The sequence below is a fragment of the Cydia pomonella genome, chromosome 1, assembly GCF_033807575.1.
Source record: "Cydia pomonella isolate Wapato2018A chromosome 1, ilCydPomo1, whole genome shotgun sequence".
NCBI lineage: Eukaryota > Metazoa > Arthropoda > Insecta > Lepidoptera > Tortricidae > Cydia > Cydia pomonella.
The window spans coordinates 45285732-45389867 of NC_084703.1; the positions used below are offsets into that span (position 1 = coordinate 45285732).

General features: G+C 37.6%; 2 protein-coding genes across 3 annotated transcripts; one reads left to right on the forward strand and one right to left on the reverse strand.

Annotated features, from left to right (window-relative positions):
• Positions 1–453: 453 nt before the first annotated feature.
• LOC133524928 (uncharacterized) lies at positions 454–93871 on the reverse strand. Of its 2 annotated transcripts, none has more exons than XM_061861097.1 (7): positions 93323–93871; positions 69849–70027; positions 11139–11312; positions 8373–8556; positions 7269–7505; positions 5996–6133; positions 454–5412 (listed from the first exon to the last, which is right to left on the reverse strand). In XM_061861097.1, the coding sequence occupies exons 1-7, from the start codon at positions 93372–93374 to the stop codon at positions 5186–5188; spliced, it is 1191 nt and encodes a 396-aa protein (XP_061717081.1). In that variant the 5' UTR covers positions 93375–93871; the 3' UTR covers positions 454–5185. The 2 variants fall into 2 exon arrangements, with proteins under 2 accessions (XP_061717081.1, XP_061717072.1); XM_061861088.1 differs by having other exon boundaries at positions 5996–6151.
• A 1459-nt stretch (positions 93872–95330) lies between these two features.
• Positions 95331–102329, forward strand: LOC133524942 (UDP-xylose and UDP-N-acetylglucosamine transporter-like). Its single transcript, XM_061861108.1, has 5 exons — positions 95331–95690; positions 98231–98352; positions 99538–99707; positions 100165–100259; positions 101316–102329. The coding sequence occupies exons 1-5, from the start codon at positions 95523–95525 to the stop codon at positions 101667–101669; spliced, it is 909 nt and encodes a 302-aa protein (XP_061717092.1). The 5' UTR covers positions 95331–95522; the 3' UTR covers positions 101670–102329.
• Positions 102330–104136: the final 1807 nt, after the last annotated feature.

A 104136-nucleotide genomic window follows, 5' to 3' on the forward strand; every position in this document is an offset into this window, starting at 1 on the left:
CTTGTTTCTCTATGCCAACACACACATGAAAGGTTAAAAATTGGGGCTAGCGGAACACATTCACTGGCATGAACACGTATGTGTGTTCATTTGAACTGGAAACGTGGCGCCCGGCACTGAAAGCTCCTAGCTGCTCTCTAAGACTCACTGTACCCTGTGCTCTCGATTTCGACGAGAGAGACGGGTACAGACTGAGAGTCCGTGTAAACGGCGTAGTCTTGGTCTTTCTTTTAATTTTCTGGATTTGTTTCTGATTCAGTTGACGTTGACCCCAGTGGGTGGCACTTTTTAATCTAATTCATTCACTGGGAACTAATAGGAATATTAAATTAATAGTGAATAGTGACTTCCCTATTTTGAAAATATGAAACGATGAGGTTAACGTTCAACTTATTTGAGTGATTCGGAAGAAAAGTTATTTACAATTTTTACTATGGAAATAAAACATCAATATTAAATAAATATTTTGTATTAATCATTTGTTTTTCTATAATACATAGTTACTTAACTAATTATCACTTTTTTATATTCGAAGTTACATGCCACCATATAATTTAATTTCTTGTAGGAAATTTAGGAAACGGATGTGTCAACTGGGGTGAATGCAACAGTGGGGTAAATGAGTTTTTCCCCTTTAATATCTTTGACCCCAATTGACATGTAGCCGATTTTTAAATAGTTACATTTAACGTATTTTTAATACAGTCAGCATAAGAACTTAAGTAGAAAATTAGGTATAATAATTGCTTTTTCATATAATTAGCTCCCGTTCGATTTTTTTTTTTGGAAAAAAGACATTAATTTATATCAAAATTCGAAAGAATACAATGAAGTTATCTACGTGTATTAGCCCCAAATTGGGTGTGAAAATTACACATCAAATTGGATGAATAAATTAAAACATCAGTAGGCTTATAGTTTGTTAGTTCGTTTTTTAGAATTAGAAAAAAGGTAAACAATCTTGACGTGTCTTTTTATAGCAAATTATTGAAGAACGCTTTTTTAAAAATTACTTAATATAAATGAATGTAAATACTCGTATATGATTTATAAAGACAAAGACTCGTCAAGATTGTTTTTTTGATTGCTAAATAATAACGAACTATAGCACGTGTGCGCCGCGACAATATCCAGCGCATGACATAAATTACCCGTACCTTTCAAAGTCATACACTTAAAAAAAGACGAGTGGTCTTTATTGCTACTCTGTAGTTACTTTTGAGTTTGTGTATCGATGCTGGCAAAATTATACCTACTTACAATTGTATTAAGTTACTAAAAGTATCAAGATTCTACTTAGTTTAATATTTTGACCGTACCATGAGACGAGTTATTTACCTACAGATTCAAATAAAATACTATAAACGAAAATATTTCTATAATGAAGACTAGTAAGAGATTCAATCAGATCTTGTGTTATGTGCCAGGTATAGTTTTTCCAACTACTTAAGAATATGGACACTAATAATACCAAATAACTTTATATGGACACCCCTTGAACGCCATGCCTATCATGTGCGGCGCTTCATCTAGGACCTTGTCGAAATGCACGATGGTTGATATTTGTGACCGCGGCCGGCAAAAGGCCGCCATAAGGACGGCTTGACAGGTTTTTCGTATAAAGATACAAGTCTTTATGGCAAGCGACAAAGTGGACCGTTTTGCCGGCCGCGATCATGTATTATGCTGTAATCGCGTCAGTCAATTGTCGTCTTTGGCGGTCAAAGGGTTAAAAAGGAAATCAAGAAGGTGGCTGATGCACTAAGGGTTTTTTGAGGGTTCCTTTTGCCTAATAGTAGTTGTAATGCGATGCAAATTGTGATGTAATTAATGATGTCTATCCGTGTGTCGTTTCATTAATCTATGTGATATTTGATAAGGAATCTTTTGCCTTCCTTATAATATAAGATGAGGTAATTAGGCATATGAAAAAACTGACAGTTTTTTTCATACAATGAACTCTGATTTTAGTAAACTATTATTTACCAACTTCAGTATGATTGAGCATTGTCAAAACGTTAATGAATGCAAAGGCATTTCCTACTTTTTACAATTCCAAGTTTTTTTGTAATGAATCACATTCGCCCCTGTTTTCAAAGTCAATTATTTCTTCTCAACCCCGTCAGATACTAAATACCCCAATATGTCCAACCGATCTGTGATTTTTCTTGGATAAAATAAGTCCAAAACAGGTAATGTGCGCAATGCTTTTGATTTTAACTTTTGACGTTGATTGCCGATTATAATAGCTAATCAAAAATGTTATTTTAGTTCTGGGATATAAAACAGAGTTTAGCTATCATTTGGGATTTAAAAGAACCATGTTAGATCAATAGAAGTAACAAAGGTATAGTATACAATAAGTCATCCGTTCGATATTTCTTAAGTCGACTTACAACAATCAATCTAGTCAACTTGTACAGTATTTATTAGTCGTATACCTGTTTTAAATCGTTAATCATTACAACTAAATGTACACACGTAATTACAAGGCAGCTAAGGCACAAACAATCAGGCATTTCGATCTATACCTACGCAGTTATACCTGTTAAAGATGATCACCAAATAAGAAATAATCAGAAATTACAAACATAAAGCGCTGGTGGCGAAAAATAGAACTAACATAGCTCCATATTAACTTCGTTGTTACGCGAGACAGTAGCGCCATCGCCAATAGCAATATATATTTGGTGTTGCTACTCCACACTGGATGGCGCTAGTAGTATCGCGTTTTTCTAGTAATATATGGCGTTTCATATATTGTGTAATATTAAAAAAAACATCTTATTAGGTGATCATACTGTTGTATACCAACATCTATATCCAATTGGACATCACATTTTAAAACAATTAACTGTTTTAAACGAACTTATTGCTAAAATGCAATGTCCAAGGTGTTTAAAAATAACTTAAAATCATTTGCTATATTTGAGATTTGAGACCGAATTAAGTGCCAGCTATTACGGTTATTTTTGATACACCAGAATAGATCTTGATATACAAAGAAATTGAAATCAACACAGTTTTGGTCCCAGAATAGATGTTTAGATATTGTACTTTATACTTAACTAATTATTTACAATTTACACGCATGTAGCATCAGGTAATGCAAAAAAATAAAGTGAAAAACTTATTTAAGAATTTAAACGACTGACGCTACGTCAGAAAAATTTCAAATTATTATGAACATTTCTTGATATTTCAAAAAGACTTCCTACTTTCCGCAACTTTAACATCTGCAGTTTAGACATTTGAGAGTTTAAACTATTCCGTTAAAGGGTAATATGTCAGTTTTGCTCATGTGAGTACACTTGCAAGTCACAGGAACTCGTTTTGAGTACAATTGGTCAATATTACAATATGTATCAACGGTTTAGTCGCTAATTATAATATAATCTCTACAGTATATAAGATTACTTTCAATATTCCATGTAATGACATGTAGTTTGGGCATAATTCCGTTTCATAACAAGACAATACCATAATCGAAATTTCCTAATCAGTCTCTCTATCGCTCGAAAATGTAAGGTAAGAGCAATACGAGTAAGAGAGGCAGATAATGTTATTTCGATTTTCGTATTTCGCGCTAGGCCCTCCGATTATTTTTTCCATGACCCTACACTACATGCGTGGCATCGACGCCTATCTTAAAATCAGACCCTAGCGTAGGACAATATCAAACACAAAATCACATAACATTTCCGATTCAATCGAGATTTCTAGATTTTTTAGAAGCCCGGTTTGACTAAGTTTTCAAAGAAAATTAGGTCCTTTGGAAACTATAGCATTCAAGTAAAATATCATTGGTGAATGTGACATTCGGTCACAACTGCAGCTGAATAACTGTTTCAATCTAGACGCGGACCATGTGAAGTCTCGACAAAATGATTTATGCCCTGATCGCACGTACCGCGAGTACAGTGGCGAGAGAGTGCCTCGGCCGAGTGCTCGGTTTGTGTGCGTTGTGACGAGTACTCGGCCTAGTGCTCGGCAAACTGACAAGCTAGTCACTCGGACCTTATGTTTACTAGGCCGAGTGCCCATCCCCGCAGTCCTCTTAGCATACCCCGCGCCGACTCGCTCGCCGGTCGACATTTATGAATACGACCACACGTTACTTGCCAGTATTGTTCTGTGGGTGGGGATTTTTTCTTTTTGCTATTCATATTGACGGACTGACAAATCTCTCGAAAGTGAACTGACTCGTCAGGAAAAGCAAAAGCAAAACACCTGCTCACCCACAATTTGCTGTCTCGGTCGGTATGTGTGATCAAGGTATTACTGTCGCGATTATAACATTTTTTTAACAAAATATTGCCAGTAACAAAGCCTGCGTCAAGGTTGCAGCAGTAATGCAACTGCAGAATGCTATCCAGCTGTCACTTTTTCTTTCCTCAGACTTTTATCTGCAACGCTCCTTCACATGTCCACCCTAGCGAGCAGTTTTCAAAACTATGTATGTTTACATTTTCCACATTTTACAAAGGCTCTTTACCTTGCCCAGGGCGGCTACCGGGAAAATCGAAATTCGTCAATTGCGGGCATTTTTCTCTGTCACTCTAATTACGTCTTAGTGAGAGTAAAAGAGAAAGATCCCCGCAATTTACGAATTTCGGTTTTCGCGGTAGGCCCCCAGGTCACAAAGAAATAAGTAACATAGACTGCTCACCCCAAACATCAGTGTTCGTATTAGTACCAAAACGGCTTTGGTAGTATCTTTTATTCGTTTTTATTATCGTAATCAACATCTAGCGCCAGCTAGCAGATTTTTAGTAGTAGTAGATTTAGTGTCACGAGTGTATGTGTCAACAATTTACAATTAATATTACAAGCAGAAGGAGTTGAAAAGTTCCAGTTAATCCTGTTATTATATTAGCTGAAAATTGTTGAGCTTTAAATTTTTCGTTCGTCGCGGCATCTATTGTCAAGTAGCAGTACTGATAAATCCGCTACTCGATGCTAGATGTCGAATACGAAAATAGTAAGCGTTTTGGTACCAAAACTGATAGAATGAGCACTCTATGCTTACATATTTCTCTATGCCTAGGTGCAAAGGTATAAACATATCTCACAGTCGGGACACGATCATTTCGAACAAGTCAGTCGCACCTGTGACAAAGAATACCACAAATGTCATTCCGAATTCTCTAAAAAACCTTAAAAACCTCGTACCTAATTTGAAAACCTAATCGGGCTGCGTCGAGCACTGTGGCACGGGGTCTTCGCACTTATACGCTCTAGGGAAGAGGGAGGAGTAAGACGGGGGAGGTTCGTACTCGGGAGGGGAGGTGGGAGTAGGGGAGAAGAGGTGTTGGGAGGTTGCTGTGACCGTGACGGTCGGGGAGAGATCTATGCAGGAGGCTGGGATGTTGATAGGCGTGTCGGACGGCTTGGAGCGCTTGCAGCAGCATTCTGGAAATAAAAATAATTGTTATAGAAAACAATGCTAGACTGAAGGCGAAGTTCGTTGAGGCACCCGTGGCTTGGAAATTCAACAAAACTACATACAACAAATGGATGGTTTGAAAAAATGAACTCGATACATAGTTTTCTTTGCGTGTGTTGGAAAATAATGAAACCACTACAAGTTAAAGATATGCTATAGGTAGTGACAGGCATTTCATTTACGATAGCTAGCCAGGGTGTAGCGATAAATAATACCTACAGAATTGTATAGCGCCTCTAGCGATAATAGAAATAGGTGGGGGGAGGCTTAGCTCATGCAAGGCAGAACATGTGTATCTAAACGCACAATTCCCCTACCATCTGTAAAGTAACGGAACTTTTGTATTGACTTGTCTTTTAAAGCCTCACCAGTATAATGATCCCGCGCCATGTTGCGGAATTTCATTGGAACTCATTTTTTCATACTAAACTGAACTGTCACCATATACATGAAAATAACAGCGCCCTCTTGACAAAGATCATATATTACTGGCCAGGCATTACGACACTTCTAGCGGTCTTTTAAATAACTAGTTGGTGTCTCACTTACCCCACGCGAGACAGAACATAAGGATAGTAGCGCAGACCAGCATGCCGACCACGAGATAACTCCACGGGCCGTAGGGCTTCAACGCGGCCGCGAACTCCAGGAACGCGTTGGACTTCTGCTCGCTCTCGGTGATCTTCACTGAAAGTTTCAAATCACCTGGGCTAAATTATACCGCTAAAGTTATATGGAGTACCTATAAATGTAGGGATGGTTATAATTTTTTTTTTTTTCTTTAATGCACATAAGAATTTAAAATACATTTATGGACCTAAGTAACGCAACTTACCTATGTTATACTCAACTACGCTCAATGTATGCATGCCACATCTAGTATTATCCTTTCTGTGTACCCAATTGTAAATTTGTTTCGCATAGATACTCGTGCGTTATCGCCGGTTATTAATAAGTATTTTGTAAAACTACCTGTTTTAGTTAAGTTAAATGAAATATTTAAGTTATTTGTGCGCTGTGTGAGAATAAATGATCTTAAACCTAAAACAGATTGCAGAAGAAGCCCTATGTGTTACCGACAGAAGTATTTTTTTGAGCGGCATTGGCCTGAACAGAACTGGCCGCGTCAAAAAAATTGTAATAGTTAATTACTAAAATAGTTAAATATAGGTAAACTTATTTTTTATTAGTAGCAAGAGCTCGTATGACACTCAAGGGTTTCAACTCACGGTACAAAGATAGAAGATTTTGACATGTATTGATATTTTATTTTATTTCTTATTTCTACAGATTTTTATTATTTACTCCTTACCTGTGTTATTATTAAATTACTATTTATTGTTTTATGTTATACTGTAAATATTTTCCAAATTTGCCTACTTGGTATTAATATAGTGTAATGATTATTGTGTAGCTGTAATATTTATGACAATGTATGCTTAATACTAATACTTGAATATGAATACAAGGACGTTTGATCGAAGGTTTCGTGATCCCATCATTCTGAACCAGCCCTAGCAGCTCCTGGTTCGTGGTAGTAAATCTCCTAAGCATTCTAGTATATGTGGGTATCTCCTATGCTTCCAGGGCAGTGCTTAAAAACTGACGCAGGAAGATAGATAACAGTATAAAATTACTTATCACAGAAGGTTTCGTCATTCCATCACTCTGATCTAGCCCTAGCAACTCCTGGTTCCTGGCAGCGAATCTCCCAAGCAGTTCCAGTAAAGGCGGGTCTCTCCTATGCATGTACGCTGAAGTATCTTCATCCCCCAGGGCAATGTTTAAAACTTGAGAATAGAGGATAACATTGTAAACTTACTTATGACAGAAGGTTTCGTCATCCCATCGTTCTGATCCAGGCCTAGCAACTCCTGGTTCCTGGCAGCGAATCTCCTAAGCAGTTCAAGGAGTGGTGGGTCTCTCCTATGCATGCATGCTGACGTATCTTCATCTTCGCCTCCAGGGCAATGGCGAACGCCGTCGCAGACTAGGTAGGAGGATATGCAGAGGCTGGTCATGCCGCAGATGAATTGAGATTCGTTGTTGCATACGGAGCCTGGAATTAAAGGTGTTTATTAAAATAGGATCAGTTATTAAGGAAGGTTTTACAGTCTGTAGGTTTTTAAAACATGCATTTAAAATTACGGTCCCAGCGAAGTTTACGGGCGGTTGGATCTGTAAGTTTTGTGGGTTTTTTATATCCCTGATGACTTATGTGATATTGAGATGATGCTGTATTATGCGATATTAAATAACGGAACCCGGCATTTATGTTAACTGGGTCTACTTCATTATACTACAATTCTTTTCATCATTTTTGGTCCTATATTAATTCTGGTGAGCTATTTAGCTCTAGCATATTCAGTGTCACTCTTCGACTTCGAAGCAGGGGTAGTCAGCGTATGTAAGTGGGTCACTGTATATCTGTAAGCAGTTTCTTACGTTCTCTGCACCCTGGCTCACCTTTTACATGAAAATGATTCCAAACTACCCTACCAAAGTTTCATTAAGACACGAAACTAAGAAGTCCAGAAGAAGGCGGGGGCATTCCAGAAAAGTGTATCTGTAGTTGCCGTTCTTTTTTTAACGCTTCTGCCGGGCTAGCACATGATTCGCGCGACAGTTTCTCGCGGTGAGATAGACTACCCGTCCCGCTTTAATTAACATAGTTAGAAAAAGACGGGTAGTCTATCTCGCCGCTAGATACTGTCGCGCCAATCATGTGCTAGGCCTACTGATAAAGCTAAGAAGCGGATATTTGGTAAGATAATGTTTGATAACTAAGGTTTTAATTCAACGGTATATGTCTACAGCTTATAAAGGTAGCTGTTATACACGTCACGTCTCCGACAAAGTAGAATACCCCGGAAGGAGTTTCTAACCGTGTGGGCTATATAGTTAATAACCAGCTGGTTAAACTTACCACTATTTACCGCCGTGACCACAAGCCTCAACTTCTCGGTGTGCTGATAAGGTGACGTGGGCGGGTTCCACACAATCTTGATCTTAGGTGGCAGCAGTTTGGTACCGGCGCGCGCGGCCACCGCCGCTGCGTTGCCGCCGCAGAGGTTCATGCGCCATATTGGTTTTATGGCGTCGCCTATGTACTGTAAAAAAAACTGGTTAATAAAAGTATACTGAGGCCATGTACTTGGCGAGGAACAGCCGATAGGAGAATCTGAGAAGTTATTTGGGACACAAAAAGTAGTGGTACTTATCTGAGAGAGTATTAAGTGTAACCAATTTGGTGGAGCTAATGTAAATGTACACATACACCTGCTTTCTCCAACCCTGATGAACCAGTGGCCCTAGCATATGATTGGCGCGACCAATTATGTACTAGCCCGGCAGGGGCCTACAGTCCGAAATAGTTTTTACTGATTTTTGGTCATTAATGTTTTTTAAAGTTTAATATATAGCATTCTATGTAATGATTTAACATGGAAGTGTGGAGCTAGTGAAGAATTAGCCTTGAGACGTTTAACCACTTTTAGTCAACACCCGGCAATCTATAGGTATCAAGGCTATTTGTAAATTCCAGCTTGCTTACTAAAAGCAATTACCGAACAACGTGCGCGAAATCTTCATGATGGAAGCCATTTTTTAAAAGAAGAATAACAATTTTACTGTTTGCAATCTGACATGACAGCATGTAGCAGTTACATATTTTATTCAGGTGGCATTTCTCGTCCGACACTATGAGTGTTGTCAAATCCCAACGTTACTACTACAACCAGTCAAAGTTCCATCCAGACCTGTCCGAGGCCTCTCAAGGTACGTAAACAAAGGAACGTAGAGGTCCAATTCCCCACTTGGCCCCAATTGACCCTCGGACAATTACCGCCATCAATAAGTAGTATTCATTAAGGTCCGCCATTATTGAGCAAGCGTGATGTAGGTATAAATAGGTTTTTCTTACTATACACGCGATTGGCGATGACCCATCTGTCAAGTCAAAGTTACAGAGCCTTGAGCATCGCCGTCGAGTCGCTTTCCTATCGGTGTTCTATCGGATACATTCCGGGGAGTGCGCACAGGAACTGCACGACCTGATCCCACCTTCCCCTTTCCATCATCGGACGCGCGGGGAGCGAATGCACCCGTTCGTGGTAAACGTTGCATTTTTTCGCTCAAAACGGTTTGCCTTGCCCCCTCTTGGTTTGGTCGACCGCAGAGCGAAGGGCCGTCTCGCGGCGCTCGGCAAAGACAAGTACACTGAGGAGACCGCCACCGCCATGTAAACCTCGTGAACACTTAGATTTTAAGCTAATAAAAAAGATAAGATAATGGAATGCTCTCCGGCCATCTGTATTCCCTGATAAATATGACCTCGGTCTCTTTAAAACCACTGAAGCGTTGAGCTCCATCTTAGGCCCTGCCTTTGCATCAGGTGTGACTAGGACCTATCGCCAATCAGTTTATAATAATAAAAAAGAAAACATTCAATACGTGAGAATCACCTACTCTGACCGACGATGCGTCATGTTATTCAATGTTAAACATCGGATTTGTTAGACGTACCGTAGTTTTTATTTCGTCAGTTTTTGATAAAATTTAGTGGATATATCTAGACTTCCCTATTTTATATAATATTACGAGTACACTTAAGTGCAATTTCAGTGTATGTCCGAAAATCTCTTCCTCTGAGATATGTAAACGTTTGGAATTTTCGTAACTTAATGAAATATTACATACATTTTTTAAACATGAGACAACTTGTGATATTGATTTTATTCCGTCCAGGAAGAGAACCTCTTCAAACCAACCAAATATTATGAAAATCGTAAAAATCCCAGACGGAAATTTCTGTACGTAGTGACTCTCTATTCTGTCAGTGTCTCCATAATTTGTTTGGAAGAGGAAACACAAACAATTACAAAATAAGGGCCGTGTAAAGCAGGTACGAAGGACATAAGTATGATTGCATCATAGAAAATTAATCATTTTTTCGTGTTGACATCAAATTTTAGAGTAGCATTATCGCATAGCACCTAATTTAAGTTATCTCTAACGTAATCAAAGATAAGCGATTAATTACTTTCAAGTCTAGGACAGAGTATATCGGCTACGTGTACATAGATGAGCACGTGCGCGTGCGCTAAAATATTGGAGCTGTGCACGCACACGTCACATTACAACATTCGATCGGTACATTACAACGCAACGTGCAAGTGTTTATCTTAGCCATGCGTTCCATGGCCAGGGTAGATAGCTTTTGGCAGCTGTAGGTTACCATTACCAGCAGTAAATTTTAATAACTAAGTATAACTGATAACTGTATTACTTAGGTAATAGAGTTCATCGAAAAATATCAAGCCAGTGGATATAATCTACGGCGTTGAAATGATATTGTGTCAAAATATGTATCTGCGTCTCAAGTGTAGTCATTTAATTAATAATATGACTTAGTATAAGGGATTTGCAGGCTTACGTGACAAAGCAGCACAGAGACAAAAAGAGAATAGTTGGCTCTCAACGGCACCTGATGTCCAAGCGCAGGTTCGAAACATGCGTTTTGTGAGCGAGACAAAAGCTGACCCTTTCGAGATAGCACAAGAATGACTCGTACCACAAGCAGTTTGCACGCCTGAGTAGCGTTGGCTCTCGACGGCACCTGGTGTCCAAGCACTGACTCGAAGCATGCGTTTCGTGAACGACACGAAGGCTGAGACTAATGAATGATACTTACCACTAGTAGCTTGCAAGCTTGAGTAGCGTTGGCCCTAGGCGGAGCCTGGTCGTCACGCGTGTGCTGCGCGGTGGCGCTGCGCGCGCCCCATTTGCGGCCCTGCTGCGCCACGCCCGCTACCAGCGCGGGCGATGACACTTCTAGAGCGCCGCGCTCCCATTCTGACAGGTTCTCCTGTAACAAAAAAATCCAATGTTCAACAACTTGCTCTGTACGCCACCGCCATCTTTCTTTCCAGAGCCGTGCGTTGTTCTCCTTATATTTCTCCCTTCTCGTTCGTTTCGCAAATAGCCATGAAACAAAAATATTAAATCCAATGCATGTCTCGTGCTCGTCTCATGTTAAAGCGCGAAAAACCTTGAGTTGTCTGTATTGAGACGACGAAATATACATTATGCCGGGGCCACAATAACGGGAAACGGGATAATCCCAGTGTGGCCGTATGAAAAACGTCCATTATCGCGACAATCAACGGCGTTTCCCGTTAGTGTGGCCCCGGCATTAATTTGCAATTTGAAAGACATTTTAGGCATGTACTTATATATTAAAGCGCCATCTTATTAGCCTCTCAAAGACATCACGCATCGCTTACACCGTCACAAGAATTAATTCCCGCCTGTTGGATTATCACCGTCCACAACTTCTATACACGCAACGCAAAAAACATGATCAGTAAAAAAACGGTTAAATAGACGTCCCCATGCGCTTATGGTCCCGTACACATAAAGTGGTGAAGATAGTAATGTTGTATTTTCATAAGCTTCGATTGGTATTTGCGATCAACAATTGTAATCTTGGTTAGGCCTATTAGGAGCGTTGTTTATAAGGCCCGTCACAGACGGGTTGATATTATACCAAAAGATATTTTATAGCGACGCATCTTACAATATATTTTACGTACCATTTCACAGAGTACACACATGAAGCTATAATTGATATCTTATAGCAAGGCTATCACAATGCAGGTGCTAGACAAACAGCTATATCTATATCGGTATCGTTGACGTGTGATATCTATCGGTATCCTACGGTATATTAATATATATTATCGTTCAGTCTGTCTTTATTACATACAGGAATGCACTGTGTACGGCCTTGTACCATCCGAATACCTAATTGAGACAAGAGTTTGTCGATTCAGGGAGCGTGATACGTATAAATATTCAACTGGCATGCGCCGGAGTGGATTCAACAGCCATATACTACGTACGTAGCCTGGCTAGCCTGCATCCTGCGATCCTGTCTCATTTAAGGCCCCTGTTCTCTCACTCTCATTTATTTAAACTTTATCGCACAATAAAAATGAGTACAAATGGCGGACTTAATGCCTTAAGGCATTCTCTACCAGTCAACCATAGGAAAACCAGAAATTCTCGAATGTGGGTGCAGTGAGAAAAATAATTCAGAAAACATCAACTAGAAGCAATTTTGAATAACTAGTAACAATTTTGGTCATTAAGAACATTATTTAGAACTGAGCTCATTGAACGTAAGGGTGTGCGATATGAATGTGCGTGCACGGAACCGCGCGGATATCATGTTTTTGAATTTTCATCATTCATCATTTTTAGCCTCCAGTCGGTCACTGCTGAGCATAGGCCTCTCTTCATATACGCCACTTATCCAGAGGTGTCCCGCGATTTTTCGAATGTCATCCACCCAACGAGCCAACGGACGCCAGGCTCTTCTTTCATCCGAAAGCGGCCACCAATCTGCCAACATTTTGGTACACCTGCCATCACTCTGCCTGGCAACTTGTCCCGCTCAATTCCATTTTAGCTTGGTAATGTCACCCACGTCTCGCACCTCGCAATTTTAATTTGTTGTAAGTTTTAACAAAAAAAGCAATCGATGAGTGCCCTCAAAAATAAAATTGCGCATTTTTAGAAGCAATTTACATATTTTAAGCTGATGTGCATAAATTGTTACATTTTTTTAGGGTGCATTTTAGACCTATGTTCGCGATTTTATTCTATTGATCGTAAATCAAGTCACTAGGGAAAATCCTCTAGATTGTTAATTACATTTTTGGCAACTGTATTGTGATGTAAAAAAGCGGTACGAATTTTCATAAACTCCGCTCATTGAACCAACGCGGCATTTTGCCACGGCTCATGGGAGCCTGAGGTCCGCTTGACAACTAATCCCAAGATTTGGCGTAGGCACTAGTTTTTACGAAAGCGACTGCCATCTGACCTTCCAACCCAGAGGGTAAACTAGGCCTTGTTAGGATTACTTAGTCCGATTTCCTCACGATGTTTTCCTACACCGAAAAGCGACTGGTAAATATCAAATGATATTTCGTACATAAGTTCCGAAAAACTCATTGGTACGAGCCGGGGTTTGAACCCGCGACCTCCGGATTGCAAGTCGCACGCTCTTACCGCTAAGCCACCAGCGCTTGCTCGGAAAACGTGTAAAAACTCAAAAATGCGCGTTTTCCCAGAGATAAGACCTAGCTAGATCGATTTTCCGCCCCCGAAAACCCTCATGTAGCACATTTCATCGAAATCGTTAGAGCCGTTACAGACTTGTCTTGGTCCGACTCTATAAAAATCTGTGAGGCCTTTTTGCAAGCCATAACAAATTACATCATAATTGCTCATGCCAATATGAGCGAAGCAAACAAAACAAATCGCCAAGCAACTATAAACCCAATAACTATACAATAAGGTCGAAACTATCTCGGCTCTCATTGCAACTTAGTTCGTTTTAGCATAAAGGTAAACTTATTAGCATATGCACATTTTCAAAGAAGGAACAGCGAATCTTCCACAGTCGACACAGCATTCGAGGAACTGAGTTCAGAAGTAAAACATATTGTTCTGAAAACTTTTGCTTGCTTCCTTGTACGATTATTATTCATCACACTTGCTCGAAAAAGATCTTATTTCATGCAGGTGTACTGACAAAGGCCTATATTGATCCCCGGGAGTAATGGATTGTAAAAAGTTATAACACAATTAGGTCACTTATTCATACGAACCTAGTAGGTATAGAGTTTCAGTTTTAAAATACTGGCGTTTATAAATATTTGTGTATGTATAAAAATACATACGATGATACATCAAAATTTGTCCCAAAAAAAATAATGTTTTTTTTAAACATACGTTTTCGGTTTTTATAGCATACGTTTTCCTTATTCAGTTGATGATAATTAATACATACGGTGAAATTGCACTTACAGAATAGGGAACTTTAAAAAAATAAAAACTGACCCTGATGATGAAATTCTAAGAAATTAGATTTTGATATCAAAGACTGCACTATTTGACTGATCAACTATGCTATCATCAAGTCAGACCGTATTGAATATGTAAGGCTTACTAGCTTTTTCTTGGTACCTATTGCTAGGTCATATTCATGTATTGAACTGTATATCACTGAACGAATGGATACGTGAGATACAAGTTCCATTCATTCTCGCAATACCATTGTGCGTTTCATGGCACTAATTAGATCATTGTTGAAATTTCGTAAGACATTGTTCTTTGGTGCTAATAAATCGATCCAGTTTTTTAATGGGTCGGGGTCACATGTGGTGCAGAAACTGCAGAATGATGGCATAATGTGGTGAAAACAATAATGTTATTTTACAGTAATAAATACAAAATCCATGATTATATTGGGCACCGGTTTTTAGCGCACACGATTATTTAAGCCAAGGAGGTGGAAAACAAAATATACGGTCCACCTTATGGTAAACGGTCACCATAGCCTATGGAGTACGCTCTTTTCTTCAAGGTCGTATCGGTCCAAAAAATAGCGCGTTCGACAGGTCATTTTACAGTTTATCTATGCGTGACAGGAATGTCTAAAGAAGACATACTGGTAAAAATGCCATGCCCTTCTCTCCTCTAACCGATGTGCTTTCGTGTACACTAGCTCTTCTACATATTTTAAAACCTCGCCTGTTTTAGTGTTCATCTTTTGTTATACAATAAGAATAGCATCTGTTTTCGGAAGAGTCTACCTCACATTACCTCCAAACCAGTTAATAGTTTCCCATCGATTACCAAGCAAAAGCTACATCCAAACCAATACAATCATGATCTCCAATTCCAAATGATTTCTATGGACTTCTAGGTCTTCCTTATACGAATTCTTGAAAGACAAGTGTTCTTTAATTGGCTATTTAACTGGGTAAGTTCATTTCCATCGTTTTCGCATTAAATCGCCGGTCGGCATTGTCTTTAATGGTAGCCGTAATTGAGCTATTATGACAAAATGAACTTGATTACAAGTGCTCTTGAGTCGCCATCTTGCTCGCGTCATAGGTTCATGAAAACACGCTAAAATTGTTTTTTATGGCTTCATAAGCTAACCACTAATTATTTTTAAAATTTGGAGTTTGTGGGTCTGCTATAAATACCTACCTTAGATTTTTTTTTTTCAAACACTAAGGGAGTGATTTATTATTATATACAATAAACACAAAAAAATACTTAAAAAAAAAAACAAAACTTAAGACTAACTTAAGTCTAGTCAAAAAGACCCCCCCGAGTTGTCCCCGGCGCAAAGGTAACCATAACGCTAGCCGCATTGTCACGTTGAATGGCGACGGCATTTTGCACCAGGTACGAACCAGAATTGATGTTCGTGAGAACCTTAGAAATGTTCGTGAGCCAGTATGTGAGTGTATCGGTAGAAAAACTAACAAGCTTTGGCGTTCTTAAACTACAAGTTCAAATTAAATGTTATTGATATATCAAATCCATTTTATGCCCTATATGTCATGGAAAATTCATGGTTCTCGCTTTAGCGAGCACAAAATTACAAAAGGTTGAAAAGGCCCTGAACAGCTTCGAGAAAAGTAGGGTACAGCCGTGCCTCTTAGTTTTGCTCGACTTGACAACTTGAATTCCTTTAAGAGGCTGTCAATACCTAAAGCGCGCACACAGTCTATTTGTATCGGAGTAAATGAGATAGCACTGTCGCATGTTACTGGGCCTGGGCAAGGGAATAATAAGAAAATTATTTAAATAAAAAAAAGTGGATTATTAGTGTAATATTTTACTCAACAGCGGTTTAGATATAAATGTTTTGAAATTGTGATTTTAATTGCAGACCCATAAGTCAAAACAATAAAGACATAGAACCGTTTAATTGTGATTTTAAGACCAATCTTTGCAATTATTTTCTATCGAGCCGATTTCGTTCAATCATGTATCGAGTACAACCAAGGTCTTTGAAATATAATTAATATGAACATATATTTTTCTTACTTGACTAAAACAAATAGTCTTTCTTAAAAAACTGTTTAAGTAACATCAATTTCAAGGACATTGGGTGTTGACAGCCTCTTAATTAAGTGGGTAAGCACTTTTACAGCTCACTATCATCTATATAAACCTGTAATTTGTGTGTAAAATGCACTAACCATAACGCAATGTAGACTTATTCGAGTGTACTATTACGTTTATTATAGGAATTGTCTCTACCATTGAATACTTCAATAACATTCACAGATAATGACATATTAACCTCAGCCCACTATTCCAAGCTCCTAAGACCTTCCTATATCCGCTCCACTTCCTTTCCTGATGTCAGGGCATCACATGACGCTTATTATCTAGGTTCTAACCTTCGGAACCAGATTGTGGTTAGTGTGTGACAAATTGACCGTACAATGTAAGCATCATAGATCTATATATTAAACAAGGTTGCTTGGAAACTTCTGATAATGCTTTAATTCCTTCCTTTTCTACTGGTTAACTGGGCCCACAAATCAAGAAAACGCTTAAAGATAATTGAAGTATGCAAAAGGGAAGCATCACGTATATGAATATTTCATGAGTGCGAAAGAAGCAGACTACAAAACAAAAAAACGTGACTACTTTTCAGGTGGCTCAAGGTCAGTCGTCTTTATTACCTAAATCTAGCCCTCACGCTAGTCCGTGCATCCGGATCGAATTCTCACTTGCACACACCTTTCAATTTCCTCGCTGATGTAGCATACATATCCTCATAATGTTTTCCTACAACGAAAAAAATTGTGAGTATCAATATTTATTCTACAAAATAACTTCACATTTCATGACAACACATCCCACACATGATAACATAATACCGTAAAACCGGGTTTCTTTAGCCCTAAGGGTAAAGATTGTCCCAAAAAATTAAAAAGATTTAACATCCCGCCACAAAGCCAATAGACGTCCGATCGTAGCAGTTTCGCTCTAAAATCATAAATGGCACTACCTACCCGCGACGTGGTACCGTTTCCAAGTTGCTTGCGCAGGTTTCAACTTGTCAGTATCGATCAAGCGTGAGGTGAGACGTGCGTACATAAATGGTGTCTGCAAACTTTTGGTTAAAACAGCGAAATAAGGTAAGTTAGCTTACTAATACCTATATCTTGATACAAAGCATGTCTTTGAGAATACTCCAATTACAATAAAAACTTATTTAGTCTTTTCTTAGAAACATAAAGTTCGTTAGTATAATCATAGTAAACATTGTCTCCCATTTCGGGGAACTTTAGCCCGCGGGTAGCTAGCCTACAAGTAATACCCATTGATTGTACCTATCGTATTAAAATGACATAATCATACGATTATGTCATTTTAGACGAAGATCAGTTGATAGTTTTCGTTAATCCAATGATAGTTTTCGTTGAAAGACTGAATTAACTAAGTGCTGGTATCTACATTTTAAGTTTTTCATGATTGTTGTGAGTTTTTGCTCTCCATAGGTTTAAAATAAGTGTAAGTGAGTCTTAAGTTACAAAAACGAATTGTTACCCTACTATTTCCAACGATTATTCTCGTGAAAATGCTGTGATTTAAGAATTTGTTACGTTTTCAGTATTAAGTTTTACTTGACTGAGATTTTGTACTTTTATTTTACTTAGAGGTAAAATATTACCATATACTTGTCACTAATAAAGGTGATTATTATCGTATATGTTGACTAATTCTAATGATGATTCTCATTAACAGGCTGTTAATTAAGGTTTTGTTAAAATTTGAACAACTTTTATTCTATCTCAGAACTGAAAAATTTATTTTTGTTTGATTTTTGCTCAAATAAATGTCAAATATTGTATCAAAAATTGATTCGTTTCATTTGCTAGCCTACCTTAAAGAGGTTTCTTGGGTTTCTTTGTTGTTTAGATTAATAGTGGGACTTTCTGTATGAAAATAAATATAAAGTTCAAACTTACCCGCATCTAAGATCAACTTTGGCCCAAAAATGAAAAAATAAAAAAAAATACACAGAAGGTTTTTTTTTACTTTTTTTTTACGTTTACTTATCCGACGTATCCTTAAGATGCACCTAACCGTAACTAAAAATTCGGATCAAGGATAGAAACGTAATGATCTAGAAGTATATAAAAAAATACAAGAAAAAAGGGTCATGTAAACCGACTTTACGGTAAATGTTTTCTTTTTCGTATTTTGTAGTCCGAAAAAAATATTTTTCATTACCTTCCAGCAAATGGATGCTTTGATAAACATGTTCAAAATGGTCACTGGTTGTGTCTCTTTTGCACTGACTACCTATATAAAGTAGCATTCTCTCTTTTTCGTCTTAGATCAACGTAAACACGGTAAAGCTTGCCAGATCTCGTCAATGACACAATACCAGTAATACGTACAAAAAATCCCCTCAAAAAATATTATTTATAACATAAAACGCATATTCCCTTGACCTCGTAGGTGCGTTAACGTTAAGCCTGTATAGTACTTTCGCGCAAAAACCTATACTAAAGGCCTGTACAATCACTGCTAAGTACACGATCAGTTAAGTAGGCAAAGATAGGTCACATGTAGGACTGTAGATAAAAAAAAAATTTAATAGCCTGTTTGAATGTCCACATTTGGTGTTTCCTCCGGTCAGTTGTTCAGGAAGCTGTCCAGGTCATCCCGCCATCTCCGCCTGGGCCTGCCCCGTCCACGTCCCTCTACCGGCATCCACTTGGTGGCTATGCTAGCCCACCTCTCTGGGTGCATGCGGTAGACGTGACCGGCCCAGTCCCATATAATATCTTTCTACATATAATATACTTTAGTAAAGTATACCGGCAACTTTTTTTTGACGAAAGAGAGAGTAATTCTTGTAAGTATATTCATATATTTCGGCGATGTAGGAAACAGCTCTAACGATTTCGATGAAAATGGCTATAGGCATGGGGGTTTTTGGGGGCGAAAAATGTCTCTCCCAATCTCTGGTAAAATGCGCATTTTTTGAGTTTCCGAGAAAAGAATGGTCTCCGAGATATTAATGTTTATATATGTGCCCGTTCTGACGTCCTAGGCACGTTATTTAGTAAGTGATGTCTATGCATACAATTTAGAATAGTAGTTCTTATGAACCTAATTGATTTATAAGATAAATTATTAAATATATGTCCATAATTAATAAATGCGAACCTTAACGTTGGATTGAAATAGGCTTTAACATTCATCTGAATGCCTATTGTTTTAATAAGTAAATTAATATAAATACATATAGGTATATATTACAAATACTTCCACTTTGTAGTTACTCAGCAGCCAAACTACGCGTGTTTGCGCATGAAGTATCTCGAATAAAGGTAGTTATTATCAAATTACCGAACAAAAAATCCGCAAATTGATACGGAGAATCTAATAATGGAGGACTAATATTACTACTACACTTTACGGAAAATACCGAAACGTACACATTATAAATAATTACTGTTGTGGTCTAAACGTTAGCTTGTTATGCATTATGGTTGGATGAAATTGGTTCTAAAAACAACTTAAGGCATATATACATAAATTACTTATTTATACAACTTTCCAAGACGCGGAGGAGAAGAGATTCTTCTCTCGAATCACCTAAAATGGGACTTCTAAAATGTCATACTTATCACTGAGATTAAACTTTAAATATATACAAATATATGCTTACATTCAGTAAGTACGTAATATAATATAAAAAGTAACAGGTCGGTAACTAAATTTGTTCTCCGAAACTGCGGCAAGGTTTCATTTTGGTGTTTTGTGACTAACAAATTTTCGGTAAAAAGGATTTGTTTTAGTGGTTATTTACCTGTTACGTTTGGATTTCATATGATTATTAGATCACTACAATAATTAAAATGGTGTGATAATCACTATCACACGTAAACAATAATCTGCGGGCGTATTATGTATGGCTTTATAGTTCGTGTCATCCACGATGACGCGCAGATTAGTCAAATCTAACCTTTAATAACATGACAATATGAGTCAAGGCACGCGTCTTCGTGAATCTCTTTTTCAAGATACAGAAACTAGACTTTATGTATTTGCAAGGCCAGACAATAAACTAAAATTATAAAAAGACAGCGCGATATAAAAAAAAACGTGTAATTTTCATTTATTCTCAATTATACATCGTTTACCTGCATATATACTACAGTAGTCCGCTGAGTTTCTTGCCGGTCCCATATTGGGATACCCTCCTACAATTTAGGATGGATTTAAATTATCTCGGGTCAGAGGTGTATGGTTAGAGCCGGCGTAGCTTTATTTGAAGTTCATAAGCGCATTGTAATATGCCTTACTAGGAAAATAAACTATCTATCTTTAGTATCATTTCAGTATAAAACATTGCTAATGATTTAGCCAAGGGATCTGACTAGCAATTTTTTAAACACAAGCATATTGCAGGGTATTGGTATTTAACTGTCAAAGGATAGTATAGATGGCGCCATCATAGGTTGCACCTGTCTCAAGTTTAGTTCCATGAGATTTGGTTTAATCCAGGACAAAAAAATCAGAAAAATAAAACAAATGTTGATATAATTCTAGTGATTGACACGGTAATGCTATGCTGGCGCCGTCTGGTAAATACTTGCCCGGCCAACCCTATTGAAATAGAAGGTAAAACTCTGGTCATATTTTCCGTCGCAAGACTCGCAAGTTTCGCGCAGCACGACATCATTTGTTTCTTTCTAATTTCCTGGCTTTATGTCCCCAATGAAAGAGACAGATACAGTCATTAACGCGCTGCCTCGTTGATTGATCCAAGCCAGTTGGTATAGTTATTTTTACTAGCTAGGTATAAAAGTAAACGCACATATGTGTTAGTCTCCAATATGTTAGTAAATAACAACAAAGAGTTAGTAATTATAGAAGAGATGTACAGTCTGTAAAATGCGTGCTTCTTTGACAGCATGTAGATATCGCTCCTAATATGAACAATTGTTTGGTTGTTAAAATTTGACGTTTTATAAGCCAGTTACCCCACAACTGATGACGTCTTCTAGCTCGGCAATCAAATTCAGAGACATATTATTCTCTCAGACTATACACCTCTTTAAACAAATAATTGTTTAGTAAATAACAATTACGCAAGAATATTCTTTCGAGACACCAAACTCTTTAAATAGCTCGTACGTCAATAGTGACAGATCCCGGCCAAATTAGTAATGGCACTTCTGTGACTTTTGCTTGCAATTTTCCCAGTGCTGGGCACAAGGTGTGTGAGCGAGACTGCGCTATCCACTTAGCTAAGCGGTTTCCCGTTCGCACACCGCAGCGGAATAAGGATACGCATCCAATTTGAAGACCGCCTTAGTAAAGGAAAAATAGAAGGGTTACTAAATTACTCTTAATACAACTTGACTCTTGTAAATGCAGTGTAGGCAAGGCTCTAGGCCAGTGGTGGGCAAAGTACGGCCCGCGGGCCTGCTCCGGCCCGCGCAAGGCTTTCATCCGGCCCGCCGCCGGTCCTTCGAAATAATTAGTATATAGCTCGAGAGATAACGGTTTCAAATCAAAATGTATTTATACTGCAGATCCGGCCCTCCACGGTTTTATTAAAATTTTCTGGCTTCCATGAAAAAAGTTTGCCCACCACTGCTCTAGGCTATAACGATAAAGGATTTTGTGAAATTTTAGATTCCATGAATGGCGGGTGGGTGCTGCCTCTGCGTGCGTCCGATGACACCGGCAAGGGCAGCATCCACACGGTGTACTCCTTTCATTTCATTAAAGTATCAAAAGCTGCTTACTGCTATTAACTTCTAACTGAAATATTCGCGTGAACGTAGCGGGCACAGAGGGTAATGATTCCCATCCCTCACCGTCTCACTGAGGACCAATGGACGCACCAAATATTCTACCCATATAGTTTTAATAGCTCAGTTTGTAGAGCACCCGGCTGTTATCCGAATTCGCAAGTTCGAATCTCGCCCGATATTTTAAAATTATTATTTTTCGTTATTTCTAAATCGTCATACGTAAATGTTACATAACAATAACAAGTCAGTGTTTTCCATCTCGATTGTTCTATTAACATAAGGTACGATTAATATACAATAGTGATTAATCACTGGACGTGGTTGTGCATTATCGTTGCATGGATCAAATAGACGCGAGTCGAACACTCAAATGTGCCAATGTAACTTTCACTTCAAGAAAGTATGCAGGTAATTTAGGTTGTTCAAGTATATTTTCTTTTTGTACAAATAACCATTATTTAAAATTAATAAACGTATACCTATCTCTTTTCTCAGAAGAAGTGAAAAAAATATGTATCCCTTTCTGTTTCCGTCTCGGCACTCCTCGGTCATGTGAAGCGAGAACAGAAAGGAATTAAACATTCCCTTCCGAGATTAGAAAAGTAACTAACTAACCGTAAGTCGCAGTTAAATGCACACTGTAAAAGCCCTGACAAAGTAAATTATAGTACATTACGATACAAGTGCGATAAGTAGGAAATTTGCAACGATCGGCTATAAATTAAAACACGACCGAAGGAAGTATAGTACAAAGGCACATAAAGTGCTAAGTGCGGTAAAGTAGCACCATTTGTACTGTAAAATTTATTGATTGTTAAAAAATGTTACAATAGTAGGTTAACCAAGCTCAATAAAATTACATTTAGTTTGACCGTGGAGTTGAGTCCTTTTGAATTGCTTAATAAATAGGTATAATTGATATGAAATATGGCGCTGATTTCGTTATTAAAGGTGTTGTTCATGTTATAGTTTAACTTTGTTGTGTTGTTTTGTGTTCACAAAATAATATATTTAAAAATTTAATATGTTAACAATACCACATAAGTGCTGTTAACTGCTGTGTAAAGTTCAATAAAAAATATGTGCTTATACTTATAGCTACATTAGATGCGGAGTGACAAACAGTTGGTTTGAGTCGCCTCCGCTTGGTAGATAGGAACATTGTGTTTGCTATGTAACTACTTGAATGAACATCGGCCATGTTTGTATAAGAACATCTGCGTTCTCTTTGTTCAGTGAGTGCTTTTGTAATGTAAAATGAATGAAATTGTGAACACTATTTTTAGTTGGAATGTAATGAAACTAAATGAATGAGAAATTATGTCTCATATGCACTTATAGTACTTGCTAACTGTATAAATTTTATAATCCCATTCAAGCTTTGAGCAACACCGGCTTCCGATATTGGATAGCTTACCGTACAAATCTTTGTCATTTTTTGCGGGAGGGAAACGTGTGTGCACTTCTCGCTCACTACATACAAAATCCAATCTGTAATGACGGCTTAAACACATAGAAAATGACACACGGTGAAGACAAATCTTACACATTTTGATCTACTTTTTATGTACGGAAGCACTGCGCTATGCTATGCAGTTGGGCATTTGCTTCGGCGGAGGGGAAATAGTGCGAATACCGACTCCCTGGACACCTTTGCTGGATACAGTAATCAAATACATTATTTCCTAAGTAAGTTTATCTCCGACTTTTGACAATCGGTTTGGCCTAGTGGTTGACCCTGCCTAGGAAGCCGATAGTCCCGGGTTTAAATCCTGGTAAGGGCATTTATTCGTGCGATGAGCATGGATATTTGTTCCTAAGTCATGAGTGTTTTCTATGTATTTAAGTATTTATTATATATATCGTTGTCTAAGTACCCTCAACACAAGCCTTATTGAGCTTACTGTGGAACTTAGTCAATTTGGGTAATAATGTCCTATAATATTTATTTATATCTCCAGGGAGCCTAGCCGAGATCAAAATCGTACATCGACAAATGCCAAAGGTAAAGAAAAAGTGTATCGGATGGACGAATGCTATGGTTTTTATTATTAGCACTTAATTATATACGACATTGCGGCACAGAAAAGTAATAAGTATAGATTAGTAAATCTAACTGCTAAGTTGAAGCTACACAGATACAACAATAGTGCAATATAAGAATAAGTTTATAAGTTTGTACATAGTAGCAGTCTATATAATTTACCCTTCTCTGTCATTATGTAACAGGTAATATACGAACTGAATACATATGCATCAGAGACATGATAGGAATGACAAGAATTTCCCCGACGCATAATTTAATATAGATTATGTAACGAAACTGTATCAGCATCCTAATTAAGACGTACCTTTAAGGAAATGCTTTGATATATCGTCTTCCTCAATACGTATCTAGTCTATATAGATTATCTACAAGATACCTATTATAATAAATAGCATATAAAACTTTCGCATTTTAAACACATTTTTAAACTGATTAAAAACCGGGTATATCGCGAATTTATATTATTACCTGTATTTCCGACGTTTCAACGCAGGTTTTATTGGTCGTGATCGCTATTGATTGGCGCGGAGCATTATGTCAGCTATGCATTTTTAGATTCATGTCACTAGATGGCAGACCCTACTATGCGAAATAGTGCTAGCGTTTAGTTAGGGGGCAGCACCTGTTTAGAAGCATGAATTGTTTTCTCTTTCGATTCAGGTCACAAGATGGCAGACCCTCCAACACGCATGGTCTCAACAGAGTTGGACCAAGCTAAAACTCTGTATAGCATATGCAATGACAAAATGTGGAACCATAATTAAAGTGAAATTTCTATAAAAATATTATGTTAATATAATAAGACGCACTCACTTTGTTCAGTTCAAGTGGGTACAGCGTTAGCTGAGACGGACTCAAGAGAATATAAACCGGTTTTAATTTGTATAACATTTTTACATACAATTATTAACAGGTTTTTACATACAATTAAAAACCGGTTTTATTTGTATGGAATTTCGGCTAATAACCGTTTATTAACCGGTTTTTACATACAATTAAAAACCAGTTTACATTCCCTAGACGGTCTCTAGATATAAAAAACAATGCATGAAGCGACATTATCGCTAGTGTCGCTAATTGTGCCTCGTAGCGATTAAAGTTTTAATTGCTTGCGTGACTTTACATAACGCAGTGTGTTATCAGTTCGGCTGTTTTTAATTATAAGCACCGTGGTAGCTGGAGAGTTGAAAAATTAATATCGGTCGGTTTCCTTATATCTTATATATGTACATTTGATTAGAACTTAGAATGCTCGGGAGCATTGTGAGTAAGGCTGCGTTTTCACTGCGGCGGAGATGGAGATGATGGGATTTTAAAATTTTAATCTTGTTTCAGTTTTGATTTCACATATCATTTCATGTTAATGTAAACAAAACTCACTAAGAGCAATATCTAATTAAAAACCGATTTTTAATCTCATGCCGTGGAAATACCAATTGGTAGAGCTCGTTTATGACAAATTATTTGTGTATTAATCAATCTAGAGGCGTGCTAACCTAACCATACTGGGTCTGTATACATAATATATTAAATTTGTATGGACATGAACATTTCCGCGTTGTAATACTGGCCGATGTTTTTGCTGGTTTATTTAGATCCCAGTCCATATTTTTATGATATATGAGGCACACCTGCAACACCAGATGGGTTGCAACTGTTGCAAGAGCTTAGACGGCCTTAGAGATGACAGTTCGCTCTTTTCTTAAAAGTTAGAAGGTTCTATCGGTCCGGAAATATACCAGGCAACAGTTCCTTCCACAGTTTAGCTGTGCGAAGCAGGAAGTTTGCCAACCATCCAAGTGGTGAATAATTTGTAGGAACATGGATAAAGTATTTTATATTCGGTGTAGAAAAATGTAATTTCTAACATCTCATGGGTTCCACTTGTCAAACGCTGGAACAGAAGGTAATGATTCATTTCTATCTGTAGCGCCGGGGACGGAAAGAAATACTTTCATTCTGTAACCGTTTTTTCGCATCTGAACCCGGGATAATGAGGAACAGTTTTTAATATCATAAATACATTGAAAGTTTTTGTCAAATTCTTATCTTATTCTTATGAACTGAAATAGATATCACACACATTAAAGAAAAAGTGACCAAGTCCACAGATGGCCGAGGCGGGAATCGATCCCGCGTCTTCAGCTTATGCGGTTAAAAACACAAATCAAACAATATTTCTTAACAGAATTTGATTTGTTACCTAGTTGGAAATGCTTATCTGTTCCCGGCAGGACAGAAAGCAATCATTTCCATCTGTATTTTTAATTTTTTACTAATAAATCAATATTGAGTAAAATAAGAGGGTTTAACTCGATATTTGTACATAGGGTGTAATGTTAGCTTAAGGTGCTGTATAGCTTAAGCTTTATATTGAGCTTTAGTCAAACTTCCATTATTATTCTAAGTTCGTTTACATACACAGGTAAGAAAAAAAAATTAACTACCCATTTTGAGTAAGAAATATACACATCCAGATCATTACCCTCATTCCACGCATATAATACATTTTACCGCCTATTACGTAAACGTCTCAAGAAAAACACACCATGTATAATCGAGAAAACCTGCCGAGACCAAAACATTGCAACGTTCGGGGTTATCACACAGGCTGCGATTCGCACGTCGTTCCGATGTTTGAGCGAGACAACGCTATGCGCGTATTATACCTACATCCCGCTCGCAGATCGGAGCGACGTTCAAATCGCATCCAGTGTAATAATCGCCTTCTTGACACCCAAGTAATTTTGAATCTTATCATAAAACAGGAAGGTTTCTTGTGGCCTGTAAGGAGTTGGTATACATAATAACGTAATTGATTTTGAACCTTATCGTGAAGGAGTAAGGTTGTTTGTGGCTTGTGAGGAGTTGGTATCTTGGTATAGATAATGCACGGCCTAGATTATTGGTCACACACACCTGTTGTGACACAATGACATGTGTTCCGTTACGTATGGTCGGTAAAGGGTCACTTACTATTTCGAAATTCCTAGAATGGGGTTAAAACATATAATATAACGTGAACCTTTGACATTTTTTATATGAATTGAATTAATAAATTATGTTTGTATAATGCCAATCTCATTGGTTTATTATCCATGTCAATAATGTAGAAAAAAAATGTATGTATATAGTTAAATAATAACAAGTATTCGTACGCCAAAATGCACATCATAACTGTTCCTAAGAAGTTACCACCTATTTATGTATGAATAAAAAAACTAGGGACACCACGAATATTCAGCAACTATTATCATTCGGCCTATTCGGCCTAGCCGCCTATTCGGTATTCGGCCGAATACCAAACATTTGTTGCACCTACTTAAAAGGGAAAACTACGCAATAAAAATAACCGCAAATCATAGATTTAAAATGCAAATCTTTGGTAAGTCATTAAATACGAAAACCCTTATTTGAGTATTTTGTTAATTACATTTAAAATTATTTTTATCATTTTCCTGTCTGGATATTGATATTATGGAAAATATTTTTACGTAATTTGATGTATATTAACCATAGTTATTCTCCTACGTTTGACTGTTTTAGAATATATGAATACTTATAACAAAAATTAGGAGCGGATATTAATTACATACTTTTTAAATGCTCCTAACTTTGGTAATAAGTAATTGGTTGACATACAACAAATTGTGTCAAAAAAATTCCAATAATGTTAAAATCCAGACAGGAAAATGAGGACTACGTTTTACGTCCACTTTCGTCATTACCCTCTTGCCTTGAAACCCTCACAACGCTTAACTCTTGAGCCCTTAAGCATGCCTTATGGTTAAAAACATTTTATGTCTGAAATCTTGTACGTCAACACCATTACCTAATTCACATTATGTCTACACTGCTAACCCTGTGAAGTACCTACTCGAGCTAGAACAATAGCGCCTCAGGCAACGCTCACATAACTTCCTCGCAACACTGCGGGCAGCCTACCTCAATTCCTGGCAACATTTTGAGGTTACCTCAAATCACTGGCTGGAAAATTGTGAGATGACGTTCAGTTTAGCAAGACCAAAACATTAATTTACTCACGCTGGACCGGTCTAGATCCCGTGGCGATAAACCCTTCATTTTCTACTTAGTTAGGTCATAAGTTCTGTAACAAAGGTTAAGACTGATAAAATGTAATACAAAGCTTTTAGTTAAAACAGTTTACCATGATTTGAAAGCTTGTTTTATTTTGATCAAAATGTATTAATAAGTTTAATAGTTATTTGTGCAACAAGAAAGGAAAGTTGGTTTTTCTTGCGAGTGTTGATTTTGAGTCCCGAGTAAGCGAAAAGTTCTATAATTTAATCACGAGCGAAGCGAGTGATTCTAAGTTAAAATCTTGAGCGTAGCGAGGGACTCAAAAACACGAGATGTAAAATAACTTTGCTCTCTTGTGACAAATACAACTTCACCTCAGTAGTGAGAACATATAAAAGGTTAAAAAATTCAATATTCAACAAGCTTGTCTTCCCTGGAGTGACGAAAGTAGGCTTGTACGAGCTGCTGAGGTGAAAAATATATATCGCGTCTTTATTTACTACTTTTTACTTTGGGATTGTCGTTAGACGCGAATACGCGGCTGGTTTGTGGAAAATTATACTTTACAAAAGGGAGAAAAAATCAGTGTCAATCAACTGTACTTCACAAAAATCTGTTATTTTATCACCAGCATTCAGTTCTCCGACAAGCCTGTAGTTCAGCTAATACCCTTCAAACTTAGGGTACTTTTCAGTGTCACGCTAACTTTTGAGTGCCATCCAACGAGTAGGTTTGGTAAAACACGTACAGTTGCAATTTTAACAATACCAATACACAGTGAATTATATATTTTAAGAAAAATAAAAGATACAGCTTTTGTTTTATGTAATATTCAACCATGTAAAATAAAAAATGGGGATCAAAATCACCTTGAACATCGGTCGCGTATTTTTTTCAAAATTTTTATAACATTTTTCCGAATAAAATTATGCAAAACTAACCGAATACAATTATATCATAAGGAGCAAAAAATGTATATGAATTTTGGCTAGATTCGCCAAAAAAAAATATTTGCCGAAAAAATATTTTCTCAGTGTTCAGTTGACGTCATAGTTCTAACGTAATATCACTTTTTTTCTAATCTATGAAATTATGACATTAAAAATAATACTTCCACACTATTTGTTATCAAACATGGTACAGACTACAGAACCACAGAGTAAGCTTAGACCTTAAAGCTTTTATTTATTAAAATTACTCAAAAATAGTAGGTTTAATTACAGGACACAACACACTAAACACACATTTACACAATATGGGTAAAACAGACAGCCCCATGTGCATGGAAGAAGAGCAAACAACGAAACACATTCTCCTAGACTCCAAGCAGGTAAACTATACAGGCAATGCCGGATTTAGAGGTCTGGAGGCCTCGGGCAATAAAGGAGTAAAGGCCCTCTAGGCCCAAATTATTTTCCAAGTAAAATGGTAAATTTTCCATATATGGCTGTAGCCCCGGTTGCCCTCCCCTAAATCAGGCCCTGTATACAGGAGCAAATACCTAGGGACTCCGTGCACACTAAGGGGGGCAGTTAGCAACCTGGAAGCTTTGCTAGGCTTCGTGGAGGAGCTGGGGTGGCTAGAGTAGTGATAAGATACCTCGTTTCACGCAAAACAGGCATAATTCGGTCGTCGATTTGCGGACTGTAAAAATATATATAACAAACACATAACATACACGTACTCTTCCTCAAATACGTACTCATAGTACCTCCAAATTCCTTGCCTTGGTTCTTTATAATTGATTAGCACTAATTTTTAATTTTATTGTTAAAAATAGAAGACAAAAAACTGTCGTATACTTTGTAGTTAACTGTAATGTAGCATGCAATTTGTTATTTTTAGCTGATAGTGAATTCTTTAGCGCCTATAATCAATAAAAACTGGCAAACTAGGAAAAGTGCCATCCTGCGAGACAGGCATAGCCTAGTGCAGGTGTCACGGGCAATTTCTATAACTTGAAACAACATTTAGCAGTGTTTAACTAGAACTTTACTTAACCTTGTTTTAATTATAAGTTTCACTGTATTCATACACTATTTAGATTTTGATTTTTGATTTTTTTGATATAAGGAAAACAATCATCGTCGGTTAAATGCTAACAAAATCTCTCATATTTGCTTACATTATTGAACTACACTTAAATACGATATTCAAATGCTGTCATGATTGGGTGAAAGTGGCGCCCGCCGCCGGCGTTTTGGAGAAATCGTTACGCGGACGCTAAAAGTGCGCGCACGCATATATTTCGGCTTATTTTAGCCATGTACAATTATGCCTAAACTAACCTACGCTCGTGATTCTGTTCGCGGTGCTATGGGTAATGTAATATACATTAAATTGTGTATTTTTAGGGTTCTGTACCCAAAGGGTCAAACGGAACCCTATTACTGAGACTTCGTTGTCCGTCCGTCCGTCTGTCACCTGGTTGTATCTCATGAACCGTGATAGCTAGACAGTTGAAATTTTCACAGATGATGTATTTCTGTTGCCGCTATAACAACAAATACTAAAAACAGAATAAAATAAATATTTAACGGGTGCACCCATACAACAACATATTTTTTTTTACCGTTTTTATAAATAATGGTACGGAACACTTCGTGCGCGAGTCCGATTCGCACTTGGCCGGTTTTTTTAAAGCGTAATTGTGTGGGAGCGGCGGCGGAAAATCGTTCCCGGAACCACTCTAACGATATCTAATAACGCCTAAAATAGCCCAGCAGTAATGTCCATACCTATTAGCACAAATCGTGCTCTTACGTTATACAATGGTCCAATGTGACGTACTAAAGCACTATACAAACACTACAACTCGTCATTTAAGGATTTTCCAACTTATTTACTGTGTTTAAAGTTGAAATTTGCGTACAGCAGGCTTAAAACTTGTCAGTCTAATTTGGACCTTAAATTAAAGGCTTTAAGGTACATTTTCCTCATGTATAAAGCCCTAGAAGTCGCCATTGTGTTCACGGTAACATAATATTTGTATGGAATCTGTATGACCGTTCCAGAGGTCATTGGTCTGGCCAATGTTCATCAGTCCATCTCTTTCTTAGGCTAATATAATAAGAGGGATGAAGAATAATTCTGAAGGACACTGCACAACCATCCTTTTATATAGGCTCTAGCAAACAACCGTTACCTAGTTTACGTTGGGTACAACGACATCTTTCGGATAATTGGAACATGAAACTACATGATTCTTTCTAAAACAGACTTGTTTTAGTGAAGTGATTTGCAAAGATTTTGTCAAAATACACGATGTATTTAAGTGTTCATATTTTTAACATAGTTTATAGTTTTCATTGTATTTTTTTAATGGAATGAATACGTTTTATTTTAATTATTGTATCTAAAAGTTTAGGTATTATTAAGCGGAAGCTAATACTACATAATTAAAGCAAACTTTAATCAACATATCAACACGGGTCACTCACATATTCAAAGTTGAAGAGAGCTTGAGTTTTGCTCCATAATGAAGAGTTACAATGGGACCGTTGGCGGACCTACGCAGACCATACCATATTAATATTATCAATCGATCATACTATGTATATTATCGATCAATATTCGACATAACATATTTAATGTCTATCAGCCTGATTCGAACAATGCTTATAAAATGTCACACCGATATGATACTGTACATGTCAGTGTCAAGTGACAATTTTGGTTGAAAAAATTTCACATTTGACACTGACAGATTAAGCCGGGAAGCCATCATGCCAATCGCTTATGCTCCGTAGCGATCGAAACGCAACGTCACGACGCACTAATATGGAAGAAAGCGTTTATTGTCATCTTGGCTAGGCCGGCAGTATCGTATCGATACATCTTATAAGCATTGTTCGAATCGCGCCGCGTCTCTCACGAAAGTTTTGTTTTTAAAACTTAAACTTTATTATATATATATTGGAATTGTATAAAACATGACCAGTAATATATGATCACGCGCCATATTGCGGAATTTCATTGGCACTAAATTTTTCATACTAAACTGAACTGTCACCGTATACATGAGAATAACAGCGCCCTCTTGACAATGATCATATGTTTCTGGTCGGACTTTAAATACTGTCCACGTAGGCAAGAGTCGCAAGACCATGCTTCTAATAAGTACAAGTTATTCAAGTCCCATCAGTTTTGTATCGACATATTTTAGACACTGCATAGCTGTCAAACTGGTTTGCCATACTAGTTTAGATTCGGTCCATTTAGTAGACTGATACGAACTCGCTACCTAAAAAGAACGAGGAAGCCTAAATATGGCATATTTTACGATATTCTAGAATGAATTGGCTGAATTAGCCAAGCGTAGGATTGTATATTTGGATGTAGGTATATATTGCGGAAATAATTTAAATGTTTATGAAATGATGTCGTTAAAACAGCTACACTTATTTTTTAACAGCTGAGCGTTAAATAATATTATTTTATATAATTGTGATATAATAGGGAGCTTTTCAATCGAGTACCGTGTTCAGGAAACGAAGCTAGCTGAGTTGCCTAAGTAAGGTACGAGATTGAAAAGCTTGATTATATCACTATTGTATACAATACTTTTTGTACGAGTCATGGAAATCAATACTTTTTTACTATAATATAAACCTACCCTTAATTATTTGTTATGTAGATATGCAGTAAAGGACATTGAACTGATCTGAAAGAAGCCCTGCGAGGGCATTTAATAGGCCTCAGCCTTCGCAAGTCGGTCAAAACTACGTTACAATGTATTCTGTCACATGTTATCATCAATTCATCAGTTTTCGACGGAGTAATACGCATCCCAATATTTTGTTAGCAGGTTCGATAAATAAATATATAGTACCTGGGCGACCGAGCTTTGCTCGGTTATAACTATTTATTGTAATATGGTGGTGTATAGGTGATAATCTTAACTACATTTTTTTTATAAATTAAACTAGTCTAAAACAATAAAAATAAAAAATAAAATATAAACTTGAACATATAAAAAAAAACAAAAGTTAGTCACCGGGCGAGATTCGAACCCATAACACTCGTTTAGCAGTCCGCGTCTTAACCCGCTGGACCAGACGGACAGTGGCCGGCAACACGAAATTAGCGACCATATTCTGCGTCGAAAGAAAAACGCATGAAAACTCGAAAACACGCGTTTTCCCAAACATAAGACTAATCTAGATCGATTGTTTACCCCCAAAAACCCCCATATAACAAATTTCAGCAAAATCGTTAGAGCCGTTTCCGAGATCCCGGAAATATATATATATATATATATATACAAGAATTGCTCGTTTAAAGGTATAAGATATATATATATATATATGTGTGTTACCGGTAACTTGATTAACCTGGCAGTGTAAATAATGACCGGTTATAATTAATAATGTCTAACAGCATAGGGCAAAGTGATAAATGTATACCTTGGCCGGTTCATATTCCCTACTTTTTAGCCGGGCAATGTGATACATTCCTAACCTAACCTAACTTTGAACTACTGAATATTGTGTTTTATTACATTGCCAAATGTGATAAATCATGCAGATTTCATTATATTGGCCACTTGATGCGGACATTATGCATACAGACCGGTCATTATTCATAGTGACCCGACTTATCAAGTTACCCGTAACATATATATATATATTACCGATATAAATTACCGATTCCGTTTTTGGAAAAAATTCAAAATGCTGGAACCATGGGGGTTTCTGAGATATACAACTTTCAGAGCCACTATACCTACTTGCCGCAAGACTAATTGGCTAGTCGGGCCGAAAACCATCGGAATCATGCTTATTTCTTTCGCACTTTCACGGCCTTATAGAGCGTAACTCGCAACAATAGTGCAGGTACTACGCATTACAGCTACACGATGGGCCATTATACTGGCCCACTAAGATGGAGCAGCGTGTAGAGAGGGTAGTGGTGTCGAATGGCTTATGACGCGGCGGGACGGCGGTGGGATTGCCACGGTGTTGGTTTTTCGTCCGCACATCAAAGGTAATGCACCAGCGATGGTGCGTACGCATTAGGGATGTCAAGAATATTCGCATTGGCATTCGCATCAGTTTAAAGTTTTAAACATTCGCATCGACATTCGCATTCACATCAAATGGAGCGAATGTTTTGCGAATGCGAATGTGCGCAGGTCGTGTCCTGTCTGTCTTATCGACTCGCGGGCAGTGCGCGCAAACTGTTTTCAGTTAATGTATTTTACTGGTCAAAATACTGGACAGCATTTTTCAACACTTTATAACATCTCGTTCTAAGGTAACTATATGTTTTATGTACTAACAGATTTAAAAAAAATCGATAATGATGATAACATCTACATATTCCCTAACATTCGTATTCGCATTCCCGAATGTACAGAAAGCGAATATTTGTGACATCCCTGGTACGTGTAAATGTGGCCCTTTCCATAGTGCGTGCTCTCAACCATCGCGTGGCCATCTCGCTGGTCCAGTGCTGGGCCGTTGTGTAGAGTAGCCATAAAAGGTACGATAGCGGACTTTAATTGCCCAACTCGCCACTTTGTGCTGAGACAAATACCGCCAAGTGGGATAACTTTAGAACATATTTTTTGACTATGAACGAATCTAGTTAAAAATGGACACTAAGGCTCCTAATTCAAAGGTAGTAAAAAGTACACTACTGTCAGCCACGTTCATACAACCGTCCCTTGTCCCCAAGTTATCCCACTTGATGGTATAGTTTATAATAGTATTTTATACAATCGTAATATAATAGAGAGCTTTTCAGTCGAGTAGCGTGTTTAGGCAACGAAGCTTGCAGAGTTGCCTAAGTAAGGTATGAGATAGGAAAGCTTGATTATATCACTATTGTATACAATACTTTTTCAATGAGTTATCTAAAAGAATACTTATTTACTATAAAACCCGAAAAATTAATGGAAATTGGTAAGGATCTCAGTAACCAAAAATGTAGTACATAAAACATAAACGCGCGACTTTGGTGGCCCGTTTAGTTTTTCTATGGGAGCGCGGCAGCACGTGACTGGTAAAAATAAATTATAGTTGACTACAGCGTATCGAAATGTATATTATATTTGAGCTGGGAGCCCATGTATGAAAAGTGCGCAATTATAGTTTGGTATAAGAAATCTTAATTCAACAATTACCTTAAAACATTTAGAGTGGAGACACCATGTATTTTCTGTACAAAACAGTCTGCCGATTTTCGCGGGGGAGGGGCACATCAAATGTATGGCTACGCTGTACGTAACGAAAAAATAGCCATGTCAGATAAACGTCAATCCATACAAACAACACAATTGTGCAAGATTTTCGGCAGAGGACTAAGCTCTTAAGAGGCTGTCAATACCTAAAGCGCGCACACTGTCTATTTGTATCGGAGTAAATGAGATAGCACTGTCGCATGTTACTGGGCCTGGGCAAGGGAATAATAAGAAAATTATTTAAATAAAAAAATATTAGTGTAATATTTTACTCGTTAGCGGTTTAGATATAAATGTTTTGAAATTGTGATTTTAATTGCAGACCCATAAGTCAAAACAATAAAGACATAGAACCGATTTCGTTCAATCATGTATCGAGTACAACCACGGTCTTTGAAATATAATTAATATGAACATATATTTTTCTTACTTGACTAAAACAAATAGTCTTTCTTAAAAAACTTTTTAAGTAACATCAATTTCAAGGACATTGGGTGTTGACAGCCCCTTAATGGCGACTGTTCCTAGACCATTACATTACGAGTAGATTTTATTAAACTTTAAAGTATTATTTCACCAAAGGACACAGCTACGGCATTCAAATGCAGATAGAATTCAAGAATTGGCGATAATGTATATATTATTATTCAACAGTTAACAAATGGCATTCCACTTTGTCGACATTTAAAATAGATAACACCGAAAACAACTAAACGACCATTCAAAATCTGTGACACGTTCCAAGGTTGTTATCCTTTTTAGTGTTCCGTAGCCAAATGGCAAAAAACGGAACCCTTATGGATTCCTCATGTCGGTCTGTCTGTCCGTCCGTATGTCACAGCCACTTTTTCCCGAAACTATAAGAACTATACTGTTGAAACTTGGTAAGTAGATGTATTCTGTGGACCGCATTAAGATTTTCACACTAAAATAGAAAAAAAAACAATTGATTTTGGGGGTTCCCCATACTTAGAACTGAAACTCAAAAATTTACTTTATCAAACCCATATGCGTGGGGTATCTATGGATAGGTCTTCAAAAATGATATTGAGGTTTTTAAAATCATATTTTTCTAAACTGAATAGTTTCGCGAGAGACACTTCCAAAGTGGTTAAATGTGTCCCCCCCACCCCACCCCCCTGTAACTTCTAAAATAAGAGAATGATAATTCTAAAAAAAAAATATGTGATGTACATTACCATGCAAACTTCCACCGAAAATTGGTTTAAACGAGATCTAGTAAGTTTTTTTTTAATACGTCATAAATGGTACGGAACCCTTGATGGGCGAGTCCGACTCGCACTTGGCCGCTTTTTTTAGTGTTCCGTACCTCAAATGAAAAAAAAGAAACCTTTATAGGATCACTCTGTTGTCCATCCGTCCGTCTGTCTGTCAAGAACCTTTATCTCGGGAACGCGATAAGGTCGATACCTCACTCGATAGTTGAAATTACAACCATATATATACTGAGGTCTACAGTTTCATGACGCTGTGGAAAAATCTAACTTCTAAGTTAATAAAAAAACAATTTTTGGAGAAACGCACAGGTGCTCATCCTCGCATCCAGAACCTAAATGTTCACGCAATTCCTCCGCAGACGCTCCGGCTGTGGAATGAGCTACCTGCCGACGTGTCTACAGTATGAGGTTCTTCTAATAAACCACAATTAACTAAACTATAAAACTTTTTAACAAAAAATAAAACCGACTTCAAATAAAAATTACCAAAAGCGCCATACATGTACCTATATCATTTGAAGAGTTCCCTCGATTTCTCCAAGATCCCATCATCAGACCCCGACTTGGTGCCAAAGGGACCATCTCGGGGTTATGCCCGTTCGATTAAAAAAAAAAATTAGAAAATCTGTTAACGATTCTCGAAGATATCGAGTAACATACATACAAAAAAAAAGAGGCTGGCTGGAGACCTTGGAGAGTCGCTCCCAGCAGGGAAGCCTACAATGCGTTGGTATGATGATATCAAGAGAACAGCTGGATCGAAATGGGTACGTAGAGCGTAAAATAGACCAGCGGCGGTATCATCGTCGCATTCTAATCACTTGCCATGTCATGCGTCACTTTCGCACTTACATACTCGATAGAACGTGACAGGCATAGCCCTACAGAATGGCAAAAATTGAAGGAGGCCTACATCTCTAATATTGAAAACGGCTAAGAAGAAGAAACGAAAAAAACGTTAAAACAAATTATAAATATACACACAATTACAGATGGCCAGTTGTGGAAAATATAAAAATTTCTGGAAAAAAATACAGGACACAAAGGAAGCTTTAATTTTGGAAATGACAGAACTAGGAGATAAAATGGCAGAGCGATTTGTAGGGTGAGATGTCGCTTGGGCTCCGGCTCTTCCCTTCCGACGTGTCGGAAGCCGGTGTTGCTCAAAGCTAATGAACAATGACATCATCGTTTATCATTCGTTTGCCCTTATCCCATTCATTTTGGGTCGGTGCAGCATGTCTTTCTCTTCTATACCTATCTCTCGCCCTCTCAATATGCACCCGCGTTCGTTACATATCATCTCTCACACAGTCCATCCACCTTTTCCTCGGTTGTCTTTTCCCGTTACTTCCCTCTACATTCATTCGTAATACCTTTCTCGTCACATGACTTTCATCCCTCCGCATTTCATGTCCGTACAAGGCGACAAAAAAAAAAACATCAGGAAGAGAAACTTAATCTAAGAAAATGACATGCGATGTACAGTCAGCATCAAAAGTAGCGGATAAAACAACGCGCCAAAAGTATCTGACATTCCGGATTATTTTTCCAAATATAGATAATTTTTTAAAATTTGCGTTCAAAAGTATATATTTTCCAGTCTTGGTTGTTCTATATTAAATACATCACTTTTCGTTAAGCTGATGCAGAATGGTAGATACTTATGAAGCGTTATTTGATCCGCTACTTTTGATGCTGACTGTACATATAAAGTCACCCCAGTTTACATTAAAGATAGCTAAGTTGAATAATAATTTTAATGTGGCAACATTATTGCATTACCCCGATAAATACAGGGGTAGTTGGGAAAATAACATTATACTCGTACTACTGGCAACACGGTAGGTAGTGGGGACACGGATCAGGTAGGACAGGCTCGTTCACTTGAGTCGAGGCAGTCAAACAGAACACATCGTGAAGGATCGGTCAGATCAGAGTACCAATATGCCAAAAAGTAAAAATATGTATACACTACCTTAATATATGGGCAATAAAGTCGTCTACATATTTTTGGCACTTTTTTCGTATCGATATTTTCAGACGTGACCGTACCTTCATTGTTTTATTAGTGATAGAGTTACTATACGACAATAATCTTCACAAATGTATTCAAGAGTGGTTATAATTTTCCCACAACAAGCAGTAATACTGAGAACCTTTTTTCACCTTCGCATATATATTTTACCGAAGTATATTTTTCCGTTTAAAATATTGTATGCTGTTAGACCTTGGCTGCCCGTTGTTGACAACAATGGAGTACAGTGACATAATAAGACAATAAGATGTGACCGCGTCTGTGTAGGCGGCAATGAAAGTTCTTGTTATTGTATTTCCTTGAGTCCAATACTAATCTACTTAAAAACAATTGAGGTTAAATCACCTGTAGATATAAGCAAAGAGAATTTGGAATAGAAGTGGATTTACTGCAATCTTTCAACCCATGATTAAAACTTTTAGAACGCTATTTGATTTTGATCATTATTATTTCACTGATATGTGTTTAATTTGTTAAATATCAAAACGTGGCGCTATCTTACCGGGCATCGGCTAAAGCTTGTGGCGCCATCGCTCGAAACGATGCCGCCATAACTTTGTCTTTTGACCTACTAGATGGTGCCACTTTCTGATATTTAACAAGTTTAACTCATGTCAGTGAAAGAATAAGGCTCAAAGTCAAATGGCGTTCTAAAAGTTTTAATTATGTGTCGAAAGATGGCAGTAAATTTACTGCGGCTTCAAAGTGTTCTATGACAATCAGTCCACCTCTATTTCAAATTATCTTTGATATATGTAAATAATAGAATATATATTATATGTATATAGGACCAACATTGTTACGTGAGTATTTCTGTATAACCAATAAATTGTAAATTTGAAAACCCCCTACGCTATACTCGTATGCCAACAAAATCCATTTTGCGCCAAAAATGCTTTATATCAGTTTGGAAAAGAGGTGATATGCCTAAACCTACTGGATCGATTTCTATGAAACATAGCTAAGAATCACCGCAAGTTAACTCGCTTTCACGTAAAAAAACCCTATCGAAATCGGCCCATCCGTCGAAGAGCTACGATGCCATGGACGGACAGACAGACAGACAGACATTGGCATCAAATCATATTATAACACCCCTCTTTTTACGTCGGGGGTTAAAAAACGATACCATTTCATCTGTGAAATTTATGCAAATTGCACTCAGAATCACGAGATCTTTCCATCCAGCGGGAAAAACGATATCTCATAAAATTCCAATATCTGGGTGACTGAGCTTTGCTTGGAAAACATATAAAAACTAAAAAATATGGGCGTTTTCCCAGAGATAAGACCTAGCTAGATCGATTTGTCGCCCCCAAAAACCATCATATAGCAAATTTCATCAAAGCCGTTTCCGAGGGTCGTTTAAAGGTATGGGATACATAGAAATCTTCCTTTGTGTTTTGTTACCGTCATACGAAGTACGTTATGATTATGGAGTTATGGTATAACAATATTCTTATATTCATTTCTGCTTACTTCTATCTTCACGTAGCTTGAATGACAACATAGCTGCTGTTTGACCAGGGACTGTCTCATTTTAAACATAGAAAGAGAGAATCATACTGTCTATGTCTTACGCTAGTACTATCACCTAAAAGAAAGGGATAAGTATCGTTTTTTTGCTCTTATTTACGGAAAAATTAGGTTTGCCAGATTATAGTTTATAATCATCAATTTTTTCATGAATTTCCTGCATCAATAAACTGATTTTTGTGGTGTACATTTTTTGTATAAGTTTCTCTACAAGGTATAACAAAAGTGTATCGTGTCTTGATTTGAAAAAAAATAGAAGAATTTTTTTATTGACGCGACAATTTTTTGGCCTTGGTATGGAAGTTTAGCCGAAAAACCTGCCCGAAAAAAATGTTTGACGTCAAAAAAAAAATTTTTTTTTTTTGCTTTTTCCCCCCACTGTTTTTGTTACCTATTATCTATGTCTAAATTAAAAAGTTTGCGGTAGTGAAAATGCTTCATCCGTTAAGTGATATTCATATGTTGTTAGGCCTTGACAACAATAGAGTACATTGACACAAAACAATAAGAAATGACCGCGTATAGTGGGCGGCAGTGAAAGTTTTAGAACCATTGTGTGGCTTCCTTGAATCCTAGATCAATCTTTGACTTTCGCTGGACTAATAGGATGGAATGGGGTTAAGTTTAAGTAGAAATGTCGAATTGCCTTACTAAGAAACTAATGACTGATGATTTTAGGTGTGAGTATTGGTAAAGTCATTATTTATTTTTCATTAATTGATGAGCGAGTGGCAAAGTAACTTGACGCAAATTTTGAGTTGTTTTCTCATATTGGATAGTAGTCAGACCAAGATAAGCAGCGATTTTAATAGACCAGATGCCCTGCCAACTTAGCTTGGTCTGAATCTCGAATTGACTTTTAAGTGATGATTTTCATTGCTAAATATTTAATAACGTTTATTTGAATTTGATTTGTAATGTTGTACAGTAATTATTTTTCTAGGTTGGGTGTGGCGAAAAATTCTGTTTTCATTTAGAAGCAATCTTTGTTTAACCCCACGCAACGCTCAAGATTCCACATTTAGAATTTAGAACCACTCGCTATACTCGTGATTCAATTTCGAAGTATTTTTCTCTCGGGTATCAATATTAACACGAGAGGTTAAGAGCAACTTTTCAAACGCCAAATTTTTGAAGCTACGTTTCTGTCGCACTGCGGTGGGCGGGAGTACGCGCGTGCAACAAGGACAATTGCAGCTCGGACTAAACTTCCCACGCAAAAAACTCAAAATTTCAGGTTTCGCCCTCGACTGTTTCCTCCTCCAAAACACAACTAATCATTATGAAATTTTTGAAACTGCTAGAGGAAGAAATAATCTATGCCGCTATATTTAGAATTTTTAGACATTTGTTGTCATATTTGTATACTGCTCTTATTTTGCAGCCAATTCTATTGAGCCGTCTTTGCGATTTTCGAGGCGACACAGATATTGATTATATTGATTATATTTGAAAAAAAAAACATTGCTCTAGGTTAAAAATCCAGGGAGGAAACAGTCGAGAGCGTTTGTATGGAAAAATCGCAACTAGGAATTCCTCTTAAACAACAACTTTGCCCTCTTGTAAAACAACATAACTATTTCTCTTCATACATGACCGACCGACACTCGGTTAACCCCTTAATAGTTAAATATGGCGCCATCTACTTTGCAAGCATATAGCTTTAAGTTATTTAAATCGACTCGGCCACAATCGAATGAAAGCCTATTGGCTCCGAATCGATCGATAATGGTTCGCCGCGCACGCCCACCGGTTACCTTGGCTGACATAATGATGTTACGTCATACGGAAACTGACGTATAGTGCCACGTTGAGCAAAACAACTAGTTATAATATACACTATGCGTTTTGTTTCTGCCCACAGGGAGAAAGAGAATAAGAAAGGGTTCCAAACAGCGACGGAATATGTGTAAGGAAGCTGTCGGTACATTTATGACTGGTTCGAATGTGATTTCAGCGTCGGCGACGTCTGGGGTTAATAATTCTTTAAGTTTAGGTTCTGAGTCAAGTTTGGTATCATTTTCCAGTAAATCAAAGATGTAGACATAGATTTCATTTAAATCGGTTGAGCAGTTATTGATTCTTCATACAAACCTACACCTTTTTCACTTTTGGAATGAAAACTATCCTGTTCTTTCCCGAGAATCAAATCTCTATACCAAATTTCATCAAAATTGATTCCTAATACAAATTTCCACCTCCCTTTTCATAACTTCAAGGGATGATTTTTGGGACAATAACTATCATATGTTCTTCCTCGGGATTTGGTATAGACATAGTTTGTGTCTATACCAAATTTCAACTAAATTGGTTCAGCGGTTTTAGCGTGAAGAGAAATACTTAATAAATAAAAATTCCCATATTTTATGTTTTTACTTTGGAATGATGTCAATGTGACCATAAATGAATTCAGCATCCCGGATTTATACGAAAACGATACCAAACTTGGCATTGCCGTTTAAATGATATAGTTATCAAGAAAAATTTGAGAGCCCCCCTTAAAAATGTACATGAAAAGCCACTTCTTAAATCCGTCCTAAGGATCAATCCTGCCAAAGGAAATCTTTTGTTCACGCAACGCCGTTTTTTAAGAGTTGCGACTAATATCTTGAAAAATAATATTTTTTCAATGTCAAAAATGTACCTAGAGCTTTGTATATATAATATATTTCGTCTAATGAAACCTTATATCTCTTCTATATCCGTCGCTACTACGTCGTACTCAGTTTTCGGAACGTTTCGGTATTTTAACTTTTTACCAATTTTAAGCAATAACACATACTTATATACTTCGCAATCGTGAATTTTCGTAAACGTCCTTGTCGCGCACTGACTCACAGTCCGTTGCTAAACATGTTTTGATATCCCATTTGCATATTTGAAGTACCCAAACGTGTCCATAATTACTGCTTTAAAGACAGCTATGTATTGATTTTTATACTAATTTTGCTGAGTAATTTATTGAACCGAAAACATAATAAAAATGAAAAATAAAATTTAACTTAAAATTTAAAAGCGCATAGACTCCGTTGGTAGGGTCACGCGTCTAGGGTTGAGAGAATAGATGAATATCGGAACGTGAAAAGAGCGTACCTAGGTCGCCTAGCAGGAGGACGTCCTATCGGACGCCTCAGATATCGCTGGAGTGACATGGTGAAGGCGGACCTGCGCGAACTTGGAGTCAACGATAGGCGAGAAGCCGCAAAATGCTCATTTCGGAACGCTGAGCCAACGAAGTAAGTAAGTAGTAAAATTTAAAACAACCTACATCAGAACCTAGAAAAGGGCGTACTCCCATCTTAAAGGCCGGCAACGCACTTACAACCCCTCTGGTGTTGCAGGTGTCCATGGGCGGCGGTAATCGCTTACCATCAGGTGATCCGTCTGCTCGTTTGCCTCCTCTACCATAAAAAAAAATAAAAAATAAAAATTCTTATACAAAAAATAAGTGTTTGAAGAAAAAACACTTTTTTAGTACAAGCTTTTATCGCTAACTGTACTTTTCTTTCCACGGGCAACTAATACTCATCGAGACAATTATAACAACATCAAACTTGCGTTGTTTTATCACAGAGTTCCCATGTCTACCTCCTGTCTCCATCATCAGATCAGCTCTATGTCCTCATAAAATTGCATTGTCATCCGATTCACATGTAAATATGCAAAATTTCCTCTCAATCGGAAATCAGGAAGAGGGTCAAATTTAGCTTCCAAGATTTGACCCACATTAACAAGGCAAATTAAATAAAAGCTTGTAATATGAACACTAAAGACCTATGAACAACTTATAAGATTGTGATGTATAAAATTTTTGTACAAGGCTAATACCAAAGAACATCCCAAGCAATCCCAAGCAACCCCAAAGGAAGAGGCAGAAGACCAGCAACCTGGTGGTCCTATGTCGAAAGAGAGATGAGGACACAAAACTTGACCACGCGGACAACCCAGGATAGACTGTCCTGGCGCCGACGTACGAGGAGGCCCGACCCCAGCTGAACTGGGAAATGGGCTGGACAAAGAAGAAAGAGAAGGCTAATACCAAAGAACCTTCAATCAGTAAATAAATAATCAAGATTTTTAATTATAATCCTAACAATATTAATTAAATAAAAAAGTTATGTGGTCCATAATTTTCCATTGTAAAAAATAATCAGGGCTAAGTTGAGGAAACATACTGATCAGGGGGCCTAGTCAAGATGACGACCGTTAATAGAAAAAGCCAATCAAAACACAAAATGTATGGAAATAGTCAAATGACGTTTTGTGGCATCTGTCATCCCGATATTTTTTTCCTTTTCGTTTGGAGTTTGTTGATAAAAACTGTTAAATTAATAAAAAAAATTTGGGCAAAAAAAAATTTTTTTTGTTCAAGCTTTCATCGCTGACTGTACTTTTCTTATCACAGGCAACTAATATTCATCGAGACATTTCTAAAAACAGTTCCCATGGCCACCTCCAGCCTCCATCATCACAGCTCGAAGGTACCATAATATTGCACTGTCACCCGACTTACATATGCAAAATTTAAGCATAATCAGAAACCGGACAGTGGGTCAAAGTTAGCTTCCAAGAATTGACCCACACGGACATATATACTAACAGGGCAAGTTAAATAATAACTTGTAAAAAAACCGTCTGAGCTGATTTCACCATAAGGTCACTGCCTGCGCCGACGTGACAAATATCATGTGCGCGTGTTACTGACATGATCTGTCATTTAAATGTCTGAACTCGATTGGATAATTCATGGACTAAGGATGTAAAAGGAAACGATAATAGTTATTTATGATACAAGTGCGGAAATTGGAAATTAGCAACGAGTGGTGGAGTGTTTTCATTTATCACCACTCGTTGCGATTTTCCTATTTTCTGCACTTGTATCGTAAATTGTTTATACGTAGGTTTGATCGAAGGCGTGGCAGCTACGCAATACATTGTGCAGTCCGCTACAAATATATGTACACAATATTCGCCTTATTACAACGGGATAAGGCGTAATAATGTTAACATGTTTTTGTCGTCTGTTCAGGCTATAACTGGTTTGGTATATTATGCGTACACACTTAACTAAAAACCTATATAACATGGTCCATACGTCAGTCTATACGTTCCGAGTTGACAGCAATCGGGCTATCATGGCCTGAGGCGAAGCACGCAGCCCAAGACAAAACGAGATGGCGGCGCACTGTGGACGCCCTCTGCCCCAACTAGGGGACGTAGGACTTTAAGTCAAGTCAAGTCACGTTAGTAATATGATTTTTAACATGGTCATGTCCAATCAGTACATAAAGACTAAAGAGGCCCGCATATTACCAGTTCGCCGGACGATATCAGCCTGTCAGTAATTCGCGATATCGTCCGGCGAACTGGTAATCAGTGGGCCCCTTCGTAACTATTATAACTAGGTACTATGAAAAACGGGATGAATGGATGATGATCATGATTTTGACCATGGCGACCACTTCGACTCCTAGTTAGCACGGCGCTCATGCGCCCGAAGATGGCTGACGTAGCCGATCTTCGAGGTGAACCCCCGTGCACATTGAGGGCACGTGAGGACACTAGCCACGTAGTGGTATTTAATTCATTTATTCATTCATTCACTATAAGTATAACTTCTTCTTTATTTGCCATGCCCTAACGGACGTCGGCGACCACCTTTGCCATCTCTCTTCTGCTCTTGGCCATTCTTGCCAGTATGGCTGCGTTATTCACGTTCGTCCATTTCTTAGTATTGTCAAGCCAGATGAACCTCCTTCTTCCCCTTCCCCTCCTGCCATCAATTTTTCCTTCCAATATTAGTTGTAGTATATTATATTTGTCATTTCTGTATATATGTCCAAAATAAGATATTTTTCTTTTTTTTCACCGTAACCAAAACCTCCAACTTTTTCTCCATTATTTTTAGTACTTCCACATTCGTAATTCTATCGGCCCAGGATATTTTTAGCATGCGCCTATATAGCCACATTTCGAATGCGTCTATTTTCTTTTCCATCGCTTTATTCAGAGTCCAAGTTTCGCAGCCGTAGAAGAGTAAGTATAACTAGGCACTATGAAAAACGGGATATTTAAGAAATAAAATCAATATAACAATTGTATTTATTTACACGGTAAATACTCCGTTTTTCATAGTAGTTAAAATACTTGTACTATTACTTAACAAACATTATTTGCATTAGTTTTGATAAAATATAACTTTGAGACAGTGTACATAACAAGTTAAATAAAATCACAAGACGTATGTTTAACCAATTGTTCGCCAAGCCAAGAGTAAACTAAACTCATAATACGAGTACATATCAGTACCCCTAGTGTAAATAAATTCGATTTCGAAACGTGACGTACGCGTTTGCGTTTAGTCTCATTTTGTATTGGATTTAGAAAGAGCGCGCCAAGAGGGACGTTTTGGAAACTCAAAATCCTATACAAAATGAGACTTAACGCAAACTCGTTCGTCACGTTATGATGTCGATTTAATTTACACTAGGGGTACTGAATTATTTGCATACCTATTCTAATTCTTGCAATACTCATACAAAATGAGATTTAACGCAAACGTCACATTTCGCTATCGAATAGATTTACATTTACACTAGGCGCTCAGACACTAAGTATATGCGGCCGACAAAATTAACATGTAACACCTCTGGAGTTGCAGGCGTCCATAGGCTACGGTGATTGCTTACCATTAGGCGGGCCGTATGCTAGTTTGCCACCAAAGTGGTATAAAAAAAAATCCGCTGTGCTGTGCCCTACCGTACAAAGCGAGATGACATTCACAATGCCTATACCTCGCTCTCTTTTGGATGTGCCGAAATACTCGAAATTAACGAACTGTGGCTGTAGCACGGTTGTATTTTTATCACTTGTCACTATGCCTGTCACTTTCGCACTTGTTAGAACGTGACAGGCTTACAGGTTATTTTTAAAAGTTGCTGAACAAATGTTGGTGAGTTTGAGGAGTACAGCCTACAGTTTAATTTATTGCTTCTGTTACAGGAAACACTCGGTGTAAGTCAACAAGTAGAAATAGAATTTAAAAAGTGTACAATGGGCTGTATAAACTAGAAATTTAGGAAGCTCTAGTTACACTGGCGTCCAAGATCTCACACGACTTGCGCCCGCGCTCGCTTAGGAACACGCACACGCAGCAAGGAATGCGATCACGCCACCGCCACCGTCCCCGAAGGTTGAATACGAAAATGCTCGGTCTAGAATATTTTCCTTATGAAGAAAGCTATAAAGGCCTTTGAATGATAAAGTTGAGGTTACATTTAATTAGTGTTGGTAAAGATTCAAACTGACTTAAGTTACTTATACTATGTTAAGCCATTTCCGTAGACAAGAGCAGAAAATCAAAAAACATCTAAGCGAGAAGGGTTATCGTCCCATACACAATTTGAATTTAACGCCTTTTTCTACTGACACAGTTTTTTGACAGACTATAATTTGATGGTTTTGTTATGTTGACTGCATCCCAAAGTATCCATTTAAAGAACCATCATAGATAACGTAAATGGGAAGTTGTTGAAGCTCTCCTGACTTGTACTAATTGATTGCGCCATATTTTTCATTCATCCTCCTCGTTTCTTGCACGCACACTTGAATGGATTAGGGTACCGTAAACTACTATTGTTTTGCTACTAGAAATAGTCATAGGATTGTTTTGGAATTATGCCTCACTAATATTAAACACATCTGATACAAATATAAAGACAATAGGCTAGATGACAAGTTTTTATTAAAGATATCAGTCGATCCGGTTTGTTTTAAGGAACTTTCTATATGGGACCTATTGCATTAAAGTAATACAAAAGTCAGAAATGACAGTCAATGTCTGACATACCCTTCTGGTGCAGGTACCTTAAGGGGCCCACTGATTACCAGAGGGTCTACCGCGAACCACGTTCGACGTGTTACCTCTCTGTCGCACTTGTGAATTCGTACGTAAGTGTAACAGGGAGGCAACACGTCGAACGTGGTTCGCGGTAGGCCCTCAGTTCGCCTTCAAACCAGGCTTAATCAACCAGTCCCGTATCTCGAAGTTTCCTCGCGAAACAAGCTTACACCGAGAAACGTCATTGGCCGTCATTTCGAGACTTTTACGAGAAAATTTCGATTAGCCAACAGTTACGTAACGCAAGAGGTCACATACGTGTCTGGTCGACTTTTTTGTCACACTTATGCGGGCTTTTTGCAGTTCTGACTAAATTCTGATTAAGATATGAATCACTTTTAAATATGTACGGTTTTGCACGGTGGATAAATGACATATGTTAACGGCACCAATCTTGGGACATTTAAGAGAAAATTTGGGGAATTTTTTTATATATTTCAAAATTTCTACCGCTTTATGCGTTTAACGTAGAATGTCCTTATTCATGCTTTATGTATTTAATTCATAATTATATATGCTGCTGTTTAAATATTATTATCGAATGAATGATGTGTTTTTGCTCCAGTCATGGGATGTATGGCGCCATACATTTTAAAACTAACAAAGAAAAATGAAAAATAAAACTTTAGCATCTCTATGGCTCTTGTTTATGGTAAAATGTTGCTAGTATACAAATTGATGATAAATACTTATTATACAGAATTTGTCTATACCATCCCATTACTGGTGCCTGTTCCATTATAGGGGTGGTTACTATATAGTAAGAAAAGACTGTACTATTGTTTTGTATATACAAATCAACAATTTTGTACTCGTATAGGTACAGTCAGCATCAAAAGTAGCGTTCAATAATATATCTTTTACAGTCTTAGTTGTTCTATATCAAAGACCACTTTTTGTTAAGCTGTTACAGAATGGTAGATACTTATGAAGCGTTATTTGATCCGCTACTTTTGATGCTGACTGTACAGTTACGTCTGAAAATATATAATTATAGATACGGACGGCAAAGAGCCAAAAATATGTAAACACCATAATATATGGGCAATAAGGTCATGTATACATATTTATGAGACTATGTTGTAGCGATATTTTTAGACGTGACTGCACTATCATACTATGTATAGTATATAAATAAAACTGTCAGCGTTATTTCTGGTCGTCATCAGCAGTTCCACTTCACCAAATGGCACTTTTTTGATGCAAATGCTTGATTTGTTGATAAATACATCAATTGTTATATGTGTCTTTATAACATTTGATCCCATGGATCCGATCATCAGAACTGATTTGACAACAGTGGAACCAGCTTGAAGGCCTTATAAGTATACACTTTTTGATAAGAAAGATTTTCCAAATCTGTTCACGCATGACGGAGTTCTGAGGTAACACATATAAAATATATGATCAAAGTTATAAAAATATTGTTTCCCATAAAGTTTTAAGTTATAATGTATTGTTAGACCGAATTTTCTTTAGACATAATTTGTTTTTATCTCAGAAACGCGTAACTTTTCAGGATTATCATAAAACAGTACCCCTAGTGTAAATATTCTCGACAGCGAAACGTGACGTACGCGTTTGCGTTAAGTGTCATTTTGTATGAGATTTTTGACTTTCTAAAACGTCCCGCTTGGCGCGCTGTTCAAAAACCCATACAAAATGAGACTTAACGCAAACGCGTACGTCACGTTTCGCTATCGACTAAAATTACACTAGGGGTACAGAACTAACCTAACCTAACCTATCTATCTCGTCCCGTGGGTGTCGTAAGAGCCGACTAAGGGAAACCGACGTATGGGCAGCAGCGTCCGTCGAGTATTGCTATTAACACCTACTGCGGTCCCAATTCGTATCACCAACTAAAAATCAAACTCAAACCAATCATAACAACCCTAAAACTAATTTTCCAATAAAACCCATCATCTTTCTTAAAATTCAAACTTATCTATAACTAAAAATTTCGCAACAACAAATACAAACTCAATATAAATCTCAACTAGGAACCATGGCCGCCCGTACTCAATTCGGGGACCATGGGTCTATCTTAGCTCAATCATAACAACAACGCCGGGTCTTCAACTTGGGCATCACCATTGCTTCATGTCTGATGGTCATGCCGGACTCGGCATCGCATAAACCATGACAACCATTCGCATATGTGGGTCCTGTGTCTACAACTGACACTAAAAACCTTTAAAAAAAAACCTAACCTATCTATAGGATAACCTTACAAAAATCCTGAGAAGTTAACGGTTTCAGAATTATGACTAAAGATACTCTGACAATCATTACATTATGACTTTCAATAATTATGTCAAACAAAGGGATCCGATGATCAAATTGATATCCTCCTCCTTTTTAGGGTTCCGTACCTTGAAAGGAAAAAACGGAACTCTTATAGGATCGCTTTGTTGTCCGTCCGTCCGTCTGTCTGTCTGTCAAGACCCTTTTTACTCAGGAATGCGAGGAGATACCAAGCTGGAATTTATATCAAATACTCAGGTCTACTGTCCCTTGGAGCTGTGAAAAAATCAAACTTCTAAGCCAACGCAATCAAAAGATACAGCCGTTTATGCCGCAAATTTCCGCAAATTTTCGATACTCGCAAGGGAATCAATACCTACGGGGTACTTCCCGTGAACTCAGAATCTTGAAATTTGGTACGAAGCAACGTCTTATAGTACAAAAAAAGAAAAATTGCGAAAACTGTAAATTTTTAGTTACGTCATATAATAAAAATATTTTTAATAATAGATATGACATATGACTCGATTGTGGTGATGGGTGAACTTTTACTTATATACCTATAGATTTGTACGGAACCCTCGGTGCGCGAGTCCGACTCGCAGTTGACCAGTTTTTTTTTAAATATATCTTTAATTAGGACGATTTTCTAATTTTTCACTTATAATCGCGACCTCATATCATACAATGTATCATAGTAAAGTCGAACACCGACAGACAAGTATTGCAACTAGAAACCATACAAATAAGTCAATTTCAGCCCATTAAACGGCACCTCGATAACTTTCATTTCATTAATATTTTTTACATAATATCTGTCAAATAAATTTGAACCTTAAAGTGCATGTGTTAAGGTGCAATTGCAGGGCATCTTGAGGAGAAATGTGTACGTGAATAAGGCGGGATGGCGAATCGCTAGAGAAGTGAAATTACGGTTTCTGGTTTCGACTTTATTGCTTTTACTATCCTTCAAAATACCGTATTCTAAAAATTCGGAAACAAAAGGATATTTTGGGATAATTCTTTATTATGTGAACCTATTTGAACAATTAATGTTTTATTTGAAACAAGGTGTTTTTAATGTAATCTCATAGAAATTTCAAGTACTTATGATAAATACCAGCAAATGAGGTTAAAGACAAATAAAATTAGAAAATGTTTTAAGATGATAAAAAAGTTTTTTTTTATCCTGTAATGTAATGTTATATAAAAATCCGTACCTTTTTTGTGCGGAATCCTTATAAACTACAATTAGTAGCAATGCAAACTGGTTCGTTATCGACGTCGGTTTTTCTGACAAACTGTTTACTACGTCGAGATTACTATTAGAAATTACATTTTTTTTTTAGACAGAAATTTCATTTTTGATACAAGCTTTTATCGCTGACTGTACCTACCTTTCTTTCAACAGGCAATTAATACTCATTGAGACAATTATACCAAACCTAAACACACTTTGGTTGCGTGATTTTATCATCATAAGCCCTAGTGTAAATTTATTCTATAGCGCGACGTGACATACGCGTTTGCGTTAAGTCTCATTTTGTATGGGATTTAGAAACACTGCGCCATGTGGGACTTTTTGGTACTGATCGGTCAGCTCTATGGTACGTCTGAAAATATCGATACTAAAAATTTGCCAAAAATATGTATACACTAAAGATAAAGAGAAAGATAAATTTATTTGCATAAATGTAGTGAAACTACCATAATCTATGGGCAATAAAGTCGTGTACAAATATTTTTAGCACTTTTTTCACCCAACTTACATATATAGTATGTGAAATTTCAGCTCCATCGAATAATGGAAAGTGGGTCTAATTTAGCTTGCAGGATTTGACTTGAACATATAATTTACATACAAATATTGTAAGTTAAATAAAACCTTTTAAAATACCGAAACCGAATTACGGTTTCGGCGAAAACGTACAGCAATTATAACCGTTAACGGCCAAGCTATTTTAAGACGGAAACCCGCACGGCGGGTTCTGTTCTGCGCTTGCGCAGCCTGCGCGGCCAATTTTAGACGCATGCGCGAAGGCTTTTATGGAGCATTTTACGAGTTGTCCCGTATAAACGAGTGTTTTTGTGTTTGCAGATGTGTTTCTAGAAAAGTTTGTAGAAAAAACATTGCTAAGGGTGTTGTTGGGAAAATGGGACCCTGCGGGATAAGTTTAGAAATAAAATAGTTTTAGAGTACATTTTGTGCCGTATAGGGGGGGTAAAGGGGGTCGAAATATTGTGTACCATTACACAATATAGTATTTTCACCTCGTTAAAGCGTAGCTTGGCTATACCTAGTTCCAAACCAGATGGCAAGGATGAAATATCATAAACTATATACAAATACGTTTATTTCATTACTTTTTACAGCAGTTCATAGGTACAAATATTAGGTAATGTTAGGTATGTCAATGTTTTTTTTTTACTACGTCGGTGGCAAAGAAGCATACGGCGCACCTAATGATAAGCAGTCTCCGTAGCCTACGGACTCCGGAGATGTGTTACGTGCGCGGTAAGGGTATCTTGAATTGAATTTGCTTTTACGCTACGACAGTCGCATCGCGAATTCGTGATAAAGGTTGAAAAATAAACTGTTTTAGTGCTACCACAGAATAAATAATAGTACTAACGTACAGAAATGACTCTTCCTACATAACCGAAGTTTGACAGCGATTCAGTGACAAAACAATAAATCATGCTGGCTCTTTCTAATGTATGGCACTATCCCTTTCGGCTATTTAGGGTTGTCACAATTCAAGACATTATCTTATCTGTAGTCGTGCACGCATAGACGTCAAGTTGTGCCAACCTGTGCTGGCAGCAAGGTTGCAATTAATAGTTGCTTGGAGCAATACTGAGACGAATGGAACCGAGGATACCCGAAAGGAGGAGTGTCGGCCCACTGATTCTACCTTTTCCATTCGCGTAGGTTTCGTTCTCAACATTTTTCTCTTCCAAAACTTAACCAATTGTAACGAAATTTTGGGAACGGAATGAGAAAAAAGTCATCTGTGTCTGACCGTTTTTTTTTTTGCGTTCATTGTTGCCGATTTTGTATGCTAGACGTTTGTTTACGACACATTTATTAGGCCGTTTTTTGCGCTTTTTTAAATAACCTAGTTCTTATAAGAACAACAACATCATAAAAGCAAAACGTACAGACACAGGTACTGGTAATATTGAACTCATATAAAAAAACGTCTATGGTCAAAATCCAGAAAGGAAAATGTCGAAAACGTTTGTATGGAAAAATAACCACTAATGTTTCCCCTTCTTCTTCTTTTCATCCTGTTACCGCCTGCATGGGTGTAGGGCTCGAACCATTTTCTTCCACTGACTCCGGTCCTGGGCAGCTTCGGTAGCCTCCTCCCACACCATCCTTAATACACCCAACTCTTGTTCCACGGAACGGCGCCAAGTAGATTTAGGGCGACCATTCCATTTTCCGGGCATCTTCCAGGTCAGGGCCACCTTCGATAGGTGGGTGTCAGGCTTCCTGAGGATATGCCCAATCCAATGCCGTTTGCACGTTTGGATCTCCTTATGTTGTGATGAAGAATGTTTCCCCTTATTTCCATATTATTAAAATGACCTTTTTTAAAACGTTATATCGCCTGACGTCAATTCTGCGTGATTTGATGCCGTCTTGCGGATATGACGTTTTTTAACGCAATGCTGCAAAGGACCAAAGATCAACTGACTCACTGCACTAACATCAATACAGCTGACCATTGTTCAACCTTCTTACCTTCACGTTTAGGTTTACGATAAGACAGTTGGTTGAATAACGTAACCTATACGTTATGTTATGTGACGTCTTCGGCAGTTCTCGTAATTTATAGTTACTTTAAAATACCTAAACGTGATGATAAGCTCAATGAATAAACTTATATTGTGAATGAAACGAGGAAATGTCATTTTGGATCGCTTTATGATGTCATGGCCTCACGGATTTAAGATAGTATTACTATGTAATACATATGACGGTGCAGTCGTTTTTAGATTATAATACGGTTGGCAAAAATTTAACAAACATCTTTTTATAACGGGTGCACAAGTCCCCTATGCCGAGATGCATGGAGACAGAAGAAACAGCCTCTCACGTGGCGCTGGAATGCAGCGGAGTGGCCTCATACAGGGCAAAACATCTCGGATCCCCGAGAAACCTCCCCAAGGTCCTACTCAACATCAAAGGTTTGATAGGATCGCTCGAGGAGTTGGGCAGGCAAGAGTAGCCATTTTTTCTTAGACTTTATTTAAATAGCTTAAACGGAGTTTTATATATATCTTTGGCCGTAACAACAATCCATGACCAATGGCTTTTTTATGACAATTATTTCACTCGTGCGTGAATTTAATACGATTTAAAACGCAATTCGACCATAGACTAAAATTAAATTACTTGCAGCCATCGGGAGTAACACAAGTGAACAGAGTGACAGTTTTTGTTTTGTATTAACAACAGGATCAAATATCTTCGCATCAAGAAAGAAGAAGCAAATCACTTCTTGTGAATTAATGTTTTATACAACTCAGTTTGATTACTAGGCCGCGTAGCCAATCGTAAGCGTAGCGTATCGTAGTCATCTCTCTCTATCACTCTTCCATATTAGTGCGACAGTGACAGTTGCGTTTCGTTCGCTACGGAGCGTGGTGCATCGCATCATCGTTTCGAGCGATGGCGCCATAACCTTATGGTAGTGCCCGGTAAGGTAACGCCACTTGATATTCAACAAATTGAACACATATCAGTGAAAGAATAAAAATCAGAGTCAAATGGCGTTCTAAAAGTTTTAATTATGTGTCGAAAGAAGGCAGTAAATTTACGTCGCTACAAAATTTTCTTGGCAATACACCTCTATTTCAAATTATCTTTGCCTCAAGTAACCACTACAAGTCAGCAAAAAGTATAGGGTTGGGCAGATGAAACGGAAGATTTGCACGTTGGCCACGCACTCAGGAAATGTTAGGATTTTTATAGTTACAAGTAATTATGTCCGGCCTTTTGTCAGGATATTCCATTTTTTACGGAACGGCACGTCCGTAAGTCATCATCTTTCCTCACGAGCGCCTTGCACAGTAAGTCGCAGTCCGGTGGTAAGATTTTCTCTGTTCTGTTACTTTACTCTTCTGTGCCTATCGTCCATATTATTTCACACATCTATCACATCTAACAGTATTAATATAAAGTCATTTCTAAGATATAGGTACATAACAGAGCTCTGTGCAAAAAATGTGAGTTTCCGTAAAATAAACAGGCCCTCTGTAGGGCAAAGATGGTCGGCTCTTTGTCATTTGTCACCATGCCTGTCACGTTCTAACAAGTATGTAAGCGCGAAAGTGACGGGCATAGTGACAAGTGATAGAAAATGGAACCATGCTGCCACCGCCGATCGACATTACAGTTTCAAAAAGACAATTTTTGTATTCATATTTAGCTACATAAGACGTTTAGGAAGCAGTGGATTCAATTGCATTGCAAATATTGCAATGGATGACGTCATGTTGGAATCACGCGGCATACCACGAGGTAGATAAAAAAATTAGCGTCCAACAATGTACATATGACTAAACCGGTTAGTTTATATTAATTCGTGTTTGATCATTGAATAACTACTGTACCGCCAACCGGGGAGAATAGGGATGGGAGGGGTGAATGGGGATAAAACCTCGATTGAGATTTAGAGCGTTTTCACATTTTCCGATACGATATCGCATGTAGGATCCTACAATACTAAAAGATAATAACTCTATCCCTTTCGGTTATATCGTATGACGCTCACTACCAGAAACATATTACTACACATGCACGCACACACAAAAATTATCGTCCGACATAGCTAAAACTGTTGGAAGCACCTTCCGATATCCGATGTCGGAAGGTGTTCATAACAAAAAAAGTATTTCTTGTGTTATATATCGTTTTTTAGTAATAATTATTTAGTAAATGCATAAATAAACACAAAGAAGCACATATATTTTACAACATACGTCCTTCCGACAGCAGATATCGAATAGGACAATGCGAAAACTCTGCCCTTCGGGCAACACTGGCTCCCGACACGTCGGAAGGGACGAGCCCTAGCGATATCTTACCGTACAACTCCTTCTGCCATTATTTGCGGGGAGAAACGTGCACACAGTTGCACTTTTCACTCACTACATACAACATCCAATCTGTAATGACGACACAAATACATAGAAAATGACACACGTCAAAGACAAAACTTGCACACCTCGATCGGTTTTTGTGTACGGACGAGTCACAATACGCCCCGCGCTATGCCCAGTTGGGCATGTGCTTCGGCAGAGGGGACATAGTGCGAATGCCGACTCCCTAAATAAATATAATAATAATAATAAGCCCCCAGGGCAGCTTGTGGCGAGCTGAATGGGAAGTGACGGCCCTTGGGTCCCATACCCCCGAGAGTCGGTCAGGCCCCTCTCTCCGGCTTGCCTTCATTGGCCGGCTGGAGTGAACACTGAGCAGGGGCCGCAGGACTCTCACCTCTGGCTTGCCTTTACCGGCCGTCCAGAGTGGGGTGTCAGAGCTATACGCTCGCAGGGTGGAAGTGAAATATGCATAAGACGCGAGTTGGCACAGTTGGCGCGAGCTGACAGCCACTGGGTAGAAAGCGGCGCACACCTCTCCACACCCTGAGCCGCTCACGCAATGTTGTCCCCTTGTCGCTCCGTGCGAGCGGCCGTTTTCGGGGATCCATATTGTGAGTTGGCGAGTCACCACCTGCCCATTTTGTCGTGTTTTTAAAAACATATGATCACGGCAGGTGCCATAGTATCCTCCATAGTCCGGTTACCAGTCCACTTGCATCTCAACCCAATAGCCCGGTTTATTTTTGTACCCTTTTTTTACAATAGTCCTACACTAACTGAGGCTTGTCCTTGGGTGCACTGCTATAGTGTGAACAGGGATAATCGTCGGTTGGTGTCACGTTACATTTAGAGTAAATTGTCTTATTACAAGGGGCCTCTACGTGTTGGCTTCGGCCCCACGCACGCCTTCTAAATGTCCGGGACCCCATGGTCCCGAGAATTTGTAAAAGACAGACATAATAATAATAATAAATAATAATAAATATTATAGGACATTATTACACAAATTTACTAAGTCCCACAGTAAGCTCAACAAGGCTTGTGTTGAGGGTACTTAGACAACGATATATATATAATATATAAATATTTATAAATACTTAAATACATAGAAAACACCCATGACTCGGGAACAAATATCCATGCTCATCACACGAATAAATGCCCTTACCAGGATTTGAACCCGGGACCATCAGCTTCGTAGGCAGGGTCACTACCCACTAGGCCAAACCGGTCGTCAAATATAATAGCCGTTTTTATAATCACGGGACTGTATTACCGCCTTCCTCAATAATCACTCTATTGATAGGTGAAAACCGCATGAAAGTCTGTTCAGTAGTTTCTGAGTTGATCGCGAATATACATACACACTTATTGATGAGATGACCGAGAACAATAAAGTACTGTGTTGAGTAATTTTATTATTATTTCCTCTTACGTACACGTAAGTAATAAACGAAACAATTATAAGCCAATATTTACAGCTCAGCTATGTAATTATTGGTCGAACAATACCTTCATAAATCTGTCCACACAATACCGATTTATACAGATTTATGTTAATAGTGTCATACTAACATAATTACCGTTTCACACACATTTTCATTTCACACGAAAGCTAACAAAGAGAATGTATAAGGGAGAAGTAGAAGAGGGAGCTGGAAGGGGTAGACCTCGGCGGACTTTCTCTGTTTAAATCGGGGAAATCCAGGTCAAGAGCACCCTAAACCGGCGTGTATGAGGAATGTTATGAAAGTGAAGGAAGCGAAAGAGGTATGTCAGGATCGTAGCAAGTGGAAATCCGTGGTCTCTGCCTACCCTAGCGGGAAATAGGCGTGATTATAATCCGCCTATCCGGCGGATCCGGGAGACCGAACTTTGTTCGGAAAACATAAAAACTCAAAAAGGCGCGTTTTCCCAAATATAAGACCTAGCTAGATCGATTTTTCGCCCCCGAAATCCCCATATAGCAAACTACATCGAAATCGTTAGAGCCGTATCCGAGATTCAAGAAAAATATATATATACAAGAATTGCTCGTTTAAAGGTATAAGATGTATTAATACTTAAATAAAAATAGCGGCATGGCAAATAACACATTGTAAATACACTTGCAAGGAAAATTGAATCAAATTAATTGTCATTCTTAAATTGTTATTCTACCTATATTAATTATGTGTAAATGTAACTAATTTATGAGCAATAATATGCAAGCGAATTATGGATGGCTTTGTAGTTTATACACGTAATAAAATGTCACTTTTAATAAGCGATGAAAAGAGACGTAAGGTAAGAGTCGTATTCCACTTCTCCAATTTCTTTATCCAATGTGCATCGCGTCTCACTCTGTCATTAAGCTAAATGCGAAACGCAAATACACATTGGACCAAGATATTGGACACATGGAATACTATCCTTAGGTATATATGGAAGGTAGAGGCAAGGACCAGAAACTCCTTAGGCAGAATTGTTGCAAAAGTGTCCAGCTGTCAGCTATAAATAATAGTTCCAAATCTCTCCAGAGTAGCGCTAGAGTAGCTAAGAGCCTAGGCGTTATTGACGGAGTGAAGTGCGCTGTCTATTATTAGATTTTTTTCTCAAGTACTCTAGGTATTGTAGCGCCACCTATTTATGTTTTTTTGTCGGACACTTTTTGGTATATGGAGATTCTGTTCCTTGCCTTCCATATAGGTATAGAGTTGAAGTCACGCACACAACAACAAAATTATGTAATGACAGCGAGATTTTGAAATTAGAATTCTTTTTACGTACCGATAGCAAGTTAAACCGCCAACTGCAAGGTGAACCAAAAAGTTTCTTCGTTATTTTTTAGCTTAATAATTCACTCGTTCATTCATTCAATACTGTTTATGCGATTAGTACTCTGTGTAGCTGTGTGAGTAATCATTCATCTCAACTCTCCTGATATCTATACCAGTGGGGTGACACTGGACCGTTCGGGCGCTCTCGGCTCAGCATTGCTACGAGCAATCTTAGGGTTGGCAAAACGTGAGGTTCCTTTGCGTGCATAACCACAGATAAGATAAAGTCATACAAAGCTAAGTTAGCAGCGATTTTGAAAGCCCAGCCTGTGCAAGTGTTAAGTAAACGTCATAATTTCATAGAAGTTTGACGTTTGAAATAACACTTGCACTGTCTGAGCTATCTAAATCACTGCCAACTTATCCAGGTCTGACTCTAATGACTGAATTTTGGCAACCCTAAATAGCCGGAAGGGATAGTGCCATACATTAGACAACAACATGATTCGTCCCTGAATCGCTGTCAAACTTCGGTTTTGGAGAAAGTGTCATTTCTGTACGACAGTACTATTATTTATTCTGTGCCTATACACTTGTCTTTCACTCTGTCACGTAGACACATACGATCATTTCTGTACTTTATATCATTTTGATATAGTTTTTTACCGTGACAATAATATACTTGTTTTATTTACTTAACATTGCTGCTATGAGTAATCCTAGACATGTTTTCCCCATAAGGAGCACGATTATTTCATAATTGTGTTTATTTCTAAAGGCTTCGCTTACATAGTTGCATGTTAATTCGCATTTTACATACGTGACGTCACTTGTTATATATCTTATGAAAACGACGTCGCGACAACGTTGTATTATAACTGTTTGGGCCTAAGGTAGACAATGTCATTTGGTATAAATTCCACCATTTGCACATTACTATATTACGTGCAATTTATTTTTGAATAAATTAATAAATTAGGCACAATCCGAACGGATGGTGACATATTTCTCATTACTCATAATTACAGATGTACATTGTGCAAGTTGTGGATAGTTTCCAAAATGTTGGAAATATACTCGGAAAATTCAGGAAAATTTCACATAAAACCAAGCAGACATTAATTTTGGAAATTGTTCCAAGTAGAAATTTTGAAGTTTCCGTTGGCACCTGCTATGACGCGACATGACATGACAAGTACCTACTATGTCATCATATGACATTATAGGTATGAGTCAGTTTTAAGCTCTGTTGGAATATTCGACTTTGACTTCTCGGACATAACAAAAACAGGATGGCCGAACACGGTAAAAAAATTGTTGCCATGCGAACGCGACATATTTTAATGACGTTATGCATGTATAAATGAAAAGTTGTGCGCCAGACACAGGCACCGGCACCGATTATGAGGCGCTTATGAGCTTGTGGTCATCACATATAGGAGCAATTTTAATAGTAGTGGCTCTGTGAGCTGTTAGAGCTCGCGATAAGCTTAGAAACTTTAAAAGTGAAAAACAGTTCTTTGAGGGATTATCAAAATGGTCTTAAGGTCCATAGACGCTATTGGAGCTTAAGTCCTTTGTCAAAATTTCCAAAATCTGGAACGACAAAAAAAACTATTTAATCATGGAATCTGGTCACAAAATTTCACGAGAATCGGGACTTGTACAGAACATCTGGACATACGAAAGCAAAATGCCCGAGTTAAAACGGTTCGCCAACGCTTTGCTTCGGTCAATAACAGTAAAATACTGCGCTACCTACTTCCAACTTTTTTATAGATATTTAGGATTGCCATAATTATTCGGAACGGATACGGGACAATCGAGCAGTAATGGCGTTACGGGGGGGTTGTATTTATCTCCACAAATCACACATTTAGTCATTATTATTAAGCCTCTACGCCAATTCTACGGATTAGTTGCCAAGCGGACCACAGGCTCCCATGAGCCGTGGCAAAAATGGCGGGACAAAACGAGGAAGATGATGATGACTTGTGGCGCCAGAGTTATGCGTATGATAAGAAAAGTGCAGTCACCAATAAAAGTAATCTCTAAAGAAATTACGAACGTGATCAGCTAATTAGATCACGCGTCAGTCTAGTGTCTTTTCCACGTGATTTAACTTTATCCAAACCGAGATTAAAATGGTCTTAACTCTAACAGTTTACAAAGAAAATACTCCCTTATATTCTAACAATCATTCAAAGAAAAACTTCCATATAACGTACGGATTACATACTAAGTTACTCCATTTTTCTTATAACGGACATCAAGATGTGATTCGTATAATAATTTTGTGGTTTTCCTGGGTGCACTTGACATTAAGATAGTATATCTAAATTTAATTTCGAAGCTATTTATAAACGAGGAAAACGTGTGACGGGTTGTAACGTAATTTTATGAGAGAGCAGTGATCGGACAGAGGAAATAGTTTTGCGTGGGCGAACCCATTTTCCGACCTTTTACTGCGTGTAATTGTAGGTAGTAGGTATACGATATTTTTTCGATAAAGTAACATCTTTATATCACCGCACCGCTCGCCGTCAGCAGGGTGTTCATCCTCATACACTAGAGCCTAAATGGTCGCGCACTGTGCGGTTTAAGAGGAATTTCCTCCCGCGGACGCTCCGGCTGTGGAATGAGCTCCCTGCCGAGGTTTTCCCGAGCGTATACAGTATGGGGTTCTTCAAAAAAGGAGTGTACAGGTTTTTAAAGGGTCGGCAACGCGCAAGTAACACCTCTGGAGTTGCAGGCGTCCATATGCTACGGTTAGTGCTTACCATCAGGCGGGCCGTATGCTTGTTTGCTACCGACGTGGTATAAAAAAAACATCGCTTATTTACATCAGATCCTGTTTTACAAGCTTTTATTTAACTTACCCTGTTAGTATGTACACGCATGTCACACCTCTGGAATTGCAGGCGCCTTTAGGCTACGGTGACTGCTTACCAGCAGGCGGGCCGTATGCTTGTTTGCCACCGAAGTGGTATATAAAAAAATGTTAATGTGGGTCAAATCTTGGAAGCTAAAGACCCAATTCCCGACTTCCAATTGAACTGAAATTTTGCATATATATCTAAATCGGATGACACTATAATATTATGATGACAATGAAGGTGGCCATAGGAACTCTGTGATAATCAACGCAATTTAATTGTGTTTGCGGTTGTTAGAATTGTCTCGATGAGTATTCGTTGCCTGTGGAAAATATAATACAGTCAGCGATAAACTTGTACCAAAAATGATTTCTTTGCCAAAAACTTTTTATGTCTTGAAAAATAAGTTTAGACAAAACAGGGAACAGCAAGAACTTAAAATCGGCTTTTTTACTGATGGTAAAATGCGTTCACGCATGCCACCCTGGTCCGGGGGAGCCAGAAGAGATGATAGACTAAACCGTGGGAGGACTACCGTGTAAAACTACCAGCGAATGCCGGCTCTTCCTTGTAATGGAGCGCCGCGGGTTTGCTAACAGCATTCGACTGAGAGAACATTTAACAGGAGCTTAGAAATTTCAATGTTATCGAATGAATATGAAATTTCATTGGTGGTCTAGCGGTAGGAGAGTGCGGTTTTCAGTCCGGAGGCCGCGGGTTCAAGCCCCGGTTCGTACCAATGAGTTTTTCGGAACTTATGAACGAAATATCTATTGATATTTACCAGTTGCTTTTCGGTGAAGGAAAACGTCGTGAAGAAACCGAACTAATACCACTAAGGCCTAGTTTACCCTCTGGGTCGGAAGGTCAGATGGCAGTCGCTTTCGTAAAATTACCTACGCCATTTCTGGTGATTAGTTGTCAAACGGACCCCATGCTCCCATGAGCCCGCAACTGAAAAATGACAAAAATTTTGTTCATGTCTCCCTTATTGCACAATGTTAATAATTACCCATAGTTAATTTCCGAACGTTATTTTACCTCACCGGGCTCACTAAATTACCTATGCAGGTTAATATATTGGTTTCACTAATTACTCAACAATTCCCGTCACAGTAGTCATTACAAACTAGACAAACCTGACATATGACAATCGCATTGCAATTTAAACGTTTCACCATAATAACAATAACATGCGAACGTATTTAATTGGTTAAATCGTTAGTGCCTAATGCTTGTTTAATTTTGCCTGGAAAATTCTGAGATTGATCTGCCTTTGTCCCATACATCTGATATCCAAACTGATGACCTTCTAAACTCTTCGAGCAGAATTATCAAGGTCGTAGTCAGAATGAAAGAGATAATAATAAGCCTCCGGTCACCAAGTTTGGTTTGCCAATACTTCCAGTACCGATTATAGAAACGTTGACGAAGACAAATAGTAGATGATTGATCTACCACAAATACATATAAAGTCAGACCAAGATAAGTTGGCAGCGATTTTGCCAGCCCAGACAGTGCAAGTGTTATTTTAAACGTCAAACTGTCAAAAGTTGGGCCACTTCACTCGGTTGCCGTCTACACCATTGTATATTACAATAGTCCATTGTATATTTATATTTAAAACTTAATTTTATTAATACTCTAAACTAATACAAAATCAGTAGTGTACATATACTAATGTCGGCCACCTATAATTATCGACCCGTTCAATATAATTTTAAGCCAGCATAAGTGACTTTACTGCAAAAGAAGGCCAATTGTAGGTACCTTATTGAATGATAGGCCAATTAATGGAATTTTTTGCCTTATGTCGGTACAGTAGGTAAGTACAATGTCTTATTAGTTACGTTTGAGGTGAGTACATATCACTACTCTGCAATCAGCTGTCACATTCTGAGACTTCAAAACAAAAAGTGTACTCGTATCGTATAGCAGACAAAAACTTCTTGTCTAGAAAGTTTGTAAGTAGTTGTTAATGTTACAACAAAACAGAAAAAAAGACTCGCATTGCAGACAGCGCATATACATATTTAAGGAAATCGCTTTGCAGAATTAGTTATAACTAGGTAGCATTATTATATTCAATTTAAATTATCGCATTCGCAATGACTTCGCAGATAATGAAGATTTGCTGACTACGACACTTTCAAGCGCTTAACTCTAATCCGTTGGGAGTTCCTCGGGGACATTATGGGACCTCTATGTTTCCTATTAAATATACTTGACACGAGCAAGATTATAAGGTCTTTGAAGTGCGATATGGTAAGTCTAGTTTGATGTTATATTTTTCGCGTGTTATAATCGTATGTTCCAGGCGAAAAACTCTTAATGAGTAAATAACCCTAAAACGGTCCAGTATATCAATCGCCTCTTTAAAATCCTAAAATTTCTACATAAGAAAGTGCCCTATAATAAAGGGTTAAACTAATTTCCCATACATACAAGTGTAAACATTGTATGTACCGACCTTTCAAGCGAACGCAAATGCATGCTCCGGTGAAATCGTGTGCACTACGGATGCAACTGACGTTGTAATATCGATACACAAGGCTGTCCACTTTTCGCTACAACATCAGGCGTGTTTTTTTAAGTTCACATAATTCGAGTTGTAAATAAGTAGATACTGTATTTTTCTGCGAGAGAGACGTCATGCTTGTCGCGCTTGAATATTTTCGATTTCTTTGTTGAGATGCTCAGGAAAATTTACTGATAATACTGATATTGAAGCTATATTGCATTGAACACTAAATACCCAGTTTGTATGTATTTCCCATAAACACATTAAGCATTTATACAACCTATGTATAAAACCTAGCCTGTGCATATTGAATTTTTTTGGAGACTACCTGTGCTTATTGGTATTTAATTTATAATTTCAGTATGGTATACCGAAATTGTCGTATCAGTATTGATAGATAATGAACTTGGCAAGTCGTTAATAATGTGGTACAACTTTGAAAACAACCCATAAGCCTGTTAATTTATCGAAAAGGCATCCCGAGGAGGAAGAATTATACTGAGACCCTCTTCGATCATACCTCGGTTTGTTTTGGCGATAGATAATCAAATAGACGAAAAAAATATGATCAAAGTGGTTATAGATTGTAGTCGTGATTACCAGTGGCAGTTGTCGTCCTTCATAGATCTGTCAGCACATGTAGTACGGTCGCCAAGCCGCTCCGAGGCCAGATTTAATTGACTCAGCTCGGCCTTACCCACAACCGGTATCAATGTGTTCGGACAGTTCTCCTGATCACCGTACATGCGGTAGTAAAGCGGAAAAATGGTGGAGGGGATAGTAATGACGTCACAAAGATGGCGGCCGGACCTATTCTTTTTGGCGGTGTATCTCGAAAACCACTTAACCGATTTTAATCATCGAGGTGTCAAATAATAGCTTATATTATGGAGATTATTTCCTTTTCTACAAACATTTACGTGAAACCTATAGGAAAAAAAATAATCACAAAAAACAGTTTTTTTATAAAATTTTTATTTTTTATTTTGTAAAAATCTCCGTAAATATTAGCATTTCGCAAATTTTGTTTAATATAAAACATATTGCTTCATTATCAAGAAATACAATGAGCCTTAAAACATACAGATCGAGTAATAAACAATGAAGCTACACTCATTTATTTGCGCATGGGTAACGATAACTGGCTTTTACCGGTCGAAACTGTGGTGACTGTTACGATACGTATTGAATGGAATTTATAGAGTATCGGTTTTAATTACTGAAATTATAATTAAAATTATAAAAACCAGACACAATAATGTTACCTTACTTCGAAGTTTAGTCTCTTTTTTCGTCTTAATCATAGGTAGGTACATATTTCTTTTTACTTAAAAATTTTATACAGGGTGAACTTTTAACCACCAGTCATACTCTGCACAGCGACTTTATAGGTCATACTTAACAACTTTTACTATGGGACCAATTCCGAAATCGCGAAAAAAAATTTTGACTGTCCCATATAAAGGTGCGACCAACTTTACCAGACCAACACTTTTCCAAACTGAGCTACAGCTGTCCGATGAAGTTAAGTACTTAGGACTAACTCTCGACAATAAACTCAATTGGAACAACCACATCAACAAACGGATAGACAAGGCGGGAGTTGTCTTCTGGCAGTGCAGAAGGATGATTGGTAAGAGGTGGGGACTCAACCCGAAAATTACCCTCTGGCTCTATAAGACGATAATCCGCCCCTTACTCTGTTACGGTGCTCTGGTTTGGTGGCCAAGAACAAACCTAGGCAACGTACGAGACAAACTACAAAGACTTCAAAGGCTCGCATGCGCGGCCACCACTGGCTGCACGAGGTCTACCCCGACTGCAGCCATGGAGGTCATGCTAAACCTTCCACCGCTGCACCTACACATACAGCAAGAGGCCAGTCTCTCAGCGGTAAGGTTGCGAACCCTCAAGATATGGTCTAACATAGGAGCTCTTCACACAAAATGCCTGGAAAAGGTGTATGACGAATTTCCAGTGCTTAGGTCAGGCACGGACCGGATTCACAAACAAGCTATCTTCGATAAAAGGTACAAAATACAGTTATATGAGGACGACAATCATGAAGGACTCAATCCCCGGGAGCTGAGAATCTTCACTGATGGGTCCAAAACAGACAGCGGATCGGGCTCTGGAATCTTCTCAGAAGACCTGAACATGTCGATCACCACTCCGCTAGGAGCCCATAACTCGGTATTCCAAGCTGAGTGCATGGGCATCATAAACGCGGCGGCTGCCATCACTGCAAGGAAGGTAGTAGGATCCTCCATCCGCATACTCTCCGACAGTAGAGCAGTCTTAATGGCTCTAAATAGCCATATAGTTACATCCAAACTTATACACGAATGCCACGAACGACTAATGGAGGTATGTCATAATAACAAGATCACCCTACAATGGATCAAGGGACACAGTGGATCCCGAGGTAACGATGCTGCGGACGAGCTTGCCAGGCAAGGATCGAATGCGGGGGCGATTGGTCCGGAACCGATTCTTCCGATACCATTTAGCAAGGTACGCTCAATGCTGCTGGCACGTACAGGGAAACTACACACAGAACACTGGCTGAACCAGACTGGATGCAGACAGGCAAAAGAAGCTATGCCTGGCATCAACGGAAAACTCACAAGGGCGCTCCTGCAACTAGGGAAGGTCCGACTGAGTATGGTAACCAGTGTCATAACAGGTCATGGACTATTTAACAAACATCTTTTCACAACAGGTGTCACAGACAGTCCCCTGTGCCGAGGTTGCATGGAGACAGAAGAAACAGCCTCTCACGTGGTGCTGGAATGCAGCGGAGTGACTCCATACAGGGCTAAACATCTCGGATCTCCGAGAGACCTCCCCGAGGTCCTACTCAACATAAAAGGTTTGATAGGATTCCTCGAGGAGCTGGGCTGGCAGGACTAGCCCACCCCCAACATATCACGCAAAATAGGCGCAAGTCGTCGAGTTGCGGAAAAATCGCCCGAATACAATACAATACAATACAAGGTGCGACCAGACCGCAGCTTAAAAAACGGTCACGATACGGAATCGCAGTGACGCGTCGTATGCGTACCGTTTTTGACGCATGCTCCCCACACCGCTGTTTAAAAAACGGTGACGGTACGGAATCGCAGTGACGTGCTTCACGCGAATCTTTTTTGTTCGCAAAACAGTTGCGTCTTTTACGTCACCGGTACGGTGTCTGCCATAAGATCTCCGTGTAATATTTTTTGCGATTTTTACGCAGTTCAATTTACGGTGCGTCAGCTTATTTTAAGCAGCGGTGTGGCGAGCATGCGTCATGGACCCGGGTACGTCCTTAAACTACGTCCAAAAGAGAGGTATGGGCATTGTGAATGTCATCTCGCTTTGTGTGGTAGGGCACAGCCAGTGGGTGTCATTCCAGATCCAAATTTTCTTGCGTGATTCGGCATTGGTCCCATAATAAAAGTTGTTCAGTATGACCTGTAAAGTCACTGCGCAGAGTATGGCTGGTGGTTAAAATTTCATCTTATACCTATATTCGACACAAGTAGTAAGTACTTACAGACCAACTATGATACACATTTTGCCTGTATAGTGATACATAGTGAATAAATTAATACCTGATTTAAAAAATAAAACAAAAATAACAAATAGCATGTTATTTAATTCAGTAATCACTAATCAGTCTTAAACAATGAACATCATACTTTTAGATTAGACAACAAAATGTATATTTATACTGTGTTTCGACTTGAAAGATTTTACTGCTTTAAAACATAAGACAAACCTACCAACCAAATGTATAAAAAAAAATGTTTTTTGTGATTATTATTTTCCTATAGGTTTCACGTAAATGTTTGTAAAAAGGAAATAATCTCCATAATATAAGCTATTAGTTGACACCTCGATGAATACAATCGGTTAATTGGTTTTCGAGATACACCGCCAAAAAGAATAGGTCCGGACGCCATCTTTGTGACGTCATTACTATCCCCTCCCACCATTTTTCCGCTTTACTACCGCATGTACGGTGATCAGGAGAAACGCCCGAACACATTGATACCGGTTGTGGGTAAGGCCGAGCTGAGTCAATTAAATCTGGCCTCGGAGCGGCTTGGGGACTACTAATAGTAAAAGTTGTTCAGTATGACCTATAAAGTCGCTGCGCAGAGTATGACTGGTGGTTAAAAGTTCACCCTGTATAAAATTTTTAAGTAAAAAGAAATATGTACCTACCTATGATTAAGACGAAAAAAGAGACTGAACGTCGAAGTAAGGTAACATTATTGTGTCTGGTTTTTATAATTGTCATTATAATTTCAGTAATTAAAACCGATACTCTATAAATTCCATTCAATACGTATCGTAACAGTCACCACAGTTTCGACCGGTAAAAGCCAGTTATCGTTACCCATGCGCAAATAAATGAGTGTAGCTTCATTGTTTATTACTCGATCTGTATGTTTCAAGGCTCATTATATTCCTTGATAATGAAGCAATATGTTTTATATTAAACAAAATTTGCGAAATGCTGATATTTACGGAGATTTTTACAAAATAAAAAAAAATAATTTTATAAAAAAACTGTTTTTTGTGATTATTTTTTTTCCTATAGGTTTCACGTAAATGTTTGTAGAAAAGGAAATAATCTCCATAATATAAGCTATTATTTGACACCTCGATGATTAAAATCGGTTAAGTGGTTTTCGAGATACACCGCCAAAAAGAATAGGTCCGGCCGCCATCTTTGTGACGTCATTACTATCCCCTCCACCATTTTTCCGCTTTACTACCGCATGTACGGTGATCAGGAGAACTGTCCGAACACATTGATACCGGTTGTGGGTAAGGCCGAGCCGAGTCAATTAAATCGTGTTTCTAGAGGGCTTTTGAGATTTGGCGACCGTACTAATGGTGAACACTTTCATACAAGCAATTTTTTTGAGGCTTAGAAATGTTCCATTGACAGACAGTTTAATGAAGCCCTTAGGATCTGATGTAATAGGGCCTTTAACCGTCCGCCATCGTTAATTTATTGGATAGAAATTTCGTTAATTTAATAGTACTCTGTATACCAACATTAGTAATTCTATGAATTGTGGTGCATACCGCATTTTGAAAACCTTTTAGAGAGACCTTTCACTAGTGTCTCCCGAGTGTCAACGTTTAATCACCTCTATGGCTGCTACTCGACTCAACATTGGCGCAACTGCGCAGTGACACCATTTTCCACAGCGCCGACTAGAATCTTACCTTAACATCAATAAGCCTCGCAGTAAACGCAGCCGCGTCAGGCGCAAGCAGCCGCAGCGAGCAGGGCCCGCGCGCCGCCGGCGGCCGCACCAGCGCCAGCGCAATGGCGGCGCCTGCGCCGGCCCCGTTGCCGAGGCTCAGCTCATTCGTGCCCCCGCACAGGAGGCTTGAGCTGAAGCCTGCAAGTTTAATAGTTCATTTAGTTTTGTGTTACGGAAAACGGGCGCGTTGATTGTGGATACAAAAAAAAGAGATTTCGGGGCCCATAGTAAGATTTCATCAGAGCATGGTCAGACATAATAAAAACACTCTGTATAAGTTAATGATTTGGGTAAGCATTATTTAAACCCAATATCTTTAATCATCAGCTTTTATGAAGGAGGTTGGAACATGGCTATAAAGATGCCAAAAAAAATAGATGTCCGCGCGAAAGACGTATAACGTCTTATACTTAAACATGTTATAGAGTCAATTTTCCCGACCTTGTATTTCTCGAGAAGCTACCATATTTATACCATTTCATTACCTATAATGCTTAACGATAAATGCGTGCCGTACACGATACGGTCTTCTCAGTACTTTTATCTACGTTAGCACCTATGACTGGTTCCATACAAACGTACGTCGCTTGTATGTATAGTGTCGGCTAGTGCAGGCACTATACATACAAGCGTATATGGCACACTTTTAGTTAGGTTGGGTAGGTTGAGTGTGACCCACATTGGATGTACGTCACTGAGTTACAATCTTACAATACATGCTTGTACACTGATTTTAGCAATTTGATTTTGTCAATACAATCATACCCGTTACATATTACGAAACATTATGTGCAAAACTGAAGGTAATATCATGTTCATTCGGAGTTCCACAGGGATCTCAAATAGGGCCACTACTTTATTATCAAATCAACTAAGTAATCATGCATTTCACTTATCAAACGGAAAATGTAGTAAGTACCAACATATGTATAGGGAGCTATAAAACAAGCTGTTTTAGCATACGTCGGTCGCTAGCCGCAATCAAGAGGTGAACAAACTCTCCTATAGGACGCATTGAGGCCAGCGGTCATCTTGGTCCTACAAAAACCATTGCAGCATTCCAAGCCAGTTAAGGAGCGGGGCTATTTTTAGCGTTGCATAAACTGTGTGCTAAGTGATTACGCACCGTTTAAGGGTTCGGCCGTATTGGAGAAACGTTAATGCTTTTATATATAGCCTGTTTAATCTAACATACTGATAGAGATATTTTTAGGATTTTACTTCAACAATTTTAGTGGGGCTAATTATCTGCAAACAAAAAACAGTTACGGCTGAAACATATGTAATTGCTTTTACATCTAATCTTTCTATTTCATATTTAAATCATTTTTGGGATTCTACTTGTAAGTTATCTTCAACAAATGTAGAGCTATCAACCATCCGCAAATACTAAAAAGTTACTACAGAAACGTTAATGTTTTTATACTCTGGCACAGCCACTTTGTCAGTAGCAAAAGGCGGTAAAATGAATTTTTAAACTTATAAAACATGTTGGCTTGATTACCCAAAAAAAATTTTAATTTCGCACCTTTTCCTAATGACAAGCTGGGTGTTCTTGAGTATACTTTAACCCGTTTTCAATCTAAAATCTGACTCAACCTATATTTTTGCGATTTTAATTTTAAGTTAACTTCAACACTTTTGTGGGATTAACCATTCAAAAAAACCTTTGCGAAATCTCTTCTGCTGTGGACCAGCTGTTTATAGCTTTTTTATTTTATTATAGTCCTATAGAGAACAATAATCGTCCACCTGAAGCCTTACTCAAGATGACAATCCTTTATTCATAAACATACTTAAATGTTCCATCATTTCCATACTTTATATCAGTTTCAATTGGCGTTTTCTATAAATAAACGATACTTACTTGGCTAGACTCTCTGTTGCTAATATTACTACATACATCATATATATTTTATCGGGCTTTGCATGTTTATTTTTGTATGGTGTCATGATTTAATCATAGTAATGTTTTGCATGAGCACCGATCACTACACTACACATTACGGACTCGCTAATGATATATAACAAGTACTAAATAAAAACACGTTTAACGCTCAGACAGACACGGATTTGGTATGTTTGTTACTATTTGATATTTTTGAAGAGGATGCTTTTTCGAATGTAAACTTTTTCTTACTCTTTGTTGGCACATCAGTAAAAAGCCAGTTACGAAAAGACAGACCTAAGCCCTCGTTCAGCTGGCCAACTTTATTGTCACGCGTGCAATAGAGTATTTAAGAGCAAGTTCGGCCTGGCCAGCCACATTAGGGCTCATGCTAGACAACGTCCATAATGTGTATTTAGGGTCGCCGTCATCGAAAACGACAAGGAGGAGAGGACTATATATATTGGCACATTTCAGCAACTTTATAGATTCTACTTCTTTTTAAAAATGGCTTACATACAATTTATGATGATTTTGTTAATGTCAAAAGTGCTTGTAGAGCATGACGTTGTACGATAGTTGTTTTTAAAGTGAAAGCTGGATTTAACAAATACCTAGCCATGATGGATTGCCGAGTGTATACTGAAGAATATTATGGTTAAATGCATTTCAAGATTATCTTTATTTATTTCTAATAAACAAAAAACACTTATAGCTATTACAAAACTTAGCCAAGTTGCGAAACGAAACAGTTTTTGCTTTTAAAATATTAAGTGTGTTGGCGAATTAAATACACCCAATTTAGACTTTTATATTTAACCGACTTCAAAAAAGGAGGAGGTCCTCAATTCGACAGTTTTTTTTGTATGTATGTTACTCAATATCTCCGAGAGTCCTGAACCAATTTTCAATTTTTTTTTAATCCAACGGGTATAACCCCGAGAGGGTTCCCTTGGCACCAATTCGGGGTCTGATGATGGGATCTTGGAGAAATCAGGGAACTCTTCAAATGTTATAGGTACATGTATGGCGCTTTTGGTAATTTCTGAAGTCGGTTATATTTTTTGTTAAAAAGTTTTTATTACATATACTGTCTAACCTAATTAATATAATCCAAGCACAATATAATTCTTCATTACTTATACGTTAGTTCACTGCATAATAAGCCATCAATATTACACTTAAAGTGTACAACATGAATGAGCAAAGAACAAAAAAGAAATTAGAACAGGTATCTTCGTCCAAGCTAATGCACAGAATGTTATTTGACAGAACAATATCTGATGAATGGTTTGACGACCGGTCTGGCCTGGCGGGTAGTGACCATGCCTATGAAGCCGATGGTCGTGGGTTCGACTCCCGGTAAGGACATGTATTTGCGTGATGAGCACAGGTATTTGTTCCTGAGTCATGGATATTTTCTATGTATTTAAGTACCTATTTATATATTATATATATCGTTGTCTGAGTACCCACAATACAAGCCTTCTTAAGCTTACCGTGGGACTTAGTCAGTTTGTATAGGAATGTCCCTATAATATTTATTTAATGTGTGGAGGTGGTGTTATAAACGGTTATCTTAAAATAAATTTGACATTTATGACGATATTTGCATATTCTGTCATTACAAATACCATGCAGATTCAGCTTGGTCATACCCTAGTTTGCATACTTGTATGTCTTGTTGTTATTAATACTCATATTAGTAAGTGAATGCTTATATGATTAGCATAATTAATAATACAGTAATCAGACAATTTGCAGAGAAGAGACAACGCAAATAGAAGGTATTTACATAATTTACCATTGTATCTTTGACATAAACCACTGTATGCTTTTAGACTGGTTGCTACAGAATTATAAAGAGCAAAATACCTAGATGCTAGAATAATTGTAAATTTCTTCACCTTGCGCTGCACCACTGAATTGTATTCTACAACATTTTATACTACAACATCCTGGGTTTTCCATCTATTAACTCATATATTTTTTATTAATATTTACATAAATCGAAAACGAGGGCCAACTGAAATCGCGTTCACACACTAAATTTGTACGGGTTTAAAAGCCACCACACTAGCGTCTCCCGGGCGTCGGCGTCTAGGCAACTCTATGGTTGCTGCTCGACGCAGCCTTGGCGCAACTGCGCTGCGAGTACTGCGACGCCATTTTCCATAGCGCTGACTAGACTCCGACGCTCAAAAGACGCTAGTGTGGGGTGGCCCTACGGGAGCGCCTGTTTGGTTACCGCGGATGTCTAATATGCTTCATCTTGTACATAGTTCATATGGTTCATAGTCTCCTCATATCAGTAAAATTTACAGCTAATTTAAATGAATAGGTATTTATTACTGGATTGTAAGTGTGAATGGCATTATGCTTCGTCTTAGCGTCTCACTTTTTATGGTGTTGACAAATAATCGTAAAATTTGGGAACCATAGTCCTGAACAGATTCCCAACCTAAGACCCTTACTAAGTTTCATAGTTTTTTTTTTTTAGGTTTGTTTTCATTAAAATGCATACGTTAGTATTTTAAGACGATAAATGTGTTTTCTTTCTTTAAAAGCTAGTGCTTTCTCGCGTGACCGTGAACGTCCTAACATCTGTTTACCAACAAGCATTATTAATAGAATTGGCGCGAAAGGCGAACTATAAGCAGCTGGCAGATACGTCTGTCTAATTACATGCTGCTAATGACTACTTTGACGACTATTCGTAAATCGTTAGTCAGTTCATCGGCTCTAAGTGTATTATTATGTTTTATTTTGCTTCACTGTGTATATTTGTTTGAATGTTTTCTTTAAATTTCGTTTATATTTGGAACACTTCCTGATATCTAGTTCAGTTGAAATGATGCAGTCGGAAGGTAGCAAAATGAACTCCTCAATGGAAAAACACAGATACATCGACTTTAGACTCGTTATAGTAGAAAGGTCTCGAGAAGTACTTGATAGATATACAATGAGTAGACGTATAGAACTGAGAACTAGGACTGTAATGTACGTACGAAATTAGGCATAAGATTTATTTATTTCACTTTTTTTCATATAAGTGTGATGAAAAACGTTGTGTGTGCTACGGGTAGTACAGGAATTATAAACCTGTGTTAATTATGCCCTCGCCTTCCGGCTTCGGGCTTCAATACACACAAGTTCGTAAATTCCCGTATGTAGTTACTAATTCAGTTCATCGGGTCGAAAATGTTCAGAGTCAGAGCATGTTCACACTGTTCGATCCGATATCGAATGTCGGATACGACCTCATACAAGTAAAATTAAAAAATGCATTTTTCTATTTATATATTTTTTTAATAAATGTTTATTGTTGAAAAGAACAGCTATAATTCTCCAAAAGTCCCGACGAATGTGAAAGCGCTTTAACCCAAAGTGTTGTTTTTATTTTTACTGAGAATGAGCAGAGTTTTGTATAAATAAAACCAACAATAATTCGTAAACAACTTTTTTGTGGAGTTCATCCAAAGTCTGAGTGGAAAAGTCCACTACCGAAATTTCCGCGTGAGCAGATGAAGAGGCGGATAGCCAGGAAATTAGAAAGGAACAAAAAATACGGCACGCCGCGCAAATAGTTGCGACGAAAGATTTGACGATGGCGCGCGTTTTAAGGTTATACCTCAATAACTCTGAAAGTATAATTCTGATTAAAATTTTGTTAGCCTAATCCCTCGGCAATATAACTAGCTATTTTATACTAAAATTATATTGCTATGCTATGCAGGGGAATGATATACAATTAAAAATATTTTTTTTCTATAGAGCCAAGGTTGCTTAGGGCCACCTCACCCTAGCGTCTCCCCGAGCGTCGGCGTCTAGTCATCTCTATGGCTACTGCTCGACGCAACGTTGGCGCAACTGCGCAGCGACGCCATTTCCCATAGCGCTGACTAGACGCCGACGCTAAAAAGACGCTAGTGGGGTGTGACCCTAAGCAGAGTAGAAAACTATTTACTTTTTTCAACTGCGGCCAGTCAATGTTGACGAACTTTGTGGTGTCCTGATGGCATCTTGTTTAGGCGGAATAAACAATTGTGGATGTGGAGTGTATCTATATTTCATTTTGTCAATCACTCGTTTTTGCCAGGTAAACTATATCTGGTCAATATTTTTTATAATATTATACTGTCACAAACTACCCGATATAATTTACAAGATGGCGGTTCCTCGGAAATCGTCCGATCGTTAACAGGAACGGCAAAACAAACATGTTTAGCATATCAAAGGAGTCTTAGCTCAGTCTATTTGCATGTTCGGACGTATATTGATTTTGTAAATTACCTTAGCCATTACGTCGTACAGTCGCCGTCAGATATATCGGAGCGGCCGAGGTGTTCAAAAATATCTGAACACGCACACTAATGTCGGCTGTACACACTTGTCGAGTGTCTCGGCACCGCTCCGATCCAATCGGAGAATCGTAAGACAAGGAAGAACGAGACGAGAAGGGAGCAGCTCGTTCTCGGGGTCTCTCGCTCGTATAACACCTTGACAGTAGAGGCATGTTCAGATATTTGTGAGCACCTTGGCCGATTCGATATATCTGATGGCGGCTGTACGAGTAAATGCGAATAGCCTTCGCTTCTCGAAGTTGAAGTCGTTATAAAAACCAAGCCTAGCGTCTCTGGGGTTGAATTTGGAGAAAATGTTGAGGTGGGAAGCTCTAAGAAAAATCTTCGGAAATTATTTAAGTGTCTAAAGTGTATTTTATTATTTCTGCACTTTCACAAATATACGAGTATACCTACTTATTACTTCGGACTCACTGGGCTGAATAAGGTTTTTTTTCCATGATACAAATTATTATTAAAAATTTAATCTATATTGAGCATTGCTACTATGCCCTTTTCGTATGTTTTTAATTTCGTATTTTTAAATATGAGTATTAGCTTTTAAAAAAATTGAGTGGAATTTATTTCGCTCCTAAGTCTTATAATAAAACAATCAAACAGTCATTAAGAAACATCTAATATTATAAAAATATTTTCCATAATATCAACATCCAGCGAGAAAAAATCGGATTAAGTTGGTATGGAGAAACGACCACTATTCTCTTAACAACAGACACATCAACATTACACAATTTTTTGCGTCACACTGAAGGAGACTGTACCTAACACTAGCAACACCCACAGCAAAGACAGCCGATCGACAAAAAACCGACCTTGCCACGTCTGAATGTCAGTGTCATTGCCACAGAGCAACAATTGCCGAACGTTTTAGTTTATTCGTATTTGCCGAAAAAATACGGAATTGCGAATATTGGGCACGTGAAATTGAAATGCAACGTTGAATAGGTGGGTTTTAAAAACGTTTTTCTGTTTAGTACTTACAAGCAAATATACGTTCATTGAAAAAACCGGCCAAGTGTGTGTCGGACTCGCGCACGAAGGGTTCCATATCATTATCTATATTTATAGTATTTGTTGTTGTAGCGGCAACAGAAAAACACCATCTGTGAAAATTTCAACTGTCTAACAATCACGGTTCATGAGATACAGCCTGGTGACAGACAGACAGCGAAGTCTTAGTAATAGGGTAAACCTTTGGGTACGAAACCTTAAAAATGAAGTAAAAAGTAATCTGTTTCTTTGTCGCTCGAATAAGCAAGACTTGCAAGAGCGATAGAGAGGCAGGTGAGGTGTGCTAAAGAATTACGCAATCAATTCAAGTTAACAATAAAAGTTAAATCTTATAAACCAATAATCTTGCTTTTAAATCCGGGTTTAATCCTTATATTTTTTATAAAGGAAGGCATTCGATTTTCTTCGTTTTACAAGGGAAAGTTTGGCAAAGGAAGTTTAACGAAATAAAGGTTTAGGTTAACCCGGATTTAAATAATATTATATGCCAATAATGGTCTCCTGCCAATAAGACAACTATTCAAGATTAACAAAAAAAAAAAGATTATGAATAAGAAAAAAGCTCTGTCCGTCACCTCTGAAGCGATTTAGACGAAAGTTGGTACATATGTAGTTCCAGGGTCTCCCCTGGATAGTTTTTACCATTAAAAGTTGAAACTGTCATTCTACGCAGAAACTACTTACCTACTTTAATATTTTTCATACCTACTATCAAGACCGAGTGGGTAAATTTTTCAAAATACAAGCACACATAGAAATGTTTATTTCTTAGAATATGGTACAAAGATGGTCAAATTACAAGTGCGTTATAAAAGTAGGTATATAGTTTTTTTTTTAACCTATTGATCTTTAAAATTGTCACTGACCAAAGACGTTACAGATCCGTTTCATTTTAACCGTCATCCCAACCTACTAACGATATTAACGTAATTTATCAATTAGGCTGCCCCAGACGGTAAAAACCACAAATGGAAGCCAACCTCATTGTCAGCCTATCCTGTTTCTTTGAGGTATCTGTTTCTTTCCAATGTATGTCGTCAAACGGTTACCTAGCCAACCGATCTTACATGCAGGCTACACGAAAAGAAACCTTACGTTAAGGGCACAAAGCTGTCAGCACAAGGAATGTTTTGTTTGTAACTAACTGTGCTGAGAACAGTCTCACGGGAACTGACTTTAAAGTTAAAGCTATGGTCATAGATTACTATTCTACTTACAACTAGATGGAGCTACTAACATAACTACTTTACCCTTAATCGCATTCACTGCCAGGGGGCGTGGCCTAGGAACAAACTTGTATGACGGTGAACGCATATATGCGTCGGTGGCAGTGAATGCGTTAAAGGGCACATTATGAATGACCATATATAACATCTTCTAGTATTTTTTCTTATGCAGAATTTTTAGAACTTTTTATTTTGATTTTTTTCACGTTATAATCAAGATCAAATGCCATAAAAAAATATTTCGAAAACTAGAGTCAAACTCTAACCAAAACATTAAAAACTTAAAGTTGACACGATAGAAAGAATCACGAACACATGTTTAATTTATTCATTTTCCGCTCACAGTTCTCATCCGATTCTTGTGATGTCAGGTCTACAACTAACAGAGCCATAACTAGGGATGAGATGTAGATAATTTACTTTATTCATTTTAAATATTTTATTTACTAGCCTAAGTTAGTGTCCCACTGATGGACAATGGCCTCCCCTCTCTTTCTCCACTCAACCCTGTCTTTTGTAGTTTTCCGCTAATCCGGATAAAATACGTCCAAGTCGTTCCGCCATCTCCTTTTCGCCTGCCTGCACTCCGGCCAGCACCATCTACGGTGTTCCGTGGGTCCCACTCGGTAACCATTTTGGCCCACCTTTCAGGTTGCATGCGGCAGACATGTCCAACCCAGTCCCACTTAAGCTTAGCAGTCTTGACGCCTACATCGCTACTCGAGTTGGAGTGCAGTTCCGTGTTTCTGATATTATCAGTTCTACGAACACCTAGTATACTGCGCTCCATCGCCCGCTTTAAATACAAAAATAAAACTATGAATGTTAAGAAAAAACAACGAAGTGTATTTAATAATTAATTGAATCATTGTCGTATTTAGGTCACCCCACACTAGCGTCTTTTGAGCGTCGGCGTCTAGTCAGCGCTATGGAAAATGGCGTCGCCGCGCAGTTGCGCCAACGTTGCGCCGAGCGGCAGCCATAGAGTTGACTAGACGCCGACGCTCGGCAGACGCTAGTGCGGGGTGGCTCTTAATAAGTAACTGTCTTAGAAATCAATGTTTAATATTAAGTGTAACCATTTTTGTATAAAGGATCTAATGTTTAAAAAGTGGGCTTTGTTAGGCTATGGGCCTTACATGGGTCAGGTACCTTGATGGTTTTAATAAAACTGGCCATGAAACCGTATGAGCGATGATCAAGTGTGAATTGTCTACAGCGTTGCACTCAGGGTCTCATTGAAGAGGTCGTGCCATTTGTTATGTTAATGATCTTAATCAATGTGGAACTGTTTTTAAATTGTTACATAATTTACAATCCGCTAGATTTTCCTTTGTTTTTAACAATGCCGTAGAGCGTCACTAATGCGGACTCTCTTTAATCCGGCGATACCTGTAATCCAAAATTCCAGACGGTCTCGACACAGGGCCACTTTTCACAGTTGCTAGATAGGCCAGGCAATTAATGCTCCAAAAAAGTTACAGAGGGAAATGCTTGGTACATAATTTTTAACTTCGTAACTTTGTTTGGGCTAATTAGGACCTGAACATATCAAAAGTCCCCGGCTGAAGCCCTTGAGCCGGGGGAGAAAGGGAGGTATAAAGGTCCCATTTTTCGATTTTTCATTTATATCTTGGAAACTTTGCATTTTAGCGCCATAACTACTTAGACAAAACGAAAGCTGCTTAAATTTACTGCAAGTTTGATTTAGTAAAGTTTTCGATACCTTGAATAGTTTTCGAGATATCCTCTCTTTTTTGTTTATTTTAGGGCTCTCAATTTTATCTTGATATATACATTATTGAAGCTACTACGCCATGTTTGGTATCGCTTTTGTATAAAGAAATAGGTTAGCTACTCAAACATAAAATAATCAAAGTCCAATTCTACTAAATGACTACACGACATTCAGCCATCTAGTTAAACGTTACGCTAAATTGCTTGGCTGTTTGTTCTAGAGTCATTTTCTTAAAGGCCGCGTTTAATAAACGGCCTAGGCGTCTAATTAGCTGCCTAATTTAATCAATTGACTGCGACAGTAATACAATGTTATTTGACAGAATCTACCGGATAAGTGCCTATGCATTCAGTCTGAGCTAGACATTTGGCAGACAATATGCGGAATTCTGGCCGTTTCGTGCACATAGCGTGCCAAGTTTTTGTAAACTGACAAAAAGAGAATCATCAAAAAAAAAAGCTGGTGTGAGCGCGCGAAGGGTTGTCTATAGATTTAACAAGCTTTTATAATGAATTGCATGATAATATCTAAGAATTACTACTTAACTTATTGAAAATCTAGACTAAAAAATGGCTCATACAAGAATGCTTCTACTCTATTAACGATTATTTTGATTATTATAAATCGTGATTTTATTATTTCAGTTAAACATGTAATTCTGTTTTTATACACGGTGTTTTTATTGAATTGATATTGAATTTTTATTAACTCCGTGGTATAGGTAAGTACGTTTAAAAAAATAAATAACAATTAATGCAAAAGTTTTTTTTTTTAATTTATTTTGTCTTATAAAAAGTAATTTAATGTTGCATATAGCGTTGTTGTAACACGGGCATTACATTTAATTTAACCAAACAATTGCCATTTCGAACATCAATCTTCCGAGATAGTACTTAAGTTTAGTAGCAAATGTATACACTCGTACTAAACACTAATCAATATGTAAACAGGCCCTAAGGCAAGGGAATACACTCTTGAAGGACTTATAAGATTTTTTTATTGAATATCTCAGAAATGGAGTTAATTAGAGTACTAGTGTCTTTGAAAAAGTTACTTAATATTAGCTCAGAAATGCACCCTTGATTTTAACGAAAAAAAAAACACGTTGTATAATTTTTTTTCTATTGTATATTATCTAACATACATCTTTTTTATATTTTACGTTTTTATTGTTCTTTATCGTTATTTAATATTATTTTTTGTATTATTTTGCATGCCAGTTGCAAGTTAAATGTGTGATGCCTGTGCTTCATGTAAATAACTTGGTCGTATGTACCAAGCAGAATCATTTGATTGATTCGATTTCATTAATTAACTTCCAATTTATGTTTTCATCACACTTGCCCGTAAACGGTGTTATAGTATATCTCAAAAAATATATTAATAAAAATGGTAAATATTCCTTATAATGTATCATAGACCATGAGATATTATAGCCGCAGCGTAATATCTATTTTTTAATTTCGTTATGCCTATAGGAATATTAGGCATAGTGTTTTTTTAAGTAGATATAAATGAGTTTTACTTTCTAAATACTAACGACATACCTAAGAAAAAATAAATTATTTGTTTTGTATGTGTATATAAATATTTAATTTTATTAATTTCATAGCCGTTTCAAATATTTTTACACAATTTTTCAATCGTGGCTGAATGCCGGATGGGTCTGAGCCTTTGATGCCTTGATTATGACAGTTTTTGACAAGTTAAAAATGGCAGACGAACGATTGAAATGTCACCGGTTTTAGAAATTAATATTTCGCTTAATATTGTTTTTTCTTCGCAAGTGTGATAAAAAACATTGTGTTTAAGTCCGGGGGTATGAATATTGCAAACTCGGGCCTTTAATTCCTTCGGAAAAGTGTTAACCCTTCATGCAGAATCTCGCACAATTGTATTGAGATGACATCTGCCATGCTGTTACAAAAATAATATATTATGGGCCTCTAGTTATCGGCAATTTTCTTTAACGATGTCTCTGTGAACACGGCACGTACAATGAGGTCCATAAAAACAAACAATTAAGCAATTAACGACTATAATCATCGTCCGAGTATAAAAACTCGTTGCAGCCTTAATAAAAACTAGAATAATACGTAGTAAAGCTTTAGAGCAAATTGAATGTATGTTTAATGACTTGTTTACATGAACGAACAGGAGAGGAGGGTTATATTTTTAGTTTTTAAACACGGTATTTTATTTATTGCCAGTTAATTTTAAAGGTTTAAATGAGCTTTTGTTTGCGTATTTTAGTCAACTTTGTTTTATGGTTTTCATGATCGAAAACGGATTGAGATTATGAGTTTCATCTTATTATTGTTTGTCAAATCTGTCACTGGATTTAATTCGTGTAGCTACCGCTGACCTGGCGCTAGTTGCGCACGCTTAATGCCGCACCACGATACGATCCGACCGGACCGGTACAGACTGGACGTTCGTTTCGTCCGTGCAATTTTATTTAGTGTTAAGTATGTTCGTCATGTTTATTTTATGTATCTTTCCTTTTTTCTGTTACCTTCCGTGATTACTTCGCACTCGATGGTCTCATCGGAAGATCAGCGCTGGAAGTCGCCAGCAACATGCTGAGATGAGGCCATTTCGTGACACTTTACTCTCACTAGGTTCTCTTTTATGTCTGTCTATTACTGTTTGTGTGTTTATGAATAAAACAAATTCTATTTCTATTTCTATAAATAACTTTGCCAAAGAAAGCGGTATTCTTATTAACTCCAACTTGGAGATATGATTAATTTTTATCTGATAAGACCCCTAAGAGCATGTACACTTTTTTTTTTACCTTAGGGCCTGTTTAAGTCTGTTTAAGGCCCGGGAGAAGTCAACACAAGACATAACCAAATGTCTGTGTATTCTGACTCCAACGGCACTTTGGTTTGCGACGTATTCCGAGTAAAGGAGAGGTGGCGTAGGTACTTTAACGAGTTGCTGAACACGCAACACGCAAATGTATCTCCTCCGGAACTGCCCCTTGGACTTGTTGCTTGGTAAATCATTAATTAAGTCTGTTTGTAACTCGGTCAAAATACTTATGGTATCTACAACCGCACATTGTTCGCGTGTTCTAGAAAAACCGGGCAAGTGCGAGTCGGACTCGCGCACGAAGGGTTCCGTGCCATTATTTATAAAAACGGCAAAAAATTATGTTTGTTGTATGGGCCCCCCTTAAATATATATTTTATTCTGTTTTTAGTATTTGTTGTTATAGCGGCAACAGAAATACATCATCTGTGAAAATTTCAACTGTCTAGCTATCACGGTTCATGAGATACAGCCTGGTGACAGACGGACGGACGGATAGCGAAGTCTCAGTAATAGGGTCCCGTTTGACCCCGTGGGTACGGAACCCTAAAAACGCTTCGAGGGAACAGCGCCATCTCGTTGAATTGGGTAAACTGTGAGAAAAGGACGAATGTATTTTATTAATGACTTTGGGTGTTTCTTTTCCAGTCAACGAGGCTTTTAAACTCTTATGAATAAGGAGGTTAAAGAAGAAAAAAAAAGCTTGAACCTGACCATTATAATGGTTATATCGAATAGCAGACTACATAATATAATAAAATAAAATACTCGGCCTTAGTAGTTAGTTTTCGAATAAAACAGCAATTCTAGAAAATAATAACATGTAGGTAAGGTAATAAAACCCTATCATTCGTTCCACTTAATAATTGTAATGATCAAGGAAAATCAAGATATATAATATAAACATTAACGAGAATGAATAAAAAAAATATGTGAAGTCCCGAACGAGGCGCGATAAGCTAATATAATTTTGGCTTGCGTCACAGTACCAGAGTCATAACATCACTTATTTGCCTTTTTTATTAATACATAAATATGAGTATCCATAGCTAACACTGAAGTGGTAAGCAAAATTGGCCATTCTCATATCTACACATTGAACTGGACGGATACCGTGAATCATTCCGTTCGTACGTTCGTCTTTTTGCTTGGTTCTTTGTATCGCCCTTGCATTGCATATTCGACTTCAGAGAACCCATATGGGACAATTCTCAATACCAGCATTGTATACTCAAATATAAGTCGATGTAAGTATACTTAACGTATATATGAAGTTTACATAGAGTAGTGTTTATGCTAAAGTTTTTTTTGTTCCTAGTTTGTTTTTAGACTGGATGACGGGCCCGCATTGGTTGCGCACAACCCAATTTGACATCAATTGTTTGACTCGTTGTTTTGCTCGTGTAAAGGTAGAAGATTAGATTTTATCAAAGTAGGTAATGTCAAACATATGTACATTCGACCTTTATCATCATTAGTACCTGGGCGACCGAGCTTTGCTCGGTTATAACCTATTTATTGTAATATGGTGGTGTATAGGTGATAATATTAACTACATTTTTTTACTAAATTAAACTTGTCTAAAACAATAAAAATTAAAAAATTATATATAAACTTGAACATATAAAAAAAAAGTTAGTCACCGGGCGAGATTCGAACCCGTAACACTCGTTTAGCAGTCCGCGTCTAAACCCGCTGGACCAGAAGGTCAGTGGTCGGCAGTACGAAATTAGCGACCATATTCTGCGTCGAAAGAAAAACGCATGAAAATTCGAAAACACGCGTTTTCCCAAACATAAGACTAATCTAGATAGATTGTATACCCCCAAAAACCCCCATATACCAAATTTCAGCGAAATCGTTAGAGCCGTTTCCGAGATCACAGATATATATATATACAAGAATTGCTCGTTTAAAGGTATAAGATATGTAGTTTTTATTTATTTATTTAAATCACAAGGCAAAATACAAGTTTTGCAACCATTGCACAACATCGGGCGTCAATAAATAATTAAATACTTCGTGGAACGAAGTGCTTCGCGGTAGGCCCTCGGTATAGTGTGAATCAGAGGGCCTACCGCAAACATTGGCATTTGATTTATAAAGAATACTGTACCCGTACGTTGAGTCACTGACAGTGTCAAAACTGACGTATACACCATCGAGAACGTAATTTACTTTCTATACATCTCCCTCGCCTCGCACTTATATCCGAGTGCGTACCTTGTACGGAGATAAGCTCTTAGTAAAACGATAACTGGACTTTACGAACAGTCACGATGGACGGGTGTTGACTACTAAGATATTTTTTGGTATATTTCGTCTCTCTCACAATCAGCACCACCTCGTGTAGCTGTACTCGAAGAACGAAATTGTTTTCGACTTTACTTAATCTAGTACAATCAGTCAATATTTGCCTTTAGTAAACCAGACTGTTGGAGGGCCTGCCATCTCGTGACCTGAATCGAAGGCGAAAACAATTCACGATTCTAAGCAGGTGCTGCCCCCTACACTAAACGCTGGCTCTATTTCACATCTAGTAGGTTCTGCCATCTCATCATCATCATCATCATATCAGCCTTTTATCGCCCACTGCTGAGCATAGGCCTCTCTTCCAGTACGCCACTTGTCCCGATCCTGAGCTAATCGCATCCAGAAGTGTCCCGCAATTTTCCGAATGTCGTCCACCCAACGAGCCAACGGACGCCAGGGGCTTCTTTCATCCGAAAGCGGCCACCATTCCGTTAACATTTTAGTCCACCTGCCATCAATCTGCCTAGCAACATGTCCCGCCCAACTCCATTTTAGTTTGGTAATGACGCAACCCACGTCTAGCACCTTGGTGCGACGACGGATCTCGACATTTCTTACTCGATCTTGAAGCTTGATACCGAGCATGGCGCGCTCCATGGCTCTCTGTGCTACACAAATTTTATGCACAGCCTCCTTGGTGAGCGTCCATGTCTCAGCACCGTAGGTCATGGTGGGCAGGACACATTGATTGAAGAGACGAGTTTTCAGGCATTGTGGAATGTTAGCAGGTCTCAGGATGTCCGCTAATTTATTAAATGCCGACCAACCCAGCTGAATTCTCCTGGAGATCTCTTTCTGCTGATGTGTTTTGTCAAATGATAGAATATGTCCAAGATACAAGTACTGCTCGACCACCTCTAGTATTTCGTTCCCAACCTTAATGATTGGAATCGATTTACCGGGGATGTTCGTCATAATTTTAGTCTTAGACATATTCATCTTGAGATATACCTTCAAAGAAGCGTGGAATAGGCTCTGCCATCTAGTAGCTTAAATCTAATAAATCGGTACTAGACAATAGATTACGCGGCAAACAAAAAGTCTAATGCCCAACGATTTTCCGCTAATATTATAACTAGAGTATTAAGCGTTACGACTTTTTTATACTTAATTCGTTTTCTGAACCTACTGCATCTTAATATCGTATAATAATACAAATAACTTAGCATAGCATAACTTATTTAACAGGAATCCCTTTTCCTCTATTAAAATTGCCATAAACTCGTTCACGATCTTGACTCGCTTATTAAGTAGGTTAAAAGGTGCTCTGGTCTTGTACCTATATATTGTCCTTAACATCCTTGTGCTAGAAACCACAGTCGAACCAAGAATAAAGGGCGTATGTCTCCTTAAGCTTGTAAGGAGAAACGTATACCTAGTTAAGAGGGTACAGCCAGGAAATAAGGAAGTCCCGGGTTCAAATCCTGGTAAAGGCATTTGAGTGTTCATCACAAATATTTGTTCCTGAGTTATGGATGTTTTTTTTTAACGTCGTATAGTACTCACAACACAAGCTCGATTTGTGTAAGATTGCCCCATTTTTTTGTGTTTCTTTCTTTGCCTATTTATATTGTGTAAGTATGTATTTATTAATAAACATGTCCTGGTTTTCTTATAAATAAATCAATGTTAACTGCACATTCTCTTGTATTCTGCTTCGGTTCTGTTTTTATGTTCTGTGTTGTTTCGTGTTCGTTTTACGTGTCAATGGGTACACTGAAAATGAGCGTCGCAACACTACTCATGTGCTGCGACACATGCTGAGTGCACGCAATAAACTCGGGTAAATGCGTCGCTAACCACCGTTCTGTTGTCTTAGCTTTATATGCAGGGGCAGAGTCTTGTTGAAATGAAATATCCAGTGCTTACCGACAAATAAAGTATCATTTAGCGGCTTAACAACTCTCTTCAAAATGTTGTTTTGATAGTTCGTATTTTTACCCCTTCTTCACAAAAATGAAGCTCTGTGACGCCTTCATAGGATACTCCCCACCAAACCATGACATATGCAGGATGGTGGCCTCTTTCTACCCTTGGAACTTTTTCAGAAGCTTCTTGGGAACTGTAAGCATATATTTTATCATTTTGGCGGTTGAATTTTTGCTCCACGGTAAAGATTTTTTCATCTGTGAACAGAATATTACGATATCCGCCCTTTGCATGCCGCTGCCACAACACTTTAGCTCTGGTCGCTCTTATTTTTGTTCTTCTTCTTATTTCAATCGCTGTCCTGTGCTCCGACGATAAGCCCCAAGATTAAGGTCTTGTTATATGATACGCGACATAGTTCTAGGAGGAATTTTCATTTCCCTAGCTAGGATTTTCTGCTTGCGTAGCGGATTTCTCCGAATTTGCTCAGCTGGCGCTTTAATCACTGCCGGTGTCCTTGTTTGACGTGGTCGACCGCTCCTGGGTCGGTCGTCGACTAAACCCATGTCGTTGTATCGCTTGATAGTACGATGGATAAATTTCTTCGTTATATTCAAAGATTTCAGCAGTTTGAAAATGTCATTCACTTGCTTGTTGCACTTGTAGGTATAACGCTTTGATGCCCCACTCCATCTTCAGGGAAACGATAGATCTAATTTTTCTGACAGCCAAATGTCTATTTAAGCATAACCAACAAACAAAAGTACATCAAACATTCCATTATTAAATTTAAAATGATGTAAAATTGGGACAGAATTTATGCCAAGACTACGTAATACAAGCGTAAATCATTACCATGTCCATCTACGCTCGGCCTTCAAAAGTGCGTTTTAAGGAGCTAAGAATTACTTTCAATTAGTTTGTTTACAACCGTTGTAACCGTCGCTCATCGCATTTATTCTATGCCTCTATAGCATTCAATCTCATGCTCTATACAGGATGACTGGTAATGCAACCTGAAAGAGGTTATGTTATATATATTAAGATGACCTGTCCTGTGGGTAGTGACCCTGCGTATGAAGCCGATGGTCCCGGGTTCAAATTCTGATAAGGACATTTATTTGTGTGATGAGCATGAATATTTTGTTCCTGAGTCATAGGTGTTTTCTATGTATTTAAGTATTTATACATATATTATATATGTATGTCGTTGTATAAACACCCACAACTAGGGAATGCAAAAACCGGAGGTTTTTCAAAACCGGTTTTTTCTTCGGTTTTACCACAAAAAAAACCGAAACCGGTTAAAACCGGTTTCGGTTTTTAGAATCAACAATTCTTAAATTCATCGCCATGGAATAAAGAAAAGATTGCTTCACGTATAAAAACGAATGCTAGTATAGTACGAGGGTTGCTACTTATATATCCGGAAACAAAAAAACAAACGTACACGGCTGAAAATGGTTTTATTGTTTTTCAAAGTATTCCTCTTGATGATCTATGCACTTTTGCATTCGTGTGAACCAATTTTTGAAGCACTTCTGACACTCCGCCTGAGGTACATCCATAACGTGTTGTTTGAATGCGTCGACAGCATCTTCAGCGGTTGAAAATCGTTGACCGCGTAATTTATTTTTTATATTGGGAAATAAATAAAAATCATTGGGTACCAAGTCAGGGCTGTACGGCGGATGACCCGTTAATTCCACATTTTGACCTTCCAAAAATAGAGTTGTTTCGCGTGACGTATGACAGCTGGCAATGTCATGATGAAGAATGATTCTTCGTCGCTGGTTAGTTTTACGAATTTGTTCAAATACTTCCGGTAAGCAAATGGTCGTGTACCAATCTGAATTAACCGTTTTACGGTTTTCTAGTGGCACTGTAGCTACATGGCCATTAATACCGAAGAAGCAGGCCACCATTTGTTTCAATGTACTTTTTGCACGAGTAACTTTCGTAGGGTTCGACTCATTTTGAAACACCCATACCGTTGATTGTTGCTTCGTTTCGGGATCGCATGCAGATCCAGGATTCGTCACCTGTATAGATGTTATAAACGGCCTTTGAGTCACCACGGTTATATTTTTTTAACATTTTATTGCACCATTCATCTTTTTGCTCCTTAGTTAAGTTGTGCGGTATCTAACGCGAATAAATTTTTTTTACAGCTAAATGATCATGTAATATGCTATTAATGCTAGTCATAGAAATACCCAGAGTCGACTCTATCTCGCGGTACGTAACATGTCGGTCGTCCATTATAAGTTTTCGCACAGCCTCAATATTTTGTGGTACAACGACCGATTTCGGGCGACCTGCCTTAACTTCGTCCGTTAGCATACTACGTCCACGATTGAACTCACTAAACCAGTGATACACAGTAGTTTTAGATGGAGCTTCATCACCAAAAGTTGAAGTTAGTTGATCTATGCACTGTTGTTGCGTTAAACCACGCCGAAAATCATAATAAATCATAGCACGAATATTTTCACGAGTGAGTTCCATTCTTGCAGCGAGATGACATTTAAAACCCGTCAAAAACAAAACACTAGCGTTAATAAGAAAGAAAAAATATACCGGCCAGTACTTAAACAAGTTCAAATTTTACCATGGAGGTCAAATATACTATTTAAGAAGATTGTAATCCCGGTTTCCGGATATTACGATCGATCCACGATTTTATCACGAAATTAAAGACAGAATATCTGACTATTTTATTGTATTGTATGGGAATTGTCAAATGAGTTGATGTTATTTGTAACTAGGAATAGGAACAAACCAATTATATTAAATTATTTTCTTGGTTTGTTGATCAAACTAACACAACACCACATTATTTGATTTGATGTCGATTCAACCGGTTTAGGACCGATTTACACCCTTATAATGAATAAAACATGCAACTTAGTTAAATAAATAAAAAAACCGAAAAAAACCGAAACCGGTTTTTTCAAATTCTAAAAACCCGGTTTTGTGTTTCCGTAAAAAACCCGGTTTTAACCGGTTTTTTCGGTTTCGGTTAAAACCGGTTTGCATTCCCTACCCACAACACAAGCCTTACTATGGGACTTAGCCAATTTGTGTAATAATGACCTATAATATTTATTTATCTATTTATTACTAGCCCACACGAACAAAGAGGTTCAAACGCCGTAGTAGGTTTAGTGGGTAGGTAGCCAAGTTCTACCCCCTCTCGCTATGGAGATGGGAAAGTAGCGGCAAGACGCAAGACCCACACACTGTGTGTAAATGCATTCCCACTCCATAAAAAAACGAATTCGCAATAATTTACCTTTGTCACCATTATGTGAAAGTTTGCAAGGATGAGTTGTTTGAAAGTATGTTTGACCGTTATTTTTTTTACGCGTCGTGGCCTCGTGGCGTGAACTGGTGAATGATTTAATCCCGTAATTGACCTATAAAAAGGGCTCGGAAGGGAATGGGATTGCAATTTTCTTTTAGGAAGATATATCTAGTACCATCCATACCATCAGGTGAGATTGTGATCAAATGCTTTTCCTAATAAAAAAATTAAATACATTTAGATCAATTCTAAAACCGATTTCGTTGTTATTAGCCGACCTCTTGGCCGGTGTAACATAAGTTCGCATTCGCAAGCCCCAATTTTTGTGTAATTACTAATAAAAAAAAAACTACTCGTCGACTGCAATGGTTGAATTAAGATTTCGTATACCAAACTACTGTTCATAGGAATTGTTAATATAATAAGGAATTGTTAAATAGACTGCCAACAGTTCGTATAATAAAGGCTTTAATAATAATAATAATACCAAACTACGAGTATAATTGCGTACTTTTCGTGTATGGGCTCCCAACTCAACTATAATATTCATTTCGATAAGCTGTAGTCAACTGTAAAGAATTTGACCAAACACGTGCCGCCGCGCGCTCCCATAGAAAGACGGGCAACATGCGCATATTCATTCAACGCGCGTTTATGTCTTTTGTACTACATTTTTGTCTTCTGAGATACTTACCAATTTTCATGATTTCATCATCATTTCAGCCGATAGACGTCCACTGCTGGACATAGACCTAATTAATTTTCATTCATTATTTAGGTTTTATAGTAAAATAAAGTATTATTTTAGATAACTCGTAGAAAAAGTATTGTATACAATAGTATTGTTACTTAGGAAATTCAGCAAGCTTAGTTGCCAAAACAAGGTACTCGACTGAAAAGCTCTCTATTATATCACGATTGTATACATAAGGTCACTTGAATGTTATTTTGTCTCACTCAGTGAGCAAAATGCGATTTTGCTCACTGTTTTTAAGCAGCAAATTACCCTTGTTCTAGCTGCTGACGTGAAAAAAAAGTTTTATCTTAGAGCGAAACCTATAAACCTAAAATTTATAATGCTGAAGCGATCAACATCAATATCTAAGTGATTAGTTAAGATTTATTTAGTGAAAACCGTTCTCCCGAAATGGAATATTATTGAAAAATTTCCGTTATTTCGTTAGATTCTAAAAGCTATTCTTCCCACTAACGGTGACAGGCACTTTGGTGTTACAGACACTAATTGTTCTGTTTTCGTTCATAAATACGCGTTGATGCCATTGCCAATGATATCGTTAAATTCATCGCCGAATAACTGTCAAGGTCGTTCTCGAACTTTCAAAACCGATTGGCTGATTTCCACAAAAATGAAGCGATTATTCAATTTGAAAAACAGCTTTTATCACGTATAATATACGCTTAACTTTTTATTATTATTTGGATACTAAAGTGACAGTTCTTTTGCCCCAATGTCTGACCTGTCATTCTAGAGGGCGACCCTACGTTCACTTGTTGGCGGCACAGAGCAATAAGAGGACGCACTTATAGGATAGAACGAGATGGATGTATGAGGCTTACCATGGTTTATGCAGCGTTTGAACACTGAACGCGGCTTTAAAGATTCACGCGGGAAAGCGTTCGTGTTCCATTTTTAATAACGGGAATTCACATTTCAAATTATTTAAATAAAATGCTAAAATACCTATTGGTAGGTACGGTCACGTCTGAAAATATCGATACGAAAAAAGTGACAACAATATGTATACACGACTTTATTGCCCATATATTAAGGTAGTGTTTACATATTTTTGGCATATTTTTCGTACCGATATTTTCAGACGTGACTGTACAACAAACTTAAAGTCAGACCAAGATAACTTAACAACAACAAGATTACAAGACAATGTAATCGTAAATGTCATATTTCTATGAAAATTATACGTTTATAATGGTATTGCCTCACTTTGTTCTTTTGAAATCGGTGTAAAGTTAGCTTAGACGGGCTGTAGGTAACCGTTTTTTGTTCTTTCAAGTTTTTTTTTTTCAGAACTTATTATACTTATTAGGTACCTATTCTGGCGAATAAATCATATATATGTGTAAAAGGAAGGTCTACTATAAATTTCTTTCAAAGCACAAAAAATAAAACACTATTATATATAATTTAATGAAACATTTAAAAATGTATAATGTTGCATGCCTAAAACAGTAACATTTTAACTATTCATAAGAACAGAAAATTTTAATCATGTTTTAGTAAGGTAGGTGCTAAACATAAAGTCGAAAAAAAAGTCAGACTAAGATAAGTTGGCAGCGATTTTGACAGTCCGAACAGTGCAAGTGTTATTTTAAACGTCAAACTTCTATGAAATTATGACATTTACTTAACACTTGCACAGGCTGGGCTATCGAAATCGTTGCCAACTTAGCTTGGTCGGACATTTTTTTGTACTCATAAAACACTAAAATAAATAATTAAATGAAACATTTAAAAATGTAAAATGTTGCATCCCTAAAACAGTAACATTTTTAACTATTCATAAGAACACAATATTTTAAGCATGTTTTAGTTAGGTAGGCGCTAAACATACCCTACCTATTCCTACCTAGTTAGTTATAGGTACCTACTTGACTACTAAAGATTTTTATTTGGATAAATTGTTCTTTAAAAATGAAAAACATGCTCTTTACTGTCAATAAATTATAAACGTAAAATATAACTTTTATTCTAGTACGCTTATAAATAACCTATATTTTTTTGCTAAATAAACTCGAAGGTATCTTGCTAAATACGCCTAGCATCCGTATAACTAACGACTACAACTTTTTTTAGTGATAATTGAGGTCGGTGAGTCAATTAAAAACATAATCATAGACAGAATACACTTGAAAAAACTTACCGGCTGAAAAACACTGGAATACGAACACGAAAACAAAATATCCCTTCAACATTTTCCCGTCAATATTTCGTGCACATTGACAAATTTAATGAAAAACTTTCGCATTGTGCAGTCGTTAAAAGAATGAGTTGAAACACAGACACTTTTGATCCCACAGAGCACTTTAAAAGACTGTTTTCTTTAAAAGAACAGTATTAAACGATGTCACTGAGTGTTTTGGTTGTGCGAAATTGTTTGTAACATTTTTGGCACGAGGTATCACACGCAAGCGCGTTGGCGCGGCGGAGCGAGCGAACTGACTTGAACTGAGCTGAGCTTCACTGGGACTAGGTGTTATGCTGCGCTCATTCAACGTTCAGCGATGTGAGCGATGGCGGCCAATCGCCACACATACTAGGTATAGTGTATAGTTGATTGCAGGTTGCTACGCGACATAATGCCTTTTTTCGACAATATTATTTAGTAGAAATAACATATAAATTGCTAAAGAAAACCTATTTACCTTTATTGCACCGTAATCATGCAAACTTAAAGAACGGTTAATACGATAATATATTTTATAAATACACTTAATTAAGCCTTTACGAGCGTTTTATGGTAAATAATTAAATATCCTTTATTATTAATATTTCAATAGATATAAAAGTTAATGAAAATATTAGGCTATAGTTATGTCAAATACTAAATTTCTGTCAAAAGTATTTTCTTTTTTTTTGCGATTTTTATAGGCCAGAATTTTCAATGCGGCAAATAAATAAAACCCTTGTTTTCAAGTCTTTAGATGGGTACATTTAATTTTATGCATCCACTCTTGATCCACTCTCTCTTTTACCACCAATCGTAAACCTCTAGTTCCGTAATTCCGTATTACAGATTAGTAAATAAAATTATCTTTGAGCTCGTTTTAACACGATAAGTATTTGGAAAGTGGAACTGTTATAAAACGATTTTATAGATACGAGTTGTACTCGCGGCTCTGCCCGCTTGATGTACAATCTATACTATAAACAATGCACTCTATCCAAACCAAACATGCCAAATTTCATCATAATCGATTCAGCAGTTATCTTTTGTAAGCCCTTCAGCGTAGGCGAATGAATATATTATCATTTAATTTTTGACTCATTTGTCTTATTTTATTTGATTAGTTATGTACAGTTTGGCTTCATATTTAATTTTTATTTAATATTAAAACGTAAAATTACTTGTTTAAAGTACAACTTACTTACTAGCGACATCTAACGTCGAGTAGCATTTTTTAATTTGTAGAAAACTATACTACCTGCGCCATCTGTTGTCGAGTAGTAGTATACTTACCATATATCAAAAGACCTACCGCGAACAACGAAGTTTACAAGTTGACAGCATCCTACTCCGTCACTCTAATACCGCTTTGCTTGGAGTAAAAGAGAAAGATGCTCGCAATTTGCGAACTTCGGTGTTCGCGGTAGGCCCTCTGGGTTTTGAAGCTTGAACAAATACAACCAATTTCAATCAATTTTTCGTGTTATGGCTCCATTAAGGTGTTGATGACTCTGCCAATGTCGAGGTTGGATAAGACACGGCTAGTATATGAATCTTATTACGGTACGGTATAGACAGTGTTCGGTGGAGTATCCGATCTGCAAAGAAATACAAATCAAAGAGCATATAATCACTACGTTTTAATACAAATTACGACTAACTAATAGACTACATACCTATTAATCAAATATGAACACTAGACTATGTACAGAACAAACTACAGTTAAGTACAACCAATTTCCGAACGCAGCGATCTTGTCATTTTTTGACATCTCGTCGTGGCTTTTGACGACTGACGTGCCCGCATTCTACCTATTGTTGAAGCGTTCCAATCTCAAGTAATCTTCGTACCTTCCACGAGAGAATTTTAAGTAATTTAAATTGTAGTCATGTTTATAAGACTAGATTAAGTACAAGCGATATTAAATACATAACTTTCAATACTTTAATGGTGGATTACAATGACACACACTTTAAGGTCAAATAAAACATCACTTATGCAGGAAAATATCCGAACGCTCCAAGCAAAATTCTTCATCCAAACTTTTCGAAAGTTATCAAACATTGGATTTGGAGTCGTCTTTCTTATCTAAATTAGTCTCACTGGTTGCTATAAGCGGTAGCTCGTATCTAAATTATGAAATCGAAATAATCATAAATTAAACCGTATTTTAAAATGTATATTAAGAGCACAGTGACTAAAGTGTTCGTATCATGTTGCTCTAGTGCCTTTTTGATGGAAATTTTGATGACGAAAGCACCGGAATGTGCTACTTTAATAACGTTTTTACAGGCTTTCTTTATATCTTTACAAGGTTTTATATTCACCACGAAATTCGGCACGGTACGTTGTATAAATAAGTATTAACTTTGTAAACTTTATGTTGAAACAGTTGTTTAAATATTTTTTATCTGTTTATTTAGCTTAGTAAGTTAGTTGTTTATTCTGTGAACCATGGAATAAATTCACTTCGTCTGCCAACACCTTGGACTGTCAATTTTTTTGTATTTGTAACAATATGGCCCTCCCCGACCTTTTGGCCATTGGCCAAATAAATTCCCCCCGCCTAGCCCATCAGCTAGTAACCCCCTTTATAATAAAGATACAAGCAAATCTCATCCTTATGGCAAGCAACAAAGTGGGACGTTTTGTTTCTTTTAACTGATATTCTGTTATTGTTACTTAGCATTAGCAAAAGGAATAGTGGTGTCTCCGGATACATTTATCTTGTATAATGAAAAAGAGACACCAACCTACTGCATATTGTTAAGCTATGAAGTTTTTGAAGAAATTATTATTTTTCTTTACTATAAGACTTAATGGTTTAACTATTACGGAAAACCTTTCTAAGATATTTAATTATAATAATAAAAAAAATCCCCTTTGCTAGAATGCCAAAACAAACATCAATTGCCAAAAATTTTTGAAAACAGCTGAGACACTTTAACCTGTTTTTTAGGGTTCCGTAGCCAAATGGCAAAAAACGGAACCCTTATAGATTCGTCATGTCCGTCTGTCTGTCCTTTTTAATACATCATAAAAAAAAATTTCATCAAACCCATATGTGTGGGGTATCTATGGATAGGTCTTCAAAAATGATTTTTAATATCATTTTTTTCTAAATTGAATAGTTAGCGCGAGAGACACTTCCAAAGTGAAAAAATGTACGTCCCCCCCCTGTAACTTCTAAAATAACAGAATGAAAAATTTAAAAAAAATATATGATATACATTATCATGCAAACTTCCACCGAAAATTAGTTTGAACGAGATCTAGTAAGTAGTTTTTTTTAATACATCATAAAATTAAAAAAAAAATTTTTTTCATCAAACCCATACGTGTGGGGTATCTATACAAATAATTTATTGAAAACAGTATAGTACAGTGGTAGCACTTAAAGACTAAGGATTAAGGATACGGAAAAGTTGACAAATGCCTGAACTAGGAGTTCCTGTGTTTCAGGCAGAATAGGACCATATTAATTAATTTGTAATTATTCACTTACTTAATTATAATTATAAATAGTACACACTAAAAATCTGGTAAGGTGATAACCTTAACAAAATAACTTATTTAAGTATTCTATATCAAAGTACAGTAAGTAATCATTTTACGACTATTAGTAAGTTCTCTGTATCATTGTATGTCATTCCTGGGGTGATCCATGGTCTTATATTAAAATTCTTGCTATTTAGACGTGTATTATAAGTGTTAAGTAATATTGCTTGTTGGACATTTTTGATCAAGTAGAGCATACTATTTTCTGCATCAGCAGAATTATAAACGGGGCCAGAGTCAATATTGCATAAATCATCTCTAAGTTTGTTTATGTTTAATGTAGAGACAAATTGCGTGCGAGTGCATGTGTTACGTGATTTACGATATAGGGTTAGTAGGGCAGCTCTATGGTCGGTCACTGTAGAGTTAGTAACAAGTGCTAATGCCGAATACTGCTATACGATATGAAACCTGGCATATTTGGTAGATCTGTCAATACAATGATGTCACAAGTAATATCCAGTCTTTGTTGAAATACATTAAAATTATCAAAATCTTCGAAATCGAAATCGAGACACTTCCAAAGTGAAAAAATGTACGTCCCCCCTGTAACTTCTAAAATAACGGAATGAAAAATCTAAAAAAAATATATGATATACATTATCATGCAAACTTCCACCGAAAATTAGTTTGAACGAGATCTAGTAAGTAGTTTTTTTTAATACATCATAAAATTTTAAAAAAATCTTTTTTCATCAAACCCATACGTGTGGGGTATCTATGGATAGGTCTTCAAAAATGATATTTAGGTTCCTAATATCATTTTTTTTCAAAACTGAATAGTTTGCGCGAGAGACACTTCCAAAGTGAAAAAATGTGTGTCCCCCCCCCCCCCCCCTGTAACTTCTAAAATAACAGAATGAAAAAAAAAATGATATAAGTACATTACCATGCAAACTTCCACCGAAAATTGGTTTGAACGAGATCTAGTAAGTAGTTTTTTTTAATACGTCATAAATGGTACGGAACCCTTCATGGGCGAGTCCGACTCGCACTTGGCCGCTTTTTTTTTTAAATATTACATCAATAGCAAACAAGCATATGGCCCGCCTGATGGTAAACGGTCTTCTAGATCAATTTCTATCAAACATAGCTAAGAACCACAGCAAAGAAATTCGCTTTCACATAAAAAAACTGCATCGAAATCAGTCCAGCTGTTGGAGAGCTATGATGCCACAGACAGACAGACATTGGCATCAAACATATAACACCCCTCTTTTTACAACAGGGGTTAAATAATAATAAACCATAAGGAACAAAATGTCCTCTAAATTTACTTCAACATGTCAGAAAATGGACAATAATTCATAAACCTTTTTTTTCAGGTGAAACCCTCAATACCTATTAAGCAATACATAATTCTGGTAGTGTTGTTTTTTATTACTAATGTAGCTAATAACTATGTGTACTCACTGCATGTACCATCAACCCTGCACATGATCATTAGGTGAGAATATTTTCATTTTCGTTACAAGCTTTTATCACTTGATGTAGGGCTAATATGGTCGGCTCTTTATCATTTGTCACCATGCCTGTCACGTTCTAACAAGTATGTAAGCGCGTAAGTGACGGGAATAGTGACAAGTGATAAAAATGGAACCATGCTGCCTCCGCTGTACTTTTTTTTTAGACAGGCGACTAATAGTAATCGAACTAATTCTAAAAACCCCAAACATAATTAGGTTGCGTTGTTTTACCACAGAGTTCCTATGGTCACCTCCTGTCTCCATCATCAGATCAGCTCGATGGTACCATAATATTGCATTGTCACCCGACTTACATATGTATACGAAACTTCAGCTCAATCGGAAACCAGGAAGTGGATCAAATTTAACTTGCAAATTTTGATTACAGACAACGGGCCAGGTGAAACTAAATAAGTTTTTGGTAAAAATTTCATTTTTGGTACAAAAAAAAAACTGATTTTACAACTTTAACTATACTCTGGCAGACCCACTTTATCAGTAGAATAAGTTTTAGACAAAAATTTCATTTTTGGTACAAGCTTAAACTTTTCTTTCCACAAGTAACTAATACTCATCGAGACAATTCTAAAAACCGCAAACACAATTAGGTTACATTGTTTTATCACAGAGTTCCTATGGCCACCTCCTGTCTCCATCATCAGATCATCTTGATGGTACCATGATATTGCATTGTCACCCGACTTACATATGTATGCAAATTTTCAGCTTCATCGGATACCGGGAAGTGGGTCAAATTTAACTTGCAAGATTTGATTACAAACAGACAACGGTCGGGTGAAAGTAAATAAAAGCTTAAAATAAAAGCAACATCTCAAAGTTTCCAAATTTAAGCGTTACATAAAAAACCAAAAAGAAAACATGTATGGTATCATTCGATTCCTTACATTTTATTTAAAGAAATATTGTAAAGCAACTATATGTATAGATAAACGCAATACACATGGAAACGGCTTCTATTGCTTAGGCCGGGGTCGCTTTCACCCGCCGCCCGCGGCCGACAGCGGTCCGCCGCCCGCGGCGTCTGAATGATATGTTCGGGAATGCTCGGGAGTGGTCGTTTTCGCCCGCCGCGTGGGGGACGCCGCACGCCTCGACTGATATAATTAGTAAAAAATTGTCAACCAGCCTATTATTCCCCATTTCAGATCAGCGTCTTCACCCGTGAGCATGCTAGTATCCTGGTACATGTTGAATCGCATCCCAAAGCCGACTAGAGCTGTGGGCTCCGTCCTCATCAGTGCAGGGGTGGCACTGGCGTTGTATGGCGGCGCCACAATTGAGCAGGAGAGAGGCACTTTCGTGTATTGGTGCATTGGTACGTCCAGATATTTAGGATTGTCTTGAAAAGCATTATTTTTTCTAAAGAGTCAAAACTCCGATAATAATTTGGAGAGATTTACAGTTATGTAATTAAAGTTAGCTTAAATATATAGGTTCGGTTTCGGCCGAAACTAAAGCAGAACGGAATCTTCGGTTTCGGTCGGGCATTAGTTGACTTGCCTTGACAACGATTTTGATAGCTCAGCCTGTGCAAGTGTTAAGTAAAGGTCACACAGAGATATGTAAAATAACACTTGTTTGGGCTATCAAAATCCTGCCAAGTTATCTTGGTCTGACTCTCTGCACCGTGTTTGGTAACACAGAGCGTGCAAGTGATATTTTAAACGTCATAGCTTCACAGAAGTTTCACATTTATAATAACACTTACACTCTGTTTAGAGTAAGCTTGGCTGACGCTATTAGCCTATATTTAAAAAAAATATGATTTTCAGGTGTGGTGATATTGCTGGCTACGCTGGTGACAGGAGCGTTTACTGGCCTGCAGCAGGAAATGTTGTATGCCACGCATGGAAAGCACCCTGAGGAGGTATTATGTAGCCCATATTACTTTTACATATGTCGTTTTTAACTAACTTCAAACAAGAGGTTATTAATAGGGAGTATTACTGCAATGTTCTGCCGTCAGAGTGCAGCACTAGCACCTATCGTAAACCATAGAGTAACTTATACATACTGTGCCTTAAACTGTTTCTTGACAAGTTTTCACAGATAATAAAATATGACATTGATGCATGAAGGCGGTTTGTTTAGGCTCCTACCGGGAAGCGCGAAAATCGAAATTTCTGCCTCAATCGCTCGAATATGCAAGAGTGATCTATCACCTCTAGGTTCTAGGTTAGATAACGGAATTTTGACTTTCTTGTTTCGCGGTAGACCCTCAAATTGTAGTGGCGCCCCCTACGCGGAGTTTCGCGTAATATTCCCTATTGATCTTTTTTAAATTTTACATATGTTCGTTAACTTATCTAACGATTTGGATCTAACGATGAAAATTAAACACTCTGGGGAGTGGACTCCATTGACATCAGGTTGGGATCTGATATATCACTTTTGCATTTGCTTCCAAAAATAACATTTGGTGATAAAGTTTTTTGAGACGGTTCTGTCTAAGTAAAGAATTCAACCGCGCACGCACACGTCACGCAAGCGGTGTGCCGTATGTCACAACGATCTGTATATTACAACGCACACGTGCATGTCTACGGACACGCAACCGGTGTGCACAGGCCTTACTGATTGCTTAAGAGACATGATTGTAATAAAGAGGGAAAATCTAAGAAAAAAACGTGCCCCTTAGTTTGATATCCAAAACAGATGGCGCTGTACCGCGCCATATATTTTGCGGTTACTGAATTGTCGAACGTCATCTTTTGACAATCAGAGACAACCGCAAAATGTATGGAGCTGTACAGCGCCATCTCGTTTACCAGTCAAATTCGAAGCACGAAATTGTCTTAGATTTCACGCATCTTACTCAATTAATGTATATTTGCTGTTAGGTTATTGCCAATAGGCGGGTAAAAATTAGTAGGTATGAAATGATTGCATCATATCCAAAATAACATTTATATTTCCATTTCAGATGCTGTTCTACACTCACGCATTACCGCTCGTAATGTTTTTATTCATCACCCCACACCTATACAATACAGCATTTACCCTAGACCTAGAAACCTGGCTTATAATAGCCCTAAATATAATATCTCAATTTTTCTGCACTCAATCCGTCCACCAGCTAGCCACGAAAGAGTCTTCAGTCACAGTGACTTTTATATTAACGTTAAGAAAATTCGTATCACTATTACTGTCTTCGTTAGTTTTTAAGAATAATGTGACAATTTTACATGTTGCGGGTACAGTGTTGGTTGCTGTCGGTACGTATGTGTATTTCGACTTTTTTGTGTGGAAACAGAGACCTGTTAAATATAAGGAATAGTTAATATGTAAATTGAAATAAATGTCACATACATAAAGTGACCAAGTCCTCAAGTGGCCGAGGCCGTATTCGAACTGACCTCTAGGCCCGTCACGAATATATGCAATATTTGGCCTGGGCGCCATAGGGTTGTTTCCATCTACAAATCTTAGGGCAGAATTGTATTCCAATAAATTCTTTTGGATTATAAGAACATGTTAAACTACTTTTAGGGGACCTGTAATGACCATATTTTTGTAAATATTGAATTTAAAATATTTTTTGGCACACGTCACGTGACCAAACTTGAAACCTCATTGAAGATTCTGATGTCGTCACAACTCTCGGATTGACACTGTTGACAATTAGGCGATAAACAACAAATGTCAGTTGACAGTTTGTATCTTGTACGTATGTATATAGTTGTGTCAAACCGTAAACTGTGACGTCACACGATTTTCAAAGAGCGTTTTGGGCGCGAAAGCATCTGTCAGAATATATATTGTTAAGTTAACATATTTAAAGCCGTTTTTAGTATAAAAGTTGAATTTTGGGGCAACTTTTATGTAGAACGTAATACAAGCGTTTCAAAAAATTGGAAACAACCCTATTGGTCCATTTTAAAGGGGTCCACTGATTACCAGTTCGCTGGACGATATCGGCCTGTCAGTTATTCGCAAAAGCTGACAATCGCGAATAACTGAGAGGCCGATATCGTCCGGCGAACTGGTAATCACTAATCAGTGGGCCGTTAAAGGGCGATTTATTTTTGTCTATGACATCTATTTCAGTTTATAATTTATTAGTAGAGTGACTACTTAAAAAACACAAGCCTCTTTATTGCTCGAATATGTTAGATTAGAGTGATAGAGAGGTTAGATGACGAAATTTTGATTTTCTTGTTTGGGGTTAGAGCCTTAGATTGTGATGGACTGTGGTAGTGGCGCCCCCTACGCAGTTTCGCATAACATTCCCCATTTGTTTTGTTCCGTAGTTGAATAGTTTTAAGTATTTATGAAATATTCCACCCGAGTGTTCATTGGTTAATGTTTTGAGCATGATTGCAATAGGGTTGTTTCCACCTACAAATCTTAGGGCAGAATTGTATCCCAATAAATTCTTTTGGATTATAAGAACATGTTAAACTACTTTTAGGGGATCTGTAATTACCATATTTTTGTAAATATTGAATTTAAAATATCTTTTGGCACACGTCACGTGACCAAACTCGAAACGTCTTTGAAGATTTTGATGACGTCACAACTCGCGGATTGACACTGTTGATAGTTAGGCGATAGACAACAAATGACAAATGTCGTTTGACAGCTCGTATCTTCTACGTGTGTATGTAGTTATGTGTCAAACCGTAAACTGTGACGTCACTCAATTTTCAAAGAGCGTTTTGGGCGCCAAAGCATCCGTCAAAATATATTTTGTTCATTTAATATATTTAAAGCCGTTTTTAGTATAAAGTTGAATTTTAGGGCAACTTTTAGTTAATATGAAACGTAATACGAGCGTTTCAAAAAATTGGAAACAACCCTATTGTATCACACACGGAACCTTGCCTTGTTCTACTGAGAGCCAGAAGATCCATTTCTGATAAGATTAAACATAATGAAAAAAAATGGTTGCAATTTGTAGAAACTACAATTATGAGAAACTAAGCCTGGCATAGGGTTAAATTGAAACTATTTATTATAGAGTATTTCTATTTATATATAAGCTACTTAAACACAGATCTTTATTTAGGCACCTAACAATACCTACAGGTATTCGGTAAATATTATACAGGGATTTTATATAGTAAATAGAACTTCAAAAGTATTTTTATGTAAGTATATGATGTTTTTTTATTTTTCTGTTAGCGATTTTTAATAAGATTATTTTTTGTTAGCTGGTATTTAGACTCCTGTGGTGGCAGCATGGTTCCATTTTTATCACTTGTCGCTATACCCGTCACTTTCGCGCTTACACACTTGTTAGAACGTGACAGCCATGGTGACAAATGATAAAGAGACGACCATCTTAGCCCTACTGGGCTGTGACTATAGATATAATATATATATATATATATATATATATTTGTTTGTTATTCGATTCCGGTGTTGGTTTGGTATAACAGGGTAAGTAACTTCAAAATGAGAACTGATACAAAACTAAAGATGTCGACTGGATATCATAAATGACAATGAGTTGATATACGAGTTGTTTCTACCACATCGTCTACAACATTGACATATATCTAAGGAAGTGCCTCGCCGGCACTAAGAATGGTGCTAGTTCAGTGGTGTCACTCACGAATTCGAGCCAAGCGTACAGTCTAACGTCTAAGTTGAGACTCGCGACCAATCGCACGCGTGATGCGAACTCGTCAACCAATCGCGTTGTAGCGTTAGACTGCACGATTGGCTCGAATTCGTGTGCGTGACACCGCAGTACTGGCCCTATTCATATTGCCCGTCTTAAGATATATGATAATGGTCTA

Coding starts and splice junctions, on each gene's coding strand:
- LOC133524928 (XM_061861088.1), bottom strand. CDS start 93,374: ATGTTGAAGGGATATTTTGTTTTCGTGTTCGTATTCCAGTGTTTTTCA. Junction 7,506..8,372: donor GGTCACGGCGGTAAATAGTG/GTAAGTTTAACC, acceptor CTTTAATTCCAG/GCTCCGTATGCAACAACGAA. Junction 5,413..5,995: donor TATGTTCTGTCTCGCGTGGG/GTAAGTGAGACA, acceptor TTTTATTTCCAG/AATGCTGCTGCAAGCGCTCC.
- LOC133524942 (XM_061861108.1), top strand. CDS start 95,523: ATGTATATTAAGAGCACAGTGACTAAAGTGTTCGTATCATGTTGCTCT. Junction 95,691..98,230: donor TCACCACGAAATTCGGCACG/GTACGTTGTATA, acceptor CTTTTTTTTCAG/GTGAAACCCTCAATACCTAT. Junction 100,260..101,315: donor ATGGAAAGCACCCTGAGGAG/GTATTATGTAGC, acceptor TTTCCATTTCAG/ATGCTGTTCTACACTCACGC.